The 144,179-nt window shown below is 42.3% G+C and overlaps 2 protein-coding genes across 2 annotated transcripts in view; one reads left to right on the forward strand and one right to left on the reverse strand.

Moving 5' to 3' along the window:
* Nucleotides 1-782, forward strand: part of LOC115194192 (serine protease 27) — a 7,459-nt gene extending 6,677 nt beyond the window's left edge. The window contains exon 6 of the mRNA XM_029753658.1: nucleotides 131-782. Coding sequence (XP_029609518.1) covers nucleotides 131-418 — 288 coding nt within the window. The 3' untranslated portion in view covers nucleotides 419-782. The remainder of the gene's footprint in view (nucleotides 1-130) is intronic.
* Nucleotides 783-6,983: 6,201 nt separating this feature from the next.
* Nucleotides 6,984-76,425, reverse strand: LOC115194199 (heparan sulfate glucosamine 3-O-sulfotransferase 5). Its single transcript, XM_029753672.1, has 3 exons — nucleotides 75,834-76,425; nucleotides 8,415-8,556; nucleotides 6,984-8,303 (listed from the first exon to the last, which is right to left on the reverse strand). Exons 2-3 carry the CDS (start codon nucleotides 8,519-8,521, stop codon nucleotides 7,370-7,372), a joined length of 1,041 nt encoding a protein of 346 aa, XP_029609532.1. The 5' UTR covers nucleotides 8,522-8,556; nucleotides 75,834-76,425; the 3' UTR covers nucleotides 6,984-7,369.
* Nucleotides 76,426-144,179: the final 67,754 nt, after the last annotated feature.

The following is a 144,179-nucleotide window of genomic DNA, read 5'->3' on the forward strand; positions in this document are numbered from 1 at the left end:
GCAATGCCAGGGTTGTGGGTTTGATTCCCACAGGGGACCAGTATGAATAAAGTATGCACTCACTACTGTAAGTCGCTCTGGATAAGAGCGTCTGCTAAGTTACTAAACTGTAAAATGTATCCCTCTACAGGGGGACTCCGGGGGGCCAATAGTGAGCGAACAGGGTCAGATCTGGATCCAGTCTGGGGTTGTGAGTTTCGGACAAGGCTGTGCCGCAGCAAATTTCCCAGGAGTGTACACCAGAGTGTCCCAGTACCAGACCTGGATCAACAGCCAGATCAGCACTGACCAGCCAGGCTTCGTCACCTTCTCCTCCAGTGGGACTGACTCTGACCTCAATGTCACCTGTAATGCACTGTCCACTGGGACCACACTCTTCTCCCTCTCTCCTATTCTCGTCTCTCTTTATCTCTTCTAATAGAGGAGACACTAAAAGTGGATGCTTAAATGTACTCACTGTATGTGAGAAGTACTGGAATAGTATGTTTATACACTGAACAAAAAGTTATGGGTTTAATTTAATATGAATCTACTGTATCTACTAATACTTGTTGATTGTGATGTAAGTCATTAAGATGGACAGCAAATGTAATCGCATAGCACAATGACATTTGGTTGTTTATTAGAGCTCAGTTTATGATTGTTTGCAGATATGCTTAGCGATCACACTTCATAATTACATTGAGAAAAACAAGTTTTATTCATTAAGTTATGTATATTTGTCTATCTTGAATATACTGTATCTGCAAATAAATACACTATTTACAGTGAACTACAGCTATTTACCATTGAGCTGAGAATGTCTCTCAACAATCTCCTATCATGTAATGGTGGGCAGGCAGGTAACTACCAGCAGTCTGCCCACTTCCTCTAGCGCAGAATGTTAACAGACTGATATAAATTCCAGGGCTGCCTTTATATAGACCAAGACCATAGCAAATAGTTGCGATACCGTTTACGCCAATGGGAAAATGTTTCGCAAAGAAAACGAGAGTTTCTAGTGGACAAATTCAGGTAGGTCCCTAACAAACCGTTCTGTTGGCTTCCATTTGGTTTGTTTGGTTCCTAATGAATAGACCCCAGTTGTTAACCCTCCTACCTGGATTGGGCCATACCAACTCACTTCTCCAGAGAGGTGACATCTCTCTAGTGACACTGAACAAAAATATAAATGCAACATGTAAAGTGTTGGTCACACGTTTCATGAGTTCAAATAAAAAATCCCAGAAATGTTCCATACAAAGAAAAAGTTTATTTCTCTCAAATGTTTTGCACAAATTTGTTTCCATTCTTATTAGTGAGTATTTCTCCTTTGCAAAAATAATCCATCCACCTGGCAGGTGTGGCATATCAAGAAGCTGGGGTTGCGAGAGAGAGCTTTCAATTTTGTGCAGATGAGGGATATACATTTGAAAATAAATTATACACTGCTCAAAAAAATAAAGGGAACACTTATACAACACAATGTAACTCCAAGTCAATCACACTTCTGTGAAATCAAACTGTCCACTTAGGAAGCAACACTGATTGACAATAAATTTCACATGCTGTTGTGCAAATGGAATAGACAACAGGTGGAAATTATAGGAAATTAGCAAGACACCCCCAATAAAGGAGTGGTTATGCAGGTGGGGACCACAGACCACTTCTCAGTTCATATGCTTCCTGGCTGATGTTTTGGTCACTTTTGAATGCTGGCGGTGCTTTCACTCTAGTGGTAGCATGAGACGGAGTCTACAACCCACACAAGTGGCTCAGGTAGTGCAGCTCATCCAGGATGGCACATCAATGCGAGCTGTGGCAAGAAGGTTTGCTGTGTCTGTCAGCGTAGTGTCCAGAGCATGGAGGCGCTACCAGGAGACAGGCCAGTACATCAGGAGGCCGTAGGAGGGCAACAACTCAGCAGCAGGACCGCTACCTCCGCCTTTGTGCAAGGAGGAGCAGGAGAAGCACTGCCAGAGCCCTGCAAAATGACCTCCAGCAGGCCACAAATGTGCATGTGTCTGCTCAAACGGTCAGAAACAGACTCCATGAGGGTGGTATGAGGGCCCGACGTCCACAGGTGGGGGTTGTGCTTACAGCCCAACACCGTGCAGGACGTTTGGCATTTGCCAGAGAACACCAAGATTGGCAAATTCGCCACTGGCGCCCTGTGCTCTTCACAGATGAAAGCAGGTTCACACTAAGCATGTGACAGACGTGACAGAGTCTGGAGACGCCGTGGAGAACGTTCTGTTGCCTGCAACATCCTCCAGCATGACCGGTTTGGCGGTGGGTCAGTCATGGTGTGGGGTGGCATTTCTTTGGGGGGCCGCACAGCTCTCCATGTGCTCGCCAGAGGTAGCCTGACTGCCATTAGGTACCGAGATGAGATCCTCAGACCCCTTGTGAGACCATATGCTGGTGCGGTTGGCCCTTGGTTCCTCCTAATGCAAGACAATGCTAGACCTCATGTGGCTGGAGTGTGTCAGCAGTTCCTGCAAGAGGAAGGCATTGATGCTATGGACTGGCCCGCCCGTTCCCCAGACCTGAATCCAATTGAGCACATCTGGGACATCATGTCTCGCTCCATCCACCAACGCCACGTTGCACCACAGACTGTCCAGGAGTTGGCGGATGCTTTAGTCCAGGTCTGGGAGGAGATCCCTCAGGAGACCATCCACCACCTCATCAGGAGCATGCCCAGGCATTGTAGGGAGGTCATACAGGCACGTGGAGGCCACACACACTACTGAGCCTCATTTTGACTTGTTTTAAGGACATTACATCAACGTTGGATCAGCCTGTAGTGTGGTTTTCCACTTTAATTTTGAGTGTGACTCCAAATCCAGACCTCCATGGGTTGATAAATTGGATTTCCATTGATTATTTTTGTGTGATTTTGTTGTCAGCACATTCAACTATGTAAAGAAAAAAGTATTTAATAAGATTATTTCTTTCATTCAGATCTAGGATGTGTTGTTTAAGTGTTCCCTTTATTTTTTTGAGCAGTATACATCTCATGATGAAACGGTTCCCAACCCTATTCACCCGCCTATGTGAACCATACTCTTAAGAAAAAACCTTATCTGTTTTATGGGCTTACTGTAAGTTGACAATATGCAGCCAAAACAGAAAGAGGAATGTGGACAGAGACCTACTAGAGCAGCACAGCCCCCTCAAGATTCTGAGCCTGCCTGGCAGGGTTGGTCTTACAAGGCCAAAGCCCCCGGATGGGAGAGCATAATATACAAGGAAATTGTCAATGCTGCTAATGAGAACCTTGACGAACATGTACCTAACCAGTGGGGATTCCGGTGGGGTACCTCCACCCAGGTAGTGGCAGGGCTGGCAACACTGGCTGCAGTAACCCATGGGGAAGGGGTCACAGTCGGACAATCAGACAGGGGGCATATTATTGTGACCATAGTGGGTCTGACTGCACAGAGATGCTTGGGAAAATGGTCACAACGGGGGACCAGTGTATGTGTGTTTCAGGGGAAGGGGGTGTATCTGATCTCCATCACCTAGGACTTGACACTGGTTAATCGAATCTCCTCAATGTTGCACATTTTGCTCAATCTTGCAAGCATTCTCAAACAGCTGTAACTGTATATGCATTTGTAAATCAAGTCCTTTCTTGATTTGGGCTCTGGGATGTAACAACACAACCGTTGAGCATCTGAGCTTATGGTTGTTTGTGGGGGAAAGGGGTTGTGTGTGTGTGTGTGTGTGTGTGTGTGTGTGTGTGTGTGTGTGTGTGTCCCACATCTGTTGCTAGGGGGTAAGGATGTTAGGGACTATATAGGATGAATCACAATAATTGTTTGCTAAAATAAAAATTGCTTGACAAAAATGTAATGCAATGGCAATCCTGGTTATAGTTATAGGTAACAATCCTTTGCATGAACTGTCAACATTATTACGCATATTAATTGTTAATGATGGATATTAAGATACACAAGATTTTTGAAAATACACTGCAAGCACAATTATTAAGCAAGTGAGTATTCTGATCTTATCATTATTTCTATGCACATTTTCCAACTCCAAACCATATAAATTTGAATGCTTATTGGTTGATGGTAGGTCCTGCATAAACACTATTGCCATGTATTCATGGATGGCAAGGGATGCCAGGCTTCCCCAAAAAATGTTAAATGTTGAATTTGAAATTGTGCTGGAATAATGGAGGCAGCTCTTGTTTTCTTTGCGACTTGTGGTAACTCTGTGGTTCTAAATCCATAGATGTTTAGTGGTCCGAAAATGTGGGAAACATTAACTTGCTTGACCATGCTGTAGGTCTGTTACTGTACATGCAATATGCTTTGTGGACTTCACTGGGCATTGGTTGCTATGCGGTTTTGTAATAAAAACAAAGGTGTGGTTGAATTTATTCTGCAGTTTCCCCAATAAATGGAACTACGCACCACTACTGATAAACACAAACTCACTTCCTTGACAACTTCCTTCACAACAGCTCTGCGCTGCCCCGCAAAGCGCAAGAAGTATGAATGCCGTGACTTCTGCAGAAGCCGTGTCACCGTAAATGCTGCACGTGATGTTGTCCGGCAAACCGTAATGCCCTCGACATGAACGGGTAAAAGCTGCGAAGGAGGAGCGCCCTTGTCAAATCAAACAGTAATCTGCGCCACTCGATCATGTTGTCAACAAAGCAGCATGATGCATCGTTCAGAAACATACATCTCTTTTTCTATAAAATATGTTAGAATGTTATAACTAGTTTTCATTTGGGAAGGCAATAAACACCTATTTTATCAAAAGCAATCACTTTTGCATGCAAGAACACAGAATCCTACTCATTAATCTGCGTGTTTAACCTACTGTACATCACCTGTTTTGACCTAAATTCGCCGTCGGCCAAAATGGGCCACCTGGCTCACGCCCGGGAGGCAGCTCGTTTCCAAAACGAATGCAACAAACGTTAACCCGGTTCACCACGGGCATTAATCGAATCCCCTCATCGAAAACGACGTTGCAGCTCATTCTGTATTTAGTCGATCAATCAGTAATCATCATGCAAAACCCTAGTCATTCTCTCCATGTAGCTAGGTATATAATATAATGTTTTCCTTCTTGCCTGACCTTGTGGATGTGTATAAAACTCATATAAGAGTCTTGGGCCTCTAATCCATGTGATGCAGATCATCTTTACACTGAACAATCTGGCAATGATAATACATTATAGAAAATAGAGCCTTTGAATGTTTTTGGTTTCCTGCACTTACTTTAATGTTTGTTGATGCTAGTCTATGCTGTGTATTAAGTTGATAAAGTAGGCTAGCATTTGTCACATAACATTCCTCCAGTCACTAAATGATTATAAAATTTGCCCGGCTGTCATTGTCCATCCAGATTATTTTCTCGTCTCTCTTCTTACAGAGGCATTGAGAAGAGACTAATCATTTATCACTGTTGTCTCTCCAAAAGAAACTTGCTCAAGAACCGTGGAGGAGATGAGGAGATGAAGGACCGTGGCATGTCATGGAAAACCATCCCCAAAAAGGCCGAAGATCGGCAGAAGTGGCACTATTTCATGGACTAAGTGTCTCTCCAAATTCTAAGCATCTTCGTTATTGCACTGAGGATGAACAACCTGCTCAGACTTTTGTGTGAGACAGGGTTTTGAGTCTATTGCCACTGCATTCCTATAAGATTCACATCATATTCAACTGCACAGCAGGTGTCATCATTTAGTCAAAACCAGTCAAAGCAAGTCAGCACTGAAGCGATGGAAATTAGACTTTGAACCATCTCAGCAGCTAGTCTGTGACTGAGCAGCTGCTCCTGCAGTTCAACAGATCAGAGAACACCACTTTTTATTTTACATTGACCCTCTCATAATAAGATACATGGAAATATGTATTTGCTGAGCTGTGGGCAATTAATGAAGGTACCAGGAAATATGTTTCCAATTGTGATTTAATTCAAAATGACAGACTCAATGGAATGACCCAGTACTTACTGAGAATGAAAGCATTAAGTGTCTTTAAACCCCGAGATAAATTACGAGACAAAACAGAAAAAAAATACTCAGTTGACACATGTTTAAATGTTATTTTAATGAAATCCTTTTTTTGTTACAGAACAATACACTTATGATACAGAGTGGCTATTTGCACATAAGACAAATCTGGTAATTGTAGTAGAATAAGCATTAGATGATTTGACATTAACTAACAAATAACTTTATACAATGGCTTTTGGCCAAGGGCAATGACAAACAATTTCAATACTGGTGGGGGCGGGGACAAAGTTACCACTCAAATCCCTTATGCAACATTTAAATGCTTGACATACAAGACCACGTTTTTATCTGAGTCAGAATTTGGTGAGAAATGCTATGTTCCTATTCCCTCTTGAGAATCTCCTAGATTTCTGAGTTATATTACAGACACAAGCGCTTCATGGTAGTGGAGAACACGAATAAACCTAAAAACAACATAGAAACAAATAAAGGTTTAAAGAATGATACTGGAATAATGTTTGAAGAATGATACTGGAATACATAAAAAAAAACAATGTTCATTGCACATATAAAACAACATCTAAATGAGAGGGAAATAAATGCATGACTATCACATTCAGGACTGTAAGGACGTGTGGGCTTACGTCTTCGTCAATGTTGTTTTAATATGAAACGTTGTCACACATATAGGTTCATGAATGCTTTTCAATCTGTAAAATATGTGTGTCGATGACTGACAAGTGTTCTTTTAAAAGCCACATCGTTCTTAAAATAATCTCATGTCTATCTCACATTTGAGAGTATACCCTTCATTCAATATTGGCTGAGAGATGAGCAGGTCAGTGTTTTTTTGTCATGAAACCTGTTCTGGAGGCAGCTCTGCAGAGTGGTCACTAGCTGCCACAGCCACAAAGCCATAAAATCAGATTTTAAACCTAACCTTAACCCTAACCATACTGCTAACTCTAATCTTAAATAAATAATTTTTACAATATAGCAAATTTTGACTTTGCAACTGGCCCATCTAGCGGAAATAGTTCAGTTCTGCCTCAAGGACAAGACTCATCCCAATAAATGTCAACCTGTGAGAGATGATGGCAAAATGATGAGTTCATAAATGGGGAAAAGTGTCAAACAGGTGAACTATTACACATGAAGATCAGGCGCATTAAACTGAATTGTTTTGTAACTCACAAACCATTTTTCCTCCGCCCCCCTTACATATTTACAAACAAACATACATTGATTCCGTTACATATTTGGTCACATTGTCATTCTCATAGGTGTTAAATTCAATCAAAGTGCTTTTTAATATCCTTTAATATTTTTGAGGTTGACATCTTGAAAATGTCAACAGAACAACTTTAGTTAACACATTTATATAGACCTTCCCTTCGTTTCTCAGGGCCAGTTGAATGTCCTGCCAGTGATCTGATAAAACTTCTGATTGAAGGGGTGGAAGAACTTCCTCAATTTGGCCACGACCGAAGGGTCCACCTCAGGGTGGATGCGCCCCTTGCTGCCTGCCAGGCACTTGTTGAAGACAATGTTAAATCGCAGGCAGTAGAATCCCCTGGTGGCATTGAAGTACAGATTATAGTGGCTGATCCTGGACGGGAGGTTGAGGAAGCGCTCGACGAGCTGCAGCTCCGGCAACGGGTCCGTGATCAGACGGTCCCCGTCCACAATGTGGAATTGTTCCACGGGGAAGTACTTCAGCCAGCGCTCCAAGTGCTTGGTGTAAATGCTGGTCCGTACCGCCTTGTACTTTGTGTTCACCTCACACGTGTTTCCGTCAATGGCCAGCTTCTCAAACTTGTGGTAGGTCTTGTTCTTGCGCTCCTTGCCCTCCAGCACCTGTGTGTAGTCTGACACGGCTCTGGTGGTGGGCTCGCGCACGATGATCAGCAGCTTTATGGAGGAGTTCATCTTGAAGATGCGTTCGGGGACCTCCTCTGTGATGAAGTAGGCGGGGCTCTTCTCAATGGTGATCTGATGGGGGAAGGAGAAGGGCATCTTCTCCCGGTACCAGTCGATGCCCCGGGCGTAGTTCTGGTCGTTGTCAAAGAAGTGGATCTCCTGCGAGGCCTTGACCACCGCCGGGTGCAGGTTGAGCATCTCCAGCAGGGCGCGCGTGCCCCCCTTGCGCACCCCGATAATGATGGCCCGGGGCAGCTGCTGCACCAGGTTGTGCAGGCGGATCTGCTCTTTGGTGGCATTGCCCTTGCGGAGCTCGTGGAGCAGACCACGCTTATACTGCAGGGTCCGGAGAGGGATCTGCTCCGGCAGGTGAGGAGGGCCCAGTCTGCTCTCTATGGGGCAAATAGGCTGCAGCCTGGAGGAGGGAAAAACACAGAAAGAGACATTCTGTACTTAACATTCAACAGGCCTTGCTTTCAGACCGAAAGCTAAATGTGTTAGCTACTATGGACACCAACCGACATACCTATCCAAGCTCCCAACCCTGGCCACTAGATAGAGGAGACTCCCGATAGCAAGGCTGCCCAGCACAAAGAGCTTCTGTCTCAGCAACGCCTGCTGTTTGAATAGCATGGCCCTCCATCAATCTTCAGGACTGCGTCTTCAGCCTGGGGACGGGAGAGCAGAGCACATAAACCACTAATCACTGGCAGTCCTAATGTTTATTAACATTCACTCAATCAAGCCTTACAAGTGATTAAGCCACCCTCACAGGATCCTGTAAAGTGCTGCATTGTCATTAGAGCAGACGTCTGCCTTCCTCAGTCATACCCACCCTTTATTTATTTCATTGTTTCTGCCAGCTAGCTCGGATCGGATTTGATCAAATGCATGACAGGCAGACCCACTCGGCGAGAGCCTCATCGGGGTATCGTTTTCTTTCTTTTTTTTGAAAACGGTTTCATCTGTTATAATGGTATCATTTTTCATTGAGTCCGTGTAAATGCAGAATACACAATTCTTCCACCAGACACCTTTTATTCTCACAGAAAGGGTGACAGCATAGTTTGGTCCCAGACAACCCTTCAGCTGTTAATTAAGGAATATATATTAATTAGATAGGGCCTAGATTATGATTTGGTCTCTAGATTACTGTGGCTTCAATTCAATCATAACGTTTCTGTGGTGCTGTATGTAGCCTTTTGCAAAGGAAAACCCACAGTCTAGAATACACAAGTCGGTGCCTCATGAATGTATACAAAACAAAAAATATATACGCAACATGCAACAATTTAATTGATTTTATGGAGTTACAGTTCATATGAGGAAATCAGTCAATTTAAATAAATAAATTAGGCCTTAATCTATGGATTTCACATGACTGGGAATACAGATATGCATCTGTTGATCACAGATACCTTACAAAAATAGGCCTCACAATGGGCCTCAGGATCTCATCACAGTATCTCTGTGCATTCAAATTGCCATTGATAAAATGCAATTGTGTTCGTTGCCCATAGTTTATGCCTGCCCATAACCCCACCGCCACCATGGGGCACTCTGTTCACATTGTTGAAATCAGCAAACCGCTCGCCCACACGACGGCATACACGTGGTCTGCGGTTGTGAGGCCGGTTGGACGTACTGCCAAATTCTCTAAAACGACGTTGGAGATAGTTTATGGTAGAGAAATTAGCATTCACTTCTCTGGCAACAGCTCTGGTGGACATTCCTGCAGTCAGAATGCCAATTACATGCTCCCTCAAAACTTGAGACATCTGTGGCATTGTGTCGTGTGACAAAACTGCACGTTTTAGAGTCAACTTTTACTGTAATGATCAATCATGCTGTTTAATCAGCTTTTTTATATGCCACACCTGTCAGGTGGATGGATTATCTTGGCAAAGGAGAAACGCTCACTAAAAGGGATGTAAACACATTTGTGCACAACCAGGGGCGTTGTATCTGGGGGAGGGATTAGGACGATTCCAATTGCCTGTGACTGACAGGGGCCCTAAAAAATGATTAGAACATTAGGTACATTTCTTTCAATATTAAATTATTAACCTATCATCATTAATATAATATTTTATTTACAAAGTACTAATAAAACTAACGGTTTCTTTTTCTTTTCTTGTTTTTGGCAAAAAGTAAACATCCAGAGAGCCTCTAATATTGCCCAACCCCCCTCTATTTACATGAAACGGTTCAGTCCTGCCCCCAAACCAGGCGAGAACGGTACCTGCTAGAAGTGAATTGTGAGTGAGGAGTGCCATTGGAGCAGCATGTCTCAGCTTCCTAAAGAAAAATCTGGCTTCCAAAAAACGAAAAGAAAGAAAGAAAAGAAAGACAGGAGAGAGAAAAGAAAGGGCGGTATGTCACCCAATTTTTCATTAAAGTAGATGGGTGTAGTCCATGAGTGGTCGAAATGAACCCGTTAGCTTAGTCCATAGTGAAATAGGCTACTTTTGCTCCCTGAACACTTATTACTTAATATATTCACAGAAAATTCTTAGTGTTTACATTTCGCTCCTATTTTAGCCGACATTTAATCAATGCAGGCAAACTTTTAGCAAGCTATTCGTACTAAATCAGTTGTCTGGTGCCAGGCCCAACAGATGCAGCTCAGTCTCTTAGTCTGAGGCAACACTGATTGCTACGCAAATGGATGTTGCACCTCAATTTAGCAAGGAACACAGCCGCCGGAGGAAAAGGAAGAGATTCTATGATGAGATCTCTCAAGAGGAGACAGCTCAGGACAGTGCAGCAACGGTGTTTCGGAGCACAATGTTTTTTTACTGCTATGGACAACATCATAAGTGACTTGAACACTAGGTTCCACACCACTGCAAAAAATGTAGAAGAATTTTCTTCTGTTCTGAAAGTTGGGAAGATTAGTGAGGATAAAGTCCCTTCTGTGTGCCAACCACTGATCATGAAGTATTCCAGAGATCTTACACCTGAGTTTCAACATGAAGTAAGACACCTGAACACTGTATATGCTGCCACTTTCACCCTAACTTGTCCCCTCTTGGTGTCCTGAATGCAGTTTGTAAGATGCTGCTGCAAAGCATTTTTGGAGAAGTGTGCATTGCTTTACGGATATTTTGCACACTGCCTGTGACTGTTGCTGGTAGTGAGAGAGCTTTCAGTAAGCTAAAACTGATTAAAAAAACAATTTGAGGTCCACTGTGTCCCAGGACAGACTTTGCAGTCTTGCCATGTTGTCCATTGAAAGTCAGTTAGCTAGAAAGCTGGACTTCAAAGACTTGATCAGTGACTTTGCTAGCGAGAAGGATTGGCATTGGGCTCTTGGTGAGTAAGGCTGAGAAAGGGCCAGTGATAACTGTTAAATTACATGGCTATGGATATTGGATCACTACACACATGATGCCCACAGGCTGAGAACAGGATATCTCAAAGTTTACTTTTTTTCTTTTTTCAACTAGGCAAGTCAGTTAAAACCTCTTACATCTAGGGGGCAGTAATTTCACGGCTGGATAAAAAACGTACCCGATTTAATCTGATTATTAGTCCTGCCCAGAAACTGGAATATGCATATAATTATTAGCTTTGGAGAGAAAACACTCCAAAGTTTCTGAAACTGTTTGAATGGTGTCTGTGAGTATAACAGAACTCCTATGGCAGGCAAAAACCTGAGATGCTTCTGTTCAGGAAGTACCCTGTCTGAACATTTCTTGCCCTTCTTGATTATCTCTATCGTTTACAAAGGATCTCTGCTCTTACGTGACACTTCTCACGTCAACAATGGAGTCTCACAGCCCGGGAAAAACAGGAATGATGTAATTCAAAGCCCTGGCTGAAGCACACGAGAGCAAAAGCTGAGTGGTCAGTCAATGGACTAAGCCTTAGGCGCGTGACACGCCCCGCCCCCGGCTTTCGGTTTTTTCCTCAGTTTACAGACAGGCAGATTCCCGGTCGGAATATTATCGCTTCTCTACGAGATAAATTGCATAAATATTGGTTTTAAACAGCGGTTGACATGCTTCGAAGTACGGTAATGGAATATTTAGAAATTTTTTGTCATATTTTGCGTCATGCTCGTGGCCGAGATTTAGCGTTGGGATAGTGTCTAGAACGCACGAACAAAACGTCGCTGTTTGGATATAACGATGGATTATTTGGGACCAAACCTACATTTGTTATTGAAGTAGAAGTCCTGGCAGTGTATTCTGATGAAGAACAAGCAAGGTAAGAACATTTTTCTTATAGGAAATGTGATTTTGGTGAAGGCTAAACTTGCAGGGTGTCTAAATAGCTAGCCCTGTAACGCCGGGCTATGTACTTACATTATTGCAAAATGTGCTTCATCCGAAAAGCTATTTTAAAATCGGACATATCGAGTGCATAGAGGAGTTCTGTATCTATAATTCTTAAAATAATTGTTATGCTTTTTGTGAACGTTTATCGTGAGTAATTTAGTAAAATCACCGGAAGTGTTCGGTGGGAATGCTAGTTCTGAACGTCACATGCTAATGTAAAAAGCTGGTTTTTGATATAAATATGAACTTGATTGAACAGACATGCATGTATTGTATAACACAATGTCCTAGGTGTGTCATCTGATGAAGATCATCAAAGGTTAGTGCTGCATTTAGATATGGTTTGGGTTTATGTGACATGATATGCTAGCTTGAAAAATGGCTGTGTGATTATTCCTGGCTGGGTACTCTGCTGACATAATCTAATGTTTTGCTTTCGCTGTAAAGCCTTTTTGAAATCGGACAGTTTGGTTAGATAAAGGAGAGTCTTGTCTTTAAATAGCTGTAAAATAGTCATATGTTTGAAAAGTGTAAGTTTTCGGATTTAGAGGAGTTTGAATTTCGCGCCCCGCCCATCATTGGATATTGGAGCAGACGTTCCGCTAGCGGAACGTGTAGATGTAAGAGGTTTTAAGAACAAATTCTTATTTTCAACGACGGCCTAGTGGGTTAACTGCCTTGTTCAGGGGCATAACAACAGATTTTTACCTTGTCAGCTCAGGGATTCGATCTTGCAACCTTTCGGTTACTAGTCCAAAGCTCTAACCACTAGGCTACCTGCCGCCCCAACGGCTGGATTGCCATAAAATTTGTTGTGCACAATCAAGACCCCAAGTGGAAGAAACCTATTGATTTGGTGACCACTTTACCTTTCCTCTAGCGCCAAAATCAGGCCTCTTCATTTCCATTTTGTTTTCCATTTCCACTTTTACAGCTGCTGATTTTCTAGTTGGTAGGTATACTTAGTTCAAAAATCTGCTACGGATTTTATTATTTTGTTTGTCATATCATTCTATAGATGATAATGCAAATTTATTTTAATTGAAGAGGTTAATATATATTTATTTTAAGTTATTCATTATTGTTAAGAGAATTCTCCGTTCAAAAATTGTACCTTTAAAATTACATTTAGACTGTAAAAGATGGCCTTTAGCAGATTTCGTATAGAGGGTATCAGTCTTGCATCAAATAGTGAATTCCACTGTATGCAGAATGTTGCATGCATGTCTGCACAGTGTTATATTTTCACAGCTCACTGTCAGTAAATATCGTACAGTAAATATTGGATTACAAGAGAGTTGCAAGCCTGCAAAGGTAGAGTTATTTAAAGCTTTGAATGGGTCGATTGGGTTCTGGAGGTGTGTGGTTACAGCAATTGCGCAGGGTTGGTGTGGCCTGTGGTGGTGGGGCCCAATGTGATATATTTTCATTGTGCTTATGGTCAATTTCTGGGATCTTTTATTTCAGATCATGAAACATGGGACCAACACTTTACGTTTATGTTGCGTTTATATTTTTGTTGAAACAGGATAGAAATGATCTCCTTTGATGTTGCAATCTAAATTTTCAACTCTGTTCATAACATGTGCTGTGTGAAAATCATGTTGTGGCCTCCCGAGGGGCGCAACGATCTAAGGCACTGCATCGCAGTCCTAGAGGCATCACTACGGACCTGGGTTCGACCCAGCCGGCTGTGACCGGGAGACCCATGAGGCGGTCCACAATTGACCCAGCGTCGTCCGGGTTAGGAGAGGGTTTGGCCGGCAGGGATGTCCTTGTCCCATCGCGCTCTTGCGACTCCTTGTGGGCCGGGCGCATGCACGCTGACTTCGGTCGCCAGTTGTACGGTGTTTCCTCCGACACATTGGTGCGGTGTGTCAAGAAGCAGTGCGGCTCGGCAGCGTCGTGTTTCGGAGGACGCACGGGAGTTGCAGCGATGGGACAAGACTGTAACTACCAATTGGGGAAAAAAGTACAAAAATAAATCAAATAAGAAAATCATGTTGTATGAAAATAAAGCATCTCCGTATGAAGCTGCTGCATTTGAACAAAACAATAATGATCAAAGGAAACAGAACAACCTGACTTCAATCCCCTAGAACAATTACAACATGTCTGTGGTTTTTATTTCAGAAAGGAAAGAAATGTAAGCAAGTTGTCTCTATGGTCTTTAGAGGAGTTGGGTTAAATGCGGAAGACACAGTTCAGTTGAATGCATTCAGTTGTACAACTGACTAGTAGGTATCCCCCTTTCCCTTTCTCTGTCCAGTCCTGTGTAGAGCTTCCATAACAAGCACTGAACAGCCAATCACCAGAGATCTTACTGTTGATGCTAATTGTGTAAGATCATCAAAAACCTAATCTGTCTCAGGACATTTCCCTTGTTGTGATTAGCATACAAAAGAAAAATACCCTATCTTCATCACGTTCGACATCATTCGTTTGACCTTCAATGAAGGAAAACGAAAAACCTGTTCCTCTGTTAAACCAAGAGGGGGCAGTGTTTCATTATATAAGAATGACATCAATCTACTCACTGACATGACTGGAGTTTTTTTCCCTCATCCGTTCAGTTCTTTCATTCTGGCCCAGGTTAAGCATACTAGTGGCTGTCATTGGTTGTCAGACGTGTCGTTAAACACAAGTTATATGAGGGAGTATTAGAACACTGCTTTTCAAAGGTGGGCAGGCTATTGTCATTTGAATCTAGAGAGAGAGAGAGATGCAGTTTTGCAGGACTGCATCATGCCTCTGTTTGCAGGTAGGCTTTACAATAGAAAGTATTTGCAACTACTGTCATGATCAGCAAATGGAAGCCCAGTTTCTCCCTAAAGAATAGCCACTAACTGACCCCATCCATAGCCTTGAATATTTCCCCTGGCCCCGTGAACTGAGAGAGATCCAAGACACCAAAACCTATTAGTATATGGCTGATATCATCCCTAATACAATGTACAGGGAAGATAATATAACATATAACAGGCATGTGGAGTGGGCCTTTGACTCTTGCTGTAACTAGAAAATAAGTAATATTGCCTTTCCCTGGCCTCTAAATGGATGCTAGCCAAGCAATTGGAATTTTAGCAGTCTAACAATAAAGGAGAATAAACCCATTTAGCCAGAGGGCCAGTCCAGTCCCCTTGTTGGTGGATTCCCATTTGGAAATGAAATGTTTTTCATTAAAGGCGGTATCTCTGTGAGGCTAGGGAGCGACTCACAGATCTCCTAGAGTGCTTTCATTTCAATGGCTCTTTGATTTATACAGGGTGTCATTGGCAGAACAATGCCGGGTACTTACAATGCTGAAGTAGACTCGGTCCAAATCAATGTACTGTTTTTAAAAGTCCCGACCTCTACATTTAGAGTACATTTAATGTACTCCCTTAGAATTAAGGACGTCCCTTCTCTCCCGACTATCTTCTACGTCTTCCCTGGTAAGAGACAGCAAAGTTGAACGTACATTTGACTCTATGTAGGAATTCCATGGGAAACATATCTCTGCTACTCCCATCTCTAGTACTCTTACTAAATACTGACATATTTTAATTCCTTCTAATCGCCCTGGCTGTTGAATCCACAGTGTGAGCTTATCACGTCTGAATTAATTGCCTTTTTCACATGAACCCAGACTTATTTTAGCACTGAAAAGATGTCTGAGAGACTTCTGGTCAAATTAGTTTCAGATTAGGGTAATGTATAGTAAATTGCCTTTCAGACAAGTTTTCTTGACTCAGCCATTTGTGAAAAGCTACAGAATCCTGTTTGCGCTTATCAAGGCATGATACATTTACATTTAGGTCATCAAGAGGCCATATGGTGTTTTTTTCTATGAAGCCCCCTGGCATCAGCATAAACAGTAAACCTTTTATCATTATATATAGCCTATAGCCTTCATAAGCTAAATTAGGAGCTCAATAGTCTCAAGCCAATCGAGTACAAGACTCACACAATGTGACCTAAATAAACCAAGATGAGCCTCAGAGATATTATTTTTGAAGGACTTGGCAGACAAAGAGAAAAGTTTGAACAATCGGCGTGTAGAGAGAGTACAGGTACCAGTGACAGAGGGAAACAAAGACTGACACATGTTCGATGCCTTTTTAAGCAGGCAGGTCCTTCGAGAGTAAATTGGAATTGTCTACACATAAACAGCAGCATCAATAGAAACTTTGAGAAGGAATCACTTTCACCTTGAGTTTTACTAGATTCTGGAAGCAAGTTTACGGCAAGAAAAATAAATGGTTTTAAGTTTCTCAATTTTACTTTTAGCAAAAGGTCTTGCTCTAACTCCGAGTCAATATGCAGTTTACCAGACAACACAAGGCATTGACATTAATGCAGGGAAGTCTAGTCTTTGTGAAAGTAATCTGTCAGCCTTTACATCAAAGCATGGATATCCATAATAATCCACTCTGATGTTTCAGTTCTCAGTTAAATAATCTTTTATTCAGTCATTTTCCCATGTTCTCTCATCTCTGCTCCTGACCTTAACTGTCTCGGCGCGTCTTACCTCTTGAATGTTTATGCAAAAAGAGGAGAGCAGGCTAGTTTGTTTCTCACATTTATTTTGACTGACATGAGTTCTGAACATACCATACCGTTAGGCTGTAAATTAAGCCTATTATATGTTATTACCACAATTTGTCCTCTACAATTGTAAATAGCATGGAGAAGCTTACATGATATTTCCCCAAGCACATTTGAACCGAGTAAATGTTGGCTATCCAAAGGCTTGATAATAACACCCATTTCCATATAGCCTATAGCGTCCTATGAATGAAAAAGCCCTCATATTCGTTACTGTAGCATGTGCTTCTAGACATGGATACTACGTATAATCTTGTTGACTTATTAAGGTGCCCGCTATGTTCTGCTCATGATGTGTACTCTGCTACGCTGCTGTTCTAATTCTCAGAACATCGCGCTGTGGTGGTGTGCCAGAAATAGATCAGTACTGCAGTTGGTCTCAGTGGAGTTCCGTGGCTGTCCGTGAGCTCATAGTAGAACACCTGATTGGCCGTTAGACAAGCCGGCGTCTCCTCTCAACCCCTCTCTGTTCCTGCCCCCCCCCCCCCCCCCCCAACCCCCAACCCCCCAGAGCCCCACAGAGCAGGACCACAAAGCTGCTGGTTCTGTCCCAAATGCCACCCTATTCCCTGTATAGTGCACTACCTTTGACCAGGCTGGTTACAACTACCTGGAAACAACGGGTTTGAATCCGTTCCATTGATTCCATTCTGGCCGTTACATTGAGCCCGTCCTCCTATAGCTCCTCTCACCAGCCTCTTCTGACCAACAGTGGCAGCGGTAGTCAGCAGCTGTGGAGTGTCACATCACATGGAAGCCATAGGAACTGTCTAGAGAGACACATTGTCCCAGATCCAAAACATGTCCGACCAATACCATTTTCTCCACTTCAAATCATCCATTTGTTAATATATAGCCTATGACTAACTACTCTCTTATTTCCACAGCCTTTCGAACTCAACAGAATTAAACGGGGGAACAGAATGTCTATGGGATGGAGCGGAACATTAAGAAATGGTAATGGTCCACACAGAGAAGTGATCTGGGGAACTATTTCCACTAGGCACATTTTTCCTCAAACAAGTCATTGTTCGCGCCCATGAGGCATGCAGCAAATTGGTATATTATATTCTGAATCATGTCCCATCTTGAGTTACGCTCATGTAATGTGACAGCTGAATATTAGACCCCAAATCCACTTACATTTGGGGCGATTACATTGAGTTGGGTGATTTACCTCCCGCCATTTATCTGTGGCACTACTGCTGACGAGGTGCCGAGCAGCCGAGTAACTACCACTAGAAACGACACAGTCTACTTGACACACATAGTCACATCGTTCTTCCATAGTGGACAGACGACTGGTATTGTGCAGTAGACAGACGGCTACTACGAACTGGTGCAAAAGACGAGTGATTTAGGCCAAAACAAATTCCAATCCTATTCATCTGACTCGGTACACATTCATAGAAAAACTTTATTGCATTCTCTCACATTTCTAAGTGTCTGTTTGTTAATTTAAAAAAAATCCCAATGAAGTTTAATGGAGACAGACTGAGGCGCCATTGTTCCCCGTAATGCCCAGTAATGTCATTTGAGGACAACGTGGAGAGATGGAAGAGATGGGGGGGGGTTATTATAATTATAATTAATATTATCTGGATTGATCTGTATTCTTATGCACCGGGGAATGATCCTGCTGTTCTGTCTGCATCCAACCTCCATCCCGTCCTTCCATCAGCCCCTCTTAGCCATTTGTCAATTTTGTGACATTACGCCTACTTTATTTATCACCAGCACGCTGCAGTGCCTTTGTTCTGAACTCTCCTCTGGCACCAGCGTGTCTGCATGCCTCGGTCTGCCCCTGGCTGCAGCCAGCCCAGCCGCCACCCCTCACTGTACACAGAGTAGACACGCCCCCTCTCGCTCTCACACACACACACACACACACACACACACACACACACACACACACACACACACACACACACACCCCGTCCAGTGTGTCAGCTCTGACGCCCCACACAGCACTGACAGTGAAAGACCATATACTGTATGTCTACTCAGTGCTGCATTCTGTCAGGGTGCTTATCTCAACATCAAAGTCAACTTAAAAGTGCTGTTCGTGTCCTTAGAGAGGATCCCACTCCTCACACTCCAGCTGCATGTGACGGACACAGCAGCGAGAGAACGATCATGTCCTACGGGGGAAAGAGACACCAGAGAAACCATAAACACTGGGATGTTATGATGTACAGATCAAAATCATCTGTCTGTAGCTGCTTTGTCTACATACTGTAAAGACCTAAGCACACAATGGAAAGCTAATAGAGTTATACACAGTGTACAAAACAATAGGAACACCTGCTCTTTCCATGACAGAATGTCCAGGTGAAAGCGATGATCCCTGATTATATCCATTTCAAATCAGTGTAGATGAAGGGTAGGAGATTGGTTAAAGAAGGATTTTTAAGCCTCGAGACAACTGAGTGTATGTGTGCCAATGTGCATGAGTGCCATGCAAGACAAAATATTTAAGTGCCTTTGAACGGGGTATGGTAGGTTACTTAGGACAGAAACGATAGGAGGGAGGTTGGTTGGGGAGGACGGGTGGGCGTATAATGTGAACATCTAGCAATCCAAAGGTTGCGTGTTTGAATTTCATCACGGACAGCTTTAACAACTTTGTAACTGTGCAACTACTTAGCATGTTAGCTAACCCTTCCCCTAACTTTAACCCTTTAACCTAACTCCTAACCCTAACGTTAACCCTAACCTTCATTTAACTACTTAGCTAGCATGTTACCTAACCCTAACCATATCCCCTAGCCTAGCTAACGTTGGCCACCTAGCTAGCCTAGCTAATGTTAGCCATAACAAATTGGAATTTGTGTAATGTACATGAATGCTTTATGAAGAAAGAAGATCATGTAATACACACAAAAAGTGCATTTTTTGGTGTGCCTGTCACGAATTGCGAATAAGTAATTTGTGTCTAATTCACAATCAGCTGTAATAGTGTGTTGCAGCTAATACATCATTTGGCATGTGGTTCCATCTGTATCGTTGTTTCAAGTCCAGTGGGCTCAGCCTGTTGTATTTGTATCATTTGATGGGCGTTCATCATGAGCAAAATCATTTGTATCATTTTACTTCGTCTGTGAAAACCATTGTTGCATAAGTATTCACCCCCTTTGTTTAGGCAAGCCTAAATTAGTTCAGAAGTAAACTATGGCTAAACAAATCACATAATAAGTTACATGGACTCACTCAGTGTGAAATAATAGGTGTTGACAATACTTCTGAATGACTACCCCCTTCCTCTGTCCCCCATACATACATCTGTCCCGCAGTCAAGTATTACATTTCAAGCACAGATTAAACTACAAAGAGCAGGGAGCTTTTCGAAAGCCTCAAGGGGCAGTAATTGTTAGATTGGTAGCAATAGCAAATCAGACATTGAATATATATTTAAGTATGGTCAAGTTAATAATTAAGCTGTGGATGATGTATTAAACTACCCAGACATCAAAGATGCAGTCGTCCTTCTGAACTGAACTGCAGGACAGGAAGGAAATTGCTTAAGGATGTCACCATGAGGCCATTGGTTATTTTTAAAACCGCTACAGAGTTCAATGGCTGTGATGGGAGAAAACTGAGGATGGATCAATAACATTATAGTGACTCCACAATAATGACTTAAATGGCAGAGTGAAAAGAAGAATACAAAATATACTGAATAAAAATATTCCAAAACAAACCTTTTCCAGCTGAAACTCTTAACACGTTCAAAAGTGAATACTGGAACAATATTTCTAACATGGAATGGTCAGAGGCGATTTATAGAACACTAATGTCAATTTGTTTGTTATTTTGTGATGTAATAAACATTTTTATGAAGTAAATATTGTAACTTGGAAAGTATACCCCTACATGTATGAAGTTTCCATACTATGCGTTGTGCATGTAATATGAACAATTATGAAAGTGTTTTTGTTAAGACGGATATGATTTGAGAAGCTATAAGAGATGCTTGTTTTTTATAAATTTGCACAGTGAGTAGTCACCGTCCCTGAGTGAGGTCAGAGAGCGTGTCAGCCTGCCGGAACAGCCCCTTTCCTGCAAACTGTATAAATTATGGGTTAAGAAATGAACTAGCCTATCTTCAAAGAAGCCTTTGCAAGAGTGAATGAAAGGAAAGTCAACTCTGTAGTTCTGTTCAGGATTTTACGACAAGTCACCGGATACCGGACAACTACAAAGATGGACAACAATAGAAGACTTGTTGGAACCATTTCAGACAATCAAGGCCCAACCCCCTTTCCACGGCTGCCCTGTTCACCGAGAGACCCCCGGTGAATAGATTCATGATTTCTTACTCAAAGCGGGAAGTGCTTCGTGTGCAAAGTATATGGTTACTGTAAGTGAGAGGAGTTTCTGAATGTACCAATGTTAAGTGTCTCTGTCCCGCTCTCCCTCTCCATCTCTTCTTTCACAAGCATCAATGTTGTCATTCCGCTAGGGACCTGTTTTCAGCGTATTACGTCTCCAGTCAATAACCGGTGCAGAGTGTGTATGTTTATCCTGTGTTCCCATTTAATTAGCTAGTGAATAAATAATTAAACCAATTTGTATAGTACTGAATCATAAGTAAGGCTCTGGTTTTAGCAGATGCAAGGAGGTTACCACTGTTCAGAATGATGATATGATACGAGGTTATGCTTAATAAGTTGACTTTTTATAGATGTGATAGGTAAAGACCTTTTAGAGTTTAATTCGGGAGATGGCTCTCGTGGTGCCCCAGATCCTAATGAGTTAATTGTTACATGATTAAGTTAATTAAGTTAATCGGGTAACAATTAAGCATAGTTAGTTAATTAGATAAATAACAGTCTTCAGATTAATGTTAAAGTCAAGTTATAACAATAACCTACAACACAAAGCCATATCTACACTGGAGTTGCTTACCAAGAAGACAGTGAATGTTCCTTAGTGGCAAAGTTACAGTTTTGATTTAAATCTCCTTAAAAATCTATGGCAAGACTTAAATGGCTATTTGGCCATGATCCAACACCTTGACAGAGCTTGAATAAAAGAATAATGGGAAAATATTGCACAATACAGGTGTGCAAATCTATTATGAGACTTAACCAATAATAAAGGCACTAATTGGTAGAAGTTCCCCTGAGTGTATTCTTTTCCTTTAGAATATTCCATATGAAGGCCAGACATGAGGGAATGAATGAAGCAGTGGGATGAAATAATAAACAGCATCACTGCACTCAAAAGAAAATATCGGATTTACTGCTGACTATGGTGCGACCTTGAAGCAACAAATAAGACAAAACTCCGTTGCAATAAACTCACAGCCTAGAGACAGAGCGGGAGAGAGATACCAAGGTTTATGCCTTCTCCCCTCAAGGCAAAGTCAGTATAGTGTGGCATTTACACTCCATCTCTGCATTGTTTGTCTCCCCACGCCTTCTGAAGATGTGATATGAATGACACTATAGATCCCAGACCCTGATGATATACACCTTATGCGCACAACATTATAAAGAGACGTGCACACATCCTGATTTTGTCTATCGATGTAAACGGTAGATATCACACAAAACATTCAAATGCAGTCTCTCTCATTGTTATCCGAGAGGTGGCGTCACCCCTACGGACGCTCGTCCCTCAACTGAGATTAGAGTCGTCGCACATCTGAGGTAAGGCAAAGGATTGTCTCGTTCTATTCCTGTGACTTAGCCTATCTCACAGGGGACTGAGATGTCGTTTACAAACGAGGCACAGGAGAGCACCACACCTCCAATTAAAGACGGCTGTTTGCATTTACAAATCTCGGCAAACTACAGCCACCTGCACTCGCATCAACCATGTTTTCCCTTGATGTATTTTAACTAGATACCCTGCATCGTTATAAACACTGACAACTAACTAGATTAGGTATGAAGGCCTTATTTGCCTTTGTAGTTACACTAATAGAAGAAGGCCTGTGATATATATATTTTTTTTTTTGGGGGGGGGGGCATGTGCCTTTGGCTGCCTCTCTACCTCATGGGGGAACCTGGGCCACATCAGACAGAAACACCTGCTAGGAGAGAGGGCTCTGGAGCAGCTGGCTCCCTCAACAGATGTGCCTCCCAACCCACTCTCCAAAGAGGAGAGTCTGCTGTCTTTACATCTAACTAGCCCATACACCCTCTCCTCTCCAGCTCTGGAGCCTGGAAGGTTTGAGGCCCGGCTGTGCCATGCTGGCTCGGTGCTGAGTCTGTGCTCAGTAAAGCAAAGCGTACCATCGGCAGGATGGTGTCTGTCTGGTACCCCACCAGATGAGCAGTGCTGCACAATCACAACCTCCCCAGGGTAGCTACTGCTGCTGCGTCAACCCCCCTAATTCAGTTCCATTATCGCTACATGCTGTTTCTTGGATGTACTGGGCTCTGCTCCCCCACTACTATAGCAAGTTAAGAGACTGGGCAGCCACAGCTAAAGCAGAGGCTGTCAAGTGGAAACAACTTAATCCAGATATCCAGGGGAGACGAGCTTAGTACTGTAGAACAGTGTCGTGACTGCATGATTCCTAGGCAGATACGTCATCTAAACAAGGCACGCTGGCACAGGTTTATACTAAAGGGCTTTTTTGTTGGCAGGATCGAATAGGGGACATGCCTGCATATGCCGTGTTTCAAGGTACATAGAGAGGGCCTTTATAATGCACACACGCACACCTTTGTGGTATTTTAATATTTGTTCCAGTCAGCAAACACTTGATCATCTTGCAGATTGCCCATGATATTGCACAAGAGAGAGACAAAATAGCCATGACTCAAGCAGGGTGTTTTATCTAAATATGAAGGGACATTCGCCATTAGCCTAGCGATGACAGGACCAGATCTTATCAGGGGCTTATGGATGCACACCTGGGTAAATAATCTCTGCCATCCACACACTGCCTAATAGACTGAGGTAGCCTAGCAAGTTCAAGTTCACTGTGTCATATGCAAAGGATACACATGGTGCAGCTGGCTTCCGAGTTAAGCGGGCGGGTGGTAAGAAGAGCAGTTTGGCGGAGGACGCATGACTCGACCTTCGCCTCCCGAGCGTGTTGGGGAGTTGCAGCGATGAGTCAAGATCGAAATTGGGGAGAAAAGGGTGGTAAAAATACAAAAAAATTATATAGAAAAAAAATTGTTGCATAAGTATAAACACAGGAAGGCACTCAACAATTGACAGTACAATATTTACACGTGTGTCGGAGATGGGGGATTGCCCTCAGAACATCCTCAATTCGTCGGGGCATGGACTCTACAAGGTGTCAAAAGCCAAAACGTTGACTCCAATGCTTCCCACAGTTGTGTCAAGTTGGCTGGATGTCCGTTGAGTGGTGACCAATTCTTGATACACACAGGAAACTGTTGAGCGTGAAAAGCCCAACAGCATTGCAGTTCTTGACACAAACTGGTGTGCCTGGCACCTACTACAGTATCCCATTCAAAAGTGACTTAAATATTTTGTCTTTCCCATTCACTCTCTGAAACACAATCAGTGGCGACGCGTCATTCAGAAAAGGTGGGGCAAATAATGGTGAGGCGAATAATAATAAAGTTTGCCTGTTTTGCATGTTATTTTGGCATTAATACGTCACATATCAGTTTGCAAACAATGTAAAAAAAAATTGTTAAATCACTGAGTTAATAAAGCCGCATACAAACATGGTCTCTTTTTTGCTTTCTTGAATAATGCAGCTCCAAAATGCAGGTGTTTCAGCCTAGCTCAGTGCTTTCTGCGGTGGTGGGGCAGCCAGAGGAAAATACGGAGCGTCGGGGTTGGTAATGTTCTATAGTTGCATCAGTGTTCTGTCACTCATGGGGACACTACGTCAGTGCAAAATCTATAGGTAGAGCTCGAAAAAGCAAGCCCCTTGGGTGCTGCCATAGACTTGCATTATAAGTGCCCATCCAAGAATGCTCAAGGTTATTGGCCACAGATACAATGATGTGAAATCACGTTATATCTATCGTAGCTTTGATTGGACTGATCATGTCAACATCATACTAACATAAATATATGTTACCAAATGATGGGGATTAACGATACATTTACTAGGCCTACTGGTAACATAAGTAATAGGGAATTGACAAAACTAAACAGAAATTTACAAAACATAAATGTGTGCATCCGAACAGTGCACTGTGGACACGCCAACTTTCCTTTCCAATTCGCAACTTGCTGCCCGAAAAAAAGAGATCTGTATATAATGACGAGATGCTCATGTCTCCACCCTAACAATGAGAGTCGTTGTCCCAAAGGCAGGAGGGCAGGCTACAAGCTTAGGTCTGCATATTAAGCACATAGAAACGCATTGGGCTTATCCTGGACAGAGTTTGGTGAGAGTGAGCCCTCTCGCTTTACCTCTTCCTCTCTGCTGAATCTATCTCACCGGAGAAAGCATCCGTGTGAGCGAAACGGCGCCCCTCTGTCTTACTATATGTAGCCCACGTATCTGATGCTGTCTGGCTAAAAAAAGGTATGACATGCCATAGGCTACTCTTTATGTCCAGACAGCATCATATATATGTTCTACACATACTGAGACAGAGGGGGGGAGTTTTGCTCGCTTGGGATGCTTTAGCTGAGACTGATGCATCTTTGTCGGAGCGTGTCTCTGTAAAATAAATGATCAATATTTTATTTGGATGGGTAAGGAGGTACGATAGGGCTTGATGACGGGGAAACACTGCTGGTTTGTCAGTCTGCTGTCTGTCCCGCCTCTGACTACCGGTGTTATTTTTGTGCGCTGTGGTTGGCTGCAGTCAAATTTCTTTTCACGGATGACGGAGAGCATGATGCTTCTTCATCGTCTCCCGTGAATGAATTGACACGTGCCGTGTTATGTTAATTGGTAACGATGAGTTGAAATCCACTTAATTCTTGTTTTGTGGCATATTCATTTGTTTTCTTTTGCGTGTTTTAAAGGCCTGTACAGTACAGCCAGCAGAGTCAGGCGCATAGGCTGTTTACTGTGCTTTGATTGAGAACCGAACAGTCAGCAAGTGTTGACTAGTTTATAAAAGGTGTCGAACTGATTGAATAAAGTCAATCTCATATATCCCTTTGCTATTCATAAATCATACAATGTAGTTATATGTCTATGATATCGCATTGGAACAAGTAAACCAAATATCTTGTTTATATTTTCCTAGGATTCGAAGCCCATGTCAAGACTTGCCAGTGACCGCTAAAGTGACTCGTCAGTGTAGCCTAGCGATGGGTTGTTCACGAACAACCGGCTCTTTTTGAACTGATATTTTAGGTTAACCCGAATCGTAGCGAACCGAATCGTATCGATGAGAGAGCCGTTCATCCGTCTCCTTTATTTGCATCTTGCTAGGTTACAGTACTACTGTTTTTTGGCGATTATCTGCAGATAAATTATGAAAACATTTGATGAAGATGTTGAATCCTCTCTACAAGAACTATAGGTAGCGGAGAGAGGAGCCTCATTCTGGTCCAAAATATGCTAAAAGAAAACAGATTGAAAGCTATAGGGGTGCAACATTCTGAAATTACATTTTTGTCCCCCCCAGTTTTATCATTGGAATGTGATACAAAACAAAGGCAATGGTGTGCTTTGGGACAATGTGGACTCCTCCGAGCGGTCGGGTAGTGTCCCCCCCACTTCTAAAACCAAAGTTGCGCCCCTGATAAAAGCTAATGTCATGATACTTACATGGTATTACTAAAAGATGTTGATATAGGCTACTGCTGATTTCTGTGTAGCAAAGCCCATGTTTAACACCTGCTTCATTCTTCAGTCATATATGTAGGTCTATTCATGGACGCCTGACTTTGTGCACCCCCACTTTTATACAACCTGGCTGGGGATCTGGCTGTCCTCCCCAGGATCTTTTTCATTTTTCATTTTTAAAACCATTTTCCTGGTATTCTATATTGCTTCTCAAAATGGAATATATGATAACTTGGCAGCACAACCATTTTTTCTTAGTTATTTGCCACAATAAATTAAATTGAAAGAGTTGACTAGATTAGTTTTCCTGACTAGACTACTAATCTACCGCCTTCCCTCAAAGTCCCACCCACAGTGATTGATTGACAGGTCTGAAATTCTACCAACTCTGTGACTCACAAACATCCTGCACCCTCCTCTGACAATCCCACCCACACTGATTGATGGGCCAAATATTTACAGGGATAGTTCACCCAAATTACACAGTGTCCACACTAGCGGAGCCAACAAAACACATATTTTGAAGAACAAACATCGTGGCAATTCATATCTTGCAGTAAAACTGTAAATATGACTTTAATCTCAAGAGAAGGCAGGTTTAATGTTAAAGGTACTCTTACTTAGAAAATAGTCCTGATCGTCTAGGCCTAGACCAGGGATGGGCAACTTTGATGGGGTAGGGGCCACAAAAAATCTGAACTCCTCACGAGGGGCCGCAGTTGCTCGCTGGTCTGCATACCCACATCCATACCCACATTGCTAGCAAAACATCTTAGTTACCCCGCTCTTGACAGCAGAGAGAAAATGTTAATTTCGTGCAATTCCACACACTTTGCCATGGGTGTAGAGAAGATTTTGACATTTTTAAACTAATTCCATGCAATTCTACACATTTTGCCATAGGATGGAGAGAAATGTTTGCAAAAGCGGGGTCACGGGACGCCAGTTGCCCATCCCTGGCTTAGACGATATCCAAAACAGCGTATTCAATAATTTAGCTGTGTATTTCAGATGGACTCAAGGCATTAGAATGTACCAAAGGCCACCAAAATAGAGCTCGAAAAAGGCCACCAAAAAAACAGGGAGCATACACCCCCCCGTAACATCGATAGGCTTAGGCTACTACATGATACTAACATTTTCACTAAACTCATGAGGCTGCTACAACCTAGGCTATGAATGAAAGTTTACAACTGTGGAAAAGGACATTTAACTTGTTATCTTATATGACCGGAAAAAGACACAGGTCATCCTGTTCCTCCTTTTTCCACCACAATCATTTTTTTATGTTTCACTATTTGTATTTTTATGAAATTCACTGAGGAGGATGATGATCCTTCCCTTCCTCTTCTGAGGAGCCTCCACTGTTGTACATGGGCCCTGGTAGTAAAAGTAGTGCACTATATACGAAATAGGGTACCATTCAGAGCTTTCACTCTGAGTCATGTGAAAATTGGGGACTGAGATCTCCTGAGATCTCCCGTCCATCCTAGGCTTTTGGGACAGCGTTTCCTCACACTGCTTCTTCCTTTCTGACGGCTTCACATGCAGTGCAACACCCAAGAGTATCTATACTGGAGAAGACGGTCAGCATATTATATGAAGATATCCATTTCAGACATATTGCAAACGATAATGTATCACAAGATATCGGCTTGTAAATCTAGTAATGTAACTACCACTGTGGTAATGTATGTGCATACAGCTCCTTATTTACTTTCAGTAGTGGGGGAGGTCTGCTTGGGTGCTCATGGGTAATGGACCCAGGAGTCATTTAGTTGGGGGAGGGGAAGAAGGGCACCCATCTGGCAAGAGACAGCAACACGCACGTGAACCTAATTAACCCACCCCACCTTGTGCTGCATATGCAGCAGGATATTTCCCAGAACCCTCTCTGTTTACAGCCATCAAGCTCCTTCTGGTTCTCAGTGACAGGTATGCTGCTGTGACTTGCATAAAGAATCCACCCCACCGATCTGTTTATCATTTCATCCACCAGACCTATTGGTGCACAGGATTCTCAGGTTGTCCGCAAACAGCCCACCTCAGCACAGCAGGACACCCCTATTAATGCTGTAAACCCTTTCCTCATGGTGATGGATAGTCTTATTGCCTACATCTTTGATAGTGGACCAGCCACATACAATCAAATGAATATTAGCATTTGACACTTTTTTTCATTTGGGGTGGACAACAATGATATTGAATCAAATGCCGGATCGATAGATTCAATCGCAAGTTTCAATCACACAAGCAGTTTGTTCTAGCAGGGAATCTAAATGGAAATTCACAGTGGAAAACTGGAGTGAGATCCCCATTGCTGTTCCCTATACTTGAATGGTTGTAGATACTTATCCCCTGCTTTAACGGACTGAAGCGAACACTCCTCCAGTCTCTCTGTAATGAGCTGATGATGAGCACCATGTTCTCTCTGTAATTGGTTCCTTGTTAGGGTGCACCATTCCAGTCCTCATCTGGTCTACAACAGTGAAAGACAAGAGATGTGAAGAAGGTGGAGAAGATACTGTCTCTTTACAGTCTAATCACCACTATTATAACCTTTAACCCTTTACAGTTTAATCACCACTATTGCGACTTAATCATGAACAAATGTAAAACTAGGAACTGTCCTTAACGCCTATTCAACATCACTGACATAACATGCTTCCATACATGCACGTTTTTCATCCGGACGTGAAAATACTGCCCCCTAGCCCCTAGAGGTTGTTGGATGACAATAGCTAAATGAAATCCACATACAGAGTGCACAAAACATTAAGTACACCTTCCTAATATTGAGTTGCGCACCCCCCCATATCCCGTTTAACCTGTCTGGGCTAGGGGGCAGTATTTTCACGGCCGGATGAAAAACGTACCCAATTTAAACAGGTTACTACTCTGGCTCAGAAACTAGAATATGCATATTATTAGTAGAGTTGGATAGAAAACACTCTGAAGTTTCTAAAACTGTTTGAATGGTGTCTGTGAGTATAACAAAACTCATATGGCAGGCAAAAACCTGAGAAAGAATCAAACCAGGAAGTGGATTGTAGTTTTTCAAGACTGGGCCTATTCAGTATACAGTGACTTAGGGTTCAATTTGCACTTCCTAAGGCTTCCACTAGATGTCAACAGTCTTTAGAACGTGTTTCAGGCTTTTTCAGTCAACAGAGAGCGAACAAGACCTCCTGGAGTCTGATGACCGAGAGAATGACAGGCCACAATTACGTGCATTCACGTGAGGAGGTAGCTGTGTTCCATAACGTTTTTCAAGACATTGGAATCGTCCGGTTGGAATATTACTGAAGTTTTACGTTAAAAAGGCCCTAAAGATTGATGTTTTACAACGTTTGACATGTTTCAACGAACGTAAATATAACTTATTGTAGTGAAATTTTCGGCGCGCTTCCTATATTTGGAGTAGCTTACTCAATGCGCAAACAACAAGGAGCTATTTGGACATAAATTATGGACTTTATCAAACAATACAACATTTATTGTGGACCTGGGATTCCTGGAAGTGCCTTCTGATGAAGATCATCAAAGGTAAGTGAATATTTCTAATGCTATTTATGATTTTAGATTACTCCAAAATGGCGGGTATCTGTATTGCCTGGTGTATTTTTCTGAGCGCAGTACTCAGATTATTGCAAAGTGTGCTTTCCCCGTGAAGCTTTTTTGAAATCTGTCACAGCGGTTGCATAAAGGAGATGTTCATCTATAATTCTTTGAATAACAGTTTAATATTTTATCAACGTTTATGATGAGTATTTTTGTAAATTGTTGTGCTGATTCACCGGCAGTATTGGAGGCAAAATATTTTGTGAACGTCACGCGCCAATGTAAAATGCTGTTTTTGGATATAAATATGAACGTTATCGAACAAAACATACATGTATTGTGTAACATAATGTCCTAGGAGTGTCATCCAATGAAGATCGTCAAAGGTTAGTGCTTCATTTCGCTGTGTTTTGGGTTTTATTGACACATGTCCTTGCTTGGAAAATGGCTGTGTGATTATTTTTGTCTATGTACCCTCCTAACATAATCTAATGTTTTGCTTTCGCTGTAAAGCCTTTTTGAAATTGGACAATGTGGTTACATCAAGGAGACGTGTATCTTTAAAATGGTGTAAAATAGTCGTATGTTTGAGAAAGTTGAATTATGACATTTTGTTGTTTTTCAATTTGCCGCCCTGATATTTCACTGGCTGTGTCCCGCAGCCCATAGAAGTTAAAGGCACTTCAATCTTTTGTCTTGCCCATTCACCCGCTGAATGGCAAACATACTCAATTCATGTTTCAATTGTCTCAATGCTTGAAAAATCCTTCTTTAACCTGTCTCCTCCCCTTCATCTACACTGATTGAAGTGGATTTAACAAGTGACATCAATAAGGGATCATCGCATTCACTTGGTCAGTCTATGTCATGGAAGAGCAGGTGTTCATAATGTTTTGTACACGCAGTGTACATAGCTACTGTAGTCACAATGTTGGTCAGTTCTGTTTACATCTTGTATCGACTCGTTTAACTATTCATCCTCTCTAGACGCTCGTCCTCCTCCACCACACTTCATCAGGTCGTATCAACGTCTCCAGTCAATCAGCCGATTGATCGTTCTGACCAACAACAGCGTGGAGATGGTCGTGGTGGCTCGGCTGATTAGTGGAACTGTCACACAACTGTCACACAAGACACTCTCTCTACCACCTGAACACTGGAGAGATGCCCACCATCTAGCCTACTAAGGGGGCCTGGTGTGTTGTCGCCCAAGGCGGGCAGCTTCTATTGGTTTGCCACAGTCTAAACTAATTGGTGGCACATTCGGATTCTTCACCATGTGCCCGTTTCACCATGTTGCCAAACAAAGTCTCATCCTGGTGTCATTATGCATTAGCTTCATCACCAAAATAAATGTCTTACTCTAAGAGGATTTGCCCATCAATACTAACCCTGTACAGTCTTTGACTCAATATAGGTCAGTGTCAACCAACGTAAACAAAATTCTGATACTAAAAAAAAAAAAAAATTCAGCATGAATTTTAATCATCTTCATCTGGTTAAACAGAATCACCTGAGGGATCCAATCAAAAATGGGTTCCAGTGGAACGTCCCTCATTCCCAACTAATGGTGTCAATAAAGACCTGGCTCATACGATCCCTCTCATTCAGTAAAGCAGTCAAATCAAACGGACTCCCCGGAGAATACTAATGCACGAAATAACTGACGTGCTATTAAAAATGTATGCTAAATATATGTAGACATGTTTTTCTTTTCTTGGAATACCTTTCAACTAGGAATGAAATGTTTATTTGTGCTCCTGTCGAGGTCTGCCAATACATGCTTTGAAATAGATTCGGGTTTGGAAAGTCATTTCCACTACTTCCGACTATTTTTAGTCTGACGCAATCAAACTGAAATAAACATGATATCCATCTACAAATGCACTTTTCGTGTGTGTGTGTGTGTGTGTGTGTGTGTGTGTGTGTGTGTGTGTGTGTGTGTGTGTGTGTGTGTGTGTGTGTGTGAGAGAGAATAGATTGTGGGATCTATCAATGTAATTATCTGCATTATTTACAATCCCCCATATATTAATAAAGAGGGATCATTATGATTTGTGAGAACATTATTTGTTTGCGTGTTTCTGTGGTAAATCAACGTGTTAGCATATTGAGATTTTTTTTCTCTCTCGCTTTTTGTGAATTCGGCCTCCGTTTCTCTATGAAAATCTATTAGCAGCATGATTAAAAATCAGCTCACTTGCGGCATGTTCAACAGAATAAAGTAGAGAGGATAACTTAAATCAGTGTCATTAACCTGTGCTCCCCTAGTCCTTCGTCAGACGACGACGACGTGGGCAGGAGCAGCTCCTGTCCTAGAACTTCTTCTCAACCAAGAGAAATCTGTCAGAACAAAGCCACACGGAGAATAAGTATTATCCAGAAGCTCAAAGTAGGAGAGTCTATCGTCAATCCATTTGTCACGGTGTGGAGAGGTGGACTGATCTAATTCGTGGAGAACAATCCTTTTCTTGCAGACAGGCGGCGCTGATGATCCTTTTGCACTTGTTCTAGCAGAGAATTTGGACCTCGGTGGAAGACAAAAGGGAATGAAGCGAGAAGATAAGAGGAACATGTATTTCTCTGCAGAGTAGAGTCTTGCACAAATTGGGCCTGACATTTGTACTGGTTAACGTTGGTTCCACAGCATTTGACTCCAGTGACTTTATGAATGACTGTGTAAAAACCTTTCTTACTCCCCAAATAATATCCACCATAACATTTGCACAATGGAAGTGATAAAAACCTTCACAGTAAAGTGTAGAGCCTCAAAATAACTAAAGCCTTCCCTATTATTAATGTGTTTCGTCCATTTCCAGACACATTTGCCATTTCTAGAATGTCAGTGGAGTGCAGAGGGAGGGAGGCAATAAAAGATAGAAGCTTGGACGCTCCACTTATTACAATTCATTATTTATATGGCCACATTAGCTAGGCAAAACCCACGATTTCATATAGAGGGGTTCTCTTCAGCCAGAGCCCGGGCAGATGGAATCGGAAAAGCCTTTTTACATTAAATGAAGACTGCAGTGAGTACACGGCCCATGAATAATGGATTCAGTGTGTTGCTGTGCTGCTGAATGATAACGTCCCTCCTCCACTCTCTCGATCATTTTGTGTACGTGCTCTGTGCATCCAGTGCTTTGTGAACATATTTAAGCCACGCATTGACTGTGTTTGGTCTGAGGAATATCTCATCAAAGCACTATAGGGTAGCAGAGATAAAGACTATCTTACAAACCCTATCACTGTACATTACAGGCTCTGAATTGAATTAGAAGATGGCATTAGTGGCCCATTAGGTGAGATTACAGTGTATACAGTCCACCAAGTTATGGAGAGATTAGAGATCAACTCTCTGAACGTTCCATGTATTGGAGTGCAATGAATTATAGTATGCATTAGAGAACGACCGATAATTGGCCAAGTCGGTATCAAACAGCTGTAAAAACAATACTCTTTGTAATTGAAAATGTATTTCACAGCGATTTAGATGGTACAATGATTCCCTACACTATTCAGTGCTTGTTTTCTCACAAACTGAAATTGAGCAAACGGTGTCGAGTTTTAGCAACCAGGGAATGACAGAGCAATTTCCACTAGATAACACAGCCATTAAGTCAGAACAGCTTTCGCATCTTGACAACAGATGCCGCTCCGGTGGGAGAAATCAATAGTCGAATATCGCAGCCAATCACAAAACTGTCAGGTAATTAATACAGCGAAACACTATCATTCCACTATTACAGCCAGATATAGTATGGACATTTTCTGAAATTACAATGCAAAAATTCAAAAACATCCTACGTGTTGCACCTTTAATTAAGGGAAAAGGGGTACCTAGTCAGTTACACAATTGAATTCATTTCTTCCGCATTTAATCCAACCCCTTTACCCAGTTTATCAAGAGATTTACCATTCAAATCTAATTATTATTAGGGGCGACAGGTGTGTAGTGGTTAGAGCATTGGGCCAGTAACCGAAAGGTTGCTAGATTGGAATCCCCGAGCTGACAAGGTAAAAATCTGCTGTTCTGCCCCTGAACAAGGCAGTTAACCCACTGTTCCTAGGCAGTAATTGCAAATAAGAATTTGTTCTTAACGGACTTGCCTAGTTAAAAAAATAAACATGATATAGCTAGACAGGTAAAAACAGTCAAATGCATTGCTTGATTAATGCATACATGGCTCTCTCTGGGAAATGCCATCAAAATTGACAAATTGAATGATATTAAATATCGGCCTAAAATATCGTCCATTTGACCCCCAAAAATAGGTATTGTCCCTAAAAAAATCCATATATCGGTCGTACTCTAGTATGTATCCAATTCCCTACGTGGGTGAGAGGATGCATAGTATAATCCTGTATGTAAAAACTAGACAAGAGTATTATTAAAAACAATATTTCTGGACTGAGAATGGAAAACAAACACCATGCAATGTGTGATTTCCCATCTGGGGTACAGAGCCTGCAAGCCATCAAAACTGTTAATTAATCACCTGTGGAAGTACACTTAACACTACAGTGAGGGAGAAAAGTATTTGATCCCCTGCTGATTTTGTACGTTTGCCAACTGACAAAGAAATGATCAGTCTATACTTTTAATGGTAGGTTTATTTGAACAGTGAGAGACAGAATAACAACAACAAAATCCAGAAAAACGCATGTCAAAAATGTTATAAAATGATTTGCATTTTAATGAGGGAAATAAGTATTTAACCCCTCTGCAAAACATGACTTAGTACTTGGGGGCAAAACCCTTGTTGGCAATCACAGAGGTCAGACCTTTCTTGTAGTTGGCCACCAGCTTTGCACACATCTCAGGAGGGATTTTGTTCCACTCCTCTTTGCAGATCTTCTCCAAGTCATTAAGGTTTCGAGGCTGACGTTTGGCAACTCGAACCTTCAGCTCCCTCCACAGATTTTCTATGGGATTAAGGTCTGGAGACTGGCTAGGCCACTCCAGGACCTTAATGTGCTTCTTCTTGAGCCACTCCTTTGTTGCCTTGGCCGTGTGTTTTGGGTCATTGTCATGCTGGAATACCCATCTGCGACCCATTGTCAATGCCCTGGTTGAGGGAAGGAGGTTCTCACCCAAGATTTGACGGTACATGGCCCCATCCATCGTCCCTTTGATGCGGTGAAGTTGTCCTGTCCCCTTAGCAGAAAAACACCCCCAAAGCATAATGTTTCCACCTCCATGTTTGACGGTGGGGATGGTTTTCTTGGGGTCATAGGCAGCACTCCTCCTCCTCCAAACACGGCAAGTTGAGTTGATGCCAAAGAGCTCCATTTTGGTCTCATCTGACCACAACACGTTCACCCAGTTGTCCTCTGAATCATTCAGATGTTCATTGGCAAACTTCAGACGGGCATGTATATGTGCTTTCTTGAGCAGGGGGACCTTGCGGGCGCTGCAGGATTTCAGTCCTTCACGGCGTATGGTGCTACCAATTGTTTTCTTGGTGACTATGGTCCCAGCTGCCTTGAGATCATTGACAAGATCCTCCCGTGTAGTTCTGGGCTGATTCCTCACCATTCCCATGATCATTGCGCCTCCACGAGGTAAGATCTTGCATGGAGCTCCAGGCCGAGGGAGATTTACAGTTCTTTTGTGTTTCTTCCATTTGCGAATAATCGCACCAACTGTCACCTTCTCACCAAGCTGCTTGGCGATGGTCTTGTAGCCCATTCCAGCCTTGTGTAGGTCTACAATCTTGTCCCTGACATCGTTGGAAAGCTCTTTGGTCTTGGCCATGGTGAAGAGTTTGGAATCTGATTGATTGATTTCTTCTGTGGACAGGTGTCTTTTATACAGGTAACAAACTGAGATTAGGAGCACTCCCTTTAAGAGTGTGCTCCTAATCTCAGCTCGTTACCGGTATAAAAGACACCTGGGAGCCAGAAATCTTTCTGATTGAGAGGGGGTCAAATACTTATTTCCCTCATTAAAATGCAAATCAATTTATAACATTTTTGACATGTGTTTTTGTGGATTTTTTTGGTCTCTCACTGTTCAAATAAACCTACCATTAAAATTATAGACTGATCATTTCTTTGTCAGTGGGCAAACGTACAAAATCAGCAGGGGATCAAATACTTTTTTCCCCTCACTGTACATGTTGCTATATACTCTCGAACCTGAACAAATCTATTTCAACTCAAACTTTATTTCTCTTACACAAAACCTGATGTAAAATCTCTTACTATCATACTGTCTCCTACAATTGGATACTACACTGCAAAAATGTTAATTTTATCTAGATAACTCTTACCATTAGAATGCATTGACTGGACGTCTGAACAAAGTTGATTATCTTAGTGCACTCGCAGATAATATTGCTTATTTTAAGCTGAAAATGGCTTGATACAAGTCAGAGTATCTTAAAACAAGACAAACTATCTTGAGGCATTTTCTGGGTAAGTAAAATCAACTCAAATCAAGTAAATGCATTTTTTTTGGTGAGCGAGATCAACTCAAAACAACACAGTTTTACTTAAGATAATTCATCTTATTTTAAGATATTCTGACTTGTACCTAAGATAATTTATCTTGGTAGGACGTCAAGTCAGTGCTCCCGAGTGGCGCAGCGGTTTAAGGCACTGCATCTCAGTGCTAGATGCGGCACTACAGACACCCTGGTTTGAATCCAGGCTGTATCAACATTTTGCATTGTAGGTCTATAGCATGTGAAGAACACTGTCATAATATTATGTCAGAAGAACACAGTCATAAAACTCTCTCACACGTATCTGTGCTGTCCTTCAATACATTCTCTTAAAAGCTTATACAGCACTGCACCTCTCAAGCAAAATTATGACAATACCCTCTACACACACACAATGTAATTATGCCAAAGTATTAAAGGCAAAGGCCGTGTTCGAAGGGCAGTGGTTTATGTATCTATTTTGCCACCGTGTACTGTACCTTCGCCCTGGTGGCAGTAGTTTATCATGTATACAGCGAAGGTGACTGTGGAACACCAGAGTGTCACCTGGCCACACGCTGGATGCGTTTCTCCGATGACCTCACCCCGTTCCCCTCATCATTTATGCATTGCTCCTGTCTTTTAATATCAACTTCAGTTATTACCCGACACAGCCAGGTTGCCTAGCACCGGGATACAACAATATGAAGCCACATTGCCTGGAGGGAGCAAAGCAATGGCCCTTAATATTGCTCTGAAATTGGGTTGCATCGTCACCATTCCACTGCAATTTATGATACAAATCCGAATGATCAGAAATATGGATATGATTACAGGCGTTTTAATTGTAATGCTTTGTGTCAATAGAAATTACTGAGGTGATGCAACACTTCTTTCAGTATTGTTTGGTTGAATCTAATGTATTTTGTAATATGGCAATATGGCATATTAATGCAATACGTATGGTTAAATAATAAATACAGTGCATTCAGAAAGTATTCAGACCCCTTCATTTTTTCCACATTTTGTTACATTACAGCCTTATTATAAAATGGATTCAATAGTTTTTTTCCCCTCATCAATCTAGGATATCTATGTACTTCACTTCATTCATCTTTCCCTTGATCCTGACTAGTCTTCAAGTCCCTGCCGCTGAAAAACATCCCCACAGCATAATGCTGCCACCACCATGCTTCACCGTAGGGATGGTATTGGCCAGGTGATGAGCGGTGCCTGGTTTCCTCCAGCTGTGACGTTTGGTATTCAGGCCAAAGAGTTCAATCTTGGTTTCATAAGACCAGAGAATCTTGTTTCTGATGGTCTGAGAGTCCTTAAGGTGCCTTTTGGCAAACTCCAAGAGGACTGTCATGTGCCTTTTACTGAGGAGTGGCTTCCGTCTGACCATTGGGTTCTTAGTCACCTACCTGACCAAGGCCCTTCCCCCCTGATTGCTCAGTTTGGCCAGGCAGCCAGCTATAGAAAGAGTCTTAGTGGTTCCAAACTTGATGGAGGCCACAGAGTTCTTGGGGACCTTCAATGCTGCAGAAATGTTTGGTACCCTTCCCCAGACCTATGCCTCGATACAATCCTGTCTCAGAGCTCCACCGATAATTCCTTTGACCTCATGGCTTGGTTTTTGCTCTGACATGCACTGTCAACTGTGGGACCTTATATAGACAGGTGTGTGCCTTTCAAAATAATTCCCAATCAATTGAATTTACCACAGGTGGACTCCAATCAAGTTGTAGAAACATCTCAAGGATGATCAATGGAAACAGGATGCACCTGAGATCAATTTCAAGTCTCATAGCAAATGGTCAGAATACTTATGTAAATAAGGTATCCGTTTTTTATTTTTAATACATATGCAAAAATTTCATAAATTGTGTTTTTGCTTTGTCATTATGGGGTATTATGTGTAGATTGAGGAGGGGGAAGAAGTATTTTATCCATTTTAAAATTAGGCTGTAACGTAACAAAATGTGGAAAAAGTGAAGGCGTCTGAATACTTTCCGAATGCACTGTATTACTAGCATCTATAACAACCTGAAAATCTTATTGTTTGAGGGGGAGGTATGGATTTTCATGAGAAGAACCCCCTGACCAGCCCAGTCTAGGTGGGATCAACTCCATTTGCTTATTAGCAGAGACTGAAGGATCCTCCTTGATTCCCCCTGAAGTGTGGAGTAATTGGGTTCATGTCCACTCTCTTTTCTTCCTAAGGGAACCATCTGACATTTCCATGCTGTACAGACCACCGAGATAGCAACCCAGCAAATCTGTACTACGGCTCCTATGTTAGTGATTTGTGCTACATCAAGGTTTCACAAAGGGGCCAAACTAGTCTCCTACAGTGAAAGCACTGGGCAACTAACAGGCCTTGAATGTACACTAACCTACAAAGCAAAAGTGCTTCAGCACCAGACCCTTGTGGGAAATGGGCTCCAACAGAAGAATAACCTCCGTCCCGACAGGCAGGCAGCATCTACAGAGTAATTCTCTGGTTCTCCAACCTTTAACCAGTCTGCTGTTATACATGGTGAAATAATTAAAGTCCTAGCTGTGTTGCCGAGGCAGGGCTCTTGTTGCATTGCACTGGGAGCAGCTATTGATTTCAGCGTGTCTTCTGCCTCAGAGTGTGGCCCAGCTCTGCCCTGCAAGCTAAAAGGAAACACCATCGATGCACAAATAAGCCTGCCCAACTATATCTTCTATTGTGTTTGGATGAACCACCGCAGCGCCTGAACGTGAGAGCGGCACAGCAGTAGTGCAGACACTTGATATTTCTGCCGGAACATTTAGGGCACAACAGGATGACCGATGGTCGCCTTTGATAGCACTAATTGAACACTTCAGGTCTGAGGTCTGCCATTTGCATAGAATTAGAGGTAATTACTGTTAGTGCCATTTGCTTGTGGCCATTCACTTACAATCGGAGAGTGGGGGTGTCAGTGAGGTCATCGGAGGTAATGCACATAAACGAGGCCAAAATGATGACTCTGCAGATGAACTGCAGAGGCTGAGGCTGTCCTAATATGGACACCGTACACCTGCTATGAACCTACGGAGGGCAGGAAAGGACAAGATGCAGACCTGGCCATAGCCAATGCTCCAAAAGGATAGCTAACGATCTTATCCCTCGATCGTGATTCAGCAGCCAGCTGAGCATAAACAGAGCAGAAAATGCAGACTTCATAATGCCATTGTCCTTCAGCTGGTCTTGTCTAAGTGATAATGATTCAGCTAATGAAAATGGAATAAATGATGTATGTTTCTCTTTCAATACAATTAGCCTCAAGCTGTTGTCACATTTCCGCCCAGTTTAGTAGGCCTAGCACAGACGGCGCATGAAAATAACTCGACTGTGGGGGAGGGGTGGGGGAATATCGGAAAGCTCAGGTTCGAATAATTTCATGTGTATTTGATTTTTTCCCCCATAATTGCTCTCATCTGTCACCACGCTCAGGACAGCTTACAAAACTCAATTTAGATCCCTTCCTTCCTGCTTCTTAGTTGTTGTGCAAAGCATTCTGGGTAAACGTGAGATAAATCCCTCCAGTTTCAAAGAGAAATAAAGAATGTTGATAGGTAGGCCTCCGTCTCACAGATGCCTGTACTTTATGACGGATGACATGAGGACGGAAGAGAGAAAATTATTTCTCTGGTAGATCTGAGAATTTAAATTCCAGCCCCCTTCAGTCGCGGGGCTAAATCCGTCATGACGGGTGATAACTGAAACATGCTTGAACAGTCGGAAATGTGGTTCCAGAGCTGTGCCGAATGAGTGTCTGTGAGATGAAGCTTATCTCACGTTCTTTCGGCGGATTCCACACACTTAGCAAATTAACTTTATACATATGCAGGTAAGTCAGAACTCAGACTGTAAGCGTTTCTCTACAACACACGCAGTAGAAATCATTTCCCAGCTGTCTGCTACACAGCAGGGCTGCTGCAGGGCCTTGCTTGGATTAGACTCCAGTGGGAGAAGCTGCCTTCCTTCCCTCCCATCAAAGTGCTTCTCACTTCCTCCAAGTTGTCAAACTTAGCCTGTCTTCAAACTTTCAAGTAGTTACACAACAGAAGGCTCCCTGCGAATTGATGAAAGCTCAAACTAAATCCGCTCTGCATAAAGATGTGGGTTGAAGATATTACTGAAGTTATGGAACAATACTTATGAGTCGAAAGTTATGGCAAAACTGACAAATATACTGAATACAATCTGATCAGAAGTTTCTTTCAACACATCAAAACAAACTTTGTAGAGCTCATCTGTATCACATGTTCTGACATGAAGCCAATAAACAGGTCCCCACTGGCTAATAGTAAACTGATTATACACTACCTTTACTTGATATCTGGTGAACAACAACAACACTACGGGCCATTAAAGTGTTAAGGCAAGTGGTACAAGGTGATATGCGCAAAGTTTTACTTACGATAATAGATTTATATATTTTTTTGTTTCCACATGACAGCAGTTTTAATTTGGTGCTATTTTAGTGTGGAACTGTCAGTTCATCTGAAAATAAGCCTACAAAACAGGGATGGTGCCGACACATCAGCAGAGATATGAGAGGTGGGCTTAATCGTGCAGCCCAGGAATTGTGTAAACAGAGACGTTTCTTATCCTATACTAAAAGAGAGTAGGGGAGGTGAGAAAAAGAGAGAGGGAGTGAGTGTAAAAGAGAGAAGGAGAGGAGGGTAGAGAAACGGAGGGAGAGGGAAAAGAGAGCGGTAACAAGGGAAGATTGACAGATGAGTGTGGGGGAGATTTAGTGGCCTGTCACCCCCCACCCCAGGCAATGCTCATACCCCACCACCACTCACAGTGTGTGTGTGTGTGCCAAGGCAAGCAGCAGGGGTTGCCAACCATCTCCCTTCTCATCTCAACTGTTGACAAGTGAACACGGAACAGGACAAAGTCACCACCAAGGACAGGTAACCTGCAGCGACATAATAAGTAACATAGACCAGACAACAGGGTCAGCTATTCCTGCTTCCTTCCTGTTCACTACACACGTTAGGCAACAATACATGTCCTGTGACCAGACAACTTTCACCTACAAACATGTGCTCAATTGCCACACATGAACATACAACACTCACCATCTATCCTGTCACCTGCTTGGAGTTTCATGATTGTTTCAAGACTACATCTAATATTAATGGTATATTGTTTTTGTAATTATGAAGGAACCTCGCTTGAGCTAAATTAAGCAGAGACGACAACCACGGGAAGCCTTTTAAATTTGGAACTGTAAGATAACACATCACAGTAAAGGTCTGTGAGTGTGAATTAAAGGACTGCCACATCTGTTTACCTCACACTCAGGGAGAAGCTCATTCACCTCTAGCAGGCATAAACAAATAGACTGGCATCAGGGTCGTAGCCAGGTTCTGGGTTCTAGTGACGTGAGGAGGGGGATTTTTACAAAGTTGAAACTCATTTACAGCATTTCTATACAATTTAAAAACTCTAAAATGCTATTTGGAGAACGGCAAAAACAAGCAAAAAACACATTGCTTGCTGTAGCTTCATTTACCTCAGTCGATCTACAAACGCGTAACCTATTAGCTATACAATTAGCCGCTACACATTAACTCAGAACCGGGATTAAAAAATAGAATTGAATATGTACAGAGGGATCTGTTAGCAGAAAAAGCATTTTATTAATACAAGGTAAACAAATATGTTTGCTCTACAGAACTTTTTTTGTCGCAGTTTTAGAGGAAAACTGCAGATACACAACCAAGTTTCTAAATTGCACCTTGTGTATTCTACTATTCTACCTCTCAACAGTAAGTTGAGACCCCGACTGGGTTCCTCATTTTTTATTTTATTAAAAAAAATGCGAAAAAAGTACAGAGATCCGGACCTCTGTCCTCATATGTAGCTACTATCCTGACTGGCATACACCTGGGCATGCAGTGCATTCGGAAAGTATTCAGACCCCTTGACTTTTTCCACATTTTGTTACATTACAGCCTTATTCTAAAGTGGATTAAATAAAAAAACATTCTCAGCAATCTACACACAATACCCCACAATGACAAAGCGAAAATAGGTTTCTAGACATTTTAGCAAATGTATTACAAATTAAAAAGAGACATACATTATTTACATAAGTATTCAGACCCTTTTCTATGAGACTCGAAATTGAGCTCAGGTCCATCTTGTTGCCATTGATCATCCTTGAGATGTTTCTACAACTTGATTGGAGTCCACCTGTGGTAAATTCAATTGATTGGACATGATTTGGAAAGGCACATGCCTGTCTATATAAGGTCCCACAGTTGACAATGCATGTCAGAGCAAATACCAAGCCATGAGGTCGAAGGAATTGTCCGAGACAGATTGTGTCGAGGCACAGATCTGGGGAAGGGTACCGCATTGAATGTCCCCAAGAACACAGTGGCTTCCGTCAGTCTTAAACAGAAGAAGTTTGGAACCACCAAGACTCTTCCAAACTGAGCAATCGGGGGAAAAGGGCCTTGGTCAGGGAGGTGACCAAGAACCTCAAGGTCACTCTGACAGAGGTCCTGAGTTCCTCTGTGGAGATGGGAGAACCTTCCAGAAGGACAACCATGTCTGCAACACTCCACCAATCAGGTATTTATGGTAGACGGAAGCCACTCCTCAGTAAAAGGCACATGACAGCCTGATTGGAGTTTGACAGAAGCCCCCTAAATTACTCTCAGACCAGGAGAAAAAAAGATTCTCTGGTCTGATGAAACCAAGATTGAACTCTTTGGCCTGAATGCCAAGCATCACATCTGGAGGAAACCTGGCAACATCACTATGGTGAAGCATGGTGGTGGCAGCATCATGCTGTGGGGATGTTTTTCAGCGGTAGGTATTGGGAGACAAGTCAGGATTGAGGGAAAGATGAATAGAGCAAAGTACAGACAGATCCTTGATGAAAACCTGCTCCAGAGCAGTCAGTTAAACTGGGGTGAAGGTTCACCTTCCAACAGGACAATGACCCTAAGCACACAGCCAAAACAACACAGGAATGGTTTTGGGACAAGTCTATGAATGTCCTTGAGTGGCCCAGCCAGAGACGGGACTTGAACCTGATCAAACATCTCTGGAGAGACCTGAAAATAGCTGTGCACCGGCGCTCCCCATCCAACCTGACAGAGCTTGAGAGGATCTGCAGAGAAGAATGGGAGAAACTCCCCAAATACAGGTGTGCCAAGCTTGTAGCGTCATACCCAAGAAGACTCAAGGCTGTAATCGCTGCCAAAGGTGCTTCAACAAAGTACTGAGTAAAGGGTCTGAATACTTATGTAAATGTGATATCAGTTTTACATTTTTTATAAATTTGCAAACATTTTTAAAAACCGGTTTTTGCTTTTGCATTATGGGGTATTTTGTGTAGATTGACGAGGGGAAAACACGATTTAATCAATTTTAGAATAAGGCTGTGACGCAACAAAATGTGGAAAAAGTCAAGGGGTCTGAATACTTTCCGTATGCACTGTACATCTGTACTGTGTTAAGTGTACCAGCACATGAGAATAAAACAGAACTCATCACTAGAACATTGTACATTAGCATAAACACAAGCATGTTTGCAGGGAAAATTCAGGGGGAAATAATTCCTTTATGACTGCACTACTTGTAAAAGGGTTGGTCCCATGTTTCATGAGCTGAAATAAAAGATCTCAGAAATCTTCCATACGCACAAAAAGCTTACTTCTATAATTCTGGGCAAACATTTGTTTACATCCCTGTTAGTGAGCATTTTTCCTTTGCCACGATAATCCATGCACCTGTCAGGTGTGGAATATCAAGAAGCTGATTAAACAGCATGCTCATTACATAGGTGCACCTTGTGCTGGGGACAATAAAGGGACACTCTAAAATGTGCAGTTTTGTCACACAACACAATGCCACAGATGTCTCAATTATTGAGGGAGCGTGCAATTGGCATGCTGACTGCAGGAATGTCCACCAGAGCTGTTGTCAGAGAATTTAATGTTCATTTCTTTACCATAAGCCACCTCCAATGTCGTTTTAGAGAATTTGGCAGTAAATCCACCCAGCCTCACAACTGCAGACTACGTGTAACCACGCCAGCCTAGGATTCTCCACATCCGGCTTCTTCACCTGCGGGATCATCTGAGACCAACCACCCGGACAGCTGATGAAACTGAGGAGTATTTCTGGCTGCCCAGTCGGAAAATCCATAGATTAGAGACTAATTAATTCATTTTAATTGACTGATTTCCTTACATGAACTGTAACTCAGTAAAATCTTCGAAATTCTTGCATGTTGTATTTATATTTTTGTCCAGTATACTTACAGAACTTAATTATTATGCTTTTAATGCCACTTCTCTCTCCTCTGAAACAGTCTCGGCCCGCCAAATATCTGGACACCCTGGAAACTGTCACAACATCCACAGAAGGTGGCGCCTCTCCTCGGTCGAGCGGCGCTCGGCGGTCGTCGTCGCCGGCCTACTAGCTGCCACCGATCTGTGTTTCAGTGTCTGTTAGTTATGTCTGTTTTGTGATTGCACCTGTTTTGTGTTTGTCATTAGTGGGGGGGTATTTAGTCTGTCTGTGTTTAGCTAGGATTCGTGCGGGATTGTTCTTTGTTACGTGTGGTGTTACTTTTATTGTATAGGCATTAGGGTTGCCGGGCTGCGCCCCGTCTGCCTTTTGAGCGGAGCTTTCTTTTAAGTCATTTTTTACTGTTATGCTCTCAGCCATATATGGATCTTGCCATTGGATTATTAAATTAAGTTTGTTCCAACGGACCTCAGTCTCCTGCGCTTGACTCACTCCTTAAACGGTTCATTCCGCTCGTGACAGAAACAAGAGGTTTTAAGTATGATTCAATTTGTCATTCAGACACCATTATGTTTCCACGATCGCTATCTTCAAACTCCCGATCATAAATAAACCAAGGCGCAGCGTGCATGGAATTCCACATCTTTTTAATGAAAAGGAAACTCACCAAAACAACAAACAGGAGGGAAAACGAAAATGTGACGTTCTGGGGCTGCTCAAAGGCAGCGACACAAAAACAAGATCCCACAACGAAAGGTGGAAAAAAGGGCTGCCTAAGTATGATTCCTAATCAGAGACAACGACAGACAGCTGCCTCTGATTAGGAACCATACTCGGCTCAACACAAAGAAATAGACAAACTAGATTGCCCACCCCACATCACACCCTGACCTAACCAAACTAGAGGAAAATAAACGTCTCTCTAAGGTCAGGGCGTGACATATGTAAACAAATGGGCCACGCTGGTGTGTTGCACACTGAGTGAACAACCTTGTGATTACTGTAGCTTTTACCTTGAACCCAAATGATCATAACAAAAGCAACAAGCTTGCCTGGCCTGCTAGCTACAGCCATTCTCCCAGACAATAGGAAGAGTCTGTTGGCTTGGAGCCCGAGTCTCAGAGAGGAATTCAATACAGACATAAAAATCCCCCCCCCCCCACCTTTCTCTTCATATTATGTATTGATTCTCTCTGGCTTTGAGCCTGTCCGTAATTTATTCCATGCAGACTGATGCAACGGGACTATACTCAATCACAAGAATATTATAACATACATTTGGAAAGGGGGGCTCATAACAATCAATACGATTCATATGCTGGTCTCTCTCCACTCCAGTCTTATGGAGTAGGAGCAGAAGGATGGAGATAGGAGGAAGACAGCCAATGTTGTGATTATAGAATACTCTGACCCTGAAGGCCACGGGGTAAAAAGGTCAAATCCCTTGGGGGAGGAGGGGGAGGTTGTTGTTGGTCTGCCCTCAAGGAATGCACAGTTCTTCAATCACTTAAAATAGTCATATATAAGGCCACTGAACTGTGTCCTCCCACTGGTATCAGTGGATTCATGGAGAATATTCCTCCTGTAAGATCCTCACACCCTGCCAGTAACAGAGCTTATAAACTGTTAGGAACGGGAATGTGTTTGCCAACCGGCGCAGAACAAATATTCATTTAACTTATGCAAATAGGCACAAGAGTAGATTCATTTTAATAATTAAAAAAGCGACAGCTCTGCATGCAACAGATTGCTGGGCTTGTGAACTCGCCGCGTCTTACACCTCCCTAATTATGAACCACAGTCTTGGGTTTTGATGAGGTAGAACAGAACCTGTGAAGCATGCACAGCAATACAGGATACGCCGTAGATCACAACGTTCGCCCGTAGAGACGATAACAATCTTCACACCGCTCACTGGAGGAGCGTTGATTTCTGCTGTGAACAATTTCCATCTCCTCCCCTTTCTTCTTCCCTCTCTCCACTTCCACACTATCTCCCTATACAATACCATTACATGTAATTGAATGTAGAGCACAAAAACATGTGCACAGGCAGCGGGCTTTGCGCTGAGGTAATAAACACGGCAATCAGTTCACCTCCTTATCTCTTCCTCCGTGTGCCTCCATATCCCTTCCCCCCCTCTTCATCTTAGAGGTAGTGGCGGTGGTATTCCTCAGAGCAGTTCCCCATCAGTAGGTTTTACTGTTTCCTCCAAGAGGAGAGCGGTAGAGAGGGGTTATCTGCTGGGCCAACGGAGAGGTAATACAGGAGGACAGAAGATAAGAGTCTCTGTCTGTCTGTAGGTGGTGAGGCTGTGGAGTTTTCAACCCCGCTGCTACGTTTGTGAACAGGACTCTTCTTCATCCCAATCATACACAGACACTCTAAAACGTTTACATGTTAGTCATTCAGCAGACGCTCTTACTCAGAGCGACTTACAGTAGTGAGCGCATACATTGTCATACTGGTCCCCCGCGGGAGTCGAACCATGCTCTACCAACTGAGCCACGTGACAGACGCACGCAAAAAGATGCTGTTTTTATGAGCGAGTTCATGTTTATGTTCTTACTCAGTACTGTCAACACTTTGTATTCAACACTTCTTCCTATTTCCACTCAGCGCTACAAGAAGCACTGCAGCAGTAATGAATGAGTAGTAAAGTGTATGTATAGGCTTGCGTTGTTGTTATGATTAGCGGCTTGGGTCTTTTTTTAATATTGAGGAACATTTCACTTTCTCTGTTCATAGGACTAACAGGAATTTGTGCATGAGGCAGAAATAATGTGGTGTGACTCGAGTTTCACCATCATCTGGAAGACAGTGTCCCTTAGTGGTAAGGGAGAGCGGAGGGACCCTCTCCGCTGAGACTAACTATCAGATGCAAGCACCAATTATTTAAATGTGTGTTCACTCAGCTGTGCTTCACAAGTAATACAACAACAGATATATTACCGGTGTGATCATACAGTATAGCCTACCTCAAATGTTTAAATATATATATATATATTTAAATGGCCCTAACAACAATGCATTGGCAGAGCAATTCAAGCTAAGCCAATATATGGTGATAATGTATTGGGCCTATACCTTACTGGACAAATCTCATTTCTACAGTACTGTTTATAATTGGTTAATGTTGCATAAGCATATGTTCTTTAAGTCATAAAAAAAAAAATCTGAGAGTTAGATCTCGCCTTGCATTTTGACTCAAAGTGATCTTGACCGGTGTGGCGTAAACAATCAGAGCTGCAGTAGGCCTGTATGGAAATAGACCATTGCCATATATGGATCTATGCCATTTACTTTGAACTGGACTGTGTTTAAAGCATGAACGGTCTTTGATAGCCACGGGTGCACATGTTGTTCATATCCTTTGCTAGTTATTAAGTTATTAGCCCAGTTATAGATCATTTGTAGTCAGAAATGGGGGAGTGATTGCTTCCTACAAGAGAACAAAATGAGTGCATTTCTAGCCATCTTTGAAAAGCAAGTCAGGTAAAGAGCTTTTTATTTGGTCTTAAAGGGGCAGTGTTGTATTTTGAGACAGACTTGAATAAGCTAAATAGCCAATAGGCAGAGGGTAGCATAATTTGTCTGATTCTCTGTCATAACAGTACTATACATGGCCAATGTTAAAACTGTATCTTAAAGTGGGTACAGCCTCAGTGTTCACAGTAAACACGCACTGGAAGGAGCAGAGAATTTTCACAACGTTCAAGTTTGCGCTCAGCAGACCTGAGATTTGCTCAGTGCACAAAAACATTTGTGGGAACATTGCACCTGACTGTACTGGTGTACAGCGTAATGCGATTGCTGCACTGTTGATGAGAGCGTGCTGAGAGATGACTCTAGCTCAACGGGCAGCAGCCCTCTTCCTGCTAATGCCTGGGAAACAAAATGCTTACTTATGTAGACTCTCATTCAGAATCGTTACTATCAGCAGCATTACCAAGATTAATTTGACAAATACATTTGCTTTGGTAGCACAGCCAGCCCCTTTCTCAACAGTAATACTTGGGATCTAGTGTTTAATGGCCTCCAGTATTAGATCTGCTGATCAGACATTTGCATTATAAAGCAACTCTGTCAGTGGTGCAAATGAGAAAACCTCCGTTTGGTTTTATCGTTCTCATCCATCACCCTGCTCATTTGAGAGAGCACCATGACCGCACCAACAGCAGAAATCCTCTATGCAGGACTCTCTCTAAACGTTCCCTGCTGGTTTCTTAGTGGTGTTTGCTTATTTGTTTGAATGCCTTTTGTGGGACCCAGCAGTCAAATTATTAATGATAACAAATGGCCTTAGCGTCCACTCAGGTCTTATCCATCCTTTACAACTGCTAAGGAGTTTTACACTAGCGCTAATACGGGCTGTTGTTCTATATCGGGGTAAGGAAAGGGAAGGGAGAGGGCAATTCCACAGTAACAGAGTGCTGACACTCAGATTGTTCACTTTATAATGTATGCCAAACTAAAACTAATGATTGCAAAGTTAAACAAACCATTCAACTCTATGCTCAAGGACAACTGAAAATGTAAAAAAAAAAAAAAAAACATTTACTTGAAGAACAGTGCAGATGCAAAGTTTGGTAACAGAATGGCGGCACAAACAGTCAAAATTGTTAAATGTAGTCCTTGTGCATAGAGTTGTATGGATTCACTTTGCGTTGGTTTTTGTTTGACATACATTTTAAAGTGAAAAATCTGAGTCCCAGCATCACTCTGTTACTGTGGAATTGCCTGAGCCCAAAATGCTAATCTGCTAATTTATAACATGATCTGGCGTTAGGCCGAGATGGAGACGAAGAAAGGTTGGGTGAGAAACTGCAGTGTCACCACGTGAGTCCACTTTTAGCCCTCCTGCATCAAGTTAATGTATTTATGTGCTGATCCAGCCGGGGGAAATGTCCTTGAGTGCCGGACTCTAATTATTAATGGGTGAGAAGTTCCACACTTTATCCCAGCCAGAGCTGCTTAGAAGCACACGCTGGGGCCGTGTCCCAAATGGCTGCCTATTTCCTATTTATAAGTAGTCTACTGCAAAGGGAATAGGGTGCCGTTTGGGATGCAACCTGGGCCTGGGCCTTGATCATCCTGTGCCAGAGCAGGGTCCAAGGACCTCTCCACAGCAACATAAGTCATAAATCAACTCCGCTTTGAGGTCATTAATATGGCCATACAATAGGGCTGGGAATTGCTAGGGAACTCACCATACGATATCATCATGACACTTACTGTCGGTGCCGATAAGATATGTATTGCGATTCTTACAATTCTGTATTGTGATTCGATAATGCGATTTTTATTGGGATGATTTTACAAACACATTGCTCACTTTATGTCTGCTGCAGAGAGGAGAGAGAGCATGAGAAAATGTGTTTTGATCAGTCATGGAAATAAAAGTGCTGAAAACATGTTGGCTCAATATTTTTAAAATACCAGAGTTTTGGCGCAGGTACAGCCACCTAACGCTAGCAGACACTACTTCCAAAAATAATATTGCAATATGTAACTAGGGCTGTGGCGGTCATAACAGTTATTGCCATGCAAAAGACTGCTGGTCTCACGGTTATTTACTGCTAATTAACATACAGTGAGGGAGAAAAGTATTTGATCCCCTGCTGATTATGTATGTTTGCCCACTGATAAAGAAATTATCAGTCTATAATTTTAATGGTAGGTTTATTTGAACAGTGAGAAACAGAATAACAACAAAAAAATCCTGAAAAATGCATGTCAAAAATGTTATAAAATGATTTGCATTTTAATGAGGGAAATAAGTATTTGACCCCTCTGCAAAACATGACTTTGTACTTGGTGGCAAAACACTTGTTGGCAATCACAGAGGTCAGATGTTTCTTGTAGTTGGCCACCAGGTTTGCACACTTCTCAGGAGGGATTTTGTCCCACTCCTCTCTGCAGATCTTCTCCAAGTCATTAAGGTTTCGAGGCTGACGTTTGGCAACTCGAACCTTCAGCTCCCTCCACAGATTTTCTATGGGATTAAGGTCTGGAGACTGGCTAGGCCACTCCAGGACCTTAATGTGCTTCTTCTTGAGCCACTCCTTTGTTGCCTTGGCCGTATGTTTTCGTCATTGTCATGCTGGAATACCCATCCACGACCCATTTTCAATGCCCTGGCTGAGGGAAGGAGGTTCTCACCTAAGATTTGACGGTACATGGCCCCGTCCATCGTCCCTTTGATGCGGTGAATTTGTCCTGTCCCCTTAGCAGAAAAACACCCCCAAAGCATGTTGTTTCCACCTCCATGTTTGACGTGGGGATGGTGTTCTTGGGGTCATAGGCAGCATTCCTCCTCCTCCAAACACGGCGAGTTGAGTTGATGCAAAGAGCTCCATTTTGGTCTCATCTGACCACAACACGTTCACCAGTTGTCCTCTGAATCATTCAGATGTTCATTGGCAAACTTCAGACAGGCATGTATATGTGCTTTCTTGAGCAGGGGGACCTTGCGGGCGCTGCAGGATTTCAGTCCTTCATGGCGTAGTGTGTTACCAATTGTTTTCTTGGTGACTATGGTCCCAGCTGCCTTGAGATCATTGACAAGATCCTCCCGTGTAGTTCTGGGCTGATTCCTCACCGTTCCCATGATCATTGCAACTCCACAAGGTGAGATCTTGCATGGAGCCCCAGGCCGAGGGAGATTGTCAATTCTTTTGTGTTTCTTCCATTTGCGAATAATCGCACCAACTGTTGTCACCTTCTCACCAAGCTGCTTGGCGATGGTCTTGTAGCCCATTCCAGCCTTGTGTAAGTCTACAATCTTGTCCCTGACATCCTTGGAGAGCTCTTTGGTCTTGGCCATGGTGAAGAGTTTGGAATCTGATTGATTGATTGCTTCTGTGGACAGGTTTCTTTAATACAGGTAACACGCTGAGATTAATCTCAGCTCCTTACCTGTATAAAAGAAACCTGGGAGCCAGATATCTTTCTGATTGAGAGGGGGTCAAATACTTATTTCCCTCATTAAAATGCAAATCAATTTATAACATTTTTGACATGTGTTTTTCTGGATTTTTTTGTCTCTCAGTGTTCAAATCAACCTACCATTAAAATTATAGACTGATCATTTCTTTGTCAGTGGGCAAACATACAAAATCAGCAGGGGATCAAATACTTTTTTCCCTCACTGTAAATAAGTTTAGCATCTCCAAGCCTCCACTCATACAAGCAGCTGATGCACGCCTTTGGAACATCTACATTTAAAAAGTCTAATAAATCAATTTAATATACACCATCACAATAATTCATTATTTATTTTAGCCAGGTCTAAAGAAACATTATGATTTGAAGAAAATGTATTTCAGAAGAAGAGAATATGAGTTGGCCTACTGTATGTTATCTGGCTAGGCTCCACGCCATAGGCTGTATGCTTTTTCATTTAGCTGACAAGAAATACTTATAAGTTCCATGCCATTATTTTATAGTAAGAAGAATATAATTGATCTTAGCTGAATAAAATAGAAAGTATATTTTTCACATTCCGGAGCAAGTGTGCATTTGAAGTGGCTATATTGAGCACAACAATGATCATTTGAAACAGGTCCTATCTGCCAGATTCAGAGTTATTTGGCAACATTAGTTATGAATGATACAAAATTTAGAATGTCTTAGAAATTAAAACATGTATGGGCTGCATGATGTGATAATACCTTTTTGATGATCTGAGAAAGTTGTGCACTTTGTTCCTTACCTCAGACTGCACAGCTGTTCTCTCATCAAGTGATCATATTTTCACCCCATCAGACTATTCTCAACTTAATCTGGTCTTTACTAATACGTCAAATTAGTATTCTTTTGGAATGGCCCATTATCAAATGGGCAGGGGGAAAAAAGACATGTCATCCATATGACTAGCGAATGGAGGCCAAGCGCTTTCCCGCTGGTCTGTTTTTCAATGACGCGGAGTAGGCTACTTCGGTTTTATAGCAGAGCTCTGCTTAACATGAGCAGCTGAGAAATAAATATAAGAACATACAGAGTCCACATTCAAAGGCAATTACTCAAAATGTGTTTAATTATGGAGTATAGGCTAGACCAATTATGTACCAAAGACCTCTTCAATCCGTTTTGTGTTAGGTTTTTCTGCCATGCATAATATGTAGTAGGAGGAGATTAGCATGACTCAAAGGTGACGTGGAATTTTACTGCAGTAATGACTCATGATTTTTTAAAGACTTTTTCATTTAATCTTTATTTAAGTAGGCAAGTCAGTTAAGAACAAATTCTTATTTACAATGACAGCCTACACCGGTCAAACCCTGTGCGCCGCCCTATGGGACTGCCAATCACGGCCGGTTGTGATACAGCCTGGATTCAAACCAGAGTGTCTGTAGTGAAGACTCTAGCACTGAGATGCAGTGCCTTAGACCACTGTGCCACTCGGGAGCCCATTTTTCCCCCATAATTATTGTACAATGTGGTATGCTACATAAATGTAACAACAATCTACACATATGGACACATATAGCTAGGAAATGTGATTTTTCTGCAAACTGTATTTATGCATTACAAATTGATAATCAATATTTTAATATACAAAGCATGTTCTTTCCATGACATAGACTGACCAGGTGAAAGCTATGATCCCTTATTGATGTCACTTGTTAAATCCACTCAGTGTAGATGAAAAGGAGGAGACAGGTTAAAGAAGGATTTTTAAGCATTGACAATATTGAGACATGGATTGTGTATGGGCAAGACAAATGGGCAAGGCAAAATATTTAAGTGCCTTTGAACGGGATATGGTAGTATCCCGTGTCAAGAACTTCTGGGTTTTTCACGCTCAACAGTTTCCTGTATGTATCAAGAATGGTCCACTACCCAAAGGACATTCAGCCAACTTGACACAACTGTGGGAAGCATTGGAGTCAACATGGGCCAGCATCCCCGTGGAATGCTTTCGACGCCTTGTAGAGTCCATGCCCCGAAAAATTGAGGCTGTTCTGAGGGGAAAAGGTGGCGCAAGTCAACATTAGGAAGGTGTTTCTAATGATTTGTACACTGAGTGTACCATCAATACATTAACTTGGATTGATCATTTATTGTGCTATAAACATAAAAGTAAAAATACGTTTTTAGGTCAAAGATTCTTCAGACACCATTACCAAGCCACGACATAGCTTGCTCTCGGATTTGAATATTCAGAATAAGAATTACATCAATGAGTTTGCAATGTAGCTCACTCTTGCAAGGCAAGACGCTCACACCAGAAACGAATGATGCCATAAGCCAATAGATCATAACGCGCCAGGGAAAGCGCTAGAATAAATTGCAATAACCTTTCAAAAACTAGCAGCTTTTAAAAGTATTAATTTCTACTCCACATAATTGGATAGGACACCCAGGTGACCGGTCAATATTTTTTTATGGGATTGCCCTGTCAGGAGTGAAGATTGTCTTTGGAGGCAGAGTGATCGTTTAGTGTGAAGTGACAGTGAATCTTGGAAATGGGTCTCCTTAGAACATTATTTGCCATAAATTACGGTGCGGAACTCTGCTCAAGGTCAGCTGTAAAACTGACAGCCTTCAAACAGCAGCACGGGCACAGTGCAGCAGCTGGCCAAGGCTTCATCTCATCAGCCTCCCAGTTTATCAGCTGTTGCCAGTGCCACACGCTTACTGACCAGCGAAAAGAGTAGCTCTTAGTAGCCACATAGTATCATACCGACGCCTTTAAACTGGGGCAGTAAAACACCGGGCAGTTCTTTATGTGGCCAGCGTACAGACCCATAAGGACAGCCAATTACCTGCTGTGAATCATAAAGACTTAAGTGGCTTTGAACTTCCGCTTGGGTTGGTCTACCTCCAGTGGCATGCTGTACTTCATGAGAGATATTCATGGCAACAGGAAATACTTTACCAGTTTTATTTTACTGGGTATATAATAAACTATAAACTTGGCAGTAGTAAACCCAAATCGGGGCTGGATCTTCAATGGCATCACAGCACTAGTCAATGGTGTTAAATCCACTGACATACCTTAAATCCATCGTGATAGATACCATAGACAGGACATCGGGAACCAAAGACAGTACAACCGGGGGGTCTGTCTCCGAGGGGGACTGTTGTATAGCATGTGGCAGCCCATCTGATGTGGGTGATGTGTTCTCAGAGCAGGACCGGTAACGTGCGATAGCATTGATCGTTTCCACATGGCGTAGGCTCAATCAAATCACGCTACAGCTGCAGCCTTGTCACTGGTACTGTCACAACGACAGAGGCAGGGCCGTGAGAGCTGCCACGCCCCGCTTTGACAGTCTGACTACCATGTTCACTGTGTAAACCCCAGAGTGACCAACTCGCTCTCTCTCTCTCTCTCTCTCTCTTTCCTTCGACCATTCTCCACTCGTTCTTCAGTTGGCTGGCAGCAACACATCTGTGATAGCAGCACTCACACCCGGCAGTCTGTCTAGCAGAGATAGCCTCACTCTGAGAAACCCATAATCATTCCATTTTCATCCTTCCTTTTCCCTTTTATTTGTGCTGCATCAGGCTTTGTGAGTGATTTATGCTAATGATCTGAGCTCAAGGAATTTCTCTGACATAGAAGTGGCCAATCAAAGTCAAATTGTGCAAATGCTATTCTGCCTTCCGTGTTTGTTTGTCGATTATGTTAAAGTATTCAGTTTGCTGGTAAAACTAAAAGCAGGTATGTGTTTTAAGAAATACAATTTTAAAAAACATCGAAATGTCAGCACTCAAGGCAGAGCTTATGCAGTTGAAATGGCAAACACCGGGAGAGTTTGAATCAATAAAACGTGTGAGATGTGACTGATAAAATTGTCAGGCCAAGTCCTCAGTGTCTACGTGTTAATTACTCCTAGATAGAGCTGATCTGGGAGATCTCCCACTCATTGTGTGATTCAGTCAGTAATCTGTGTCAGTGCACGAAATACATTCATTAGGGCAACTGCTATGGATCAACCAGCACTGTGAATCTCACTGCATAGCTGCTCCTATATTGCTGTATATGTCTTGTGTAGTCATTTTGGGCTATTGGTAAATAGATTCCCTATTTATTTACAGCAAAGAGCAAAGCCATCAGTAGTCAGCAGTACTGTGGCTCCCATATCATCTAAATGTTATGCACCACTTGAAGTCACAACCCAACGGCATAAAATCAGATGTTTACCCACAACAGGGATGGTGCAGCCTCAGAGAAGATACAAGAATGAGGGCACACAGGAAGCTTGACGGTAAGTGAGTAGCAGCATCTCTTTTTCTTCTTCTTCTTCCCCACGGCAGATGAGAAAGCTTTTAAAACGCTAGCTGCAAGTGTTCATTAGAGATAAGAGAGTTTTCACTGACCACGTAATTACCCAGCTCACAGTGAAAGGCAGACTGCATGTGCCAGTCACCACCCTGACAGTAGAGGAAAGGAGGCTGGGAGGGAGACTCCGTGTGTGTCCCAAATGGCGCCCTATCCCCTGAATAGAGCACTACTTTCCACCGGGACCCATACAGCTCTGGTCAAAAGTAGAGGACTATATAAGGAGTAGGGTGCCATTTCCACCAGGCCGTTGAAGATTGATGTCCTGACGACGTCGGGAAGTGCCTTCAAAACAGGCCACTAGGGGCAACAGTGAGCGCTATTACCATCAAGTAGGCTAGGGTGTTGTGGACAGGGGTGATGGATGGCTGTAACCCCATGACTCTGGATCAGAAGGTTGTGTGTTCGATCCCAGTTGTGAACCCTGTTTTTTTTTTTAACCCCATCCCAAAGCTTAACTCTTAACCATTCGGAATGACTGGCTCAACTTAACCCGTAACTTTGTAATGTGGTGTTTGGAGAAACGGAACAATACAGAGCAGCAGTAGCAACAAAAACGTTTAGAGCAACTTCCAATTTGACGTTTGGAGAACGTGGATGAACATCTAATTCTGCAGTGAGACTGTGAGAGCTTGTTGGCCATTTGGGATGCATCGTCCACCGCCACTGGATGTTCCGTTTCTCACACATTTTAGACTCATTATGACTCAGCAGTAAGCCAGGCCTAAAGATAGGCTCCTTTTTGGCTTGCTCCTCCAGTCTACAGGAAGTGGCAACATAAAGGGCTATTTAATGAAGTTAAAGCTAGCCTAACCACTGATCATCTAGTGCATCAAATTGATAAATCTTCTCTCCGCCCCGTGGTAAAATGTGTAGAATTGCAGGAAATAAACTCTAAAACTGCTGCTGAGGTTTACTCATAGCACCTCACCTCTGTGACCCAGAGGGAGAGGTTAGGGCTCTGACTGCATGTGTGGGTATGGATGTGGGTACACAGACCTGGGAACCACTCCTGCCCCTCATGATGAGTTAAGATTTTCTTATGGCCCCCACCCCCAACAAAGTTGCCCATTCCAGATCTAGCGCACCAGAGTCACTGGCATGTCACAAGCCCACATTTATTTCCCTGTAAGTAACATCGCTTTACTAAAACACTTCATGAAGCGCCCTAAACATCAGTATTTTGCATATTTATTTCCCAGACACAAAGACTTTGATATACAGCACTGTCTGTATTTTCCCACGTTCTTTTGCCTGTTTGAGTGATACAAACCCAGCTCTATACATCCAGACAGTATTTTCCAAGTTTTTAACTACATTCCACACAGTATCTGTCATACCTGATTTCCCTGACGAGATCCAATTAGCTTGTTTTCTCTCTTCTTTGATCACTTGAGCTGAGATGTAGCAACATGATGTCATTCTCAATTGATGAGATTATCTCATTTGTCTCTGAGCGCAACAAAAAAAAAACGGCAGAAAAGCTTCTGGGTTGTCATTGTATAACTAGACCCATGATAATTCCACATATCCATCTGATCACAGACTTAACATCTAACTTTGTTTTACAGTGAGTCACTCTGAACGGGAGAACTATGCCTGCCAACTCTCTTTAAACATATTCTGTTTTTTTTATGAACACCAGACAAGCTTAATGAGCAGAGGAAGCAGACTGGTGAATGTGTTGGAGGAGGAGGGAGCTGGTCTAGACATTGCCACAGGCAAAGTAACAAGCAAGTGCTAAACTTGGCTTCATTGGCTCTGAGCCCAACAAGTAAACAGGTTCAGGAAAAGAACATCTGTCTGTCAGACCTCAGTGGAGAGGGCAGAGGGCGTTAGAGAGAAAGAGAGAGAGAGAGCCTCCTCTTAAGTAAAGCTATAGTCTCATACCTCCAGATGACATCCAGGGGCCAGCTCTGGCTGCAATGTGCTCCAAGAGCAAGTAACATCCATAAAGCTGACAACCCCCCTACAGGAGAGACTGGAGGGGATAGAGAGGGCAGAGGATGGGAGCCATGCCTAAAATAAGAAGGCCCTCTTAATGGAAGCCTCCTGTTATGAGGTTGCAGGGAAGGGGAGCCACACTGCACTTCTTCTGGCAGGCTGTGGGCCCATTTGGCATGGCCGCCAGTCACTGTTGAGGCGGTGATAACTGTAGATTGCTTAAATCATCTACTGGGAGGCCCTGCAAATGGACATCTACAGGCCAAAGGATGAATGGCGATGGGTGACCATAACCAAGCCTGATTGATACAGCAAACACAGCTCTGCAATAACATGGACAATATGCCTAAAGATGCAGCACGCAAACTGCACATAAGAAGTCATTCCCTCTTATGTGATGATCAAGCTCACCGAATTATCGTTTCGGGTTACACAGGGTTGAGTCAGTGACTCAGGTGTTGTGAGTAAAGCAAACACGACTGTTTTCAAGGAGGGACCCCGTCGAGAGTTCGTTTCTAGATCCTTCAGCTGGAAAGAGTTTTGTAAATCAGTGGGACGAGAGGAGTAGAACTTTTCACCCAAAAAGTCCCCAATGAAGTGTTTTGACGGTGAGCTTAATAAACCGTGAAGAAGTCATTAATAAGTCATGCTCTGCCGGGTTGACAAATAATGAAGAGTGCATCAGCCGGGGCCACGGAGTACATCAAATCACACAGTCAGCCAAACTTAATGTCAGAGTCAAGGCAACAGCTACTCCCATGAAGTAGCTAGGCCTTTTTGTGCACGCTGTGTGCTCTGATGCATCACTAGCTAAGGAACCCAGCACAGCAGGAAATGAAAGCTCAGGTGGGTTAGAAGTGCTAGAAGCGTGGACAGCTCTGTTACAGTTGTTATTGTGTTGTCTGGAAGGTGAACGTCGTCTCTGAGGCGGGGCACCACACAGTATCCAATCAAAGCTCAACAGAAGGATCTAGCTCTTCAGATATCACAGGAGAGGTTGTTGATGGGAACAAGTGACATCAAAAGGAAAACCTGTTTTCGGTGAGATGGGATACACAAGACGTCGACTCCAATGTGGAGGTCTCTGAGATATATGGATTGTTATTGTACAGTGCAACAGCCTTTGTAATAAGAGCCTGACAGCTGCTCCCTCCCAAGTCCCAATGCCAAGCTATGAACCTTGAATATTGAGTGGAGTTGGCTTCATAAAACATGGCTGCTTTTATAAAAAATTTAATAGGATTCTGCGGTTTTTACGGCAGCTCATCTAACCATGGCCACTGTTGCCATTGGTTTATTTACAGCGAGGTATAAAAATGCATTCCAACGATAACAGAGCTCATATAAACTTTGCCTCATAACCCGACTGTTGATAGTCATCCATTTGCTTTGAGTTGCAGATCCTGTACAACAATATCACGTCTACTTTTCACGGCTTTATCATGTCTAGACAGAGCTGTATAACGGCTTTCTCATATCAACGTGTTTATTTACAACTTTCTCTCCTTGCATTGGGCGCATAGTGCGGAACTGCCTGACAGGATATATCATATATACAATACGTACATGTAGAGTTTTACCTTGGCCATGGCTTCCTGGTCACGGCTCTGGAAATGCGTTTCACCTCCCACAGCGTGGCCTGCATCAATCTTCCCAATGCATGACACTTCCCTCCTCACTGACCACGCTCGCAGCAGCCGGCCATTATACTCATGGCTTGTTATCAATAATCTCCTGTTCCGTGAAATTGTGTTAAGAGGCTGCTACCGATCCCACAAATCACGGAGCAGCAAATCCATTTTGACACCAGAGGCACGTCTCTGGTGGATTTAATTCTGCTGAACAAATAGTGTGATGCAGCGTTTTTCTGACACAAACGGCAGTCCTTCGAAAATAACTCAATCTATTTGCGTCGGTGAGTAGCACTACGAATGAACGACTTGGGAGCTGCTCAGGGAAATATTTGGCGTAAAAGAACACCTGATATCCGACATGGATCTCAATGTCAATACAGGACATAATTGAGTAACTCATAGCTCTGTTCCCCTCATACATAAACTGACTTATTTGGACTTAAAGCAAATAACTATCTCCACAAGTAGAAATGTTTATAGTTGAGTCTGAGTTCTGGAGTGATTGCTTTCCCTGCTCATCTCCTTGGGCTGAATCAGCACCATGGACAGCAGCCCTAAAGACTTCTTCACTCAGCCATAGATCCTGGAGGATACTGCAGCCTGCCCTACACAGTCCAGGAGGGAGGTCTGTTCACCCATCCCTCCATCCATGCCACTGACTGAACTGGCAATGGTCTAATACTGTAATGTAAATACATGTATTCAATAGTATTTAAGGCTATGCCCTTTTAATAATTATTATATAGCTGCTGATGAAACCGATTCATATTGCTTGAAAAGGATGTAATGAATGTATGTAGATGATGCAGCAAAGTTGAAAACCCCCGATAGGTAGCCTAAAGGGTGAGCTGCGAGAGTTAATGATGTCACAGGCGGGCTCATTATGTGGAGCGTGAAGGTGTGAGCCCCGTAAAAGGCAGGATCAGTCGAGTGGGAAATGATCAGACCTCTGGGACTGTGTGTTTGCACGGGCCACATATTCACCATCATGGATCACAAGCTAAATATATGTCTCTAATCTTTAGAGAAGAGCTTTACCTGCCTCTGGACAAATAGCCAGAGGATATATCAGTGTGTCTACTCGCTGTTACCGAAATTACCGATATTACTCAACAGTTCAGATTTGCATTTAAAAATCATTCAAAAGTCTCTGATCGCTCCATTGGAGAGGGACAGATAATTCCCTGTCCAACCCAGTAAGAGGCAACAAGGTATAACGGAACCCAGACGTTATGCTGTGTAGTGACAGATTATACTCCCTCCCATTACAACTGGTATTACACGGTAACTGAGAGCGGGTAGGTCCCAGAAATTCAATCCCCAGAGTTACCAGTGGATTAGCTTTCCTATCAGTACAGTCATACGACAGCTGAGTAAGGGGATTGAGACTGCTTACAGGGGAAGTAGTATATCTACATGTCCTGCTGCATATATATGCACGCATACAGTGGGAGCACATTAATATCAATGTAAAAGTATAGCGTTACTCCAGAGACCGATGTACCAGGTCAGTGGTGTATGCAGGACATTGCTGTAGGTCAGGACACTCATCTATTTACTAGATCTACTGATCCAGACAGTAGCTGGAGCTCCAGAATGGATGGCCTCGCCCCCCCAAACCCCCCTCCTCATCTCCAATGTGCTCGCGACGCAGAGGCTGCACCTAATCATGGAAGATGCTCGGCCGCTGCTCAACGGGAGTGGGTGTCGGAGACGGAGGGCACCTATGATCTGTCAATGCATTTGCTGACCCTGAGGTCATCAGCTCCGGTGCTCAACGCAAACTGTTATTCTACAGGCTTTTTTCGTTCTGCTGCCCCCCCCCCCCACCCCAAAACACAGAGAGAAACATGGCAGAATGAATAACAGACATCTATGTGCATGCATTGTGTTAAGACGAACAATATGTGTAAGCTGTGGAGTATACGGGTAAGCTGTGGAGCAATTAAAACAGTGTTATGCTTGAATGTGGACTTTTCTGTACTATTTAGTTGCAGCGCTGTGCTCACTGTTACATTCGTGTGTTTTGGCGCATTAGCATTAGGTCAGATTTCTGCTTATGACGGGAAATAATAATTAGCACTGTAGATTTAAAAGAAAACCCAGCAAATGTGATGATATATAATTCTTGGGAATAAAAACACAATAGTATGCTGCTGAAAGGGCAAAAGGCTTGGCTCGTGCAGTGAAGTAAACAGAGAAAGCAGGAACTCAGCAGAACAGATTTGAAGACTGAAAACACCAGTCCCTCTGTTTCCTTCAACACTTATAATTGAGCCCTGTGAGATTTTACACATCGCAGGAAAAAGCCATTTGAGAGAGAGAGAGAGAGAGAGAGAGAGAGAGAGAGAGAGAGAGAGAGAGACCAGGTACACCCATTCAGTGGCACCCAGGAGAGGACTACCGTCGAGCGATATATGCCCATTTTGACTTCCTCTAAAATACGCACGGAAACATGCTTACAACGTGTAAACGTATAAATGCCAAAACAAAAATGACGGGAAAACTCTGAGATGTTTGCATAACACCCTAGGCAACGGTAAGAAGAAGCTGTTCGATGCAGCTCAGAGAGGATAAAAAAACAAAGATGTAGGTTACATCCCTGAGGATGTACTGTACCGTGACTTGTACCAAGCCCAACTCCCACCTCATTCTATCCTAAAAAAAAGTTGTGATGCATTGTGTGTGCGTCTGAGAGAGCAGAGGTGTACAAGAGGTGCACTGGAGCAGTTTCAGCTGGTTTTACACCGTAATATTCCAGAATTGAACACTGCCATTGAGAGTGCTTGTTTCCACTTTATTAGATTAAGAAGATAACCACGAGACGACCTTGCACATTAATACTTGAGCACGTGCTCCAAAACGTAGAGAAAAAGGGGAGCATTTGTAAATGTGCGATCTTACAGTGAAAGACATTAAGTGAGTCTGTTCTTGTCTAGCGAGGGCACTGCACTTTCTGACATCAGTCTATATCCAGGCCTGGAGAGGGTTCGGACACAAATTGGCCGAGTGAGAAAAAAGTCGTTTGAGTTTGAGCAAAAGTAACAAGAGTTTTTTTGCCGACTTTTCGAAAAGCCAACATAGCATCAGAGGACTTTAAGTCAAGGTCCCTGAAAGTTCTGCTCAAAGGTTATGATCTTTTCGCTAGTAATAGTGTTTGCTGCAGCGTTTATTTTTCGGGTTTTGAAGAGATTATGCCTGAGACACTAGACATTACTTTCTTTCTTTCTGTCACGCAGAACTGTAAACATCACTAAAATCCAGGATCCTGGTTTTATCCATTTTAAACCACGACTCTCCCAAAGGCATTGTTTTAACATAGTTAATGAGACGCCAGTAAGACTTGGAGTTATCTGATCTAAGAGCACCTCATTTACCTGCCGGGCTTCAGACAGGCCTGCAGTCTACTGCATTAGTCTAATGTTGTATATCTTATTCAAATACATGCAATAGATTCAATAGTATATTCAAAAACAGCTTCCTCAACAGCATAATTCTCTTACACTGGTGGCACGGTAGCACTGGAGTCAGGTCCGTCAAACCAAAGCCAATGCCGATGTTCTGACTGAGTGTTTTAGGGCTGTGACGTGGATGCTAGCTCTGACTGTCACTCTATGTGCCCTGCCCCGTGGGCTAATTTATGACTAAAGGAATGCTGTAGCACCCATCGCTCTGCTACATGAGACCAATAGAATATTCATGGGATTTTGCTCTTTTGACAGCAGAAACTTTCCAGTTTCACAGCCTTCATGGCCTCTGATACAATTCTTATTAATGCCCCTCGGGCTGCTACAGGGTGAACTGAATGCTCAATCAGACAAGACTGTCCTGAGAATCTAATACACTTATGCGGAGAGAAGCCTGCCCTCACTCAGAGAGTCAGAGAGCAAACTGGCTATCAAATGAATCAATTTCAGAGGCGCTAGCAGAAGAATATTCCCAAACCACGTGGACTAGGTCCTTTTGTTCGTGATGCTGCCTGCAAACAAAATACAAAATCAATCCCACTTACGATAGTTGATCCACTTAAACACCGCAGATCAAACATGAAGATGTTGTCATGGTTTAAAGGATGGCTGTTCCTATGCAATTAGAAAAACATGTTCAGATGAAGCAGCCCTGGGTCAGCAGATGATACATTTCTCAGAAACATCATTTAAGTGTGTAGCAGGGTGTTCCAACTCTATTCCTGTGAGAAGTTAGACTACCCTAGAGATATCCAAACGTGCCAATTCTGATCTAAAATCACCCTTGGTTGACTCTGGTCCTGTGAATTATTAGATGAAAGTAACCCAGCCTCCAGCTTGACCCAACACATCTAGACGTAGTGGCCAGACCACTGAACAGAATATCCCATCGCCTTCATCGTCTTATTCCTCCATACGGCAGCTCATTAGAATTCAACATAGAACTGGAACACTCTTTACATTTACATAAAAACATATAGTCAAAAGATACTAACTAACTAACTCCTGTACAATCTTTTCACTCTGTCTCTAGTGATGATAAGCTCATAACAGCAGCACTTTGCATTTACACAACTGTGTCCCACACCGCCTTGTTACATTCAATTATTCATGTAAATAAAACCCTTCGTCTGACCGGAGGCCCTGGGCATTACATATACCCCTGTGACTGCACATTCCCTACACAACCTAAAGCCAACTGAGCAAATGCCACGCTGTATACATTTTTAAAGTATGTACTCCTCTCATTAAATCCCGTAAATGATTATCTTGTCGGTTTCACACCGGTATTTTATTTCACTAGTTTCACCAAAGCATTAGTCTCTTTTAGTGAGAGAAACCGCTAAAAAAAAAATAGAACTATAAACTTACACCGCCTTAGATCTGCTCTGCTGCAGAATTTATTCTCTTCTGGTATCAGTGTGAAGGCTATCTGGGTAATTTTGTGTTGCCTGCTGTTCTTCTTTTCTAAGTGCATCTGTTTAGACCTTAATTACAAGGGCCCATCTCTATCAGAAAGGGGGGTAATTGAATACGGTGTGGGTCATAACATTTAATAGTATGACTCATCATTAACACTTTGGCAACAGGGATCGATACAACGTAAGTGAAAAGAATACTTGAAAACAAGGCTCCACCAGCAACTAAGTGCTCCATCAGATAACTGCCGCCTATAACTCACAGTGGGGAGAGACTGGAGAGAGACTGGAGAGAGACTGGAGAAAGAGAAGGTCCAGCTGCTGGGTGTTTTTCTCTGTCAGGGGACCGATTCAGATTACTCCTCATCACTGTCACTCGCCGTGGCTCAGCCAGGCCACACTAGACTGACTGACACCCAGCACTCAAAGCCCTTCTCCCTGTCTCTCCGTGTTTTAGGTTGACCTCTCCTGGCTGCCACTAGTAGTGTCTCCCAGATGGATCAATAAGCTAGGCAGATTCCTTGATGATTTAGTCTGTGGATGCTAACTCAGGGTTGAATCAGAGCACATTTGTAGTACACTGCTCCCCCAAGAAACTTGAATCTGACTGGCTGTGTATCTCAATACTTTTTGATTTTAATAAAGTTGTCAACTCCTCCCTTTTCATTTGCCTGGATCCATCTATGCCATCGTGGGTAATTTCCTGCTGTAGAACAGCAATATTAAACTCAACATACTTGAGCTTGAAGCCAATGCCGCAGTATGACTGCCTCCGAAAGCACTCAACAGAAAATTGTCAAAGCTGATCTTTTCACAAAAAATAGCCTCAGCAATCCTGGCTAAGCCGACAGAACCCAGTGGTAAAGAAACAAGGTCCACGGTACACACTATGCTCTGCCAACACTGCTAAGTAATTCATGCTTATTGTTTCTGTCCCTGGGTGCTAAAGATTTTGAATCTTTAAAATGGTACAGTGCAGTAAATCTTGCAGCACACCATCCACAGCCATGCAGGGGATGCATAGCCCTGCCAGAGACAGTGGTTGCCAAGGCCCTGCCAGAGACAGTGGTTGCCAAGGCCCTGCCAGAGACAGTGGTTGCCAACGCCCTGCCAGAGACAGTGGTTGCCAGTAGTTGCCAAGGCCCTGCCAGAGACAGAAATGTTATAGGGAGATGCAGCCACTAAATGATAGCGGTGGATAGCAACTCAAAATTTGTCACGCTTTTCTATCACTTTGTGTTGCATTCCACTGTCTGACTGTGTGGCCCAAGTTACGTGCGTACGCTGTCACTACATAAAAAAAAACTGACAGACGTCCTTAAAACTATCAAGTCATCTTTGCCAAGAATAGGATGTTGTTTCAGTAGCGTGAATCAAGAAGAATACTCTCAAGTCCATATAATAAACACTAAACCAGACATATGACTTGCTGGTATTGTTCTTGATGCCACTTGTAAGGTAACATTAGTTCTTATATGTTGATGGTGAAATCCTTCAGTATTCCATTAGGTTTTCCTTCGCCTGTATTATTTGACAAGCATTAAACAGCAGAGTTGAAGAAGAGAAATGTGGTCCCTTCTCTCATCCTTTTCCCGGCCCTCATTCCCGGTGACCATGATGGGGAAAGTGCTTTCTGTGAAATTGATGAACCTGACTGTCATTTCGTTATGCCTGCCATTAGTCTACCCTAATTCTGGTCAGAATGATTTAAGTAAATCAACTTTTGTGCTATGACATCATTTCCAACCACATCAATAAACCTTTATCTTTTTTTATGGTCAAGCTTCGGCAGAGACGCAGTAACGCAAAAAAATATATAGAAACTGCTGAACCCGGATGTAACTCGACACGCCACAGAGGGGGAAAAACCCATCACACCCCCTGTCTGTCTGTCTGTCTCCGTGAAGTAATGAATGTCTGCTCTGCAGTCAGACAACAAACAGACGCTGCTCTCATCATTTTTGTCAACAGAGAGGTCAGGCTGGAGACTTGATACCCTGGACTCAGCCGCAGTGGAAGGTAGAACTTGATGTTTATCAGTTAATTCACAAAGCATGAGACAGCACGAGGCTTGGAAGGGGGACGGAGGGCTTTAAATATATTTTCAATGCACAACAGTTTTTTTGCTCGATCTAAACTTTTAATTCAACTTTTATTTAAAACTAATGCTGAAAAGAGACACTTTATGCTCCCGAGTGGTGCGGCGGTCTAAGGCACTGCATCTCAGTGCTAGAGGCGTCACTACAGACCCTGGTTCCATTCAAGCTGTATTACAACCGGCCGTGATTGGGAGTCTCATAGGGCGGCGCACATTTGGCCCAGCGTCGTCCGGGTTAGGGTTGGGCCGGGGTAGGCCGTCATTGTAAATAAGAATTTGTTCTTAACTAACTTGCCTAGTTAAATACATTTTATTTAAAAAAAACTGAAATATCACTTTTACATAAGTATTCAGACCCTTTACTCAGTACTTTGTTGAAGCACCCCTGGCAGCAATTACAGCCTTGAGTCTTCTTGGGTATGACGCTACAAGCTTGGCACAACTGTATTTGGGGAGTTTCTCCCATTCTTCTCTGAAGATCCGCTCAAGTTCTGTCAGATTGTATGGGGAGCGTCGCTGCATAGCTATTTTCAGGTCTCTCAAGAGATGTTCAATCGGGTTCAAGTCCGGGCTCTGGCTGGGCCACTCAAGGACATTCAGGTACTTGTCCTGAAGCCACTCCTACGTTGTCTTGGCTGTGTGCTTAGGGTCGTTGTCCTGTTGGAAGGTGAACCTTCTCTCCAGTCTGAGGTCCTGAGCACTCTGGAGCAGGTTTTCATCAAGGATCGCTCTGTATTTTGCGCCGGTCATCTTTCCCTCGATCCTGACTAGTCTCCCAGTCCCTGCCGCTGAAAACAGGTTTTTAGAAATTTTACATAAGTATTCAGACCCTTTCCTATGAAAGTCGAAATTGAGCTCAGGCGCAATTCAATCAATTTTAGAATAAGGCTGTAACGTAAAAAAATGTGGAAAAAGTCAAGGGGTCTGAATACTTTCTGAATGCACCATATGTGTGAAACATTGTTGCATTTCAAGTGGAACTGACAGCACTTTAGCAACATGAAATCATATGAAAATATGTTCATACACACCCCCAGGAAGAATATGATACTTTTAAAAACATTTTCTGAGAAGCGACTACATAGATATGGTCATTTTCACATTTTCATAAATTCTTAGAATGTTTGTGAATTACGTATACTAAGGCATTTGTAAAAGGGGCCATGCTCTTGGAAAATTAATAGATACTGCAGTAAATAAAACACAACAAAAATATCTGTCTTGTCCAGGACCGGAGTCGACACAGACCGGTGCACTATAACCAATCAGAGCTACAGTCGGCCTTTATGCAAACAAGCCATTTGCCACATTCACTTTGAACTGGACTGTGTGTTTACAAGCAGTTGCAACAGAGCGACTTTAGATCATTAGAACACATTCGCCAAAAGCCACAAAATACACCTGAATGGATTTCTGCAAATATGTAACACCACTAGAGTCCTCTTACATTTGGGGACTTTACAGTCCTATTGATTAAACAACCATGAAAGGGTAGGCTCTCTCTCCCTCAGTTATGCACAACAACAACACGATCAACAACTAATGCTAGCCAGAGCAAGATAAGCTCAAATCTAATGAAGAAACAAACTTTTTCAGCTAGTTGGCCATCAAAATTGCACTGATAAACGATGGGGAACTGTAGCCTGAAATCGGAGTAGATAGCCAGAGTGAATTTGGAAACGCAAGAGATATGCTAACTTGAAAACAGTCATTTAAGTTTTTGCTAGCTAACCAAATGACACCTGCATCTCTAGCTGTGTATAGCCACCGAAAAAGCAATATGTCACACACCCACTCCTCCAATGGCATGACTTGACAGCCTCCTAGCAGCTAGCTAGCTAGCTAACGTTAGGCTTCGTGTTTTTAGCTTGCTGCATAAATAGATACACTAGCCTATTAGCCATGTTATGACTGACTTGTGATCATTGCCCTTGATAATTTGATTGTATTGATATTCCCAGCCGATAAACATGGCATCTCTGCTTCTAGCTCCTTAGCAACTTTTCAGCATTTTATTTTTTTACATTATTTGTCCTGAAAGTTTTTAGTGTTATTACATACAGCTGGAATATATCAGAGTGGCGGTAAATCACCAGCATTCCGACCAGAAATACAACTTTCCAGAATTGGATCCTTTATTAGTACCCCCCAAGGCAATTGAACTTATCCCAGAGGCTGTCCAAGACGCTGCCGGCGGAGAAGAGGTATTCGGAGAGGACTTCTGACTCAGGAAGCTTGCACTCCATCCACCGCTTCTGAGTATATTACTCGCTAATGATCAGTCCCTGGACAATAAAGTAGATGAGCTCAGGGCGAGGATCTCCTTCCAGAGAGACATCAGGGACTGTAACATACTGTTTCACAGAATAGTGGCTCTCTCCAAATATACTGTCCCAGTCCATACAGCTAGCTAGGTTCTTAGTACATTGCGCAGAATTATACTAAATATTGTATCCACATACTGTCCATAATGTTTATACATCCCCCCCCCCACACACACACACACACACACACACACACACACACACACACACACACACACACACACACACACACACACACCCCAACATTGCTCATCCTAATATTTATATATTTCTTAATTCCATTCTTTTACTTTTAGATTTGTGTGCATTGTTAGATATTACTGCACTGTTGTTGCTAGGAACCCGTGCATTTTGCTACACCTGCAATTACATCTGCTAAATATGTGTATGCGACCAATAACATTTGATTTGATTTGATTTACATTCAGTCTGTTTTGTCCAGAATACTGAGTCATTGAAACTGAAACAGTGCATCCTGAATGGAGGCAGCAAACAGTGTACCTGGCCAGCTGTGATCTACAACCTGATAGCAATATTTTTTGGGACTACCAAGAAAGTTTACGTCATAGAACTTCGAGTCAAATAGAACCTATTTTTAAAACCTCTTATGAAGTTGGTTTTATAGCATAAACTGGAAATGTGATATTTTGGAGTGGTATTATGATTGTCTGTTTCATATCTACAAAGTAGTTCAAATGCTATCAGTTCCAGTTTAAACTTTAGGTCACCGTTTACTTTGTGTGCTAAACGTGAAATGTTTTTTTGCAATGGGAAGTAATAGTGGCTCTCCACTGGGTGGGCCTGTGTCCATCCAGGCCCACCCATGTCTACGCCCCTGATGCAAACAGCACATGATCACAGTTGCACATCACAAATCGTCTACTCACCAACACTTCGGACTAAACTTTTTCAATGCCTGCTTTAAATACCCATTGTTGCCACAGTTAGAATAAATTGAAAGGTCTTTCCTACCCTACCGGCTAAATGCTCCATGCCAAAACCAATTGAGAGCTGAACACTCTTGCTGCCTACAGATGATATTCCGCTGAAACTAGGCGTGTATATTTCACGTGCTTTGCGATTGTGTAGCCTACTTTGTGCATCATTTCTCTATTGTACTACATAATTGATGTCGTATACCTCCACTACACTACTTTGATATTCATTAGTAGGGATTAAGAAGTGAATATACGCAATATCCACTGAAAAAAAAAGTGGGCATACAGTTTATAACTGCGTATACTCTCCACTACACCACTGGCTCTTTGTGTTTTACTAAAAGTGCACTCTCCTACATGAGTGCGCTGGTATTATGGTTGCAGTCCTTTCAGAATCACCAACCTGCCACACACTGAGGTCCTATAGGTTCGCCACCACGCAAACATGTCTATAACTGACTGTTAAGGCTGTTAAGATATTAATGTTTCAAGAAAGGAGTGTATATATTTGGCCTGGCGAAGCCGTTTCATGAGCTGACCAAATGGAAGCTGATAGTTCAGAGTTTTTTACTCTGCTGCTCTAGGGAGGAAATTACGAGTCCTCACTGTCCGAGACCGAGTCAAGACCGAGTACAAATGTATTGTCCAACAGCGAGAAGTCATAAAGCATGCAGATGCAATACGTGAAAATACATTATCTATGTACATCCAATAGGAGTCGAAAGAGGGATACACTAGCTATCCCTTTTTTGGCCATTGAAATAAGATCAAATTGATCAGAAATACAGTGTAGACGTTGTTAATGTTGTAAATGACTATTGTAGCTGGAAACAACTGATTTTTTTATGGAATATCTACATAGGCGTACAGAGGCCCATTATCAGCAACCATCACTCCTGTGTTCCAATGGCACGTTGTGTAAGATAATCCAATTTTATCATTTTAAATGGCTAATTGATCATTAGATAACCCTTTTGCAATTATGTTAGCACAGCTGGAAACTGTTGTTCTGATTAAAGAAGCAATAAAACTGGCCTTCTTTAGACTAGTTGTGTATCTGGAGCATTTGTGGGCCCGATGTGCCACTGGCAAATTTACCTGAATGTCAAGCCCTGCAAGGGCATGCTAATTTAAACGATTGCTAGTCATTATCATCCTGGCTCTGTATGGAATGCAGCTACATTATAGAACACAGGTCAGGTTATTAACGCCGTGCCGCAGAGAAAAGAATGGAGCGACCTAATCATGTGCTGGTGCCATCAACTGAAAAAGTTGGTTGCACCAGCGCCACAAGTGGAAAAATTTTGTCTAGAGCCCTTGCAATTTTAAAGCATGCTTTAAACCTGGCAAATGTTGTCTCCGCCCCATGGCAAAATATGTATAATTGTCGGAATTTAGCTATTGTGTGGCCAGTAGAAGGCCCTCTAAAATGTTCGGCCACGCCCACTTCCAAGCCAAAGCTCTCCCTACACTAACTTTGCAACCACTGCTGGAAAGAAATCCTAGGGGAAACACTGACCTGCATTGGACCTTCCATTACACCGAGTGTACAGTACAGAACAGTACACACATTATTCAACGTCACTCAGTGTACTGTATGCCTCAGCTCAGAAAATCTGTTGTTCTTTACAGAAACACTGCTAGAGGTGCAGTATCATGGCTTAGCCTACAACAGAGACTAGTGGAACGATAAGGCGTAAGGCAGTGAAAAACAAATGAGCTGTGAGAGCTTGCAACAGGGAGGAGGAACATGGCGAGGAAGCGATTAGACATCACTCAGAGACGAGTCTGCGTAATTATTTATGCATTCCAAAGTCAATTACACACAGTACAGAGCCCTGGTAGTAAATATGGATCCATGCTAGGGGTAATATACTGCATTTTCATTCAACGGCTTTAAAACCACAAGTACCTCAGAGGGAGAGCTATAACTTCCATTGTTTTTCATGTGAACACAAAGGAAAACAGATACAATATCTGATACCGTGCAATTGTTTCAGAACCTGAAGCAAAAGCTCCTCGACAACATATGACCAATACTATGGTGTGCATTTTGTGTTTGTAATGAAATCATGTTTATTTCACATGTGAAAGGAACATTTAAAAAGGGAAGCTCAGCTAGAAAAAAAAAAGCAAAGGAAAATCAGAAGTACAAAAATCGAATGTAATCAAACATAAGGTCCCCAGCGGTACACCGTTGGGAAGGGCGTCCATACCGCACCAGACGAATCCTGAGAATCAAACCCGTATGGCTAATGGATGTGGATTGCGATATTGTTTTCAAAGGCGCTAAAACGCACTGCTGTCCTTCAGATGTTACACAGCCAGACCTCCGCAAATCATTACAGGGAGGTATAATAATAGAGCACACTTGATCAGACCCAAGAGAAACAAGAGTGCAAGGGAAGAGCAGATCGGTCTGTGAATAATGATCACAGTCACCTTAGCTATAACTCCCCAGCCGCAGGAAGATGGCTTAGATAGGGGTGTCAGGACAGAGGAGTGACAAATTCCCGCGCCGTACGCAGCAGCTTTCAATCGCATACAATAAAAAAAGCCCCCCCTTTGCCTCTCTCTCTCTCCCTAATTGCATTGCAAGCAAGCAATTCATCTCTATTGTTGTTCAGCAAACACGTCTGTTCAAATTGGGCATTGCTGCTAGTTGGTATTATTACCACGGATTATTAAGGATCGGGCTTGATGACACAGTGCTTTATAGGGGTACATATCCACTACTGTATGTGTGTTATATTTGTTTACTTAATGAGAGTCAGTAGTCAAGGTCAAGTTAGATATTGCTTGGAAACTATATACACTGAGTGTACAAAACATCAGGAACCCTTTCCATGACAGACTGACCAGGTGAATCCAGGTGAAAGCTATGATCCCTTAATGATGTCCCCTGTTAAATCCACTTCAAATCAGTGTAGATGAAGGGGAGGAGACAGATTAAATAAGGATTTTTAAACCTAGAGACAATTGAGACATGGACTGTGTATATGTGCCATTCAGAGGCTGAATGGGCAAGACAAAAGATTGAAGTGAACAGGGTATGGTAGTACATGCCAGACGCACCAGTTTGAGTGTGTCAAGAACTGCATCACTGCTGGGTTTTTCACGCTAAACAGTTTCCTGTGTGTATCAAGAATGGTCCACCAACCAAAGGACGTCCAGCCAACTTGACACAACTGTGGGCATTGGAGTCAACATGGGCCACCATCCCTGTAGAAAGCTTTCGACACCTTGTAGGGTCCATGCCCCGTCGAATTAAGGCTGTTCTGATGGCAAAAGGGAGTGCAACTCACAGTGTTCCTAATGTTTTGTACACTCAGCGCTGAGCAATTCACAGAAATGTCAGTTATTTTTCAGTTTAAAACAACTAGTTGACCAACTGCGGCCCAATTATTTGAATTCCATTTTTTTTCTGTGAGCTCAATGCGCATATTGCAGTTTCTCTAAATAAATGAGATCCAGCTTGAACTGTGTGATGTAGTAAGCAGTTGTAGTTTCCAACAGGCAAAAACTATACATAGTATAGTGCATAAAATGTGGTAATTAACTAGAATGGCCATAATCCATTGCACATGTACTTGTCCAGTCTTTCTTTTATGCCTGCTACAGAAGAGACAAGAGAATGAGCGATTGTGAGGTTATGTAGAGAGCAGCTGTTGCTTAGTGAGGTATCTCTACCTGAAAATACATGATCTACGTGATTGCTAGTCAGTATTCAGCAGTCCTAAAAGTATGCCTTATTTACTTTGAAGAACACCTAATAGTGATTTTGTCAGAGAGCATAGGCAGCAGTTCTACAGAGATGAGATGACTTGGAATGAAATAATAAAGTCAGCAAATTAAACAAATGTAATATAGCTAGCTTTGGCTTGAGGTATTGAGAGAATCACTGTAAAGGACACTGTCAACTCTGAGTGAAAGGCTATTCTCCATTTCTCTCTCTCTTTCTTTCTTGAGATTTTTACAGTGCTTGGCAAGCTCTCCAGCCAGCCACGTTGTTTCATCAGCCAGTAGTAGGATGCTCCATTTTTTTTTCTCCCAGAAGGTCAACGGAGACTGGCCTGCTTTCAGCTCCTGCCTGGGAGTCCTGCTGCAGCCCTACCCAGTGGAGTCATTAAGATGAATGCAACAATATGGTGCCCTGGCTGTCTCTTGCTGTCGGCCATCATGGCGTTTATTATCCCAAATTAGGCCTTTGACAACGGGGGGGGTGGATGGAGTGCAGAGTGGAGAGAGACACTCGTGTTATGAGATCCGTCCTTGATTTAAAGTTTCTGCTGTCTTTCTGAAGATGTGCCAGAGGAGTAGGATATCGAGCTCTCTAGTGAAGACTAGTGGTGCCCACATTGTACGTGCAGGACTGAGCTGGAAAACACACAGAGGCAGATGGCTTAGGGAAGTTATTCAGTTGTCTTTTTACCCATGTTGCGCATTCAACAACATGGCGCTGCAATGTGTAGATTCTAACGTGGTATTGTTCCGTGTGGTTTATCTGTTTCCACTGACTTTTACAGATGAGGCTGGAGACTTAACTAATTGCAAAAGCCCTATTAGAAAGTAAATGCAGAGTAATGGTGACAGGCTGATCTACACGGCAAAAAGCATCTGTAGACAGCAATGAAAGTAAATCACCGCAGAGACGAGAAGACACAGAGACGAACACACAGAACAAAGGAGAGAGAGAGAGAGAGAGAGAGAGAGAGAGAGAGAGAGAGAGAGAGAGAGAGAGAGAGAGAGAGAGAGAGAGAGAGAGAGAGAGAGAGAGAGAGAGAATAGTTTGGCGCAAACCAAGTGTTGATGTTATGCATGATTTGGTACTTGTTACATTTTGGTATCACTTTAAACTCATGGATTTCATTGGCATAGGAAGTATATGACAAGAAACTAGGGCGCACTACAACTACCTACATCTGCGAGGGATCCATTATAGGACACTAACGCTTGTGTTCATAAAGCAAAGACCCTCTTAGAGCAACATCTACCCAATCACTAGGAGCCCAGATTAAAAATATGTTTTAAGATCTCAAAATGTCTGACTTTAAGAGCTCTATTTGCACATCATAGAAATCAGATTCTATTTTGATTTGCTATAACAAAAATGTATGTCAAAACGAATGTTTTTTTGTTTTACAATCAACACTTTTTATGAGCTGCCTGTGTAATGCATTGAGTGACCTCCATCTATATTACATAATACAATATACTGTAAAACCTGCTATAGGCATTCATAAAGCAAATAACAGCATAAACACAGGTTCAGAATACATAATGTGCTATAAACTGGTGACAAAGTTACAATTGAACTTTGTGGAAACATCCTCGAACTTCTGTAGGTTATTACATGGTTATTATAGATGTAAATATAGTATACTATTTATCCAATACAGCCGTGTTTCCCAACTCCATTCCTCGAGTACCCCCAACAGTACACACATTCAGTCTAGCCCCGGACAAACACACCTCATTCAGCTCATCAAGGGCTTCATGATCAGTTGACAAGTTGAATCAGGTGTGCTTGACCGGGTTACAGCAAATAAAATGTGTACTGTTGGGGGTACTCGAGGACTGGAGTTGGGAAACACTGCAATACAGAACATAACTGTGAACTTAAAGACTGACATGAGGGAAAGATTGGCATCTAAAACTTGTCAACAAAAAAAATTACGCCAGCAGGTCAATTTTAGCTCTGTCCTGACAGGTGAAAATATGAAGGGAAATGCAAAGGCTTATTATTTACCCATGTAAAACATTTCCTTCATACATTATGTTAACTAAGTTAGAGACTTGTCCAAACTTTGGGATGGAAACGTAAAATATATCCATTCAGCCATTGGTTCCGTAGTTAGTCTACCTGCCCGTAGAAAACAGCCTAGTCAGAACACAGCGCTGTGCCTAGTAGGTGGAATGAATGACACGTGCAGAATGGTTTTTTTTAACCAACAAAATGTTACTGTAAACCTACCTGTTAGGCATCCTCAACGGGACACGGCTATCCTCTCAGCGGCAAAATGCACAAGAACCGACAAAATGCAGTAGAGGTCAGAAAGCGCCCCCACATAATCTCCTGCAGGCTAGAGCAGGTGCTTCTCGGTCTCAAGCACCTACACGCAATGCCGCAAGAGATGTCCCGGACCGACTCGTCGAGAAAATGATCTGGTAACCTATGTTTCTAAATGCGATCAAACTATTCTAAACAGTCATCCTGATGGTTCCACACGGAACACACGTGCACATAAATATCGGCCACCAAGAAGTCAGGTGTAGGGTAATCTGCTATTAATGTAATGAAGTAGGTTGTGACATCTCGTGGACCTCTGTGGGGAATGGTGAATCTCAGCGCTGTACCGCGGAAACTGTAGATCGGTAAGTGCGTACGTACCCTCTGCTGTCAGGGCACCTTGACAAAAGCACTGTGCAGTTGGAATATGCGCGTTCAAGCTTTTGAGTTCCAAAATACAGTAGGAGTGCCCACCACAGCCGTCCACCAGTAGCAGCAGACTTGTGACTGACGACTGATTTTGAGAGTTTGGGCGTTTCTTGGAGGAGAGAGGTGGATGCGCAAAAGATATGCAGCTCAACTCAGACAAGAAAGGTAATGGTCGGAGCTAGTGCCATACGTTTCTTGTGTAGTAGGCTACTGTTAGCCTCTGTGTCCAAATGTCAATCACATTAGCCCACCATAAAAATAAAATGATTTGGTCTTTTCAAATAAAAATCACCAGCTTTGTAGAATTTCGGTTTTAACTATTTGGAATCGTTTGCAACTTCCCATAATTGATAACTGGGACAGCATGTGTGTGTGTGTGTGTGTGTGTGTGTGTGTGTGTGTGTTGACAAGGAGAGGTCATTGAATCTCCATAAAACCAATTGTACCACTTGATATTTTAAATACTATCCAGGGGCTTCATGCTTGACATTATAATGACATTATATAATAGGGCAATTAGCTGACAACCCATATAAGAGGCTGAGAATGCCCTAACTAATTTGTCACTGGAGTCAAGAATCGATAAAGATTAATTGAAAGATGGAGGGGGGACCAATGTCAATAATACTTGGGCTCAAATGACAAGATAGGGTTGAGTAAATTGGCAGCATAACTTTGACACCAGCACAGTGCCACACATCAATTCATTTACTAGTGCAAGATCAACCTCCTAACTCGGGATTATATTGATAGCCAGGCTCCTCAGTTAGCCTAGTTTGGGCACAAAGGCTATTTGAATATATAGTCTGGATGTTTCTGTGGCACTCACAGCTGCCAGCTGGTCCTGCATTAGAACTTTCAATTATTCAGTCATCCCAGAGCAGATTGAATCTGTCAAGCGTAAGACAACATGGCTGGTTTCTTACTGTGCTGCTGGGGAACCATGGGATATGTACTAAAAAGTTGGTTAACAACTTTTTTTTGCAGATCCAAAATTGGACTAATAAAGCTGATGTGGGTGCTGTTGCTCCAGAGTTTGTTAGCTAAGCTACGTAATTGTTTTGGAACGCAGAATGTGTTACGTTTTCATTGCAGAGAAGAACCATGCATTATTTAAGCCGTTTCAACTTTTACTAACCACACGGCACTTATCTGCACATAAAAGAAATACATGATGTTATTCCTTTTAACAGATTCTTAATGTTTGGTCCGTTCACTAATGCACCAAATAAAGTCAGGCTATGTCAAATGCAATTATGGAAATGATCTAAAAGTTGAAGAAGAATGTGCGAAAAGCCATAAAACAAAATCTGGCCATAAATTCACCAAGAGACATCATGTGAAGCTTAAGACATTTAATGGTCTACAATTGCCATATTGTCCATTAGTGATATTAGACTGAAGTTTTACTTATTGCCTGGTATGATTATTATTCCCATATACTAACAAGATTGCTCCTGTCACATTAACAGAACCACTGACACTATGAACATAAGTCTCCAAATATTGTTATGTGATATACACTGAGTGTACAAAATATTCACCCTCTGAATGGCACACATGCACAATCCATGTCTCATTTGTCTAAAGGCTCAAACATCCTTCTTTAACTTGTTTCCTCCCCATTATCTACACTGATTGAAGTGGATTTAACAAGTGACATCAATAAGGGATCATAGCTTTCACCTGGTCAGTCTGTCATGGAAAGACAGGTGTTCATAATGTTTTGTACACTCAGTGTATATAATTTCAGATTTAGTATTTTTCCCATACCCACCTCCCTTATCAGCTACTAAAAACAGTTTAAAATCTACAATAAGGCGGACATCCACATACTGTACATACATATTTTTGTTTGTGCAGAAATTATCTGAATTCAGTGTTGGATGATGTAATTTCCTTTGTCTGCTTGCAGCTGGTTAATCCTTTATAACAGGATGAAGAAAGCCACAGTGGAGAGGCGGGATGTATCCCAAATGCCATCCTTTTCCTAGTGCTCTACATAGAGCTCTGGTCACAAGTAGCGCACTGTATAGGGAATAGGGTGACATTTGGGACACACCGGCGGTGTTGTACTGTGTTGTACAACTGCGTCTTTGCTGTAATCACTCTGAAAGAAGGGCTCATTAATCCAGTTGGGCGTGGTGCTCTCTTCTCACTCAGTGGCTCTCAACCTCCAGTCATTTAGGAATCACTTGAAATTAAAATGGAGAGATCTTATGTGAATGGGGTAATATTGCATCTTGAATCAAGAGGCTAATCACACTGTACATGGCGCTGAAATATCAGGTTCATTTCGTGTGCTATATTTTCCATGTATGACCATCATCTGAAGTCCCTGAAATTAGTGCTTCTTATAACAAGGGGGAAACAAGGTAGTTATACACTTTAGAATTAATGGTCCATGGATCTTGATTCAGTATGGACTCAGATGTGACATGTGATGCTAGCTTTCTCACTTCACCCTTTCAATTATACATTAGACCAGTGGTTCCGAACCTTTTTCGGTTACTGTACCACCAACCGTTTTTTTGCTCTGCCCGTAGTACCCCTGAACTACCCCCCATGTTCATTTTACCAGTAAGCCTATGGTCTCATGGGTCTTCTCAAGTACCCCCTGTGGATAGGCCAAGTACCCCCAAAGGTCCTAGTACCTCCTGGTTGGGAACCACTGCATTAGACCAGCACTGTAATACAGTCAAAAATGAAAATCATGACATTTCAGATATTTCAAAAGTTTATTCGTTCTTGCTCTTCAAAACAGATGTACGAGGTCAAATTGTTGTGAATACTATGGTTGTTGCCATATTGACTTCCTCAGATGCATAGAAATCCATATAGGCTACATGTCAAATTCCCCAGGACAAGCTCTGTTAGACACCGACAGACAGAGAGAATGGCAACCAAGTTGTAAATATTCATGTGTAGCTGACTAGCTGTCAGTTGTGTACCTCTACAGCAGCTCTTGTCAGGGCCATTGATCTCCCACACATGACATTCTCTTTGACTGACCGCACTGGCACTGCTCTAACCTCTGTCATGTGAGGAGAGGAGAGGGGCTCACACTCCCACCTGCCTGTTGTCTGTCTCAGAGACCACAACTATCTGACCGCTACAACCACAGAAGGTAGAAGCTACTCCTAACCACTGATATAGTATCAGATACTGTATATGCTCTAATGGTCAGGATTGAGAATAGACTGATTCTACTGTAGATCTGTGGTGCAGGGCGACTTCTACCTCGAGATCTACAACCATTCTGTTCTATGCCTGATCTATATCCTGCCCTATGGACAAGCTGCTGCACCTAGTTTTAAGTTAAAAAAAAAAACGCTCCATATAGTGTCAGCACATCTACTACCGCTGTTGCAAAGTAGAACCATATCTCAAGAAAATGTGGTATTATATAAATCTATACTTAAGTCTTTGCATAATGTTTAATATCAGCCAAACTCTTATGTGGGGATCCTATAACCTGCAGCGACGGAGTCACTTCTCACGATGTCTAATTTCAGTTCTCCGTGCGCAATTTATTTTATCTGTTTTAATCGTATAAATGTAACAATATCGTTACTCCTCTGGGTAAAGACTGTCATGGGGAAACTTAAATAAGATTAGAATGCGTAACTGCCTTAAAGCATTATTATTGTCGCTAACAAAATTAAACCCTCGAGAGACATTATTCTTAACAACACCACTACACCGCACCATAGGCACGTTGATTCCTAAAGTGGTGTGTCATCAGTTTCAGCCCCGTGCATGTGATATATATACCTTAATCAGGGGCGAAAATCTGATATCAACTTTGGAGGGGACAATTACATTACATTTTCTCAAGAGCAATTCCTGAGGGGGACACCAAAAGTAGTGCTGTAACACATAGCCTACATTGTAATATGGTAAATGTATATTGAGGAACCAAAGAAATAAGGTGTTTGCCGTACTCCTAACTACCGGTACCCAAAACTACACAACTAATCACAACAGCAATACCATTGCCTTTAACAAATCTTAGTTCAGTCACCAGTTTAAGTTGAGAGTGGGGGTATCCATGGCATTTTCCAATTATGTTCCTATTTTACAAGTAAAACAAATTGAGAACCTTTCATAATGTTGCCAAACAAAGACACAACACACTTACCTGAGACTCCCTGTCTCTGCCAGTCTGTCCCTGCATATCTGTCCCCAACTCTGCTGTCTGTGTGCCATCTGTTGCCTGCTCTGCCTAATGACATCATTGTGAAACATTTCCATTAGAATTTAATTTCTTTCTTATGAACATTTTATCAACTAGTCTTTGAGATATTAAGCTACTAGGGTTCTTACTTTGCGTTTTGGTGTACTGAAAAATACTCTGATGTCCGTCTTTTTTCTGCCATTTTTCTGCCATTTTTCTACCTGGTTGGCTACACACACACACACAGTATGTAGGTTATTTACAGTAGGAGATGGGCTTCTATCATCTTATCTCCTATCATTCTATATGGGCTTCGATCTAAAAGGTAGCTAGCAAATGTGAAACGGATTGCAGTGACAAGAGTTGACAGCTGTATGAGTTCACCATTTACACAACATATGCTGCAACCTTTTGTAATTTTAATCGTTTGTTTCATATTGGCTGGCTTCTAACAATAGCTGAATTTGCAAAGCTAGCGAACACCAATTCAGTGGTGTTTGCTATAATCTTTGCTACCCGGGTTAAATAAAGGTGAAATAAAATATATAAATAAAAGTTCCCTTGCGACAATTTAGCTTTTGCAACGAGACCATTAAATATATTTAAAACAATGGTAAAAGAGAGTGTAGTTCTGTTCAGTTTATCGCTAACCTTATCACAGGGACTTTGAAGCACTAACTTACATGCATGCTGATCTTGGAATAAATTGACGATAGCAAAGATTCCATCTTTGACGACGCCACATAAATGGAATAGGTACTAGCTAGCTTAACAGTTAATATTTGCGCGCTAGCTCTGCATATTCAGCTAGTGTGTGTGCGCGATTGACTGGATTAACCTCACGTCAGTTACGTGCATTGAGTGCCTTTCAGACAGTAGATACGACCTCTACGTTACCTCGCAAGCTAAGGAACTGGCAGTGGATCAAACCATTGTGAGGCAAAGGGTGGGGGGTCGCAATCTTTTGAAACTTAAAAACGAGCTATTAAGTGTCTATAATCAGCACAATTGCTTTCATTGCGTATTATTAATATTATTTAAATTACATAGTTATGTTTCAGTGATATATTGGGGGGGACAAATCATATTTTTCCCAGGATGGGGGGGTCGTGTCCCCCCCGTCCCCCCCGGGATTTCCACCCCTGACCTTAATAATCCACAACGACACACTGTTGTAAATACTGTCTATATGTACTGTATGTTCAATGTGTGTATACACTGGCACTTGAATGTAGACGTCCTATACAGTATTGTTTTTACAATGAGATTCATAATCAATTGCTATCTGAAATTACCATGGACAGATAGTATGCATCCCGAATTAAACAGGGCATAATCATACAGTAGTGTATGTCAGTTGTCTGTATGGTATCGGAAAACCCGTATCAATTAAATCAGGACAGCTTTAACCCCTATTGCTCATGTTGTTTCCTTCTTACCCCACTCCGCCAGTCCTGATACTGGTCACGCGTCATGAACTCTGAGATGTACAGGTGTGTGTCAGTGATGCACTGGCAGACGTGGGCCGAGGCCTGTTTGCTGAGAAAATCAGAAATGGAACGATTTGTCATTATCCTCTCGGGCTGATTCTTCCTACGTTCCACCAGATCCAACTCTTAATTGCCCCCAAGAATCCATTCAAATAGAAACACTGCCAAACTGTGTTGAAAGACTAGTCCACTGTTAGGTCTCTGAATCAATCGGCTACAGTGGAGCCACAAAACAATTAGGCTTTTTTTTCTTCATAGAAATCATTCTTATAGGATTTTCTTAGAGAAAATGTACCATGTGGGTTGAGATAGCACAAACATACAGTATACTAGCTATCGATAATGATTTTTTCCCCCTTTAATTATAATTTGCTGAACAGGGACAGACCAAGCTATGGTATGTAAAGGCTGGCATCAACGATTGAGAAATTCTAATGCACACAGTACTGGCCATGGTCCTAGCGGGACTGGAGATGCTCAGTATTTTCTTCTGGGATATTTGCTTAACATCACTGGTGGGGATTTTTAGTGTCATGTCATTTTCATTTATTGTTGCCGTAAATGCAATAAGTTGTATGTTAATTCATAGTCTCTGGCAAGTTCAGGTTTCCTTTCCAAGATCTCATCTATATCCCATATCTTTCAACGGGGATTTCAGTTCAACGATTTTAATAACATGCATGAGTGGCCAGGCATTTCTTTCTTAAAGAAATAAATAGTTGCAATGATTTTTCTTTCTCCCATGGCATTAGCAAGCAATCAATGGCCAATTGCCTATTTAATGCTTTTCTTCAGGATCCTGTTGAAAGTCAGACCCATTTCAAGGTATCCGCCCCAAACGTCCTCCTTGGCTGCCCCTACATTTTCTCTTTCCATGCAACAAGGAGCAGAGGAGTGGGTACAAATAATACAGATCATGTTTGCTGAGTAATGATTTCACATCTCCTTACTTATACCCCATTATTAGTTAGATCAGTATGGCAGTGTACCTTTTATTTTATTTTCACTTAGAAGGAACGGTCACACTTTATTTGGATAGTAGTTCATCTGTAAATGCTCTACAGATGGTCATACTATCAACAAAATATCTGTTGATAAGCAACTGCTTGCTAAGGTTACAGTTAAGGTTAGGGTAAGGGTTGAATTTAGGGTTACGATAAGGGTTAAGATTAGGATTAGGGTTAGTAATTAGTTAGTTAAATGTTACTGATAGTCTGTAGATAGTAAGGTTTGGAACCGGTTCAGGGAACACAACCGAAAAAAACTGAAAAGAAATACATTTTTCATGGAACAGAAACGGAACCAAACTGTTCCGGAACAGAACCGTTCGTTTAAAAGCATGGTTAATTTAACATATCAGGATTTTTTTTCTTGTCCCACAAAAAAAACGCAACAAAACTCCTATGCAAAGCCCTCACTCTGTCACTCAGAAACGTATTCCAGTGTCTGCCTGTGTCACGCCCTGACCAGGTGAACTCGGGTATATTGGGTCAGGGTGTGTCATGTTAGGTATTTTTCTTTGGTTTGTGTTTTGTTTACGTTTTAGCCTTGTGTAGGCTCTAGGTGGGAAATTCTATGTTGGGTTCTGTCGATTCCCAATCAGAGACAGCTGTCGCTAATTGTCTCTGATTGGGATCACATTTAAGTGCTGTTTGTGGGGGTGTTGTCTCTTTGTTTGAGCACGTAACGTATTGGCATTTTTTCTTGATTTTGTGTACATGTTTAAATTCCAGTGTGTTGAATAAACATGTGTTCGCTCCCAGCTGCGTTTTGGTCCGCTTCCTCGTCACCAGACGCCGAACGTTACAGCCTGCAAGCTAAAAATCTTTGCAAGTGTGTGTGTGTGTGTGTGTGTGTGTGTGTGTGTGTGTGTTTAGGCTACCTGTCCCTCCCTTCAAAGCATAGGTTACGCTACTGATGTTACAAGCGTAATTCAGAAGATAGGGAGAGAGATTTTTTGTTAGCTAGTTCCATTCTTCTAGAGAAAAACTGAACTTTTTCAAAACTAGTTAAGGATACTGTATACTGATACTGGCCTACTGTAGTTATCAATTTTCACATTGGATTTATTAACTACAAAAAAGTAAAGTGTTTTAAATTCTGGTGCAATTCTGCACACACAATCGTGTTAGCTAGCTAGTTCAAGCTTGTTAGCTAGCTAGCTCAAAGGACATTGAAAGCTATCCATAGAATCCGCTCCTCCTAGGTATAATGCTGTGGACCTAATTCAGATAATGCATCTTGCGCCATAGGCTACACTTGTATGTCCATCACGCATTAAACAACTAGCTTGCCTGCTCTATCCACACTGCTTGGTGAAGTAATTTAGTGAGATAAATGTAAAAAAAAACTGATTTCACAGGTTAAAAAGGAACAGAAAGGAAACAGTACTTTTTTTGGTTCAAACCGGTTCAGAATTTTATTTTGCTGGTCAAAACAGTGCAATGGAACAAAAAACTAAACGATTGGAAAGTAATTCTGCTTCCAACCCGTGGAGCATCTACAGATCGACTATCCAAATAAAGTGTTACTGAAGGAACATTACCCTGATTAATTTCAGCATAGAGTGGAGGAAACCAGAGGATTTCAGCAATTTGAGCAGTGAAATCAATTTGTCCTGATGTGAGAGGAGTCGGGGCGTGTGGGGGTATAGACAAGTATGAAATTACCCGCTCTGTCTGCTCCTTTAATATGAAAAGAGCAGCAATTGGCAATGCCCTTTTTGCAGGAAATGTGGCCCTTTTGGCATTTATTAAGAGGAAAAGAACTTGAAAATGGGATTGTCTCAATCTATAAACCATTTACCTTAGTCTTACTCAAACCAGTTGTGTTGTTGGAATTGGAAAATCTATTTAAAGATAAAATATTTCAAAATGCAGTTATTTTACGGTTTGGTGTCTGCAATTCTGTGTTGCCATTCTGCTTGTAATTAAGTCCTTGAAATGTACATATTGGTGAGATCTTCCTTTAAGGTATAAGTGCTGTTAAATTAATTACAACTGCATGCTCACACCCAATGGAGTCTGCCCTCCAACCCCTCCTGCTGCTAACATGGGGTATCACGCCTCCAGAGGGGACCTGAATACATATTTGCAGGTCCACAAAATGAATATTCTGATCGGCCTCCAGATCAGTCAACAAGACAGAGACCATGGGCAAATTTGGAATTCTCATGTCGATTTACATAGCATATTTACATTATGTTATCACTTGGATTTAGGGCTCTCTTAGGGCTCTCAGAATGCAGCTTCCGAGAAAATTGACTGAGCGGTTCTTCTGAGGGAAAACAGATCTGTCCTAATTGCGTAATTAAAACCATTATTTGGACATGAAATTAAGTCAAGCATTAAAGCAGTAACAAATTAAAAAGTGTCTCTAAAATGCTGGGGTCTTTAGGGGCTGCAGACAGAGACCTCTGGATGATTCTCTGCTCTGTTGCAGGTGTATTATTTATAACATCTTAAACTGCAGTGGAATGAGCAATCAGATATTTGCTCAATTAATTAATCAATCAGCTTAGGATTTAAATAGTTATTTCCAATGCAGAACCTTAGCCCTTCAAAATCACAACAGCATTCAAACCTCTGTTCTACCTCTTAACTAAACCCTAAAGAACTGGTGCTGTATATGGCTTAAACCTTGGTTCCTACAGGTACCATTACAATTCATCCATTCACCTGGTGTCACACACCTCTAATGGGACTAAGATGAATGGTAGACCACGTTCCTCATGGACAAGCCAACCTCCAGGGCGTGGACAAGGAGGAAGAGAGATTGAAGGCAGACCAGTGGCTCCATCCCTCAGAGGAGGTACTCTGGGAGCGAGAAGGCCATAGAGGAGGCACCGTCCTTGACCACCGTAGGACACCTGAAGTCACCACTGCACCTGAAATGGAATCAAGACTAATGGTGCAGTTCTTTGTCTTGTGGGCGAGCTGTAGTCCTCAACCTAAAGGCCTCCACCGGTGCTTGATGAAGACAGATGAGCACTAATGTGGACTGTTTCGGGGCCACCTGGGGTCATCCCTCAGACGGCCAGGTAGAAAGCGTCAGGACGGTGAAAGGCTGATGTCCTTGGGCTGGTGCTGGTGCTGAGTAGAGGCTCTGCATCTTTAGGGATGGACCCTCGCTCTGACTGATTGGGGATGGAATGAAGGACATGATGAGTTGCCCGTGTTTTTCATCTCCTGTCCTGAGCCAACGTCTTGATGGATGACCGTACCTTTCCCTCATCGAGTTAGGGTTTGGTGGTGAATCAATAGTCTGGGAGCAGATAAACCTGGAGAGGAGGGATCTCATGAATGACAAGCTGCTCACACACAGGAATGATGTTCAGTCTTCCCTTCCCCCGGACAAGACAGTGAGGAGAGTGACTGCCTCTATGATTACATGAGGAACATACATGTCACGCACCAACCCTGAAACCCATCCTTTCTTAGCTTAGAGGGCTTGGCTACCAGACTAAAAGAATGTGCTCATACTTCAAATGAGTCTCTACCCCTATCCTTTCCAAACTCATCCGCTTCTATTACCTTCACCTTGTGCCCATCTTCTGTCTTGGCAGCGTTCTGCTTTTGCAAGCATTTTGTTTTATGACTTCTCTTTTATTTCCTTTTCATCCAACGTCATTTGTTAATAAAACCAGTTTATGTGAGAAGGTGCTGACACATGTTTACGTTTGTTGAGGAATGATGCCTCGCGACTAATGATAATGATGCAGCTTTCTGCTTAGAGCAGCTCAAAATGTAATTGACACAGGAAGAGCCTTTGCAGACGGCCTAATGTTGCTTATGAATGCATCATTTGTAGAATGCAGACAACAATTATACCCTTTCAAGGAGACCCACTCCTAATATTGAGTGTTCAAGTGCAAAATAACTTACATTTATACAAAAAATATATATAAATGCAACATGTAAAGTGTTGGTCCCATGTTTTATGAGATGAAATAAAAAATCCCAGAAATTGTCCATACGCACAAAATCTTATTTTCCTCAAATGTTGTGCACAAATGTTTTTATATCCCTGTTAGTGAGCATTTCTCTTTTGTCAAGATAATCCATCCACCTGACAGGTGTGGCATATCAAGAAGCTGATTAAACAGCATGATCATTACACAGGCGCACCTTGTGCTGGGGACAATAAAAGGCCACTCTAAAATGTGCAGTTTTGTCAAACAACGCAATATGTCACACCCTGATCTGTTTCACCTGTCTTTGTGATTGTCTCCACCCCCCTCCAGGTATCGCCCATTTTCCCCATTATCCCCTGTGTATTTATACCTGTGTTCTCTGTTGGTCTGTTGCCAGTTCGTCTTGTTTGTCAAGTCAACCAGCGTTTTTGTGTCTCAGCTCCTGCTTTTCCCAGTCTCTCTTTAACTCACCCTCCTGGTTTTGACCCTTGCCTGTCCTAACTCTGAGCCCATCCACTCTGCCTGCCACTGACCCTAAGCTTGCCTGCCACCGGTACCTTTGCCCCACCTCTGGATTATTGACCTCTGCCTACCCTGACCCTGAGCCTGCCTGCCGTCCGGTACCGTTGCCCCACCACTGGTTTACTCACCCCTGCCTGCATTGACCTGTCTATTGCCTGCCCCTGTTGGGTTAGTAAACCATTGCAGACGTTGTCTGTATCTGGGTCTTACCTTCATACCTAATAGTACGAATTGGCCCTGAAAAAAGCGACAACGCATAGAACAAGACTTCTCGGCAAGCTCCGGCTGGTCTTCTCCAACCACTGCCTGTCCCTCACCGTCCCTGGTCCCATATATCCCTGGAGTATTTCTGTCTGTAATAAAGCACTTTTGCAGGGAAAAACTCATTCTGGTTGACTGGGCCTGGTTACCAGATGAGTAGACCTATGCCCTACCAGGTCCACCCATGACTGCACCCCTGCCAAGCCATGTGAAATCCATAAATTAGGGCCTAATTAATTCATTTAATTGATTTCCTTATATGAACTGTAACTCCAGTAAAATCTCTGAAATTGTTGCATGTTGCGTTTCTATTTATGTTTAGTATACAAACACATTATGTAAAGTTCAATGGTGCTGTCGCTGATATTATGTTTCAGACATCCTCTGAAGTGATACAGAGGAGTGTTAAACATAACTTTATTCAGACCCCTTGACTTTTTCCACATTTTGTTATGTTACAGCTTTATTCTAAAATGTATTTTTTTTAATCCCTCAGCAATCTACACCTGATACAGCATAATGACAAAGCAAAAACAGGTTTCTAGACATTTTTGCTAATTTATTAAAAACATTTTTTTTAAATATTACGTTTACATAAGTATTCAGACCCTTTACTCAGTACTTTGTTGAAGCACCTTTGGCAGCGATTACAGCATCGAGTCTTCTTGGGTATGACGCTATAAGCTGGGCACACCTGTATTTTATTTGGGAAGTTTCTCCCATTCTTCTCTGCAGATCCTCTCAAGTTCTGTCAGTTTGGATGGGGAGCGTTGCTGCACAGCTATGTTCAGGTCTCTCCAGAGATGTTCGATCGGGTTCAAGTCCCGGCTTTGGCTGGGCCACTCAAGGACATTCAGAGACTTGTCCTGAAGCCACTCCTGTGTTGTCTTGGCTGTGTGCTTAGGGTCATTTTCCTGTTGGAAGGTGAACCTTCACTACAGTCTGAGGTCCTGAGCGCTCTGTAGCAGGTTTTCATCAAGGATCGTTCTGTACTTTGCTCTGTTAATCTTTTCCTCGCTCCTGACTAGTCTCTATGTCCCTGCCGCTGAAAAACATCCCCACAGTATGATGCTGTCACCACCATGCTTCACAATAAGGTTTTATCCAGACATGACACTTGGCATTCAGTTAAATCATTTAAAAAAAGTACCTTTATTTAACTAGGCAAGTCAGTTAAGAACAAGTTCTTATTTTACAATGACAGTCTGCCCCTTTTGGTTTCATCAGACCAGAGAATCTTGTTTCTCATGGTCTGAGAGTCTTTAGGTGCCTTTTGGCAAACTCCAAGCAGGCTGTCATGTGCCTTTTACTGAGGAGTGGCTTCCGTCTGGCCACTACCATAAAGGTCTGATTGGTGGAGTGCTGCAGAGATGGTTGTCCTTCTGGTAGGTTCTCCCATCTCCACAGAGGAACTCTAGAGCTCTGTCAGAGTGACCATCAGGTTCTTGGTCACCTCCTTGACCAAGGCCCTTCTCCCCTGATTGCTCAGTTTGGCCGGGCTGCCAGCTCTAGGAAGAGTCTTGGTGGTTCCAAACTTCTTCAATTTAAGAATGATGGAGGCCGCTGTGTTCTTGGGGACCTTCAATGCTGCAGACGTTTTTTGGTACAGTACTCTTTCACAGATCTGTGTCTCGACACAATCCTGTCTTGGAGCTCTATGGACAATTCCTTCGACCTCGTGGCTTGGTTTTTGCTCTGACATGCACTGTCAACTGTGGGACCTTATATAGACAGGTGTGTGCCTTTCCAAATCATGTCCAATCAATTTAATTTACCACAGGTGGACTCCAATCAAGTTTTAGAAACATCTCAAGGATGATCAATGGAAGCAGGATGCATCTGAGCAAAATTTCAAGTCTCGTAGAAAAATGGGTCTGAATACTTATGTAAATAAGGTATTTCTGTTTTTTAGTTTTAATAAATTAGCAAAAATGTCTAAAAACCTGTTTTCACTTTGTCATTATTTTATTTAACCCATTTTAGAATAAGGCTGTAGCTTAACAAAATGTGGAAAAAGTCAAGGGGTCTGAATACTTCCCGAAGGCACTGTAGGAGCCATTGGTAGGGAGAGGATATGCTCAGTATGGCATGGGCCAGTGCGAATGTACAGTTTTTTCAGTGGCAGAGCAATAGAGTTGATAGTGATCTTCTAACCCTGGAAAAGAGACTTGAACCTTGACACGCACACAGAGAAAAGAGTATACCTTTGCAGATCTGCAGGCCGTTTAAACATGCTGACTTGCATAATTTCACCGTAATGTCTCGGAAGTTCTCAGTAAATCAATTGCATTAAATGTAGTGTATGTGTCACATGTTCATTTGATAGCATATTGGACATTGTTATTATTATATATTTAGGTGTCATAACATGGATTGATACTATTGAAGGCCATTGGCTGGATGGATGGGGATTCAGTTGTCATTACATTGATGTTCAAAGGGAGAAATGGTGTGCAAGCACTAGTTAATGTGAAGATCTAGCCATCTTTCAAGTAGGCTGACTTAATGTCATCTGATCTCATTTCAGTAGTGTATGAGTGGTGGAGGGTAATTAGCTTAATAGATGATTGGACCTTCAGAGGATTTCACTAGTCGAGGAAGCCATTGAGTTAACAAGTGCGCGCTTGTGTGGATCAGAGTGCTTTGGTCCAGCATGTTCACATAGTACTAGGTTTTAGGAGCTTATGCATGGTAAATGTCTGAAAGTAAAACACCTTATAAAACCTATAAAAGCCCCTTCGTCTATGATTGGTCAGCAGTAGGGATTCTTCAATGAAGTGTTTGTTGTCATTCAACGACAGCCAACTAGTTTTCATGCACATTTTTTCACTTGAAAAATGCTGCACCAAACATCTTAGTTAGATGTAAAATTGCGCGACTAAGAACACCTCAGCAAAAACGTCCAAATTAATTACAGATTCCTTAGATTCATTCTGACTATTTTGAGGAAGTGTACTGGCTACGGCGTCTCAAGAGGGACGAACAGTTTTTGAAGCGAAGGTATATTAAGGGACTATGCAAGTACAGACCTTCACTTCACCTAACCGAGTTCTGCTAGGAGCAAACCGAAATGATGTATGCGGACGCCTTTAGTGTAACTCCTGCTCAGACTGGAAAAATGGCTGTTGATTGCAGTTGATACATTTCAATAGCATTATGAGCAATGTTTCCTCAAAACATTTTCGGGCACTGAGCAAATTTCAGGTCTGCTGAGCGCAAACTTCAACTTTGTGACAATTCTGTGCCACTTCCGGCGTCTGTTTACTGTGAACACTGAGGCTGTACCGACTTTAAGTTACAGTTTTAACAGTGGCCAAATAGGCTGCTGTGGCTATTTGATCATAATGTAGGCCTACCAGAGTGGCCTACTATCAAAAACAATGTAGAAAAATGCATCTCATAACATTTTAATGTGGAAATAGCTGTTCTATCAGTACCAGCAAATGTGTGGAGTTCAATGTAGGCTTACATTCCATGAGACTTTTGAAAAAAAACATTGACATTATACCTGTCAAGGTTGTCGTAAGGATTGGACCAAGGTGCAGCGGGAACGTGTATACACATCTTCTTTATTAAATCAAAAGAAGGAAAAACAAAATAAACACTTATACAAAAAAAAAACAACGACCGTCACTAAACAGTCCTGTCAGGTGCACAGACACAAAACAGGAGACAACTACCCACAAATCCCAATACAAAAACACCCCTATACATAGGACCTTCAGTCAGAGGCAACGAGGAACAGCTGCCTCCAATTGAAGGTCAATCAAAACATAGAACTAGAAGGACTAGACTAGAACATAGAAATATACTAACAAAGAACATAAACCAAAAAACCCCGGAACACATAAAACAAACACCCCTCTTACCTAAGTACATAGCCCAACAAACCCCGAACCACCTAAAACAAACACCCCCTGACACGTCCTGACCAAACTACAATAACAAATAACCCCTTTACTGGTCAGGACGTGACAATACCTGTTTATCCACTTGTCCTTTAGACAAGGTGACCGAAAATGTTGTTGTTTGATGCAAGAAACCACTTTACTGAATAAAAATCATTATTATTTCCATACCATTATTAGAGAGAAACAGTCCATCTCAAAATACAACACAGCCCCTTTAAGACATAAAAAAAAGCTCTTTACTTGACTTGCTTTTCAAAGATGGCTAGAAATGCAAACATTTTGTGCTCTTGTAGGAAGCAACCACTCCCCCATTGTTGACTAGAAATTACACTGAACAAAAATATAAACACAAGTAAAGTGTTGGTCCAATGTTTCATGAGCTGAAATAAAATATCCTGGAAATGTTACATATGTACAAATTTGTTTACATCCCTGTTAGTGAGCATTTCTCTTTTGTCAAGATAATCCATCCACCTGACAGTTGTGGCATATCAAGAAGCTGATTAAACAGCATGATTATTACACAGGTGCACCTTGTGCTGGGGACAAAAGGAGGCCACTCTAAAATGTGCAGTTTTGTCACACAACCCAATGCCACAGATGTCTCCAGTTTTTAGGGAGTGTGCAATTTGCATGCTGACTGCAGGAATGTCCACCAGAGCTGTTGCCAGAGAATGTAATGTTAATTTCTCTACCATAAGCCGCCTCCAGAAAATTTGGCAGTATGTCCAACCGGCCTAACACCCGTAGACCACATGTATGGCGAGCGGTTTGCTGATGTCAACGTTGTGAACAAAGTGCCCCATGCTTGCAGTGGGGTTATGGTATGGGCAGGCATAAGCTATGGACAATGAACACAATTGCATTTTATCAATGGCAATTTCAATGCACAGAGATACCATGATGAAATCCTGAGGCCAATTGTCATGCCATTCATCTGCAGCCATCACCTCATGTTTCAGCATAATAATGCATGGCCCCATGTTGCAAAGATCTGTACACAATTCCTGGAAGCTGAAAATGTCCCAGTTCTTCCATGGTTGGGATGCTCTGGATTGACGTGCACAACAGCATGTTCCAGTTCCCGCCAATATCCAGCAACTTCGCACAGCCATTGACGAGGGGTGGGACAACATTCCACAGGCCACAATCAACAGCCTGATCAACTCTATGCGAAGGAGATGTGTCGCGTTTCATGAGGCAAATGCTGGTCACACCAGATACTGACAGGTTTTCTGATCCATGCCCCTACCTTTTATTTAAGGTATCTGTGACCACAGCAGCATATCTGTATTCCCAGTCATGTGAAATCCATAGATTAGGGCCTAACAAATTTATTTCAATTGACTGATTTCCTTATATGAACTATAACTTAGTCAACTCTTTGAAATTGTTGCATGTTGCGTTTGTATTTTTATTCAGTATAGCTATAACCAGGCTAATAACTCACTAACTAGCAAAGAATATTAACAAATGTGTAAAGGTGGCTACATGCAGCTCTCAAGTGCATCTACTGACCGCTAATGCTATAAACACAGTCCTGTTCAAAGTGAATGGCACAGAGCTATGTATGGCAATGGTTATTTGCATATAGGCCTACTGCAGCTCTGATTGGTTATGGCGCACCGGTCTGTGTAGAGCATGGGCCTGAGTCATTCCTGTCAATGCAATAGAATCCTACTCCAATTAGCTCTGCCTACAAGAAAATCTCTTGCACAGTTAGTTTTGTTTTGGTATGTTACATTGAAAGGGGCTAATATTGCGTTGATTCGAGAACATTTCCCACAGTAGAGCGAAACGTTGATAGTCTAACTAAAGGGGAAAACTCTAGAAAGTTGAGTGAAGTTCAATCTCGTGCTTCTCTGGGCGGGCTGATATTTCTTCTGCGTGGCAGTCCGAGTGGAGCTGTGCGCAGCTTAGAGGGATCATTGATTATGACCAAACATGTACTAAATACATCATAATTATATATTCTTATAGAAACATGTTCGCTAATGTATGCTAGAAGTGACCTTCAGTACTTGACGGTCTCTTTAAGTTGTATCATTATGTAACTTCAGCACTGAGACAATGAGCACAGTTTTTCAGCATTGTCACTCTCATCCATCTGAATATTATATTATCGAATTTAAAGATAGAAATAAATAACAGGCATGAGTTGTTTCAGTATTGTGTGCCATCATGTTTGGTGCATCATGTTCTGCTCCGCCGGCCCCTGTCAGTTGTCCCTCGAGTTATTGGCTCTTAACAATATTAAAGAGAAATACGGCTTAGGAAATTGGTAGTGGGGCAACAGAGCGTGGCAATCAAGATCCATTTCCTTTTACTGTGGCCTTGTATACCAAGTAGCCACTCTGGTGTAGCCTGGTGGGCCTCGTCACGACCTTGTGAAAAGTGGAAGCCTTGTGTGGTCCATTCTTCTCCCCTCCCAACATGGCTGATTTATAATGTTCCATTTTGAGCTGGACAGTTCAAACGAGCATAAAAGTGAATCAGATTTGATAGTGTGTCAAGACCAAAGCATTTGTACCTTAAGGACCGGGTTGAGTTCACACTCCTTGTTTGACCAGTGCTTTAGTGTTGTGTACTGCCCAACTACTTCAGTTGCTGGAGGTGATGTGGTGTAGTTTGCTACAAATAAATACATGTTCAGAACATTGGCCGGAGGAGAGTGCAAAGAGTCATAACCAATGTTCTGGAAATACTTACCCTGTGGGGACATGAGAGAGAAACAGTAGAATGTCCTTCTTGAGAACAGAATCAATATCAGAGGCTTGATAAATGGTACAGGTACATGTAGTACATGCATCGGATACACAGAAATATACAAGACAAAAATACTGGTGACAGGTAGTAATGATGAAGCCCTTCGCTGTCTCTTTGCCTCTGTGTGTAGAAGCAGGCACACTCCATCTTTCATGGAGCCCTCATTTGACAATCTGATAGCAGGGAGCTGTAATGTGTTCAGGGGTCACCTCATGCACATTTATCAAGCAAATTCTAGAGGCCATTGTAATGATAACAGCCTCAAACTGATATGTCACGATTAAATGTATTTTTTTTAAATTCTGTTTTCAGGCTGCACTTCTTGGCATGTACCCAATCAGATTGAGCAAAAACAAAAAAAGAATACATTATTATTATAAAAATACTCCTCAGCAACCCAACAAATTTCTGCCTACACTCCGGCTTCTTGGATTTATTTTGCAAAAGCAAAATCCACAGCAATCAACAAGCTTAAAACAAAAATAGGGATTGTTGTGTCTAAGTGGGTGTGAGACTGATCACCATCAATACATATATTTTAACAAGGAATCTGTAAAAGTTGTAAAATAAAGGATGGAGAGGTACAGTAAGTCATTGAGGTTCATAGAGTCCTTGTTCGTGGTTCCTCTTAGGATCTAAATGAGATGAAAGACAGAGATAGCACTGGCCATCCCCATAAATCAAATGAGTGGGATGTCTGACTTGATGTTCAATTAGCCTGTGAACGATGCCCTTGATTAGTGGCTGTAAATTAATCTGATGACTCCACACATCTTAGAAAAGTCCCCACCAAAATTAGTTAAGTGCCAGTGATGACGGACAGACGTGACACATGCACAAATGCACACACATGTTGAAAAATGTAATGTGTAGAGCCACCTATTGTTGTTGCTTGCCCAATTTTGTACACATCGACACACTCACTAACACATTAATGTAACATTCATATTCCTGAGAGTGTTGCATCTGTTACATTTCATTTACATTTACATTTAAGTCATTTAGCAGACGCTCTTATCCAGAGCGACTTACAAATTGGTGCATTCACCTTATGATATCCAGTGGAACAACCACTTTACAATAGTGCATCTAAATCTTTTGGGGGGGGGGGGGTTAGAAGGATTACTTTATCCTATCCCAGGTATTCCTTAAAGAGGAATTTCCTCGAATTTTAAGCCAATTAACCTGTGTCATCAACCATCTCCATAATTCATGAGTATATTTGCATTTTCATTAGCAAAGGGGTGGAGAAACTCGGCTCAGCTTTTAATTGGCTAAGAGAAGGAAAGGTTAGTTCAGGGAAGAGCCTGCAAATGCTGACTCCCATTGAGACTGGCATATGGCTGAAATGCCGCCAAGTTTCTAGACGTTTCGTCGTATTGTAAAACTTCTAGAAATAGTAACTAAACCTTAGAGTGTTGTCATAGAACCATTATAATGACTCCATTCAACTTGTTCCATACACAATGTAATTTAACACTAAAACTAGCTAGTTATGTTGAAATGTTGAAGATATATAGATCGCAAGATAGTGTAACTGCGTTCATTTGTTTAAAATGTTTAAGGTTACAACTGTGTTGGGTCATCCATACACCGGTAACCAACATGTCATGACTGTCCACGAGAATCTAAATAGGTCAGATCAGGTTTGCAATGAATAAGTTCACTCAGACCTCAGACAAAGAGCTAGACGGGATTAACAACTCATATCCTGTCATAAATAAAGGGGGCAAGATTCAGGTCTCCCTCTCCAATATTCACCAAAGAAATGTACTTTGTTTCAAGATAGTTTTTCCCGCTGAAACTCTAATATGTTCAAAAGCAACTTCTGGAACAATATTTCTAACATAGAACTTGGGGAATGGTCAGGGGCAATCTATAGAACACTAATGTAATTTTGTTTTTTATTTTGTGATGTCATTAAAAATGTTATGAAGGAAATATTGTAACTTGGAAGTATACCCACTACATGTACAAAGGTTCCATACTATGCGTTGTGCGTGTAATATTACAAATTATCAGAGTCTTACAAGCATGCCGCGAAAAGGCTCAACACCCTTTCCAAGGCAGCTCTGTCCACCGAGAGAGATCCGGTGAACCAAGGCATTTCACGTAAATACATTCATGATTTCTTACTCAAAGCGTGTGGCGGTTCGTGTGCAAAGTATATGTTTACTGTAAGTGAGAGTAGTTTCTGAAAGTACCAATATTAAGTGTCTCTGTCCCCCTCTCTCCCTCCCTCTCCATCTCTTTGGTAACAATCAGCCATGTTTTTAACATATTAAGTGTGTATGTTTATCCTGTGTTACCATTTAATTAGCTAGTAAATAAATGATTAAACCAATTTCTGTAGTGCTGAATCATACAGTTGAAGTCGGAAGTTTACATACACTTAGGTTGGAATCATTAAAACTCGTATTCAACAACTCCACACATTTCTGTTAACAAACTATACTTTTGGCAAGTCGGTTAGGACATCTACTTCGTGCATGACACAAGTAATTTTTCCAACAATTGTTTACAGACAGATTATTTCACTTATAATTCACTGTATCACAATTCCAGTGGGTCAGAAGTTTACATACACTAAGTTGACTGTGCCTTTAAACAGCTTGGAAAATTCCAGAAAATGATGTCATGGCTTTAGAACCTTCTAACAGGCTAATTGACATCATTTGAGTCAATTGGAGGTGTACCTGTGGATGTATTTCAAGGCCTACCTTCAAACTCAGTGCCTCTTTGCTTGATATCATGGGAAAATCAAAAAGACCTCAGAAAACAATTTGTAGACCTCCACAAGTCTAGTTCATCCTTGGGGGCAATTTCCAAACACATGAAGGTACCACGTTCATCTGTACAAACAATAGTACGCAAGTATAAACACCATGGGACCACGCAGCCGTTATACCGCTCAGGAAGGAGACGCGTTCTGTCTCCTAGAGATGAACATACTTTGGTGCAAAAAGTGCAAATCAATCCCAGAACAACAGCAAAGGACCTGGTGAAGATGCTGGAGGAAACAGGTCCAAAAGTATCAATATCCACAGTAAAACGAGCCCTATATTGACATAACCTGAAAGGCTGCTCAGCAAGGAAGAAGCCAATGCTCCAAAACCGCCATAAAAAAGCCAGACTACAGTTTGCAACTGCACATCGGGACAAAGATCGTACTTTTTGGAGAAATGTCCTCTGGTCTGATGAAACAAAAATAGAACTGTTTGGCCAAAATGACTGTTATGTTTGGAGGAAAAAGGGGGAGGCTTGCAAGCCGAAGAGCACCATCCCAACTGTGAAGCACGGGGGTGGCAGCATCATGTTGTGGGGGTGCTTTGCTGCAGGAGGGACTGGTGCACTTCACAAAATAGATGGCATCATGAGGGGGGGAAATTATGTGGCTATATTGAAGCAACATCTCAAGACATCAGTCAGAACGTTAAAGCTTGGTCGCAAATGGGTCTTCCAAATGGACAATGACCCCAAGCATACTTCCTAAGTTGTGGCAAAATGGCCTAAGGACAACAAAGTCAAGGTATTGGAGAGGCCATCACAAAGACCTGACCTCAATCCTATAGAAGATTTTTGGCCTTTACTGAAAAAGTGTGTGCGAGTAAGGAGGCTTACAAGCCTTACTCAGTTACACCAGCTCTGTCAGGAGGAATGGGCCAAAATTCACCGAACTTCTTGTGGGAAGCTTGTAGAAGGCTACCTGAAACGTTTGACCCAAGTTAAACAATTTAAAGGCAATGCTACCAAATATTAATTGAGTGTATGTAAATTTCTGACCCACTGGGAATGTGATGAAAGAAATAAAAGCTGAAATGAAATCATTCTCTCTACTATTATTCTGACATTTCACATTCTTAAAATAAAGTGGTGATCCTAACTGACCTAAGACAGGGAATTTGTACTAGGATTAAATGTCAGGAATTGTGAAAAACTGAGTTTAAATGTAAGTAAGGCTCGGGTTTTTGCAGATGCAAGGAAGTTACGAATTAATGATGATATGATACGAGGTTATTATTAATAAGTTGACTGTTTATAGATGTGATAGGTAAATACCTTGTAGAGTTTCATATCGGGAGATGGTAACTCTTTAAAGAACCGCTCTCGTGGTGCCTAAGATCCTAATGAGTTAATTGTTACATGATTAATTGAATTGGGGAACCATTTTTTTTTTAGGTCATTAGATAAATTACAGTCTTCAGATTAATGTTAAAGTCAAGTCACGACAAGTATGACGTGTATATTTGAAGTGAAGTATATGATGTAATTGAAAAAATATATACCATTGGATTTATTGTATAGTAATGCAGGAGAAGGCAACCAGCACACTGAAATATAAATGAATGAAGCGTGCTGAAGATGAGACATTAGTATTCGCATTCACAAGGCGAGGCACAATAGACTAATGGATTTTGTTTTGTCACTCAGTGGAAGTGGAAGTAGCACGATGAATTTCCAAATGGTAATTCTTTATTAAAGGTAGAAAATGGCAAGTGAATCTTATAACTCCATGCTCATTAAGTATTGTCAAAATGCATCATTAGCAGAATAAAATTCTGAGAGTGTTCCCCATTGTGCATTCATCAAAACATCACAGGCTATCTAGTTCAATCAAAAATAATTAACATCCAACTGGCACCATGAGAAGTGGATGTGTTTTATGGCCATTTATAATGTAGGATGTAATGTTGTTGATGCTAACATGAACAGGCTCTAATATACTTCCTATTGTTGTAGCAACAATAAAAAGGATACTGATAAGCTACTATGATTTTAAGATTTCACACAGGTGGATCCCAATCAATACAAAGAAAATTCCCAAAATTATCAACTAATCAAGGTTATAAACCAACACAGCACAAATGGTAAACCGATGACCATTTTAAAAGGTAAACCAGCAAGAGAACATGGTATTGCAGTTACCGGTACATGCCTTTTCTAAACTGTACAGTATATCCATAGAGGTCCTAGACGTCTCTATAGGGATTATATTTGTAATTCTATGTGTACATCATCCAGATCCCTCAAGGACAAAGATGATGCTCATGTTTAGTCCTAGTTAGACCAGGGGCTGTGATCCTGACCATCCGAGGACTACGACTGTGAGGGTTGGAATATCCACTTAAGTCTAAGCCAATCTCTTCCCTCCCTTTGCATTTCACCGAAACATCACTTAACATTTCACCTCGACACTTCAACTCCTCAATGTTATAAAAAGTGACACATATTACCTACTAAAGGAAATGGGACCAGGAAATGGCCTGTAAATCTTAACAAGCACCCTCTCACAGGAAACATGCTGAGGAATCTTAAACTTGGGACTAAATATTATTATGACTCATTAAGAGGAACTACTGTATGTGGCAATCAACCAAAGTGCTAATAAACGCAGATAGAAGATATTATAAACCATTATCCAAAACAGATATAATGATCGGAAATCAGTTCTTTATGCTGATTGGCTAAGAAATCCCCCTGAAATGATAACGTGAGATTTTATTGGCAGTCAGAGTGGACCATTGGGTTTCTGAATGCCAAGGCACTTTTTGTTATATAAAGTGGATCTAACTTTTTATTGTAATATGCCAATAACTATGATGCCATGCTATCAAAAACAACTACCTGAATATAGAGAAATTATATTCCAAAAACAAAAGATGGTACAGTATGTAAAAGTATACATTTTCAAGAAATGTTCTCTGTTTGTTGAAAGGGTACTCCGTTGTACCTGGCTGTCACATCTACGCTCTTCTCTCCCCAACTGTAATGAGGGTCGTCTAAAGGAGACCAAGGCGCAGCGTGTATAGTGCTCATTCTTTTCTTTAATGAAAAAAAACACTTCAACAAAACAACAAACGACCGACAACAGTTCCGTAAGGTACACTTGACAAAACGGAAAACAACTACCCACCCCCACACCTGAAAAACAGGCTGCCTAAGTATGGCTTCCAATCAGAGACAACGATAGACAGCTGCCTCTGATTGGAAACCATACCTGGCTAAAACATAGAAAACAAAAACATAGAAATAGAAATCTAGAAAACCCCACATTGAAACAGAAAACCAAAACCACCCAAAACACCCACCTGTCACGCCCTGACCACTCTACTATGGAAAATGACCTCTTACAAGGGTCAGGACGTGACACCAACTCTGACATCTCAGTCACTTTCATTATCCTCAACGGGAACTTTGTAAAGGTTCACTTTGCTCTTCCTCTAAATATAAAATGCAGCACTCTAACAATATGTATATTGATATTGTCGTAACTGAATGTCATTGAACGGTTGCATTTTATTTCTACCACTTCCATTCAAACAGCCATGTACAGTCAGGTCCAAAATTATTGGCACCCTTGAAAAAAGATGAGCATATTGTATGCTTAAAAAAAATGGGAAATTATATTATGTTATACTAATACAATTGCTCAGAAAAATAGATATTTGTTTATCAAGTAATACTTTTTTCTCTCAAAAAGATAAGGGTAAAAATGATTGCCACCCCTATTTTCAATACCTTTCAATACGTCACCTGTATGGAGGATAACAGCACTAAGCCTTTTTGTAAAATATTTTATAAGTTTGGAGAACACATTTTGGGATTTTAGATTATTCCTCCATACTAAATCTTTCCAGATCCTTGATATCCTTCGTTTGTGCTTATGGACTGCCCTCTTCATTTCAAAACTAAGGTTTTTAATGGGGTTCAAGTCCGGAGACTGAGATGGCCATTTTCATGTGTGCTTGTGGTTTCAGCCGCCTTGCCAGTCACACCAGTGGTGGGTTTGGCATCGAAATAAGGATGCATAAGAACCCCATACCTACTGTAACATATGGTGGAGGATCTTTGATGTCATGGGGCTATTTTGCTTCCACTGGTCCTGGGGCCCTTGTTAAGGTCAATGGCTTCATTAACTTTACCCAGTACCAGGACATTTTAGCCAAAAAGCTGGTTGCCTCTTCCAGGAGGCTGAATCTGAATGTGGATCTTACAGCAAGACAATAACACTTCAAAATCCACAAAGAAATGGTTAATTGACCACACAATCAGCATCTTGTAATGGCCATCTCAGTCTCCGGGACTTGAACCCCACTGAAAACCTGCAGTTTGAATTGAGGTGGCCAGTCTATAAGCGCAGACGAAGGATGTCAAGGATCTGGAAAGATTCTGTATGGAGGAATGGTCTGAGATCTCAAATCTCATAAAACATGTTAGAAAAAGGCTCAATGTCATTATCCTCACAAGGTGAGGTATTGAAAGGTATTGAAAACAGGGGTGCCAATCATTTTGACCCCTATCTTTTTGAGCAAAATGTGTTACTTGTTAAACCAAATATTTGTCTCAGCAATTTTATGAGTATAAATAAAATGTAGCATACAATATAGCTCAGTAGTTGTATTATTTATTTTGTACCGTCTTTTTGACTCATCTTTATCAAGGTTGCCAATAATTTTGGATCTGACTGTACATCTAGCATTCTCCTTCTATAAAGTAAGGAATGATGGCCGTGTGGATTCAGAAATTATGTGAATCCACTGTGACAGCTTTGACAGTGATGTGAGCGTTCTTAGGGGGGTTAATGGCATTGTCACTATGTGTGGGCACGGTGTATCCCTCCTAAAAACACCACAGTGACCCACGTGTCATTTAATTTGACCTCCTACGTGACACTGGCATGACAGGGTTTACAGAGGGAAGGAGAGAAAGCTATCTGAACCGTAACTGTCACACTGTGAAGGAATACTGATCCTATCTGGAAAAGCAAACACAAGCACTTTCCAAAAATAGAAAGAATTTTCTGTTTTTATGTGATGCGATAGCTACATATGAAGATGTCTTGGAGGTATTTGTGTTGAATCCTTTATGGTGGTGTGAAACTGCAATGTTGTACTATTCTCATCAGGAAGACAATGACTGGATCGTCTCAAATTGAGAATCAATGATAACAATAAAACAGGAAAGGCTAATTGAGTTCAATCTACAGGAAGTTGGATTAATTAGAGGGAAGAAAAGTAGCTTTCTAATTGGACTGCTGTAGGATTAGGATTCTCTGGACTGTTGATATTCCTGTGTGGTTTTATGGACAGATACACAGCATTGGCAAAGCTGAAAAGTTTCAGGAAAATAAACTACTTGGAAACATTAATTGAAGCCTATGAATAAAGAGAATATCAATGAACACAAAGTGTAATACTTCATGTCCATTGCAATATGTTTATACGTGGACTGAAATCTATGAATGTATGTATGAAATTATTTCTGCCGAGCAGGAAAATGACATATCTCCTACATTTCCTGCCCTGTTGATTTGGTATATTTTCCCGATGTATTTCCCATATTTTGATTCATACCTATTACATGGTTAAGAACAGCATGACTCTGTGGCCCCGACATCTCCTCAGGGAGCCTGAGTTGACCAGAGAGGTGAATCTAATGACCCGAGAAAGCCTGAGGGTCAGAGTCTCAACTCCGAGACCTCTGTCTCTTCTGTCTGTTCTGCTCTGGGTGTGTCTATATACACACAGATGGTTGCCGGGAGAGATGGAGGCGCCCAGTTACAGTCTCTGAGGAAGTTGCCTACCATCGGTGGAGCCCGAACTCTCTCAGACATCTGATCTGAATCCAATCACGCCAACAGTCTGTGTGTGCTCTCCGCTAATGAAAGCTAACCGCCCGCCCAGGGGACAGCTCTCTCTGTCCACATGCATCTCTAGTGCAGAACCACTATGCACCATCCAGATTCTTGATGGTGCGTAGTGAAAAAGCCCCCTGGTCTCAATTCTCCAATGTGCCCTGCTCTCCCACAGAGAGAAGAGAACGATTGACAGAGTGGCATTTTAAAATCATGGTCATTACCATTTTTATACAGGTCCTATGCTATAAATGGTTTAAATTCCTCTGTGTGTTGAGAAGACTGGATTTCTGGTTGAACTTTTATAGTCCAGGGGACTGATTGGAATTACTGTATATTACGTCCTCAGACCTGGGCTGATTGTAAGAAATGCTGAGTTAGCTGTGTGGGCACTGCTTTTTTATAAAGGATGTGATCTGCTTGTTCTCAGTGATTGGCAGGCCAAGGGGTAGAATACAGTCGCTAGTGAAAGTCTACACACGCCACACATTTTACTGCCTTAAAATGTAATCTAAGAAAGGATTGCGATCTATTTTTTTCATAGCGAACTATACACCTACTCCACATTTTCAAAGTGAAAGAAATGTATAGACAATTTTCCAAATTATTATTATTATTATAAACGAAGATATCTTTATTGCGTATGTCTTCACCCCAGAGTTAATACTTGGTGGATGCAACTGTGGCAGCCATTACAGCTGTGAATCATTTTGAATAGGATTCTATTAACTTTGCACAAATCTTAGGACATATAGAACATATATCCATTGTTTTTGTCAAAATTGCTCAAACTCAGTAAATTTGGTTGGGAATCATTGATGAACAGCAATATTCAAACCTTGTCTCTGATGTTCAAGCAGATTTAAGTTAGGACTGAGACTGGACCATTCAGGAACTATCAAAACCTATTAGAAAGCAATTCTGGTATGTCTTTGGCATCAAAATGTGTGTAATGGTGCTGCTGAAAGATGCCAATGTATCCCAGGGTAAGGTTTTCAGAAGACTAAGTAGGGTTTTCCTCTAACTTTTTACATGGGCTTTGTTCCTTTCAGATTTATTTTGATCCTGAAAAACTCCACAGTTCCTGCCAGTGACAGGCCTACCCATAACATGAGGCTGCCACCACAATACTTTAAAATAAAGCGGATAACAACATTGAATTCACTCCACATTACTGGCCTGTATGACAAAGGGAAAATAAGGAAGCTGGTGTAACAAAAAAATCCACTCCATATCATCCATTCTGTTCACAACAATGCCATTAAGTAATATTGCAAGACAATATGGCAAAGAAATCCTCTTTATTTTCAAGTGTTGTGGTGGCAGAATCATGTTATGGGTTTGCTTGTCACCGGCAGGGACTGGGGAGTTTGTCAAGATCAAAATAAATATGAAAGGAGCAAAGCACAGATAAAAAGTAAGAGGAAAACCCTCATCAGTCTTATGAAAACCTAACCCTGGGATAGAGTTGTATTTTTCAGCAGGACAATTTGAAAACGTTAATGCCAAAGACACACCAGAATTGCTTTCCAATTGGTGTTGAGTGTTCCTGAATGGTCCAGTGTCAGTCCTGACTTAAATTCAAATCAGAGACAAGGTTTGAATATTGCTTTTCATCAATGTTTCCCAACCACATTTGCGACTCGTTTCAGGAAACTAGGCACATCACTACTTCACAGGAGAGGCATTTGAACATATCAAAATGCGTTTTTTGGCATAAATGCCTTCTGGAAAATGTGAACTTTTATGTGCCTTAATAACAAACTTGTATGCCATCTGTAAATACGAATAAAATTGTTAAATTACGAGCCTAGTTGGTTTAGCTATGGAAAAAGACAGGAACCATCCTGCTAGTCATGATTGGCTGAGATAATGTATGGGCTGGACATGCCAAGAGATGAGTTCGGATTGGTCTGCCATGTAGCACGCTTCTGTCTTTAACATGAGCTGGTCAGTGTGTAGGTAATCCTTTCTAATGCAGCTTTTAAAAAATATATATATATCACATAGTAGAACTGCAAAAGTGTTGCTCTCCACTTTCTGAAGGACCGAGTTTTGAAATCAGTGGAATGCCCGGTTGAAGCAAAAATATATTCGCTAAGGAGATGGAGAGTATTCTGGCGTTTAATTGCAAATATGCAGAGGGAGTCAAAAAGATTCAGAATGCTATTGTATAAAACACCTGTCTCCGGATTACATCTTCAAACTAAGGGCAAGGATGGCATCCGTGACAGAGAGGGAGAAGCGTTCATCCATGTATACGGGTAAGAGAGTCTAGCTAGCTACATTTTCAGTTATTATGCGTTTCTAATTTTGTCCAAAAGTCGTTTTCATTGCAAGTTAAAGTGTACTGTTAGCTAGCTAGCTAATGTTGAACCTGGCTGGTTAGCTACCTGCAGATTCAAGCAGGGTAATAACGTTATGAGTTGGGATTATGGTTCATTGTTTAGCTAGCTAGATAGTGAAGTAGGTTGTGTAGATCGCTATGAAAAACATAATTGAATCCCTATTTAGATAACATTTTAAGGCAGCAAAATGTGAACACTGTGCAAGGGGTGTGTAGAATTTCACTAGGCACTGTAGGTACTGAGGTCTTGTCTCATATTGTGAGGCCAAGGAGTCTTGATTCCATTGTGAAATTACTACATGTCTACATATATGAATGATAGTTCATTTTATTCTGGACAGTTGGCAATGCATCTGAATTATCAATTAAGATACTATCTTCTGTTTCATCAATCTGGTCGTGCTGTTATTGCCTGTAATAAAGTGATGAATGAAACCGGGACATCAGCTTGAGGGAAAGTCATGCTCCCTCTATCTGGGTTTCTCTGTAGGAGAGCAGATGAGCAGCATCAAATGAAAAATCATTCCAATATTTGTCTGTGTGCTGTGAATGCTTTTGGTCCATTCATTGTGTGCAATCGTTTGAGAGATGAATATGTTTATTATCATCATTATTCATTGTGCTACAGAAATTGATAAGGCACATTATAGACCAATTTAATTTCTGCATGTTATGTATGAATTAATTTTCATGATGACAGTGAAACAAATCCCCCAGGAGGTAGTCAGCCCCCCTACACTGTGAACACCAACGCAATATCATACAATAACGGTGGACTTTGTAAAGATGGCAATCAAATCAAATAAATTCCTCTGCAGCACTGAGTAAAAAATGAAGTTGAACCGGGAGGCGACGTTGCGCATCCTAAAATCTACTCCCACTTTACTCCGGGATAATAAACACATCCCTTCACAAGCACATTTCTTCCCCAAAACGTCATGTAGATTTATTATATGCTGATAAAATGGAGAAGAAAACCTGATCAATTGTTTATTACAGCATCCATGTCCCATTGCACAGAACAAATGAAAGCGGCTGCAGGTGATTTATCCACGGCTGGGCTTCCTTTTCTGACAGTGTCCCAAATGTTACCCTATTCCCTATATAGTGCACTACTTTCGACCACAGCCATATGGGCCTTGGGCAAAACTAGTGCAGTACATAGAGAATAGGGTAACATTTGGGACACGACCTCTGGAATTAATATTGGATCATGAGGGAAAAAAGACCTGTGCTCACATTCCTGCTCTGCTCTACGAGCCTACGTACTAAATGATGGATTGCCCCTGATTTCAATACGAGGTGGCATAGATTAACATTTGTGCTGTCTTTAAAAACATGTATCGTTATCTCCATAAATGTAATCATACCAGGAACCATGGAACGGCTTGTTCACCAGGTTGCTACAGTCAGCATCTCTGTGTGTCTATTTCCCGCCCCTTTGACTAGACTCTTTTCTGTAAGTGTCCCATCGGGCAGGTTTTCAGTGCCGACCTTAATGGAGAATCTCTTTTACAAACTGCCGTCATGTTTGTCTGTTGTCTCGCCATCTGGCGAGAAATATGAGTGAAAGTATGAGCAGGGATGTGTCAATGTTTTACCGCTGGGGAGAAATATGTCATTCACACCTCAAGCACACTGTTCTAAGAATGCTCCCATGGTTCTTCAGGTTATTGTTAACTGTATGGGCTGATGTGGCAAACATACACTTACAGCATATGTAAATCATTTCCAAAAGCAACAAAAAATGGTTCATTGTGCATCGTATTGCTACACGCACTCCTGTGGTGAACTCCAGGGGGACAAGCTGACTTTAGCAAGTGGGTTTTGATGAGGAAGGAGTCACACGCTCGTGAGGATATACATGGCATTCCTGTAAACGGAGAGTATGGTTTCTCCGGAAGGCCTCCTTTCCTCATCTGTTAACATACTACTGCTGTAATTTGCAGAACGTGTCCCTCTTTGGGTGATTAAACCCATCGACCCTGGATTAAACCCATCGCCTCTGGGGGGGGGGGGATGAAGGGTGGAAGGGCACTCAAGAAAGGCATGTTCAGACCCTGTTCTCCGATAGTAGACTGAGAGGATAGAAAGAGAGAGGGGGGGGGGGTGTTCCCTTTTGTGCAGAGGCCTAGTGATGGATTGACTTTTCCAATATTTGCTGTGCTCAGCAGCTCTTAATCCAGCCCAGGTGAACCATGGGCCTTCCCCTCACCACAGCCCAGCTAGCCATGACTGTCCATTTAATCACCAGCACAGAAATTAGATCCAACAGCCACTGCTCTAAAGACCTTTAAATATGCAGTGTACTGTAGAAGAGAAGAACCGGGGAGATACAACAATGAAAAACATCAACAAACAACAGCAACAAGGACAACAACAACATATAATAGCATAAAAAAAACAGGTACTTTTACCTCTGCATACCATAGCTGCTTTATAATGTAAGCTCAGGGAGAAAGGTTAGGAACCAAAGTTTTTAAGGAGAGTATACCACTAAATGTTTAATTTGGGTCAAACTCAGTAAGAACAGACACTATCCATGTGGCCTATTTAACCCTTTTAATAGCCGCAGCCAATACTTCTCAGGTACGGCTGAGCATAAAATACTCTTCTGATGAGACAGCGTTTGGGAGTGTTACTAATCCACACGTGGTTGAAATTAGGTTGCAGGGCTACGTCAGCAAAGCCTATTGCATATTTCAATTCTTAAAGCGGGTGTGAAGGTGAAGCGCTGTCAGACGTACTTTTGCAAATAGCGTGCAAGTGAAACTAATCTTGCCAAAATAGATTAGGCACTGTGAGTGAACATGGCCCAATTTACCATCTGCTTGCCCGCAAGTGTAGAGATGTTGGTGGACCAGAGAAACAAAAATGACAATAAAGCAGACATACTTCGGGAATCCAAATTGCCCTTAAACTGGGAACACAGTGGGAACACAGATTGGGATCTGGACCAGTGACTGTTGTGACTCCAATTATATATAATGCTTCTTCTAATGAACTCATTACCACCGTAGTGACAGCTAGGACTGCTCTGTTTATGTTATGACATAATGTGTAATAATAACTAAATGCTTTTGGCCACTGTCACAATTATGCATTTTAAATACTAAGATGACATAACAGTGTCATAACAACTTTGTGTCAATAGCAGAGCTGGTCCTAGATGGCCCTATACAGGCCCTCTGGGATCTAGTTGCACAACGCTTCCTGGTTCACTCTCATTTACATTGGACAATGAGAAGGTTGTCCTTGCAGACAGGGTTAGGGTCGTGGTCGAGGCTAGGGTTAAGCTTGAACCAGGATGTGGACATGAAGCTAGGGTTAGGGTTGTGGTTGAGGCTAGGTTTAGGCTTGAACCAGGATGGGGACATTAAGCTAAGGTTAGGGTTTATTGTTAGAGTTGAATCAGGAAGTGGACATGAAGCTAAGATTGTGGTTGAGACTAGGTGTAACATGCGGGATATGAACCCAGGTTTCTCACAGGCGCGACCAATGTTTTAGACCATTAGACCAATAGAAAATTCCCTCTTGGGCTGAGGGCTGACACTGGTTTTGAAGTTTGCATGCGGGGCTACCTCATCATGTGACCATGACCTCTACATAAGGTTAAGCTTGAACTGGGATGTGGACATGAAGTTAGGGTTAGGGTTGTGGTTGTGGTTGAGGGTTAGGGTTGCACCGGGATGTGGACATGAGGCTAGGGTTAGGGTTGTGTTTGAGGGTTAGGCTTGAACTGGGATGTGGACATGAAGCTAGGGTTAGGGTTATGGTTGAGGGTTAGGGTTGCACCAGGATGTGGACATGAGGCTAGGGTTAGGGTTAGGGTTGTGGTTGAGGGTTAGGGTTGAACTGGGATGTGGACATGAAGCTAGGGATATGGTTGTGGTTGTGGTTGAGGGTTAGGTTTGCACCGGGATGTGGACATGAGGCTAGGGTTATGGTTAGGGTTGTGGTTGCACCGGGATGTGGACATGAGGCTAGGGTTAGGGTTGAGGGTTAGGGTTGAACTGCGATGTGGACATGAAGCTACGGTTAGGGTTGTGGTTGCACCGGGATGTGGACATGAAGTTAGGGTTAGGGTTGGGGTTGAGGGTTAGGGTTGCACCGAGATGTGGACATGAGGCTAGGGTTAGGGTTGTGGTTGCACCGGGATGTGGACATGAAGTTAGGGTTAGGGTTGGGGTTGTGGTTGAGGGTTAGGGTTGCACCGGGATGTAGACATGAAGCTACGGTTAGGGTTGTGGTTGAGGGTTAGGGTTGCACCGGGATGTGGACATGAAGCTAGGGTTAGGGTTGGGGTTGAGGGTTAGGGTTGCACCGGGATGTGGACATGAAGCTACGGTTAGGGTTGTGGTTGCACCGGGATGTGGACATGAAGTTAGGGTTTGGGTTGGGGTTGTGGTTGAGGGTTAGGGTTGCACCGGGATGTAGACATGAAGCTACGGTTAGGGTTGTGGTTGAGGGTTAGGGTTGCACCGGGATGTGGACATGAAGCTAGGGTTAGGGTTGGGGTTGAGGGTTAGGGTTGCACCGGGATGTGGACATGAAGCTACGGTTAGGGTTGTGGTTGCACCGGGATGTGGACATGAAGTTAGGGTTTGGGTTGGGGTTGTGGTTGAGGGTTGCACCGGGATGTGGACATGAAGCTAGGGCTGTGGTTGAGGGTTAGGGTTGCACCGGGATGTGGACATGAGGCTAGGGTTAGGGTTGGGGTTGTGGTTGAGGGTTAGGGTTGCACCGGGATGTGGACATGAGGCTAGGGTTAGGGTTAGGGTTGCACCGGGATGTGGACATGAGGCTAGGGTTAGGGTTGTGGTTGAGGGTTAGGGTTGAACCGGGATGTGGACATGAGGCTAGGGTTAGGGTTAGGGTTGGTAGGAATATGAGCATAGAGAAGGCGACAGTCAAAATACCTCCAATGTGCCTGTTAATTTGACCCTTTATAACAGCTAAGAGAGAGGGCTTACTTCACATCAGGCATGTAGGCTTTCCATTTTTCATTTCCCTGTCTCTTCCATTCGATGACACAGACTTTGTTTGGGTAAGGCCAACCTGGTAGTTGATTTAATAAAACCTGCAAGCCCTACTGGACTGGATTGTGGTGTGTTCTGCAAACGATGGGCTCTCAGCTTCAATCGCTCCGAGCTTCAAATCAGCAGGAGGGTGACTAACACATTACACCACTACGTTCCAATGAATACACTAGAAAAGGAAATTTCCTGAAGAAAATGTGGTGTGCTCGTTCCTTTTTAAGTGTATTCATGTGGATAAGTGGTAGAGATAAGTGGTAGAGGTAGTGGCAGTGAAAGAAATAGTATAAGTAGTAATGGTAGTTATATGGTTTTTATGGTCTACAGTTATAGTAACCTACTTGGGGGTGGTTTGTAGGTGTAGAGTTATTATAGTGGGTTATAGCTTGTAGTAATGGTAGTGGTAGTAGTGGGGACTGTGGCAGTAGTGGTGGTGGCGGTAGTAGTAGTAGTAGTAGTAGTAGTAGTAGTGGTAGTTACTGCAATAGTAGTGGTATTAGTAGTGACTGTGGTAAATTCTAGCAAGAAGCTTTATTGAAACAATCAACAACAACAACAAAAATAACTCTGTACTCCCTGGACCAGAGCTCGTTAATACGTACCAAAACTAGACCAATGCTAGCTACACCTTGGACCAGAACTGGACCAGAGCTAGAGCGGACCAAAGCTAGAGCAGACCAGAGCTAGCTATCTAGCTACTAGCTACACCCTGGACCAGAGCTAGTTAGTGCGGACCAGAGCTAGACCACAGCTTTTGCAGAACAAAGCTAGCTAGCTACTCTCTACACCTTGGACCAGCTAGTTAGTACAGACGAGAGCTAGACCAGAGCTAGTTTGAACCAGAACTAGCTAGCTACTAGCTATGCCCAGGACAAGAGCTAGTGCAGACCAGAGCATTAGTTGTGGTTAGCAGTTGTGGTCAATAGTTGTGGTTAGTAGTTGTGTGGTCAGTAGTTGTGGCCAGTAGTTGTAGTCAGTACTTGTGTGGTTGTGGTCAGTAGTTGTGTTGTTCAGTAGTTATGTGGTTGTGGTCAGTAGTTGTGGTCAGCAGATGTGTGGTTGTGGTCTTTAGATGTGGTCAGTAGTTATGGTCAGTAATTGTTTTATTGTGGTCAGTAGTTGTGTGGTCAGTAGTTGTGTAGTTATGGTCAGTAGTTGTGTGGTTGTGGTCAGTAATTGTGTGGTTCAGTGGTTATGTGGTCAGTAGTTGTGGTCAGTACTTGTGTGGTTGTGGTCAGTAGTTGTGTTGTTCAGTAGTTACGTGGTTGTGGTCAGTAGTTGTGTGGTTGTGGTCAGTAGTTGTGTGGTCAGTAGTTGTGTGGTTGTGGTCAGTAGTTGTGCAGTTGTGGTCAGTAGTTGTGTGGTCAGTAGTTGTGTTGTTCAGTAGTTAAGTGGTTGTGGTCAGTAGTTGTGTGGTTGTGGTCAGTAGTTGTATGGTCAGTAGTTGTGGTCAGTTGTTGTGTGGTTGTGGTCAGTAGTTGTGTGGTCAGTAGTTGTGTGGTTGTGGTCAGTAGTTGTGTGGTCAGTAGTTGTGGTCAGTAGTTGTGTGGTTGTGGTCTTTAGATGTGGTCAGTAGTTATAGTCAGTAATTGTTTTATTGTGGTTAGTAGTTGTGTGGTCAGCAGTTGTGTGGTAGTGGTCAGTAGTTGTGGTCAGTAGTTGGGTGGTTGTGGTCAGTAGTTGTATGGTCAGTAGTTGTGTGGTTGTGGTCAGAAGTTGTTTGGTCTGTAGTTGTAGTTGTGGTCAATATGTGTGTGGTTGTAGTCAGTAGTTGTGTGGTCAGTAGTTGTGTTGTTCAGTAGTTAAGTGGTTGTGGTCAGTAGTTGTGTGGTTGTGGTCAGTAGTTGTGTTGTTCAGTAGTTAAGTGGTTGTGGTCAGTAGTTGTGTGGTTGTGGTCAGTAGTTGTGTGGTCAGTAGTTGTGGTCGGTAGTTGTGTGGTCAGTAGCTGTGGTCAGTAGTTGTGTGGTTGCGGTCAGTAGTTGTGTGGTCAGTAGTTGTGTGGTTGTGGTCTTTAGATGTGGTCAGTAGTTATAGTCAGTAATTGTTTTATTGTGGTCAGTAGTTGTGTGGTCAGCAGTTGTGTGGTAGTGGTCAGTAGTTGTGGTCAGTAGTTGGGTGGTTGTGGTCAGTAGTTGTATGGTCAGTAGTTGTGTGGTTGTGGTCAGTAGTTGTGGTCAGAAGTTGTTTGGTCTGTAGTTGTAGTTGTGGTCAATATTTGTGTGGTTGTAGTCAGTATTGGCGTGGTCAGTAAGAGACCTTTCTTTTTTTGCTGAGTTTAGTATGAAAAGTATGCATAGTATTTTCGAGCAACACTACCAGTGCCAGTCTGCATGTTTTAAAGTTGAACGTTTATTTATTGTATGATTGATAGGATAGCCTGAACATGTGTAAGTTGGTTTGGTGTCTCTAGTTTGAACAGTTCAAGAGTTACCGTTGTGGGTATATTTCATGCAAATGTGTATAATTTAAAAAAATGTGAAGTTATCATAGCCTGAACATTTGAAAGTCGTTTTTGTATAGCTTAATTGGCCATTTTGAAAAGCGATCACTGTATTCCTATGGTTCTCATTTAAACCCATGTTAATGTATTATTTAAAAAATATATATATATTTAACCTTTATTTAACTACGCAAGTCAGTTAAGAACAAATTCTTATTCTTAATTTAAGCAAATTTAAAAAAAGTATACATAGAATAAAAAATCCTTTGATAAGCAATCTAAGTATGATGAGGTCTGAACATCTCAACATTGGTTTTGTTTTGAGAGCTTAAACGATGAGAGGAGATGCGTTTACAAGTTTAGATTTCAAGCCCATATAAACATCGAAAAGCATTGAGTTTCATGCAAATGTGGGAATAGTACAAAAAAGTCTAAATCGTATCAAAAATATTTTCTCAAGCAACCTGCTGATGGTCATTCGGCACGTTTTAAAGTTGGTTTTGTGTTGATAGTTTGAGGGGATTGAAGTGCTAGAGCGAGCAGAAAAAGAAGAGATCTAGAGTGTTCATGCCTTCAGCAAGCGCACTAATCAAGACAAAAAATGTTTTATTCCTCACCACAGAGTAGAGTATGAGGGGGGAGAATGGATGGGACATAATTAGTGCATCAAAGCAGAATCTACTCCCCGGTACCACCCACTCAGTTCAAAACGAGGCTTCCAACGTCTAATGCTGCTGCACAATTTATGTGATAAGTTAAACATCAGTTCCGTGGCCCTTTGACCAACCTTATGTGCACATTGTATAATGATTCATGTAGAAATTGGCACCTTGCTTTTCCAACGAGGCCCACAGGTATAATGTTTCCGAATGAAGCTGATGATTGGAGATTAGTCTTCACAGCAGGCAAACTCGGCAGAGCCACCTCGGTTCAAGTAAAGCTCATCGTTAAACACATCCTTTCCGGTAGCTTCTCAAATGCCCTGCACTGTCAATTTCAAGGGTCCTAATGGAAGACATACATAGAGCGACAACATTATCTCTTATAACAGAGACTATTGGCATCCCATTGTTAAGAAGGCTATTGCCTACCATGAGAAAGAAATCCATAAAGTCAGCGATCGCCCTCAGGGCAGGCGTCAGCGGCTGTGAAATACAATTCAAATACTAAATGAGGCGTGGAAACAACACCTGAAAACAATTACCGCTAAAGCATGGTGTGTGTAGCTTGTGGTATCTGTTACACGTCGGCGTGATGTGTCTGTCTTACCCTTTTCCCTGCGGCTACTACCGTTTATTTATTTATCCATTTCATTCATTTGTGCTCTTAGAAAACATGATTAATATATCAGCGAACACTACAAGCTCAGAAAGCTGAAAAGCTGCTGCTTCACGTTATTTTCTTCATCCCCTTGAAAAGGGAGGGATCAGTAGTATTCTATTTCAGTCCAGAAGTAGAGAGATTCATACGGTCATCTTACTCCCCCCCATTTGCATGTTGACTTTGAGTGGACGACGGTTTGAGCTCATTGATGGTAAAAAAAAAAACAATATGGCATTATTCTGTCGACGAAATCGAGGATCTGTCCTCCACCTGAGACTAAGCACCGGCCATTGAATTTCTCTTTGTGGCCACTGTTCTAATCATTGAGACCAAATTTACAGGGCATAAAATCAAATGTTCATGGCTTTTTGTTGCAGCACTAATAGATGCCAGGATGCACAGTACTGGGGGAGTAGATCCGTGTCAATTAAGGACAGCAGCACCAGGACAAATGATCATCCAACTACAGTAAACTACCATATAATTTCAGCTAGTAGTTTTGAACGTGGTGCTCACGAGCCAAAAGTGGTCCCCGTTTTTTTGGGTACTACATGTACGTCATCAAATTGCGTACTACGTCATCCATTTCGTATGCTATCACATCAAACTGATTTCACAGGTGGAACCAACACACAAAGTTACCAATCTCCTGAAAGTGAAAGTCATTTGCGGTGACAGTAACATGATAATAACCCTAAATTGAAGCTCAAGGACTGAAGTAGCCTAAGGATTAGGCGCACACACACCCCTCTAATCATAGTGTGGGTCTGGGTCCAGCAGGCAGATCCTCAGACACCCATCCGTTAGCTGAGTCAGCACTGCAGTGGACAGGAGGACAGCGGCCTGGCAGATTGGCTCGTTGATCTACTGTAAGTGATGATGGGACTGGAGACAAAGTGGGAGAGTGTGTCCCCTTCGTGATTAAAGTCGGGAGTGAGTGACATGCATGATAGCCTCATGACTCCTCTGACCCCAGTGGAAGATAGATAAAGTGACGACTGGAGCTCCTCTCAGCTACCAGTGAATTAAAGTGAAACATTTACAACTTCCTGCCAACCCTAAGCATACTGATGTTTTTGGTCCAGCTGAAGGGGCGTTATACCTATTATATCAGAAAGATCACACACACCTTTTTGTCAATATATTGATGAACTGATTCACTGATTAACAACATGAAGTCGTGGGATCACCATGGACGGACTACTTGCACAATGAACAGACACAGTGGCCAACTCAATGACATGGGAATAAATGCAGATAGCATCCTGAATACAGACCTACAGTCAATTTCCAACAACAAAAAAATAATGGACATGCAAAATATCTCAAAGTAGTGATATTGCTGTGCTGACGAGGGAACACGACTGAAGAGGCACTAAAAACAATGTCCATGTATTGAGTATTAGGACATTGAATAGGCCATTAGAATCACTATGTGGATACACAAAATATTTACTTGCTCAAATCAATGACGTTAAGAGGCTTGCTCTGGGCCTGCTAATGCATTATGCATTGCTGTCAATGCTCGTCATTAATTCGGACGCGGTTTGGGAAATGAACGGCACTGTAAATGTTGATAAACAGTGACAGCCACTGTCTCAGTAATACGTTCAATAAAAAGAGTTTTCATCTTCAATTGTGCTGATCAGCCCAGTAATCAGACCCACTTTTTTTTAAGGCTCCTCTTGGCACAAACAGACCCTGTCAGGGATATACATTTGTATAATTTCAGCATCTAACAGGGCTAGAACAATCATGGTCATGGTCAAAAGAGATACATATTTACATAATTTCAGCATCTAAGGGGAGCTAGGCCAATCATGGTCATCTTAGGATAGCAATTGAATGATATTAACCTTCAGAAATCCATAGATTGCTCAGCAGGCTGTCAACATGATGATTTGATCTGATTTAGTGAGATTATTGGGAGATTATTTTCATCAAAAGATCATCATAGCAGCACTAGAAGAGACTGTGTGTGGGTGATGACATTTGTACCTGTCTCAAAGACAGATTCCTTACAAAACAGAGAACACACTCAACACACATTGAAATGCATGAAGAGAAAAAAAAGTGTGTTTTGTAAAAACAATTGGAACCCAAAGCTTCCCAGAGTCAATGCATCAGGTCTATTCCTTTATGGAATACTTATGAAGGTAATCTTCTTGGCAACCCAAGGGGGACGCTGAAATGATGGAATAATTCATTATGCCTTAGAGGGAAGGGAAGAATAGACAGCTCTGCATGGACTGACAACATAGATGTATGGAGACCTTATGGGAGGGTGGGAATAGAATCCAGAAAGAGTCAAGGATGCTTATGACAGAACCCCACTGATTTAGCCACCCTATAGCACAATCTGAGCTGTATTGTATGTGTATACCTACACACCCTTTTAATACAACCGTGGCCCATCCATGTTAACACCAGAAGCCTCCTCCCTAAGTTTGCTTTATTTACTGCTTTAGCACACTCCGCCAACCCTGATGTCCTAGCCGTGTCTGAATCCACCACAAAAATAAAATAAAATAAAAAATAAAGGCACCAAAAAGTAAGACATTTACATCCCCAACTACAACATTTTCCGTCAAGCCAGAACTGCTAAAGGGGGCGGAGTTGCAATCTACTGCAGAGATAGCCTGCAGAGTTCTGTCCTACTATCCAGGTCTATACCCAAACAGTTTGAGCGTCTACTTTTAAAAATCCATCTCTCCAGAAATAAGGCTCTCACTGTTGCCGCTTGTTATAGACCCCCTCAGCTCCCAGCTGTACCCTGGACACAATATGTGAATTGATTGCCCCCATCTATCTTCAGAGTTCGTACTGTTAGGTGACCTAAACTGGGATATGCTTAACACTCCGGCCGTCCTACAATCTAAACTAGATGCCCTCAATCTCACACAAATTATCAAGGAACCTACCAGGTACAACCCTAAATCCGTAAACATGGGCACCCTCATAGATATCATCCTGACCAACTTGCCCTCTAAATATACCTCTGCTGTTTTCAACCAGGATCTCAGCAATCACTGCCTCATTGCCTGCGTCCGTTATGGGTCCGCGGTGTCATGACGTTGCCCTCTATGGGTACAGCGAGCACAGTTAAACCCCCCTCCCTCTGCACCAGGCTTTTTCTATGCACCATCCCCCGACCTCTATACTTCTGACACAAGGCTGTGTGAAGGCAGCCATAAATTCCGAAGGAGAATGTCCTGCCTCATGGCCACAGTATGGAGAGAGAGGGGTTTCATAAAGAGACAAAGGAATTCTTCCAACTCACAGGACGGGGGAACCGAACGACATTTATGTTCTGGAGAAGGTATAACAGATCGGTGAAGAATCCAGCTACGAACTGGTCCGCTTGGTACAATTTTGTGAAACTCATTAGAGACAATATGGCCATATTACCATAATAACCTCTTACATCTAGACGTTCCGCTAGTGGAACACCTGCTCCAATATCCAATGATAGGCGTGGCGCGAATTACAAATTCCTCAAAAATACAAAAACTTCAATTTTTCAAACATATGACTATTTTACAGCATTTTAAAGACAAGACTCTCCTTTATCTAACCACACTGTCCGATTTCAAAAAGGCTTTACAGCGAAAGCAAAACATTAGATTATGTCAGCAGAGTACCAGCCAGAAATAATCAGACACCCATTTTTCAAGCTAGCATATAATGTCACAAAAAACAAAACCACAGCTAAATGCAGCACTAACCTTTGATGATCTTCATCAGATGAGACGCCTAGGACATTATGTTATACAATACATGCATGTTTTGTTCAATCAAGTTCATATTTATATCAAAAAACAGCTTTTTACATTAGCATGTGTCGTTCAGAACTAGCATTCCCACCGAACACTTCCGGTGAATTTACTAAATTACTCACGATAAATGTTCACAAAAAACATAACAATTATTTTAAGAATTATTGATACAGAACTCCTCTATGCACTCGCAATGTCCGATTTTAAAATAGCTTTTCGGTGAAAGCACATTTTGCAATATTCTAAGTAGATAGCCCGGCATCACAGGGCTAGCCATTTAGACACCCACCAAGTTTAGCCCTCACCAAAGTCAGATTTACTATAAGAAAAATGTTATTACCTTTGCTGTTCTTCGTCAGAATGCACTCCCAGGACTTCTACTTCAATAACAAATGTTGGTTTGGTTCAAAATAATCCATAGTTATATCCAAATAGCGGCGTTTTGTTCGTGCGTTCAAGACACTATCCAAGGGTGACGAAGGGTTACGCGCCCGACGTGTTTCGTGACAAAAAAATTCTAAATATTCCATTACCGTACTTCGAAGCATGTCAACCGCTGTTTAAAATCAATTTTTATGCCATTTTTCTCGTAAAAAAGCGATAATATTCCGACCGGGAAATCGTGTTTTAGTACAAAGAGAGAGAAAATAAAAACATGGTGTCCCCTCGTGCACGAGCCTCAGTCTCATAGTACTCTGACCGGCCACTATCCAAACGAGCTAATGTTTTTCAGCCAGGGCCTGCAAAGCCACGATTCAGCTTTTTGCCGCCTTCTGAGAGCCCATGGGAGCCGTAGGAAGTGTCACGTAACAGCAGAGATCCCCTGTTTTGGATAGAGATGATCAAGGAGGCCAAGAAATGGTCAGACAGGGTACTTCCTGTACAGAATCTTCTCAGGTTTTGGCCTGCCAAATGAGTTCTGTTATACTCACAGACACCATTCAAACAGTTTTAGAAACTTTGGAGTGTTCTCTATCCAAAGCTAATAATTATATGCATATTCTAGTTTCTGGGCAGGAGTAATAATCAGATTAAATCGGGTACATTTTTTATCCGGCCGTGAAAATACTGCCCCCTATCCATAACAGGATAAGGTTTATATACTAGCCTCAGCGATGAGACTTACATCTAATGGTTGTATACAATTTATGAATAAGGATAAAGCTATTTGGAATATGTTGAGATGCTATGTACTTATGTTAATGTGAGAGAATTGTATGTCTGTTCAAAGCTTAACTAAGTCATCGGCACGCCCCCAGGGACACAGACAGGACAAGGTGTCATGTGACAGCCTTTTTTACGTTCAGTATATAAGCCCCACCCAGGGTTACTTTCTTTAGACCAGGCCTCCACTCCATTACGAGTTGGCCAATAAGTTTGACCATGCATTCCTCTACTGAACTTTAACCATACCACGTGGTTAAACCTTTAGACTATCGATACCGACAGAATAATAACAAGTCTTTGATATTAATTACTAGTCTGCAGCTAGATATTCGGTGTCATTGAACCCGAAGACCGACGAAACATCCATTCTAAATACTTATTTCCCTCATTAAAATGCAAATCAATTTATAACATTTTTGACGTGTTTTTCTGGATATTTTTGTTGTTATTCTGTCTCTCACTGTTCAAATAAACCTACCATTAAAATTATAGACTGATCATTTCTTTGTCAGTGGCAAACGTACAAAATCAGCAGGGGATCAAATACTTTTTTCCCTCACTTGTAGCCTCCAACACTCTACTCAGCAAATTGGATGCAGTCTATCACAGTGCCATCCGTTTTGTCACCAAGCCCCATATACTACCCACCACTGCGACCTGTATGCTCTCGTTGGCTGATCCTCGCTACATATTCGTAGCCAAACCCACTGTCTCCAGGTCATCTATAAGTCTTTGGTAGGTAAAACGCCGCCTTATCTCAGCTCACTGGTCACCATAGCAACATCCACCCGTAGAACGCGCTCCAGCAGGTATATTTCATTGGTCATCCCCAAAGCCAACACCTACTTTGGCCGCCGTGCCTTCCAGTTCTCTGCTGCCAATGACTGGAACGATTTGCAAAAATCACTGAAGTTGGAGACTTATATCTCCCTCACTAACTTTAAGCATCAGCTGTCAGAGCAGCTTACCGATTGCTGCAGCTGTACACAGCCCATCTGTAAATAGCCCATCCAACTACCTACCACATCCCTATATTTATTTTAGTTTTTCTGCTCTTTTGCACACCAGTATTTATACTTGCACATCCTCATCTGCACATCTACCACAACAGTGTTAATTGCTAAATTGTAATTACTTCGCCACTATGGCCTATTTATTGCCTTACCTCCTTACTTCATTTGCACACACTGTATACAGATTTGTCTGTTGTGTTATTGACTGTACGTTTCTTTATCCCATGTATAACTCTGTGTTGTTGTTTTTGTCACACTGCTTTGCTTTATCTTGGCCAGGTCGCAGTTGTAAATGAGAACTTGTTCTCAACTGGCCTACCTGGTTAAATAAAGGTGAAATAAAAAATAAAGTAAAACGATCCATTCCCAGGGGATCAAGGTTGAACTCAAGGAAATGCATCACATTTGTGTTCTTTGCTCATTGGAGAAGGGGGATTGTTCAGCAGGACGTTAACAACCACATCATCCAGACCCTGTGTTTTTGTAAAGTGTTGTTTATGCAGCAGACATTTATTTGGGTGGCCGAGTCAGGGAGGACGATCCATCATGAGGCTGCAGTTAATAAAATTACAGCTCACCACCGACCGACCAGCTCTGCTCTCACACATCCTCCTGATTCATCACCTGCCGCCAGCCGACTCCTGCCACACCGCATCAGTTTGAGAAAGAGAACCAGACTTTGGGGAAATCAAAGGGAAACCAGTAATGGGATTTTGATTAGCAAACGCTTTGCTGTGGCGAAGCTTGTCCAGCGGTCCTGTTTTGACAGTACTAAATGAGTGTCCGTCTCTGGCCCAGGGCATTGTGGGCTGGTGATGCCACTGACTGACCAGGGGGGCTGCTGCTGCACTTGCTGCTTGGCTCCGGCTTCAGTGCTGGAAGAGGAGGGTGAGCAAGAGGAGGAGAGTGAGCAGGAGGAGGAGCGCGGCAGGCAGAGAAGCAGGCAGGGAGACAGACAGAGGGGCAGGTAGGCAGGGAGAGTGGCAGGTGGGCAGAGAGGCGGCGAGGCTGAGCGGCAGGCATGACAGAGAGGCAGGCAGGGACAGAGAGGCAGGCAGGCAGGCAGAGAGGTTGGCAGAGAAGCAGGCAGGGACAGAGAGGTGGAGAGGCAGGCAGGGACAGAGAGGCAGGCAGGCAGGCATAGAGACAGGGAAAGAGAACCAGGCAGCTGCTGCAGCCTGAAGGTGACCTACAGGAGAGGAGCAGCACATCTGTAATGGCTGACAGGCCAATAAGGGGCCAACACACCATTATCATCAACAGTAAGGGGACGGATCACCGCAGGACGTCTGCAGCACAGCATCAAACTCGGGTTGAATTAGGTCTCATTTCCCTGAACCAGCAGGAAACGGCCCGACCCAATACTTTTTACCATACTGTAGACAGACACTCATTGTCCTGATGCAAGCATCTCTGATGCTGGCAGTTATCATTGAAATCAACAGCAAAACGTACAATGCTTTAATACAAAGTGTCAAGAAAATATACAACCTGTAAAATGATATTGCTTTACAGGGTTCCCCAGATAGTGATGCGACATAATTTATATAACAGTTTAATTATCATAGCCAAGGGGGAGCATGGGAAAGTAATGAGCGTCACCATTTGATGGAGTAAATGTCAGTAATTGTCTTGAAATGAGATATCTGCATTTGGGGCAAGGAATAAACAATAAAACCTATCTGCTTAATTCCCAACATAATATATGTTAATTTCAAACACATTTAGGTTGATTAATGTACTTAGTTTTGCTCTACACTCTTAGTAGAAAAGGTGCTATCTCGAGCCTAAAAGGGTTCAAATCAAATCAAATTGTATTTGTCACATACGTCGAATACAACAGCGGTAGACCTTACCATGAAATGCTTACTTACAAGCCCTTAACCAACAATGCAGTTCAAGAAATAGAATTAAGAAAATATTTACTAAATAAACTAAAGTAAAAAAAAAAATAATAATAATTCAAAGTAACAAGAAAATGACATAACAGTAACGAGGCTATATACAGGGGGTACCGGTAGGAGAACCCTTTGAAGAACCCTTTTTGGTTCCAGATAGAACCCTTTTGTGTTCCATGTATAACCCTTTCCACAGAGGGTCCAACAGGGAACACAAAAGGGTTCTACCTGGAACCATAAAGGATTCTACTTGGAACTAAAAAGTGTTCTCTTACGGGGACATCCAAAGAACCCTTTTGGAACCCTTTTTTCTATGTGTAGAGGTGCTAAGTATCCTGTCATTCAGCCATATTGAATATCTCTATGACATGGTACCAATTTCTTTACAAAGTTTTATGCAAAATATACATAGACTACTTTTGTAGTGTCTTAATACACTGGCAAAGCTGATACCCCCACCTGAAGTCTTTTGGACTATACTTTCAATCTCTATGAGGTTAAAACACTGTCCATATCTCATGTTTTCAATTTCCTGGTATAGGTTATTACCGGCCATACGGTTGGACTCAAAGGACCCATATTGGGTTACCTTTGTCATTCCTCTACCGTTGCGCCTTGCCACCTTCTCACACATGAACCAAAACCTTATTGTGTGCCAGCATCTAACAGACTGATCCCATAAATAAAACGGCATTCAATTATTGCATTGCTCTGGGCTTAGGAAGGCTTCCTACTCTCCTCTGTTGTTTAATGTCACACTAGGAAAAAGGAAGTGACCAAGCAGCGAGACTGAGTGAGAGAGAGGAGGAGGAGGAGACGGACAGGCTCCATTTACAGCGTCATTACTGGGAGTGTGTCTGTGTAGCAGCACTCATAGGGATGGATGAAAATTACTCCTCGTTTTCTGAGATGTTGATGCGAAGGAATGATATTGCTGTGCTCTCATTGAGTGTGATGTTATGCATATTGCATCACAGATCACCTCAGTGTCCTCTGTTGGTGGGACCTACAGTATTGTGGGATTTACGGCCCATTACAGAACTTGGATAGGATACCTTTGGTTCTAGCAATCAGTAACCTTAATCCCTGATTGGAGAGGGAGTCGGAAGCGGGGCAGCCACAACAAATCAATACCAGAAAAAGGGAATGAATAGATTTCCAATCCCAGCATTCCTCCAGTAGCTCTGGTATTGACCAAAGGGGTGTAATTCAAGGTGTCGAACATGAGAATGCACTCTCAGAGGTAAATCCCAGTTATAATTTAATCATATCCTCGACGTCCCTCTCTCGCTCTCTCTCTCTACCACTCTTCTTCACATTCTTTAGGAACACTTTAAAGGGACATTAATCTTCGTCCTGAAGACTGTCATATCGTTCATCCCAATAGATTTGCCATTTTACTGTTATAACCGTGTTTCATGGCACCGTGGCCTCTGCATACGTTCAGGATTCACTTTCAAATAAATGTTATTTACACTGGGCAGAGGGCAGGACACTGCACTGAAATGGGATTCTGTGAAACGTAAAAACATTGACAGAGAAAGCTTTTTGTGTTGCATTATAAACAGCCCCTTCATAATCATCTCCTTTAGCCCACTAAGTTCCAGTATAATTTGTGGCACATTTGTTTTCGAGACGGTAATGAAAATAGAAACAGAACTAATGGATTCTCCTCGTTGCAACGCCTTCTATTCTATTCTGCCTAGTGAATTAGGTAGTGAGGACTTTCGCAGGATGGCTTTCAGCATTTTCTTAACCTAAATCCCTCCCTCCCATCTCTTCAGTTTCCTCCCTCCCTCCCTTCTCTTCAGTTTCCTCCCTCCCTCCCTCCCTCCCTCCCTCCCTCCCTCCCTCCCTCCCTCCCTCCCTCCCTCCCTCCCTCCCTCCCTCCCTCCCTCCCTCCCTACCATCGCTTCAGTTTCCTCTTGGCCTGCTGTGAGTGTCTGTACTCTAGTTGACTGTTCTGTCTGCTGATCCATCGTCTCTGCTCCAGATCCTGGGGTAATGGAGAGCAGACGGATGCTAATTAGCTCAAGGTGCTTACCCTCTGGGTGCCAGTTCATCAGCTACAGACAGACAGTGTGGTGTGTACTGGGGATTTATAGGCAATTAATGAGTGGGCCTCAGCTTGATTTAGACACATGGGAGGAGAATGAATTTTCGAAACGTAGAGGACTAAGTAAGTTCTTGAACACTGACAGAATTTTGTCACAGACATATATTTTTTATAGGTTACAATACTTGCTTTTGTAATGTAATCATGTGATATTATGGCTGAGTAATGACTACTAGGCTCCTTATTTGAGATGTTGCCTGAGAATATGCACTATCATGATTTCTTTGGGTGCAATGCTCGCCTGAGAGCTTGTCAAAGTGTCAGTCTGGCGCACATTACTATGGTAATTATATCAAGATAACCATGTTTATCCTGCAGTGAAAAGTCTTCTCTGTTAGAAGGGGAGAACTATAAATAAGTAAGTCAAAAGCTAATAAGGATTTTCAGCGTCACATTGTGAAACCTAGCATGAAGAATAAATTAAGCATTGTAGCGAAACCACAGGAGGTTGGTGGCACCTTAATTGGGGATGACGGGCACGTGGAAATGGCTGGAGCAGAACCAGTGGAATGGCATCAAATACATCAAACACATGGTTTGATGCCGTTCCATTCCCTCCGTTCCAGCCATTATTATGAGCCGTCTTCTCCTCAGCAGCCTCCACTGAGTGAAACAATGTTTTGATTAAAACCAATTAAGTCATGTTTATGCTTTAGTTAATATTTCTATTTTTAAAGTTATTTAATTAAGCTGACAAATATTAACATTTTTCAAAGGATGAGAAATCACTATCCATTCCATGTCTGCAGATTCAACACTACTGTTGATCCATTTGAGGATGGTTACATGCCATTGGTCATGAGGTTAGAGAGGGGAGGCCTGGTGTGGCTAGTAGAGTGGAACTGAAGCATGTGACTTACTTTCTATGGGGGTCCAGAGATGTCACAGAATGTAATTAGAAACGGAGGGAAACGTATCTTGTGTCTGGAGTAGCTGTCCTCACAAGGACTGGAGAGAGCAGGGGGCCAGGGATACTCACATACTCCATCTCTCTACCTCACCATTGAGGTGAGCAGAAGAAAGGCCCAGCTACCCCCACAGACCTGTCATGATGAGGGAAGCCTGCTCATGCTGTGGGCGGTGACAGAACAGTAATACTGAACACACTGGTAGATTCAGAAGCAAAAGAGGACACTACCTTCCAAACATGGGAAATGGCATTAATCATTTATGGTCTTATCTGGAGTGAAATAACATAACAGCCTATGTGAGACGTTGGAGGTGATAAAGTGGGTAACTACAGCATGTCTAAGGAAGGAAAGCAAAGGGTTATTTTAGCACTATGTTGCGTGTGACGTTTATGTTTATTGTAGAGCACAATCATTGCTTGCCAAGAAACAATCGCTTGTATATTATTAAATTGGCCCTAGGTAACATGTCACATTTGTTTCCTTTCTGATTGCAGTGCCTGTCACAGATAGGGCTATTTAGAAGTGTTCGGAGTCACTTGTCTGTGACAGAGTAGCGTTTTGGCATTCCCTCTGAGTGCCTGAAATGCTCCGTCACCTAAAGGACGAGCACAATGAGCCCAAGCATTTGGCCAAAACGGTTGGACTTCCTGGGCGATTTGTGGCTGACAGACACATGCATGCCACAGCAACCTTGACCTTTTCTGTGACACATTCTAATTTGGTCTGAAAGGTAATTGGAGAGATGATGGATGTCTTGCACTTTTATTACGTTGATTCATCCACTGAATCTCCAACTGTCTGTCAAGGTATCTTTATGTAATGCACCATAACCAGGTTTGAACGGTTAACAATACTCCTAAATGGCTTTAATCAATGCTTAGAGGTGAAATAAATTGAGAGAAAAGCTATTGAGGTCAAAGTGTTAGCGGGATCTCTCTTTTCCTCCCTGCATATCACCACCATGTGAAAGTTAGACTGCCCCGGGAGTGTGGCGAAATGACTCTCAATCTACAATACCCTTGCAGGAGTTCAAGTTCACTGACGCCATTGAAACAACACGCAACAATGAAAATAGATCAATGGTCTCTCGGTTGATAATAGCATACCTCTAGCTATGACTCACTAGTCATTCTCAAATGATGAACATAATTATATATGGCTAAAAGCACGGCACTCAATTTCCCATATAGCCTGGTGATAGCTCTACTCTGCAGCCTGTAGTGGTGATCTGACCCATGAATCCAATAACCAATGAAGGTGTCCTGTTTCCAGTAGAGTGGAAAATGAAGGCTGCCGGGGGAAGTGAGAAAAATCAGCTGGCCATCTCCTGAGCGAGGCAAGCTGCATGGGAGGATGTCACCGTCTTTGCCTGATAACCGCGACACCATTAGCATAGTGTCAGGTTCGGCTGTGGGTCTGTCACACAGTCAGGGTTTGTCCATCCGTCTGTCCGTCTGCTGAGAGGGCAGGTGTGCGGCCCTCCAAGGTTGAGGCAGACAGACAGGAGACCTGGGAGGCTGGAGGAGACGGAGGAGATGGAGGAGCTCTGACAGACGTGACCCTCTATCAGGACACTCTGGGGGCAAAGCGTATCCCATCCGGGGGCGTGGAGAATTCCGAGGGGGCCAGGAAATGTCGCCGAGACACATTGCTCCTGCCAGCACTCATGATGAAGAGCGGCAGCCGGCTCGATGGTTCAGAAGGCCGCGACGTGCATCTCCCTGTGCAAATCAGCCAAATTTATTTTTTCGGCAGACAAGACGAATACGCCGCGTTGAAGATGGACAGACGGGCGACCTCCCGCAAAAACTCTCCAAAGTGAAGAGAACACAATGTCAGCGAAGGTCAAAGCCACTCCTCCATCTTATGTCTGGCACTTCTGGAGTACAGACGATTATTAAAATCCCACATTTACTTATTCATGACACGTCTGGTCAATGTGAAGAGGTAAACTGTCTGTCCTTCCTTCATATAAGAAAAGCCTTACTCTCTCTCTCTGTAAAGGTCTGGTGACGGTGCTGTAACACCTATATAATGGCATACATTGACATCCATTCGAGCTGCATGAGTAACACAGGTGAACTCTTCCTCTCTGTGTTTCTCCCTGACTGACAAGCTCGTGTACATGCAGACCAAATGGAGCTGGCAGATCGTGGAGTTTAATTGTGCATGCAGAATCCCCATCATTGTGAAAGCATGGCTGATTAGACTGCTGCTATAGTCAGCATGGAGGACATAAAGTAGAAACCCCAGAGTCATCTTGACTGCTTTGTCATGTCTGGGCTGTTTAATAAATCAGTGAACAGGTGGAAACAAACAGTCATCCTCTCAACCCGGTGATCCACTCCCCTCACGTCTGTCGATGTTTCCTGTAGGCACGCAACGGAGCAGCACTACTCCTGCTGACAATTGAAATTTGAAGGTAAGACACCTCGTTTGTTCTCCCAGATAATTATAGGGAATTCCATTAACATATGGCCATTTCAGGAGGCTTCTCCCAAGACTTCCTCCATATGCATTTATTAACTGTTTTCTCTAGCACCAACCTCACTTCCTCATCTTTATGCAAATGTTCCGAGAGCTCCGAGAGTATTTTCTGCCACACACGAGAAACACCATCTTGTTTGGGCTGCCGCAGAGAATCTGGCTGAGCGAATCTCATGCTTATCCTCTGCTGAGAGCTGAAGGCACAAGCAGAGGAGGAATGGATGGCTGTTTTCCCAGTTGTTAGTGGCAGGTTGTCACCCCCCCCCCCCCCCCCCCCCCCCCAGTATTTGGCCACCATGTGGGAACATCTCTCTGATTCAGTGTGTTCCTTGGTGTGCGTTTGTGGAGAAGATGGAGAGAGTTAGAGTTGGTAACGGCAAGAACATCTTGTCGCAGCCCATACCATGCCTTCTGTTAATTGTTGATGTCGATGCAGCTCTCTTGGACCAATGGCATCAGCTGCAAGGTATATTTCGGCTCTGGATAGTATCCCGTGATCTCAAACAATACTAAAAACAGTCCTTGAAATAGTGTGTTCTAATAAAACTTGGAAAAACTGTAGGCCTACCTGATTTCACCTTCACGCTCAGTGGATAAAAACATCACTATTTTGTATTTTTTTTAGCAACAGGAGAATGGCCTTTGATCACACTGTTCTTTAAATGTTAGGTTAGAAATTAACTAACATTTCTCTTGAGGGGATTTTGACAAACAACAGGTGTCGATGTGAAACTGAGTGTAAATGTTTGAGCTAATAACTAGGCTCATTTAACAGGTCACTAAATGATGCTACTGCAAGCACCTTAAATAACAACGGGCATTGAAATTGAAACATTCAGATTGGTATTGCATTCAAATGTGTCCTTAAGAATATATTATCAACGCTACACGACCAATTCTTAAAAATTGTACCGACTTCACCTCACCATTAAAGTTTGGTTTATAATATAGACACACCTGTTATTCTTTCTCAAAATTATATATTTCGTAAATAATATCAGTCTCGTCAAGTTTATGATGTCAGATGAAATTAAATGAATCCCAATCTAGTCACTTTCTGGAGCATATAAAAAAAAGTCCCCTCAGCATTTACATTAGATTATGAATAAGTGAAGTCAGCACACCTTTGCCAAATGGACCATCAGGAGCTGTGCTGGCTTTTCGGACACTCTGCCCGCTCTTGTCCACACAAGCTTCCCGTCATAAATATTGCACACCTCAGCTGGCAGGCTGATGAGAAAGCAGAGCAGAGCACTCTCACTAACACGGCTTGGACCACAGAGGGCAGGGAGAGCTCTTCATTAAAGGCTTCATATTAACCTCTCCAGCCAAAGGCAGTTTCCATTTCCCTCTGTGCACTGTGATCCTACAGCCAACTGTGTTCCTGAGAGGCCAAATGTCTGCCTGACAGGCCTCCCTGCCTGTCCTCCTGCTGTTCCACAAGGATACACCACACATCACAGACCACAACCTTCAGGCTGGGGTTGTGATGTGTTGCGCTCCTCCTATCTCTCTCTCTCTCTCTCCGGCCTGATTCAGAGTCAGTGCCGAGGTGCTAGTCCCCTCAACCCAGTGGCACTTCAAGCCGGTGCCTGCCTGCCTGGTGCCACTCAGCCAATCACATTCCTCAGGCACCTCATCAACACTTGACCAGATGGACTGGAATAATGGCCGCTTTGTTCCGTCACTTAAACTGGATGCATAATCATCCATGGCAGCAAAGTTGCATCTAGCGCCAAGTTGGTTGTCACCTTGAAGTGACATTTTAACTTAATAATTTATTTGCGTGTGCCATATGTATTATAGGATGTAATATGATATTGTCGACTCGATTTCAATACATTTTGCTGGATGACAGTGTGAATTTAACGTACATGTGTTCCGCACTATAAATAGAGACTATTGGTTTGTTGCATTGCGAGGGCACCGGCTTGTGTGGAGGGTTGTAACCATTTGTCTTATTGACATAACAAAAATACACAAGGCTGAGAGGCTGATGGGATCTCGCTTAGCAAAACGCTGTGTTGCGCTAGAATTGGAGAAACAAAAATACCTTGCGGTCCACTATCCGTATTTTTCCATCTGTAATGAATAATGTCCTGGAAGACTCTCTTTATTGCCAATAGCCTCTGAAATATGACTACCGGGTTTGGGACACTTATTTATTCCAGCCGTATTGTCAGTGTCCCCCCACCCCCTCCCCTGATCTCTGGCTGAATGGTGCTTGTAAGAAAAGCTTCTTCAAGCAGAACAAAGCTGTGCATTAATCATTCAGAAAGCGCCTGGGCTCTCCTCCGGGATTCTGCAGGACTCAATACAAAATCTGTTAAAGAAATAGTTTTGGAGACTCTTACCAAAGGTCAAGCAGATGTATCAAGTGATAAAAAGTCGGTTGAGATAGAGGTCTACGAGACAAAGCGACAGAACGCCTGTCTTTCTCTGACCTTTCAGAATCCCCTCGTGTGGGCTAGTGGCTAATTGAGGACAATGCACGGTGACCCTACCAGAAATGGCCACGTTGTATTGGTTCAGCCTGTTACACCCAGCCAACCCCAGCATATCCATGCCTAACTGAGTAATCTCCATGGGTCAGGTGAAAAGACTTTCTATCCTGTGTGGGTGTTAGCCCGCCATGTTCAGGAGTAATATCAGAGCCTTTGCCAAATCCTATAAAGCCCCCCCACTCCAACGTAAGGATCTCCACAGGGAACCACAGGGGTACAGGTGAGGGCATAGAGTAGCGCTCTGTACTTTCCAGGGTACCCCTTCATTCTCTTAACGAGGGCCCTTAAACGGCACCCTTCATCAAGGGCACTCAATACATGGGTTCCTGTAGAGCAGGTAATTAAGGCTGCATTTCCTGGCAACGGACCATTTCTAGTTGAAGTAGTTCATCGTGCTCCAATGCATTAAACCAAATGCTCTGCGTGTTCTCAAAGGGCATGGCGAATTGTCAGCCCTATATTTTTACTGAGGAGATATCACTAATAACCCTCCAGATACTTTGCCCGTTTGGAGCTTTGCAATATTCTGAGGAGAACCAATGCTGAATCAAAAAAGACTGAGGGAAGACTATCGCAAGGTCTGGTATGCAACATGTTCATCATGGCTGCATGTATTCTTCTATTCAGAATGTGGGCATTGACTGTTATTTTGATGAATATTTATGTTTGGAATATTAATATAATTTCTATTATTATCACTGTCTCACATCCTACTACGGACTTCACCTAGGTTCAGCTGTTGTCTTGGGCATAAGGAACATACCTCAGTTATTCATTATTACGGATTTCCCCAAAACATATCTGCACAACTTCAGTCGCATGGTGCCCAAGAGTTGTACATGCCCTCAGAACAGCCTCAATTCGTCAGGGCATGGACTCCACAAGGTGTTGAAAGTGTTCCTCAGGGATGCTGGCCCATGTTGACTCCAATGCTTCCCACAGTTGTGTCAAGTTGGCTGGATGTCCTTTGCGTAGTGGGCCATTCTTGATACACACGGGAAACTGTTGAGCGTGAAAAACCCAGCAGCGTTGCGTTCTTGACACAAACTGGTGAGCCTGGCACCTACTACCATACCCCGTTCAAAGGCACGTAAATCTTCTGTCTTGCCCATTCACCCTCTGAATGGCACACATACGCAATCCATGTCTCAATTGTCTCAAGGCTTAAAAATCCTTCTTTAACCTGTCTCCTCCCCTTCATCTACACTGATTGAAGTGGATTTAACAAGTGACATCAATAAGGGATCATAGCTTTCACCTGGATTCACCTGGTCAGTCTATGTCGTGGAAAGAGCAGGTGTTCTAATGTTTTGTACACTCAGTGTATATCTGCATGATGTCTAAGAGGGATTTTTTCCTGAATACTTTACAATTGAGGAGTGTTTGTATGCCACAGCCATACCGTATGCAGAGGAAACACAAAGAATCACTTATGGATGGAATGCTTTCCAACTGTATTTTGGTCTGGGCCAGACGGATTACCAGGACGTGTACTCAAAGCATGCGCGGACCAACTGTCAAGTGTCTTCACTGACATTTTTTAACCTGTCCCTGACCGAGGCTGTAATACCTACATGTTCCAAGCAGACCACCATAGTCCCTGTACCCAAGGAAGCAAAGGTAACCTGCCTAAATTATCTCCGCCCCGTAGCATTCACCTTGGTAGCCATGAAGTGCTTTGAAAGGCTGGTTATAGCTCACATCAACCGCATCCTCCCGGACACCCTAGACCCACTCCAATTCGCATACCGCCCCAACAGATCCACAGATGACGCAATCTCAATTGCACTCCACACTTCCCTTTCCCACCTGGACAAATGGAACACCTATGTGAGAATGCTGTTCATTGACTACAGCTTAGCGTTCAACACAATAGTGCCCACGAAGTTCATCACCAAGCTAAGGACTCTAGGACTAAACACCTCCCTCTGCAACTGGATCCTGGACTTCTTGACGGGCCGCCTCCAGGTGGTAAGAGAAGGCAACAACACGTCTGCCACACTGAGGAGGAGGTCAGAGAACTGGCAGTGTGGTGCCAGGACAACAACCTCTCAACTCAACGTGAGCGAGACAAAGGAGCTGATCGTGGACTACAGGAAAAGGCGGGCCAAACAGGCCCCCATTAACATCGACGGGGCTGTAGTGGAACAAGTTGAGAGTTTCAAATTGCTTGGTGTCCACATCTCCAACAAACTATCATGGTCCAAACATACCAAGACAGTCGTGAAGAGGGCACGACAAAACCTTTTCCCCCTCAGGAGACTGAAAAGATTTGGCATGGGTCCCTAGATCCTCAAAAAGTTTTACACCGCCTGGTATGGCAACTGCTCGGCATTTGACCATAAGGCACTACAGAGGTTAGTGCGAACGGTGCCGGAACATCGCTGGGGCCAAGCTTCCTGCCATCCAGGACCTATATAATAGGCGGTGTCAGAGGAAAGCCAATAAAATTGTCAGAGACTCCAGTCACCCAGGTTACTGTTGTTTTCTCTGCTACTGCACGGCAAACGGTACAAAGGCGCCAAGTCTAGGACCAAAAGGCTCCTCAACAGTTCTACCCCCAAGCCATAAGACTGCTGAACAGTTCATAAAAATTACAATGACAACCCCCCCTCTCCCTTTTGTACACCTTTTGCTACTTGCTGTTTATTATCCATGCATAGTCACTTCACCCCTACCTACATGTACAGAATAGGTCAACTAGCCTGTACCCCCTGCACACTGACTCGATAACGGTACCCCCTGTAAATAGCCTCGTTATTGTTATTCTTATTGTATTACTTTTTATTATTATTTTTTACTTTAATCTATTTGGTAAATATTTTCTTAACTCTTCTTGAACTGCACTGTTGGTTAAAGGCTTGTACAATTGAAGTCGGAAGTTTACATACACTTATGTTGGAGTCATTAAAACTCGTTTTTCAACCACTCGACAAATCTCTTGTTAACAAACTATAGTTTTGGCAAGTCGGTTAGGACATCTACTTTGTGCATGACACAAGTAATTTTTCCAACAATTGTTTACAGACAGATTATTTCACTTATAATTCACTATATCACAATTCCAGTGGGTCAGAAGTTTACATACACTAAGTTGACTGTGCCTTTAAACAGCTTGGAAAATTCCCGAAAATGATGTCATGGCTTTAGTAGCTTCTAATAGGCTAATTTGCATAATTTGAGTCAATTGGAGGTGTACCTGTGGATGTATTTCAAGGCCTACCTTCAAACTCAGTGCCTCTTTGCTTGACATCATGGGAAAATCAAAATAAATCAGCCAAGACCTCAGAAAAAATTGTAGACCTCCACAAGTCTGGTTCATCCTTGGGAGCAATTTCCAAATGCCTGAAGGGGGAGGTTTGCAAGTCGAAGAACACCATCCCAACCGGTAAGTAAGGGGGTGGCAGAATCATGTTGTGGGGGTGCTTTGCTGCAGGAGGGACTGTGCACTTCACAAAATAGATGGCATCATGAGGAGGGGAATTATGTGGATACATTGAAGCAACATCTCAAGACATCGGTCAGGAAGTTAAAGCTTGGTCGCAAATGGGTCTTCCAAATGGACAATGACCCCAAGCATACTTCTAAAGTTGTGGCAAAATGGCTTAAGTGGCAAAAAAATGGCTTAAGTGGCAAAATGGCAAAGTCAAGGTATTGGAGAGGCCATCACAAAGCCCTGACCTCAATCCTATAGAACATTTTGTGGGCAGAACTGAAAAGGTGTGTGCAAGCAAGGAGGCCTACAAACCTGACTCAGTTAAACCAGCTCTGTCAGGAGGAATGGGTCAAAATTCACCCAACTTATTGTGGGAAGCTTGTGGAAGGCTACCCAAAATGTTTGACCCAAGTTAACCAATTTAAAGGCAATGCTACCAAATACTAATTGAGTGCATGTAAACTTCTGACCCACTGGGAATGTGATGAAAGAAATAAAAGCTGAAATGAAATCATTCTCTCTACTATTATTCTGACATTTCACATTCTTAAAATAAAGTGGTGATCCTAACTGACCTAAGACAGGGAATTTGTACTAGGCTTAAATGTCAGGAATTGCGAAAAACTGAGTTTAAATGTATTTGGCTAAGGTGTATGTAAACTTCCAACTTCAACTGTAAGTAAGCATTTCACGGTAAGGTCTACACTTGTTGTATTCATTCATGTGACAAATAAAGTTTGATTAAAATATAATTCTGTGAGTTTATACAGTATCTTCCTCTTTCTCTCCTTTCTTTTAAGATCATAACCATGATTTCAGTTTTACACAGCTGTGTGTGTGTGTGTGTGTGTGTGCGCGCGCGCATTCGCGTGTGTGAGCGTTCGCATGTGTTCAGTCCCTCACTGTACTCCTCATCTCCCACTCGTGTCTGCTAATGAACATCACTGGAACTCTAATGGAATTAGCTACACTTTAACGATGTTTGCTGAATTTATGATGGTAATTAATTAGATCAGTGTAATATTCTACTCCCCAAAATCTTCCCACATGAACAGCATAAACACCGAGCAGTGCCGTTGGTTGCCCCTTCAGCACATCATAAACACCAGTAATGGTGTACTCTCTCCAAACTAGTCTGGCTAATGCTTCTCCCAAAATGAAGGAATCAGACACATGGGAATGAATGCCCATTTACTAAATATTGAGTGCACTGGCATACTTAATGCCAAATATTAATATATTATTGAACCATCCTTTCCTTTTGTACTGAGCAGAGGTTTACAGGCTAAGATACGTTGGATGTTACAGGAAGTGTTCCATTACCTGAGCAAGAGATCTTACTTATCATCATGTGAGTTTCTCTTCAAGCAGCCATATCCTTGAAATCTGTGTTCTATATAGAACACTACAGTGCATTCAGAAAGTATTCACACTGTCACGTCCTGACCAGAAAAGGGGTTATTTGTTATTATTGTTTGGTCAGGACGTGGCAGGGGGTATTTGTTTTATATGGTTCGGGGTGTGTGTTTTATGTAGAGGGGTGTTTGATTTATGTATTCCGGGGTTTTGGTTTATGTTCTATGTTTGTATATTTCAATGTCTGTTCTAGGGTGTTTAATTCTATGTTTAGGTATTTGGGATTGGGGCCTTCAATTGGAGGCAGCTGTTTATCGTTGCCTCTGATTGAAGGTCCTATAATTAGTATGTTTGTTTTGGGAATTGTGGGAGGTTGTTCTTTGCACTGCTGTATTTAGCCTGCAAGTATGTTTGTTAAGTGTTCACAAATAAAGTTAAGATGAGCACTCGACGATCGTGACATATAGATTGCATTTGTATTACTGATAGTGTTATTTGGGTTGTTAATTGGATTCACTCTGACATTCTTCATTTCTAGTTTTTGATTATTTATTAGTGTACTTGTTTGACATTTTACTACACTGTTAGGAGCTAGTGACAAAAGCATTTTGCGGCACCCGCTATAACATATGCCAAACTGGGTACGGGACCAATAAACACTGATTTGACAACATACTTGGTTTTGATGCGATCCTCAACAGATACCATGTAATACAGTATGAATATATATATATATATATATATATGCATATTGATTCATGGACCCTCTTGTTTTCAATTTACATTTACAATGCTGCCGTCAAGTGGATGGTCACCCCTGACAGTGACATATCTGCCCTGGCTTGTACTCTAATAATTGACATTCCGCACACTGTGCCAAGGCAACTGGAAACAAACATTGCAAATGAGTCAGTCACATGGTGAAAACGACCTTGCTTTATGACTTAAGTGCTTCCCGCCCTTTCCTCGTCTAATCTGCCAATTCCATCTATCACTCTAATGATGTGGCAGAGAGCCAGCCCAATCAAGCTCAATTACTTGTCATCTCATTAGTGACTGACAACATTACAGCAACGTCTCAGCTAACAGTGGCTGAGTTTAGACAGGCAGCCTAATTCTGCTCTTTTGATCAATCAGTTCAGCTCTGAAAATTAGCTGATGTGAAAAGATCTGATGTGATTGGTCAAAAGACCAATCAGTGGAGAAAAGATCAGAATCGGGCTGCCTGTCTAAACGCAGCCAGTGTTACTTGGCAGAAACATTGTTGCATTTCTCATTTATAATTCAAAGGATGTAGGCTATAGCAGAATTGTTGGTTATTTTCCAAATCTCAGCACTAAACAATCAAAAGTAAAGAGTTATTGTCAACTTAATCATGAGTAAGCTTGATTGACTTTTACTCCATTGTGAGTCTTGATCTTTCTATAAATTAACAAGCTTAAAACTTGACTGTATTTCATGGCGTGATAAAGATCAAAAGACCGGGAAGAACCAGAGGAAATGAATCAATGAGGTTGATTAGTTGAGTCAGCATCTCCAGAGGACTCCAGCCACCGAGAAGCAGAAACAGGCCAAAGCAACGACAACATAAGTCAATGACTCTACACAAATCAATTTCACATATTCCAAAGCCAATTAATTACAGTAAGTGAGAAAATATGATTGGGGTTTTGGGGGACTTCAATTTCATAAACATGGCGGGACACTAACAAATCTGTGTTTTTAGAAGGAAACATTATGCAGCCCCGTGTCTCGAATGTTGTTTCGGCCTCCTGCCCAGAACCTCCAGTTTTCATAATGCTTTGCTTTTCCATTCAGCCAATTGCCCCTCTAAACAGGCTGAGGCACTGAGCGGAGCGGGAGGACCAGAGGAAGGATGAGACAGTAAATGTTTTGATTGGCCTCTGTGCCCAGGGGATGGATGGGGCACAACCTGGCCCTCCACAGATGGTGCCCACTGTTAGCCCTCATCGTCCATCTGCCCTGGGCAGCCTTGCCTTGCCATGCTCTGCTAGTGGGCACAAGCTCTGCTCTGCCTCTCCCTCTTCCCTAGCCTCAGCACACCCATACACTAGCAGACCCCTCGGTCAGGCAGGAGCGGGAGGCCACACGGGAGGCCAGGGCTCATCTCTCCTCCTCTCCCCGCTACTCTCCTCCCTCTCTCCACTTGGACCAGAGCTTCATTTGCTTCCAGTGACCCTCTTAATTTGTGTGTTGGCTGTCAAACACTGATAGCAGACAGAAGCCTCAGGTCCCTATCAGCCAGCCAGAAGATTAGGCCCACGTTGCATGGGGATAATGATTTATACATGCAGTGGGGACAGTTTAATATGAGGCCAACACATTCACAGTTGCAGAATGGCTTCCTGTCTGTCCACATTGAGACTGCAATGTGTGGCAATAGAAGTATTTGAATTTGGTTTTGAAGTTATGACTTAATCAGTCACAGAGCAATATGAGTCCGTAACAGTAGGTACATATACTTCAAACATATACTTCAAAGACACAGATATAGATCGCTGCAATGTAAACTCTAAAATGGAATAAGGGCAAAGCTGACTCCATTACAATTATAATACTCTGAAAATCACCCTGACCAAGTGTGAACCAAGGCCTTAGCATTCTGCCATATTTCTGGAGGATATCATGCATCATGTTGGCTAAACCCAGACTCTATTCTGTGTTTACTTAGAAAAGTATCGGGCCAAGCAAGGTCTCTGCATTGGGAAGAGAAACTGTTGAAATGTTAAAGCGCTTGTAACTAAAATAAATGAATTTCATTAAATATTGAAATCTTGCAGAGGATTAGTAGGGGAGGGCTGGAAGGCGCCTGCCTGCCTGCATGGCTCCTCTGTGTGATGTGAGCTCAGGCAGAACACACAAAATGGTGTCAGTGCTGTTAATTGCCTCCAAGTCCCTGTTCAACACTGTGGCTCTCTGTAGCCTCTTTGCTCCTGTGGACTAATCTGCACACAGTGTTAATCAATGCCGCTGTGACTTCTATAAAAAAGGCAAACTACATGATGAGAGAGTGTGTGTGTGTGTGTGCCAAAAAGACTTAACATTCACTGTGGTGTCGATGTAATACATTGTGCAAAGTCTAGTGACATGATGTATTTTGTACTGTGCACTTTAGATTTGGAACTCATTCCTCTTGGAGATGAAATAGTTGAGTATAGAAAAGGGAAAGTGTGGGCCACGAGAGAGCATGGACTTTTGTAAAATGGGCTAATCCTGCAAGCACACAGAAATATTCCTTTCCCATTTTAATGATATTATGTGCATCTCTTTGTCTCTCTCTCTCTCTCTGTCTCTCTGTGTGTCTCTGTCTCTCTCTCTCTCACACACACACACACACACACACACACACACATATATATGTACACACAACCTGAATTTGACCAAACTGCTTTTTTTCCTAGACACATCACTGTATCAATAGAAGTATGTGATTTCAAATGAATTCTGTTTTGCACTACCCCTTTGGGAGCCATTTCCTCACTTTCTGGTGGTCACTCTGGCATTACTCCGCCGGCCCCAGAGGTTAGGATATCATCATGTGCTAAGTGCTCAGTAATGTGGGCCAAGGAAAACAGATGTGTGTGTCACTACCCGGGTTGAAAACACATGACGAGGACACTTGTCTGAGAGGGAACAAGTGCAATTCAAGTCAAATGTTTCATCTCAGGCAGGCAAGCCATTTGTCTGTGTCAGAGTTTATGCGATGCTCCCAAACACTTTGCCTAGCCCCCCCAACTTCCCTGTCTCGCGGCCTATAAAGCCGAATCAATCAAGCTTCCCCATGCAGGAAAGTGCCGAAATAAAGAGACAATGAAGTGGAATGAGGAAAAGCAGAATTGATAGCATTAGATGGATTCGGGAAAGGTTGTGAAGAATCTTATGTGCACCAGCTTTGTGGAGAAATACACACTTCAGGCAACAATGCTGAATAAGAACTATGCAGAGAAGTGAGGTAAAAAATGATTGTATTCCATATTCAGTGCTTATGGAATGATTGAGTTTATTGATCTGCTGAATGATTGTCCATCTTTTACTGTGTTACAAACAGCTGCGCTGCAAGCTAGGCCTCTAGTCTCACTCTCTTCAAAAAAAGGCTAGAGGTTTCAGAAATGTCAGGGTCACACATAAGGAGAGTAGAATGATTTGATTCATTCTACCAAAGCTATGTGGATCAGCCTTTGTCATTAACCTTGCTTGTCTAACCTGTTTCTGGGCTGGTGGTAAATATCCAAGAGATTGCTTTCATCAATATGTGTTCATCTTGGACTTACACTCTCCTAATTAAGACCTAGCGTTGTCTGACATGAGGAAACAATGTGTAGCTAGCTATAGAGCCAAGGTAAGCTAGCATGTTTCATCATCACTCTCTACAAAATAACCATGTAAATATATCAAAGTTCACCTAAATAACCATCCACAACATCAGGAAAGACGTTAGAGAATGTGTTACGTATTAAAAATACTTTCATGGCATAGTACTCTTGCAGGCTGATGGAGATTACAAAGATACCGTTTGCAAAATGAAACAAATTTTTTTCATACGGTATGAAATAAGGGCCACAGGACCAGTGTAAGCAAAAAAGCCTCATAACATCAAAGATGCACCACCATTTTTCACCGTTGGGATGAGGTACTTTTCAATGCCATCACTGCGTGGCCAAAGAGCTCTATTTTCATGTCATCATGTCATGTGCGCAATGATCTGCCAAATTTTGATTTAGTGCATTATTATGGTTTACACATTAGAATACGTTGCCTCAATATTTCCAGCCATATAAATATGAGCTGATCCGTCGTCATTATTGTGGAATAATTTTACCGTTAAGGAAAGATTTGAACGGAAAAGGCTGATCCGAGAGCAGCGCTGCCTTTCGTTCGATACTATCAGTATCGACACATGCCTCAACGACGCACTCAATGAATGTTCACTCTCTCAGTGGTGTTTTGGGAAACACATGTTACATATTCGGCCATTTTAGGAAAGCTACTTGGTTTAAACACTCGTTAGCCTAAGTTCCATCGCTATCGGGGAAACTGGGCCGAGGTCATTTTAGCCAAAAACCTGGCTGACCCTTGGCCTCAAGTGGATCTTCAAGCAAGACCCTAACCCCGTAGACTAATCAAAATCCACAAAGAAATGGTTAATTGGCCACAAAATCAACATTTTGCAATGGCCATCTGTCTCCGAATTTGAACCCCGTTGAAAACCTATGATTTGAATTGAAGAGGGCTGTCCATATGAGCAGACAAAGGATATCAAGGATCTGGAACGATTCTATATGGAGGAATGGTCTAAGATCCCTCCCAATGTGTTCTCCAATCTCATTAAACATTTTAGAAAAAGGCTCAGTGTTGTTATCCTCACAAGGGGCGGGTGCTAGGATATTGAAAACGGGGGTGCCAATAATTTTTACTCTTATCTTTATTAGATTTTTTTTATTACTTGCTAAACTAAATCTAGTTCTCTGAGCAACTGTATTAGTATAAAAAAATATAAATTCCCTATTTTCTTTAGCATGCAATATAGCTCAATATTTGTATTTTATTTTATAGTCTTTTTTGCTCATCTTTATCAAGGGTGCCATTAATTATGGACCTGGTTGCATATTAAAATGTATACGTGTTTCTAGCATGTATTTGCATATTTCCGTTAGGGAATGGCTACTCTGTGAAATGCACGTGTGCAATAACTATATCCGCCGTTGCACTCCTTCTAAACAATGCCATTTTTTCAAACTTTGGCAAAGCGTAAAATATACAAAACTAAGTCCACACTGTTTGTAACATTCCAATTTTGGGAACAGAACTGTATTGAGAGAAAATGTTTAATTGATGAGAAAATGCGCATAATGTCGGCCAAAGTCCATCTCGCTCCATCTTCTCCCACTGACCACCACTAGGCTTCCTCACATCCCCATATTTGGTAATGAGTGGAAATGCCAACCGGATGCTTCACACGTATACATCTGATGAAATATATGGTTTATTGTTCTATCTGTGCATGAATTACAACTCCCACCAGTTTTATATGCCTCACTTTTGACAGCTTTTACAACAGACTAAACATTTTGTAACAGAATCGGTGTAATGAATATACCCCAGGGACATGAACACGGAAGTATAACATAGGAATGCGTCACTTGCAGAGGGTACACTGTATATAATGACAGGATGCTCTCTGCTCTCACAATGGGAGTCGCTGTCCCAAAGACGGGAAGGCAGGCGATCTGCTTATTATTCTGCTTATCTATGTATTCCCGCGTGGACAGATTTTGACTGGAGTGGACCCTCTTGCTTCACCTCTTCCTCTCTGGTATTAGAGAAACAAACTTCCTGTTAACTGAGGTCACATGACAGGTAAGGTCAAGGTCATAAAAGTAAGACTACTGATTATAGAAAACTGCCAGTAGGAGGAGCACAGTGGGCTGTTCAATGGTTTTTGACTGTGTCATGTCCAACACCCTTCTATCAAATGAAAAATAAGAGGACATCCAAGTCGAAGGGCATTATCCTTTTATTCAAAGTAAGAACATTTCTTTGTGGTCAGATAAGAATCTGCGAGTGCTTTCTTGGCCAGCGTTGTCAATGATCATGGCAGTCCTTGAACACCATTTGATAGATTTGGACATCTGTGTCAATGTCAGAGAGTACTTGGCAAAGCTGATACTTTATTGTCCAGAGCTGGAGAGGGACATTTCTGGCTTTTGTTCAGGTCTCTCATTTCTGGAAGAAACACTTACTGTTGATCAACATCTGTTGTCAAGTTCATTTGTCAAATGGAGGAGAAGTTGATTACAGGTTTATGGACTCCTACGCTCCGTTGTCACGGTCAGAATGGCCAGACCATTTTCGATGATTCAAGGGAGTTGAAAATTCTCATCAGAGGTTGCATACTTTCACTGTTTTCATTACTCCACCAGAAAATAGATAAAAAAAGAGTACTTTGATCTAGATAGCATGCCAAGTCAGTATCCTAGGGAAGTGGTATGATGTGTTCAGCATGTAAACCTTTGCTCCAGTCTGCTAGTCTCTCGCTCCCTGCTAATGGACCTCTATCCACGGGACTCTTCCTCCTTTGATCTCATCCAGTTAGCAGCAGACTGCTCCTTAATGTGAGCCTCTGACAAAATGGATCAACCATATGGTCACACAGCAGGATTCTGGGTAATTTCACCCCCCTTTGCTGCCACTGCTCGGCATGAGAACGAAGCCTGGCTATGGGAAGCAGAGAAACTGTGTTCTTCCGGAGTTCACATTCTTGTCCTATAAACACTTAGTGATCAACCATCATGCCCCTCACACCACAGTCTAACATCTGTAAATGTGTGAAAATTCATTTAATAGTATAACCATATGCTGCAAAAAACTTTATTGGAGGGGCTTGTTTTTTCAGCCCTTTTCCGTTTGTAGGCCTACAGCAGCACATAATCATATCTCACGAAGGTTGCTATGAATGTTAATATTCAAAACAGCAGCTATAATGTTGGACTCGTTAGGGGTAATTTCCCCCTTTGTTCGATGGTTCAGGACAAGTAGCCTGATTAATGTATTGTGTAATCATTAAGGTGTCGTCACCTATAGCCATGGCTCTCTGTAAGGGGTCCGCTGGGGTCTGGTGGCCGGTGGATGGAGCAGGTGGCCATGGTCACACACAGAGCTAACAGCTTGACACAGTAAGAGCAGGACCTGGGTAGGTGTCACTGGGATTTTGGACAAATGACACTTTTCTACTGCTGAACCAACCCCAATGTCATCTGCCCCCATTTAACCAAATGTCACCGGGAAACAATTTTTCTTTAAGATGAGACTTTAAAAAAAAATCCAGAATAAAAAATGTATGACATGAACTGTTAAATGTGCTCATATAATTCCAATTAACATGCATAGATATTTCATCTTTAATTGGTAAAGTGAGTGATTAGAGTGGATGTTCTGAATGTTTAAACAGAGAGTGGGAGAGAGCGCAGAGCGAGATGGGGATACTGGGAAAGGTCAGGGGCCTCATTTATCAATATTGTGTAGGAACTATTCTAAAACACTACACTGAACAAAAATATAAACACAACATGCAACAATTTCAAATATTTTACTGAGCTGAAGTTGATATAAGGAAAAAAGTCAATTTAAATAAATTCATTAGGCCCTTATCTATTGATTTCACATGACTGAGAATACAGATATGCATCTGTTGGTCACAGATACCTTAACAAAACTGTAGGGGCGTGCCTCAGAAAACCACTCAGTATATGGTGTGACCAATATTTGCCTCATGCAGCGCGACACGTCTCCTTCGCATAGAGATGATCAGGCTGTTGATTGTGGAATGTTGTCCCACTCCTCTTCAATGGCTGTGCGAAGTTGCTGGATATTGGTGAGAACTGGAACACTCTGTTGTACACGTCATGCTCAATGGGTGACATGTCTGGTGAGTATGCAGGCCATGGAAGAACTGGGACATTTTCAATTTCCAGGAACTGTGTACAGATCCTTGCGACATGTGGCCGTGCATTATCATGCTGATACATGTGGGGATGGTGGCAGATGAATGGCAGGACAATGGGCCTCAGGATCTTGTCACGGTATCTCTGTGCATTCAAATTGCCATCAATTAAATGCAATTGTGTTCGTTATCCGTAGCTTATGCCTGCCCATACCATAACCCCCACCGCCACCATGGGGCACTCTGTTCACAACGTTGACATCAGAACACCCCTCGCCCACCCGACATCATACTGCCATCTGCCCGGTACAGTTGAAACCGGGATTCACCTGTGAAATCAAATCAAATTTTATTGGTCACATACACATGGTTAGCAGATGTTAATGCGAGTGTCGCAAAATGCTTGTGCTTCTAGTTCCGACAGTGCAGTAATATCTAAAAAGTAACCTAACAATTCCACAACAACTACCTTATTCACACAAATGTAAAGGGATGGAATAAGAATATGTACATATAAATATATGGATGAATGATGGCCAAGCTGCATAGGCAAGATGCAGTAGATGGTATAAAATACAGTACAGTATATACATTTGAGATGAATAATGTAAGATATGTAAACATAATTAAAGTGGCATTATTTAAAGTGACTAGACATCCATTTATTAAAGTGTCCAATGATTTGAGTCTGTATGTAGGCAGCAGCCTCTCTGTGTTAGTGATGGCTGTTTAACAGTCTGGTGGCCTTTAGATAGAACCCGCTCGGTCCCAGCTTTGATGCACCTGTACTGGCCTCGCCTTCTGGATGGTAGCGGGGTGAACAGGCAGTGGCTCGGGTGGTTGTTGTCCTTGATGATCTTTTTGGCCTTCCTGTGACATCAGGTGCTGTAGGTGTCCTGGAGGGCAGGTAGTTTGTCCCCGGTGATGCGTTGTGCA

This window comes from Salmo trutta, chromosome 1 (genome assembly GCF_901001165.1).
Source record: "Salmo trutta chromosome 1, fSalTru1.1, whole genome shotgun sequence".
Lineage (NCBI taxonomy): Eukaryota > Metazoa > Chordata > Actinopteri > Salmoniformes > Salmonidae > Salmo > Salmo trutta.

Coding starts and splice junctions, on each gene's coding strand:
- LOC115194199 (XM_029753672.1), bottom strand. CDS start 8,521: ATGCTATTCAAACAGCAGGCGTTGCTGAGACAGAAGCTCTTTGTGCTG. Junction 8,304..8,414: donor AGGGTTGGGAGCTTGGATAG/GTATGTCGGTTG, acceptor TCCCTCCTCCAG/GCTGCAGCCTATTTGCCCCA.